Source organism: Gigantopelta aegis, chromosome 4, assembly GCF_016097555.1.
Source record: "Gigantopelta aegis isolate Gae_Host chromosome 4, Gae_host_genome, whole genome shotgun sequence".
In the NCBI taxonomy this organism is placed as follows: domain Eukaryota; kingdom Metazoa; phylum Mollusca; class Gastropoda; order Neomphalida; family Peltospiridae; genus Gigantopelta; species Gigantopelta aegis.
The window spans coordinates 88,120,213-88,264,391 of NC_054702.1; the positions used below are offsets into that span (position 1 = coordinate 88,120,213).

At 34.9% G+C, this 144,179-nt stretch overlaps 6 protein-coding genes across 7 annotated transcripts in view; 2 read left to right on the top strand and 4 right to left on the bottom strand.

The window, feature by feature from the left end:
• Positions 1 to 393: 393 nt before the first annotated feature.
• On the bottom strand, positions 394 to 5,399 carry LOC121372344 (F-box only protein 48-like). Its single transcript, XM_041498646.1, has 3 exons — positions 5,231 to 5,399; positions 3,520 to 3,754; positions 394 to 2,501 (listed from the first exon to the last, which is right to left on the bottom strand). Exons 1-3 carry the CDS (start codon positions 5,275 to 5,277, stop codon positions 2,340 to 2,342), a joined length of 444 nt encoding a protein of 147 aa, XP_041354580.1. The 5' UTR covers positions 5,278 to 5,399; the 3' UTR covers positions 394 to 2,339.
• Positions 5,400 to 8,917: 3,518 nt separating this feature from the next.
• Positions 8,918 to 77,195, top strand: LOC121371338 (serine/threonine-protein kinase MRCK alpha-like). Its single transcript, XM_041497150.1, is given in 43 exon segments — positions 8,918 to 9,474; positions 26,791 to 26,882; positions 27,631 to 27,714; positions 28,471 to 28,566; positions 29,526 to 29,768; positions 30,468 to 30,524; positions 30,790 to 30,871; positions 30,874 to 30,932; positions 31,598 to 31,763; positions 34,093 to 34,175; positions 35,548 to 35,627; positions 36,299 to 36,438; positions 36,787 to 36,915; positions 37,431 to 37,546; positions 38,349 to 38,455; positions 39,462 to 39,597; positions 40,196 to 40,368; positions 41,305 to 41,599; positions 42,435 to 42,559; positions 42,867 to 42,972; positions 43,902 to 44,056; positions 44,686 to 44,798; positions 45,573 to 45,637; positions 46,205 to 46,532; positions 46,921 to 46,995; positions 50,525 to 50,589; positions 51,310 to 51,446; positions 52,092 to 52,173; positions 53,447 to 53,593; positions 53,937 to 54,009; positions 54,573 to 54,635; positions 55,131 to 55,220; positions 55,501 to 55,824; positions 56,245 to 56,352; positions 57,132 to 57,212; positions 57,696 to 57,793; positions 58,209 to 58,296; positions 59,497 to 59,596; positions 61,267 to 61,362; positions 65,699 to 65,801; positions 66,383 to 66,506; positions 66,919 to 67,043; positions 70,266 to 77,195. Coding segments are annotated over 43 exon segments (5,361 nt in total). The 5' UTR covers positions 8,918 to 9,296; the 3' UTR covers positions 70,440 to 77,195.
• Positions 77,196 to 79,118: 1,923 nt separating this feature from the next.
• Positions 79,119 to 80,185, bottom strand: LOC121370050 (KRAB-A domain-containing protein 2-like). The gene is made up of 2 exons (XM_041495148.1): positions 80,163 to 80,185; positions 79,119 to 79,716 (listed from the first exon to the last, which is right to left on the bottom strand). The coding sequence occupies exons 1-2, from the start codon at positions 80,183 to 80,185 to the stop codon at positions 79,119 to 79,121; spliced, it is 621 nt and encodes a 206-aa protein (XP_041351082.1).
• Positions 80,186 to 85,737: 5,552 nt separating this feature from the next.
• On the bottom strand, positions 85,738 to 96,782 carry LOC121372347 (adipocyte plasma membrane-associated protein-like). Its single transcript, XM_041498649.1, has 9 exons — positions 96,469 to 96,782; positions 94,970 to 95,065; positions 94,126 to 94,241; positions 92,764 to 92,856; positions 91,042 to 91,158; positions 89,952 to 90,123; positions 89,112 to 89,246; positions 87,924 to 88,116; positions 85,738 to 86,253 (listed from the first exon to the last, which is right to left on the bottom strand). The coding sequence occupies exons 1-9, from the start codon at positions 96,567 to 96,569 to the stop codon at positions 86,047 to 86,049; spliced, it is 1,230 nt and encodes a 409-aa protein (XP_041354583.1). The 5' UTR covers positions 96,570 to 96,782; the 3' UTR covers positions 85,738 to 86,046.
• A 293-nt stretch (positions 96,783 to 97,075) lies between these two features.
• On the top strand, positions 97,076 to 123,350 carry LOC121371339 (BTB/POZ domain-containing protein 9-like). Of its 2 annotated transcripts, XM_041497151.1 has the most exons (12): positions 97,076 to 97,164; positions 98,445 to 98,709; positions 108,406 to 108,541; positions 109,719 to 109,949; positions 110,566 to 110,830; positions 112,895 to 113,114; positions 115,238 to 115,357; positions 115,741 to 115,850; positions 117,697 to 117,886; positions 118,641 to 118,748; positions 119,097 to 119,175; positions 121,248 to 123,350. In XM_041497151.1, the coding sequence occupies exons 2-12, from the start codon at positions 98,525 to 98,527 to the stop codon at positions 121,569 to 121,571; spliced, it is 1,968 nt and encodes a 655-aa protein (XP_041353085.1). In that variant the 5' UTR covers positions 97,076 to 97,164; positions 98,445 to 98,524; the 3' UTR covers positions 121,572 to 123,350. The 2 variants fall into 2 exon arrangements, with proteins under 2 accessions (XP_041353085.1, XP_041353086.1); XM_041497152.1 differs by lacking the exons at positions 97,076 to 97,164; positions 98,445 to 98,709 and adding an exon at positions 101,593 to 101,682.
• An 8,667-nt stretch (positions 123,351 to 132,017) lies between these two features.
• Positions 132,018 to 144,179, bottom strand: part of LOC121371340 — a 19,537-nt gene continuing 7,375 nt past the window's right edge. Inside the window, exons 2-6 of the mRNA XM_041497153.1 lie at positions 140,549 to 141,835; positions 138,187 to 138,428; positions 137,487 to 137,679; positions 133,752 to 136,919; positions 132,018 to 133,057 (exon numbers count right to left, since the gene is read on the bottom strand). Of these exons, the coding sequence (XP_041353087.1) occupies positions 132,956 to 133,057; positions 133,752 to 136,919; positions 137,487 to 137,679; positions 138,187 to 138,428; positions 140,549 to 141,490 (4,647 nt within the window). The 5' untranslated portion in view covers positions 141,491 to 141,835 and the 3' untranslated portion in view covers positions 132,018 to 132,955. The remainder of the gene's footprint in view (positions 133,058 to 133,751; positions 136,920 to 137,486; positions 137,680 to 138,186; positions 138,429 to 140,548; positions 141,836 to 144,179) is intronic.

Sequence of the window (144,179 nt, forward strand, 5' to 3'; positions counted from 1 at the left end):
ATACCGACTCCAAACCCTGAGTGAGTGCTCTGCAAGGCTCAGTGGGTAGGTGTAAACCACTTGCACCGACCAGTGATCCATAACTGGTTCAACAAAGGCCATGGTTTGTGCTATTCTGCCTGTGGGAAGCGCAAATAAAAGATCCCTTGCTGCCTGTCGTAAAAGAGTAGCCTATGTGGCGACAGCGGATTTCCTCTAAAAAAAACAAATCTGTGTGGTCCTTAACCATATGTCTGATGCCATATAACTGTAAATAAAATGTGTTGAGTGCGTCGTTAAATAAAACAATTCTTTCTTTCTACTTTTCACGGTCTACTGCACATAACAGTAAATCCTTGTCCACATCATATCTTGCATACAGATGCATACAGGACCATCAGACCTCACATGTAGGAACAACTTGGGATGACAGTATGTCGTGTTCTATTACTAGGTCACTGTGACCTACTTTTCACGTTCTACAGCACATAACAGTAAATCCTTGTCCAGATCATATATTGCATACAGATGCATACAGGAACATCAAACCACGTGTAGGAATGACTTGGGATGGTGGTTGGTCCAAAACAAAGTGTTCATGCATCCCGTTGCAAACGTTTCACATAATTAGATTTGAATCGTACCTGTAACATATTCATTCATATAAATATGGTTTTCCATCAAACTCCTGATGGGCATGTTGTGTACCTCACTGTTACTCTTGTTAATGGCGTAGCAGTTGTATAAAATGTGCAATATGTTTGTTGTGATAGAATACTCCTATATAAATTGGTTACACAATTGTTTTCATATTGTTATAACTTTGTTGAACAAATTCCAAGGAAAATATGGACTTCTAAAAAAAATAAGGATTTCTATTTCTGAATCTTCATATGGTGAGCTTTTAACATAAGTCATATGATTATTACCGTAACAAATGTAATCATTGGAACATAATCACTGCTGATTCAACTTTTTAACGCTTCATTTTACACATTATTGCTTAATGAATCATAAGGCTATTCACACATGTGACAGTTGTGACAGTTTGTTAGTCAATTAGTAAAAATTAAAATGTAATAACTGCAGACATTCCTCTCTGCTTTTTAAATTCCAGTACAAATAATGTGTACCAATAAACCCGGTCAATGATAATTATATTGTGGAAGTTTTTAAAAAAGGTCCTGGCTTGAATAGTCTTATACACAAAGTCTAGTGATTATTAATTGAAACATTAGCATTAAAGATTTTCTGACTTACCTACTATTCCTGTTCCCATATTTCTTGACTAGAATGTTAGTTACAGATTCCTAGGTATATGAAAACTGATATAATAGCTGATATGTGAATGCCTTTTTTTTTTCTGCATGGTAATACACAACAAAATCTTTAAGTACTATTAAACAATAATTTTCTTTATTAGATGACAAATGAAATTAAAATCACAAACTCTGAAAAATACAATTTAACGTAACAAAACTTTAAATAGACTACATAAAAACAAATTAGCTTTACAAGTATAATAGGTATATCATCATCTTTGAACGTTCATAAAGGGGATTATGTATGAGATAAAATAACATTTCAAAATAATTCACACTGCAGGTTAAAGTTCAAAAGATATAGTTGTCAGCACAATATTTGTCCGTTTGTCCATCAGTCTGCAAATATGATTCTATCTTATTTATATTTTAAAACAAATTATTGTAATTTGTTTGCCAAAGTAATTGACAAAAAAGAAACCTCCCTCCAACCGCCTTAATATGACAGTAATAATACAATATACTAATAACTTTTTGGGATAAACATCTAATTAATTTGCCATTCAGTACACCGTGACTTAGTGTTGTGAATATATAAATTATGCAATAACTTGAAATATATTGTTTAAAGTGTTAATTTTAAAATATATTGCTAAAATGTTAACTTAAATGACAATGTATTGTTACATTGGCACTTTATTTTAAAACATAATTTTTCCATTGAGCTAGTGACACTCTTGATCGTAAGTGCATGTTGATGATAAAAAATAATAACGAACACTCAAAACAAGTTTTAATATTTTTGTACATCTATATTTTATACCAAAATATTTACTGGTATACTTAAAAACAAGCATTGCATCCAGGCATTGCAGCTCTAACATGAAGGTAAAATATAAATTAAATATACATTGTATTAATAACAATTCTGCATAGTAATAAATAATTTAGAATTAAAATCTATATCTGTACTACTCACTGGGAGAAGATAAATATTGTGACATGTCTCTTTCATGTTCAACATGATAATATAAATATATATGTATATTTTTAAAAACTATTAATAAATAATAGTGATACTGTTCAAATGTTTGTATTTCATCTCTCAAGTTCCATCTGAAAAATTTCTCCCCAAGTGCTAGCATCCATTGGACAAATGACTCTTTTCGGAAGATCTGAGAAGCTTGTTGGTTTTGAAAAGCGTCCCTCTTTCCACTTCTGTTTGATGTAACTTTTGCCATAGTTCTTCTTGAATGCTTCCTGGAAATAAATATATTTTATTGATAGTATTCCTGAACCAGATGAAATTCTAATATAATCGATCAATAGACAGGATATTAAAATTTTAACAATATATTTAAATGGCATAATAAGTTATCTAATTTGTTTGATAGCTCTACTTTAAAAACCCATATTCATAGTGAGGTTTTGCTTACCACTACACTTTATGTGACTATAGTGAATGTTGTTCAGTACCACATCAAAATATATAATTTACATTTTATGCATGCTTCTTATTTTATGCCACTGAAATTAATTGTGATAAGGATTTTAAAATGATGACAAAACAATGTGGAAAATGTCTGTGGGCAATTAAGTAATCCTTGAACACTAAACATTTTCATACTTATCCTATACCCTATATTACAGGTCTGCCCTTTTAACACGGTTCTGTTTGTGATTTATAAAATCAGTACGGTAATCCTTAAATTATTTTTTCATTTTGTTCACAATTTGTTCCTATTGGTAGGGCTTTTATCTGTTTGATTATTCTATGATTGAACATTTAGAAAAAACTTGAAAATATATTAAATAATGTTGACAGACTAATTGTATTTGTTTACAGTTTGCGTTTCGCAAACTGTAAACAAATTATCAATAATTACCAACTGTAAAAAAAACTATCAATAATTATAAAGATTGTCTGAGATTTTGCCACCAGACTATGTTAGATATCTTGTTAAACAATTTTACGAGGTAGAAAAGAAAAGCAGTCCATTCATTACTATAATGCTGACAGTCAATATTGCTAATTAATCATCATTGAGCACAATACTAATTTTTAAATTAATAACAAAATGTTATGTAATAAAGGACATCATACATGAAAAGTGTTTTTTAAAGTGCTCTAGGATACTGAGAAGGAAAAATAATAATGTAATATGATAAATTTGAATGTGTCCATAAAATATTATATTATGATTTTTGTTTTTAAATAGCAATATTTTATATGTAGTTGTACAAAATATTAGTTTCAGACCGAATCCTAAGGACTTACTTTCCAGGACTGGCCCACATTCCTGGTTTTCAGTAGGTGAGATTTAACCTCATCATCAGTAATTTTCAAACACTGCAGCTTCCACAGTGTCTGGGATTCACTTATGATATTGTACCATTGTTTACAGGTCAGGCAGGCTTGACACAGACTGGTAGCATCCAAAGAAGCAAAAACTTCCAGTAACACTTCAGATGGTAATGCTGATATATGCGTGTGATAATCATCATTCATGTCTCTGTGGGGGAAAAAGAGGAATGTTTAACATGGAATTTTCTTAATTAAAAAAATGGTGCCTGTTATTCAATTTAATGAGCAAAATTTTTTCCCACTTTTGTATTTGAATATGTATTATATATTTATGGTCTTGTTATCTTGCTTGCCTCTTTTGCTGCTAAATGGTGGTGTTGATGGTAATAGAGATCTTGCTAGGGATTTTTCAAGCTATCTTAGCGTTATGAAATCGTAAAACCATCGTAGGCAATGATGTCACTACAGTATACGCCATAGTGATGGTTTTATGATTTTGTAATGCTAAGATAGCTTGAAAATATGGGCCCTGTTCTGTTCTTTTCTAATACAATCATATTGACAAAAAACGAAGGAAAGAAGGAATATTTATCAACACCTCAACACATTTTAAACTATGCCTATTTTGTGTCTAATATGTGGTTTAATATTTTGACATTTGGACAAAACAGAGAAAGAGAGGAAACCTGTTGATACTCTATAGGCTACTCTGCCGATAAACAAGATATCATTCACTTTGCAAAAGACAGGACAGTATATACCAGAACCTCTGATATACCAGTCATAGGGCATTAGTGGGAGCAACCCCCCCCCCCCCCCAAAAAAAAAAAAAACACCCAGTCTACCAGTGGCGGATCTAAGGGGGACCCCAGGGACTCCTAAATTTTATGCAAGAGAATCTGAGAAATCTATTTGGGGGCTTTGGCCACATTTGGGGGCTATGCCCCCCACCCCACCCCCACCCCCGAAAGAAAGTTGGTGAAGTTTAGGGTTATTGATAAGAAAATCATACAGTAATGATAAGAGTAATTAATTTTGTCAAAAGTTTAACTTTAAAAGAAAATTTTAAAAATATGCAAACAAATTTGGGTATGGAGCCATACTCGTTATACCTTCAAACAGGAATCAAGATTGAGGAGCCATATTTTGTTATCCAGCAGCACCAAAGTGCCATCAGTGATACTTTCGACCCACGGAAATTTATATATCAACACAGCCCGAATATTCTGATGATAAGATTGCTAGATGGACATTTGGACTGTTGTTAATATTCTATTCACAACTGTCCAAATGTCCGTCTATAGTCCGTCCCATCATTCTATTAAAACGTTTTTTGTAAATAATTTCAGTTTGGTTTGATGTACTTAAGAAGAAAAGTAAAAGTGTTTTGGAAATAATAAAGAAATACAATTTATGTGTGCGATTTTACATATCATTCGGCTAAGAAATAAATAACTTGTAGTAATTAAATTACATACTAACATAGTATGAAAAAAAATGCGATCCTTGTGGGACGGACTAGACTATAGCTCTCTTGCCCGTCAGTTCTCGGACTAATCTTAACGATGGCAATAGTCGTCGGTGCCGTCATTAAGTTCAAACCCTGCGTGACGAGATTCATTTATGTATTTTCTTTGTAATAAAACAGTAGCTAACTGATCAATCAAGCAGTCTACATGCTTACACTTGCCAAAGCCAACACGGTTGATCTCTAAAAACATTTATACCCATAAATGTCAAAATGTGAAGAAAAGAAGTTGTCTTGACAAACTAACGCTGGCCAATACTAATTTACTAAACTTTGTGATTAATTAAGCCTACGTTAACAAATTCGTTTATTGCAGAAGACAACGATCAAATAATATAATTTGTTAAAATTTATCATTTACATTTGTTGATATCACATTCTGTGTATGATTAAATATACGACATTTGTAAACAAAATACATACCTATTTGGCCTATTGACAGCGTCTTGGCATAATGCCCTAAATAAGAGTTATTTTTAGTTTCGGTACTTTCCGCCAAGCTTCGATTTATCCGCCACTATTCGGAATTTGATGTTTGTACGAAAGTAGGTTAGCTCCCCTTCCTCAAACAATAAAAACTTAAATATATTATTATGCCATTCATTGATAAAAATAGTCATTGTGTTTATTTTGCATTAGATGATGTTATAATATGATGACGCAAAATTTAAATTAATATACAAAACGTATATCGGTTTTACTGATACGTCGCCAGTAAAACTAATTTGCGACCATAGGTGTACGGGCTTCCATTTTCGTAGGGGGTGGGGTGCGTGGGGCAGGCTGGTTTTTGCCCGAATTAAACGAAAATTCCCGAATCTGCATAACAAGATGTATTATTAGCATTTTTACATGGATTACAACTAATTTTAAGGGTAGAATAATGGACATACATCACTGGAGCACATTAATTAATTAATCATCGGCTATTGGATGTCCAACATTAATTGGTAATTCTGACACAGTCATCAGAGGAAATCCGCTACATTTTTCCTAATGCAGCAAGGGATCTTTTATATGCACCCGCCCATAGACAGGATAGCACATACCACGGCCTTAGATATACAAGTCGTGGTGCACTGGTTGGAACGAGAAATAGCCCAATGGGTCCACTGACGGGGATCGATCCCAGACCGACCACGCATCAAGCGAGCGCTTTACCACTGGGCTACATAGTAAAAAGGTCTCAGGTTATCGCATTTTACCCGAATATCTGTATCATACATTTTTACCCGAATTTGAGGTTTTGCCCCAGCGCTAGGGAGGCAGTTGCCCTCCTCTCCTGTCTCGTACACGTTTGCGACAGTAAATGATCTACATCCTTAAATCGGAAAACATAGTAGGGTGTCCTCTTTTTGATATAAATGTAATTATGAGAACATTGTGTTTGTGTTAAGTATTTTTCAACATTTTCGAAAGAAAGAAAGAAAGGTTTTATTTAACGACGCACTCAACACATTTTATTTACGGTTATATGGCGTCAGACATATGGTTAAGGACCACACAGATTTTGAGAGGAAACCCGCTGTCGCCACTACATGGGCTACTCTTTCCGATTAGCAGCAAGGGATCTTTTATTTGCGCTTCCCACAGGCAGGATAGCACAAACCATGGCCTTTGTTGAACCAGTTATGGATCACTGGTCGGTGCAAGTGGTTTACACCTACCCATTGAGCGTTAAAACGGTTGAAACTAGAACTCGATTCCATAATCGTTTCTTTTCAGACGCACGTGCCATTTTAAAAATACAAAACATGCATTTTATGATATTAAAAACACCAGGATGACCAGAAACACTTTGGATGTACGGAAATGGATAATCTAAACAATAAAATCTTAGTAATGACTGATTTCAGTTACAAAAACAGCTCTAATAGTAAAACATTTGTCTACAGTGTTTAAAAACTAGGGTATATCGCCTTAATGTACTAAAAAAAGACAAACAAACAAAAACAACACACACCCATTATATACACTATCTCACAGACAGGATAGCACATACCACGGCCTTTGATACACCAGTTGTGGTGCACTTGCTAGAACGAGAAATAGCCTTATGGGTCCACTGACTTTGATCGATCCCAGACCGACCACGCATTAGGCGAGCACTTTACCACTGGGCTACGTGCCGCCCCTGCGAGTGCCTATGATAGGTGCCACCGGTGGAGCATTTCATTTATATAACTTTTTTTTCGTTCGCTATATCTTTACCGGCCTCGGTGGCGTCGTGGCAGGCCATCGGTCTACAGGCTGATAGGTACTGGGTTCGGATCCCAGTCGAGGCATGGGATTTTTAATCCAGATACCGACTCCAAACCCTGAGTGAGTGCTCCGCAAGGCTCAATGGGTAGGTGTAAACCACTTGCACCGACCAGTGATCCATAACTGGTTCAACAAAGGCCATGGTTTGTGCTATCCTGCCTGTGGGAAGCGCAAATGAAAGATCCCTTGCTGATAATCGGAAGAGTAGCCCATGTAGTGGCGACAGCGGGTTTCCTCTCAAAATCTGTGTGGTCCTTAACCATATGTCTGACGCCATATAACCGTAAATAAAATGTGTTGAGTGCGTCGTTAAATAAAACATTTCTTTCTTTCTTTCGTTCGCTATATCTCGTTCCAGTCAGTACACCATGACTGGTACATATAAAGAATTCTTTGCTACTAATGTAGCGGGTTTCCTCTCTAAGACTATATGTCAAAATGACCAATGTTTAACATCCAGTATTATAGCTGATGATTCAATGTGCTCTAGTGGCACTGTTAAACAAAACAAACATTAACTTTAAACTCTGGGTAGGATCCGGTACCAAGAGACGAAAGAAGTGTTTTATTTAACGACGCACTCAACACATTTTATTTATGGTTATATGGCGTCAGACATATGGTTAAGGACCACACAGATTTTGAGAGGAAACCCGCTGTCGCCACTACATGAGCTACTCTTCCGATTAGCAGCAAGGGATCTTTTATTTGCGTTTCCCACAGGCAGGATAACACAAACCATGGCCTTTGTTGAACCAGTTATGGATCACTGGTCGGTGCAAGTGGTTTACACATACCCATTGAGCATTGCGGAGCACTCACTCAGGGTTTGGAGTCGGTATCTGGATTAAAAATCCCATGCCTCGATTGGGATCCGAACCCAGTACCTACCAGCCTGAGACCGATGGCCTGCCACGACGCCACCGAGGCCGGTCCAAGAGACGAACCCAGGACGATCCGATAGCTTAACCGCTACATCATTAAGACCAGAAAATTTGGCGATATATATTGACCCCTTTAACAATATCCTAACGCATTTTCTGCAGCTTTTGATTTTAAATCACGATATTTGTTTTTCGGAATAACATTTATTATTTAGACCTGAATAACAAAACAAGATAATATATTATTATACGACTTGAATTTATTTTTTTAGTAAAAATAATAATAATTTAAAAAAATTTATGGCACCGATTATACCAAAAAGTTTTAGAAAAAAAAAAGATGTGATTGGGAGGGCATGTATCCCTCTCCCCTACCCCTCTTCCCCCCTCGCTACCCATCTCTGGTGATGCCATTTGGACGCGTCTGTGTGTACGTTCGAATGGCGATTGCTTAACAAGTTTTACCGATTTAAATGTTTTTACAACAGTTTACCTGTTTAAAAATGTACGATTTATTTTGTTAACACTGACTTTTACTCGGAAATTTTATAACTGCACATTGCGTCGAAACTTTTTCACCCCTAGGGTTCGAATGAAAAATCTATGATACGAGACCATTACCATAATATAATGACGTCATCCTTCCCCTATGCTGTCGATTTCCCATGATCCCTTGGGCATCTTGGGCAGCCATGTTTGCATGGTTTCTCAAGTAAAAGTCACTGATAAGTGACAAAACGAAACAATTTTAAGATAATCGCTAGTGTTGATGAACATTTAAATGATTACACCTTTACGGCTAGACAACGGACGCCCCAAGCTTTAAGATGCAAAACTGATAAGCCAATTTGGAATAGCGAAAAAGATACAATTTTCGTAAAGGAAGTGGAAAATCGAGGTGTCAACTATGTGATGTCCAATTTACTTTAAAATCATTGTTTGTTACTTATGTTTTGTGCATTTTTCGTTATTTGTACATGTTTATGTAATTTTCAAAGATGTGATTTTCGTCGTGATAGTTGTTAAAAGCGTAGAACAAATCTGGATTCCACAGGACGGTGATTTCGGTGGAAGTCATGTCTGCTGAAGAGAGGTTAAAAAAATTGGAGCAGCTGTATTTACATGGAGTATCCAAAAGTGACGGTCAGTCTTTCAGCATCGAAACCCTACTGGATGTGCTGGTTATCCTCTATGATGAATGCACAAACTCAACCCTTAGAAGAGAGAAGAATATATCTGATTTTGTTGAGTTTGGTAAGTTAAGCAGATTACTCTTTCATAAAGTATCATGTCAATTTTTACTTTTGCATGTAGTCACTTTTATATATATATATATACATTTTGTAGATTTTTTTTTCCCCCTGTATATATGTTCATTTATGTGTTGAATAGCTGGGGTCAAATACAAAATTGTGTGGCACATCAAGTGTTACCATAGGTTTATTAACAAAAATTAGGGCAAGTTTTCCTTCAAAAGAAGGGAACTTACTTTTTATCAAGTTTCTCAGACAAAAATGATTTCACCTTATGGCATTGGGACTCTAGCTTTGCAAATGTGTTGGATAGGTATGCCTTTTTGAAAAAATAAAAGTAGAAATGTGATAGCCAGCTGTCTTTAAACTTTATACCAACCTGTACAGTTCAGTAAACAATAACACCCACTTGAAATAATACAGTATTTTAATTAGCTACAGTCACTTGATGATGAGTCAGTGTATTATACATGTACTTGTAAGTTCTATATCATATGTATTCACAAAGAAGGATTTAAATGGTGACCTGAGACCAATAGCCTCTTATTAATAGCCTTGTGAACTGCCGTAAAGACTGTCCCTGTGCTTGTTAACACACAATTTGACAGGTAAAAAATGTGCTAAAATATCCATGATAACGTTTTTACAGCAGTTAACATTTATAAATAAAAAATTTGTTACTTCTACATTATTATTCATTGTTTATTTATGTGATTGTTTATTTACGTGGATACCACTTTAAATGTGGGGTTTTATAATGATTTAAATTATATGATTATAAACCACAGCACAACATTTAGATATTTTTAACAAAGTACCAGTGTCAAACACTATTTACAAATGCAATCACATTGGAGCATTTCCGTTGCTACTCGCTTAAATACAGAAACATACTGCCTTTCTCTATGAATCGACTAAGAATATGTTGGCAGATCAATGAAATAACACTGCGTATAAATTCTGCTTCATGTGTTCCGATCACAAATCCTTCACATGATTTTGATGTGCTCGAAAGTGTTATTGTTGGGTAATTTGTTTGAGGATGAGAACTGTATCGAAACATAAATAAACAATGAATAATAATGTGCAACTCACAAAGAATATATTTATAAATGTTGTCAACTTAAACTGCTGTAAGTAACATTTTTACGGGCACTTTAACATATATTTTTTCTAGATCCAAGTATAACCGACCTGTCACTTCATTTGTCAACAATTAAGCAAGCCCACATTGCTAGATGTGATTTTTCATGTCACATTTTATGTCATCGCTAAATAATAAAATGCTATTGTTTGTTCTTATGGGGGGGTGGGGTGGGGTCAGGGTTTCTGCCAGAGGGTAAAACGGGTATGGTGCCGTACCCAAATATTTGTCAGATTTTTTTTGTTTTTGACAATTAATTACTCGTATCATTACTGTATGATTTTCTTAACCCTAATACTAAACTTCACCCATTTTCTTTCTTGGGGAGGCCCCCCATACCCCATGCTGACTGTGGTTGCATTCATTTCCATAGCACCATACCCAAAATTTCTTCCTGGCAGAAACACTGGAAGTGATTACACTTCACAATGTTCTCGCTGGGTGAAAATTAAAGGAGGGCTGCCGTGCAGCACCACACCGTTCAAATAATAATTAAAAAAAAGCGAATAGCAAAAAAAAAAAAAAAGTGGGTTGGGGGAGCTTGGTTACCATATTGTTGTGTGTTTGTTGACTTTATGAAAAAACATACTTCTTATTTTTCCTGCAAAAATGTTTATATGAAATACTGTACAAGCAGACTCGTCTTTTAATTGAACCGAAGATGTTATCAGTCAGTTCCGGTTTTGCTGAACCGATCAAAGTTTTAATATTATTTTTAATAAAGATTTCAAGATATACGAAAAACAATAAAGATATTTGTAAAGTTATCCCCTAATGTCAGATACATTTTTTGTTATTTCCATCTTCATCGAATGAATCGATCGCTGTGATAAAATATTATAAAAGAAAACTTCCAAAAACTACGAGTGGTTTTACATGGCCAGTAAAACCATGTTATGGGAAAAGAAAGGATATATACAAAATGGAAAGTATGGGACGGGCACAGTGGCAGGTATGGCATGCAGCATTTTTCTTGCCACTGATGCACAATTTTGGGGGTGTAATGGCAAGTAAAGTGGGCAACATCACAAGTGCCATGGTGAAATGTGAACCCTGCATGGGAGTGCAGACTGACAGGCTAACTTCCATTTCAGTGATAGAAATAGGCAGAATTTTTTATTTGTTGACGGGACAAGCACATTTAAAAATCTACTTGTCCACCAGTATATTTACTTGTCCAAATGTGGAAACTAGTGTAGGAAGTGAATGTAGGAGAAAAGGTGAAATGCCTGCAGAGCATATTTGAAAGTGTGTGTGTGTGGGGACGAAAATACATATGTATTTTAAGGCCCGAACCTGTGATCTGGGGGCATGCTTGCTCAATAATATTTTGAATTTTAATTGTTAAAATTTGGCTTTTAAAGGGGTTTTTTAATCGCTGTAACAGCGAAAAAATGGAGGACATGATCCCGTCCCATTCTATTCTGTGCACCCTGCCCTGGACTTTCACAAAATTGCTTACTTGAGATTGCATGTAGTTTGTCACAGTAATTGCAACAAATTGTAGAGAGAAATAAATTATTCAAGTTGTGAAATAAGTTATAAAAATTGAATAGTATTTGATATTTTTTGCTTTGTTTTGGGGGTTTTATTATAATTTTTTAGCCTAACATAAGAATAGGACAAAATGCAATGGAAACCAGTAAAAAAAATGCGAACAGATTCCCACATGTTACTGGTTAAATTCCACCTTCATTCTGCTAACAACAAACCAAAAAAAAATACATCATCAGCCTTTTTGGGGGGTTTTGTTGATCAGTGATAATTTTATTTTGTTATAAATACAAAATTAGTTTTTTAAGGCAATTATGTCATAATTAATTTACACCTCCTAATTAATAAAATCATAAATGTTGATTAATATAATTTCAACTTAAGATCTAACAGGTTTTCGATGATGTAATTATTAATTCCCAAAATCAAAGGCAAACTGGCTTTCATGTTTGTGGTAAAAGTGACAACTATTTTGTTTTAAAACAAAACAATTATTTAAAAAATAAAATAAACTGCAAATGGTGCTGAATATCGAAAATAATTATGCTGATCAAATATTTTATTTATGTTGGCTAAGACGTTCCGGGTAGGGCATTTAGAACTCGGTATTCCAAATATTTAGAACTATGACTATGTTTGTTTAACTTGCAACCCACAGTATTTCTTTTTATGCAATACCACTAATTTTGTTGTATTTATTGAAGTACGACAATTGCTTAAAAATTATCAGACTGTTCAGTTATAATTTTAAATTTTTCCACCGGTTAACCGCGGACATATAAAATGCTTGTCTGAATAAGTTTTCACTGTCAGGGCAGATAGACAAGTGCTTATTTGTACACCTCTGCACAACATTGATTTAATCCATGGCTGGTATGTGCATTTCAAAAGGTTTTGTTTCGGTACTTAACTTGTTGGTCAAGAGCAGAAGAGAGCCATTTGAGCACAGGCTAGTAGTGTTGCTCATTAGCAGCAGGACTGCAGGTACCAAACATTTGACCTTCAATCCAGTTTACAATGAATAAAAGGGGTGCGACTTAGCCCAGTGTCAAAGCACTAAGCTGATGCACTGTCAGTCTAGGATTCAATCCCATTCTGTGGGCCCATTGGGCTATTTTTAGTTCCAGCCAGTGCACGACGACTGGTATATCAAATACTGTGGTTTGTGCCATCTTGTATGTGGGATGGTGCATATAAAAGATCCCTTGCTACTAGTGGAAAACTGTAAAGGGTTTCCTCTCTAAGGCCATATATCAGAATTACCAAATGTTTTGACATCTAATAGCTGATGATTAATATAATAAATCAGTGTACTTCGGTGGTATTGTTTAACAAAAACTAAATTTAAACTAAATTATCAGGCAGTGATCTGGAGGTTCTCACCACGGCAGTTTACAAAATTAAATGCATAATTAAGAATTTTCCCCTCACCACAATGATTTAGTTCTTTCCCTGTCAGTGAAACTTGCTGTTTGAAGCCAGCTACATTGTCAACCCCAGCTGAGTTTTGAATGTACATACAATTTTACAGCTTGGCAAAAAGTGATTTCAAAGCACACTCGAATTTCAAAAAACACTATTCCGTCTAAAGATGTACTATCCCTTCTATTATTAATGTACCACTAGTTTTCCTGACTGCTACGTCGCCCAGTACAACATTGCGTAACGAACAGTTGTTTATATACCAGTCTTTGCATACTAGCTGGAATTACAAATGAACTCTCTAAACATTAGTCTTGTTCAAAAAGACGTTTATTTTGTACCAGTAAGTGCATGAGAAAAGTCTTAGTAGCACAAGGATTTGTTCTGCAGAAAAATGTAGGTGAAGAAAAAGCGTAAGCGGAATAGTCGCAGGCGATTTTCGGTATTCCGTGCTTTATTTTCACTTTCATGACGGAATATTGGAAGAATTGTTTTACTATTTCGTTTCGAAATTTACTCTTTGCGGATTAGCGTAAAATTCAACCCCTGCTGTCAAGTCTCAAAATAAAGATTATTTTCAGTCAGTTTTTATTTTAACTAACATACATTTCAGTGATTACAGTAGCCCCAACATGCACACGCATACCCCTAAAAAAGTACTAATTTTTGAAAACATATTCCTGGTGGTATTTTGATTGTATTTGTATGGGACAACTTTTGCATACATTTTTCTTTGGATATATATTTGAATATGGGGGATACTGGGGGCAAAATCTAAGTTAACCGGATGTCCGTTCACGTGAGTTTTACTTAGATAATCGATTGTTCGGTTACGTGAATATAGTTCTTGTAACCGATGAGTTAGGCCTACCTAATACTAAAACATTTGAACCACCGTCCTATGATACATTGATGGTTCAAAAACACAAATTGATTTTTATTACTAATACATATATATGGTAACTGATGAATTACCTAATCCTAAAACACTTGAACTACTGTTCTGTGATACATTGGTGGGTCAAAAACTGATTTTGATTTTCATTACTGATAAATGGTACTAAATGGTCGGAAGTACATTTCAGATACTTCAGCCAAGCATTACATGAATGTACAAAAAGTTCCACAACTTTTTATTGTTATACATTGTAAAAACCAACTAGAGCATCATTGTTATATATAAACTTTATTCCATCCTTATGTCGCTTTAAGTGTACAGGGGAAAATATGCATGGTGTCGGACGTATGCGCACAAACTGTAATTTTTCACCCACACATGGTTATGTCTAATTCTCTGTGATGTTTGGGGGCATATTAAAAATATTGTGTCTTATTCCTATAGGGTAGATGTTTATCTGTATATCAGATGTAAAAACTTTGTGTTTTAATCATACACTAAAACATTGGAGATAAACATGCTTGGTGTTGGACGTACATTTTTTTGGTTTTGGGACGTATTCATGTGAAACCAGCCTCGGTGGCGTCATTGTTAGGCCATCAGTCTACAGGCTGGTAGGTACTGGGTTCGGATCCCAATCGAGGCATGGGATTTTTAATCCAGATACAGACTCCAAACCCTGAGTAAGTGCTCTGCAAAAAAAAGGCTCAATGGGTAGGTGTAAACCACTTGCACCGACCAATGATCCATAACTGGTTCATCCTGCCTGTGGGAAGTGCAAATAAAAGATCCCCTGCTGCCTGTCGTAAAAGAGTAGCCTATGTGGCGACAGCAGGTTTCCTCTAAAAAACAGTGTCAGGATGACCATATGTTTGACGTCCAATAGCCGATGATAAGATAAAAAATCATGTACTCTAGTGGTGGCGTCGTTAAATAAAACAAACTACTTTTATTCGTGTGAAATACAACTTTACAAGTTTTGAAAAACAGTCATTATAGTTAACAAACAAGATGATATTAAAAACAAAAACACAGTTTGAGCTAGGATTTATTATTTTTGTTTGAAGAAAATGAAAAAGAATTACCAGGTGCATCACGGGGTGGGGATGAACCCCTCTCTTGGCTGTGTGGTTTTTTTTGTTAACTAGTTCAGGGCAAATTAAGATGAACACTATTCAAAAATTCAATTAGGGACCTGAACAAGGTGCAAGAGACATATTTTAATATTTTTGCATTTATTTGTGATACGTAACTTTATATTTATTGATTCCACACATAATCTCTAGAAAATTAACTAGAAAATTTCAAAATGGTAAAGTGCTGCCAGTTAATGTAAAAGTAGTTTCCTCAAATGTGACGTCACATTTACCATGTTAGTTCCAATTTGTTTAATTCTGGCAGTAAATGCAATTACTGGGTTTGTTATTGTGTTAGGGATATGTTATTGTGTTAGGGATATGAACAGTTAGCTGCAAGTATAATTTTTACCTTTTAAAACCTAATCAACAGTTTTGGCAGGAAGCTGCCTTTTGCACACTTTGATAAAGTCCTCTTAATCCACTTATATGGATAAAAAATTAATACTGATATTCATAATTGGCTCTAGTTATAAAAAATGACTCCTAAAATCACACTTTCATTGCATAAATATTAATACTTTGCTTCAAAATTGGAAAACATAAACACTATAACAGCACCACAGTAGCATGGCAATTGTTAAATATTCAGTAATTGTTTTTATAGTTTTTAATCAGCCATATAAAATTAACATTGCATCTCAGTTAGTAACATTTTACAACCAGTTAGCAGAAGTGAAAGATTAAAAAATGTTATATTTTGGTGTCGGACGTACACATGAGTAACATGTAAATATTATGGATAAAAGTCTGCTTGAAATATAAATTTGTCTTTTATATATTATGTCAATTAACAAAGGACATGTCTGGTATTATTTCTGTATAAAGATTTTTATTTCTACTCACTTATGTATAAAAAATATGCTGATAAATGTGATAATAGAATTTTTTGTAAAATATTGCTGCATTCATGGTTGATGCATTAGTTGCATTATAAGTGACTAAAACACATCTACTGAGAAAGGATTAATGTAATATTTGACATTAGAGATAATAACCTTTCAAATGATACCAAACTTGTCTCACTTGAATGAGTTTCTAAAAATGACCTATTGATTTACTTGAGTTGTGTAACTGACAAACGAACAGAATACCAGTTCTTGTGAAATTTTGTGCCCTAGGAATATTTAGGGTGTGGGAGATTATAATGGGTTGAAAAGTGTTTTGGGTTGTCTGATATGGACTGTTAGGACATCCTTGAAAAACAGTTTTGTTTGGAACCTCAAGATTACACACTAGCTTATATAACATTTTTATAAATGCAGATCTATTCTCCCATGTTATTTTCATGCATTGCAGTTTAGAGAATTCAGGAAATCACTTTAGCAGTGACTAAACTTGGTCTATTAAATATGAAAAATAACTTATACATAGAAACTTGTACATACACACACACCATTTTTTTTTTTTTTTTAGACGCATAACGTGTCAATTTCACCCACTAGTGATAATAACTTAAGGAAGAAGGAAGGCAGGAAATGGTTTATTTAACTATGTACTCAACACATTTTATTTACGGTTATATGGCGTCAGACATATGGTTAAGGACCACACAGATATTGAGAGAGAATACCCGCTGTCGCCACTTCATGGGATACTGTTTTCGATTAGCAGCATGTGATCTTTTATATGCACCATCCTACAGACAGGATAGTACATACCACAGCCTTTGTTACACCAGTTGTGGAGCACTGGCTGGAACGAGAAATGGCCTGATGGGGATCGATCCTAGACCGACATGCATCAAGCGAACACTTTACCACTGGGCTATAATAACTTAAATACACCCTATAGATATATTATGTGTGTTGAATGTAATTGAGACTAGTGCCTGTTACCTAAGTTTTCATCTTGCCTGTTCAGAGTGAAAATAAAAGATGATGGCAGCAGCGGTTACAGCATCACTGTTTGTGTGTTTAGCGCAATGTTAAAATTTTGCATTGATCAAACTGACTTCATGGCTGCATGTGGGGGTGAAATTATTTTTATTATATATATATATTTAATTTTTAAAAGTGTTCAAACAACTTATTCAATCACTGGTTATAAGGATGTTCCAGCATAAATTAATGCAAGCACTGTGAGCTTCATTATGGGGCAATACAAACCCTCGCTAGATGTTTCTTTTTTTCTTCTTTTTTAAATTAACAATTGTTTTTTTTAAAAGGCCTACCAATCAGTTCACTGGGAAAATGATGAGTGAACTGATTTAAAAAAACAACTAGTGGAAACCAATTTTTGGACAGCAAAATATGATTTTATGATGTGGCTAATTCAAATTTTATGTAAAATCAAGTGCATTACGAAACATCAACAAAAACAAATACTGTTATCAAAGATGTGCTAATACTTAGATTTAAAGAAAAGTAATTAATATCACTGAAGATGTAAACGACTGAGCAAGTTTGTCATGTTGGTGATTCATTGCAATATGAGATGATTAACCTTACTGAAATTCATCATTAGTAATTATTACACTATGTGGATTAATTACGTGTACCCTTGTGAATGCAACTTTGCAAAATATAATTAAACAGTAATTAGTAATTACATCTTCAGTTCATGTATTTATTTTGAGTTTATTTTATTTATATCACTCTCTACAAAATTAAGTTTCTTAAATTAATACTATTCTTTGTCAGACTGGATGATGTAGGAACATTAATCAGTCCTGACAGTAATATACGTGAAACATATCTTAATACATTTCTCACAGTCTAGTGTGCTTGTGTACGTCTGATATCTTTCTTCATGGCCTTTCTTTTCAATGTCTACAATTTTTTACCTCTGATACCATTTACACACCAGAAAGATATGCCATTTTTATTATATACGCAGGTTGGTTTCAAGAGCATTAAAGCGTTGTAGTTTCTGTGTAAATTGGCTTCATCTTCTCACCTACACTAACTATTTGGCTAATGTGCCATTGTGAAACAGTTTCTGAATAACAGCATGTGGGACACATCAGGCTTTTCCTGCCCTGCTAATTGCCCTTTCAAGACTACAAATAAAAAAAAGTGTTGCAAGAAATAGTTGTGGACAGGTGTACCGCTGCTTACAAGAAATGAGATAACTGGTGTTTGATGCCCAAATTAGATTCTGTCCTCACCTTGAAGAAGATTCACATGTTTGGTCTTCTTATTACTATTAGTATTGTACTGCTTACATGACCATGTATTCAGTGAACAGCTAAGCCTGCTGCAGATAATTTGCACAATATTCATGATCTCGAAAGTGTGCTGCTGTTAGCAAAGTAACATCATGGGCATATCTACATACATGTCTGGGAACATTTTGTTTTGCTTGAAGGAATACACATGTGCTTGCAATATTTAATTATTGACCTGTGTTTGATAGGAAATAGGTTTATATGTAGCATATTGTGGACATGTGTTACACAACTGCTTTTCCTTCTCATCAGGTTGAATTATTTATAAAGTGGTGGTTAAGACTAATTTTCTCTGTGTAACATTATTGCGGTATGGAGTCTGAAGCAAATTTGATGGTATTGATTATCCATCAGTCTGGATAAAATCCAGGGCATTTCTGCCAGAATCCACCGTTTTCTTTGACCATCTGTACTACGTATTCATGACTATTAATTATAGTGTAATTATGCCTAAAGTAAAAGTTACATTTCTGAACAGTAAAAAATCTCACACCGGATCTTAAATTTTCTAATTTTGTGAAAGTGAGTGGATTTGTGGTGTGACCATTTTTCTCATACACATTTTAGTATTTTTACATGGTAATGGTAATAACCACATGTAAATTTTTTTAAAACAGAACAACCTTACATTTTATTGTTGCCCCAGCAGGGAACATTTTGTTTTACAAATTTTGATGGCATCATTTCTGGAAAAATGAAAATTGAGGGGTGGGATGTAGCCCAGTGGTACAGCGCTTGCTCGATGCACGGTCAGTGTGTGATCGATCCCCGTCGATGGGCCCATTGAGCTATTTCTTGTTCCAGCCAGTGCACCACGACTGGTATATCAAAGGCCGTGGTATGTACTACCCTGTCTGTGGGATGGTGCATATAAAAGATCCCTTGCTGCTAATCGAAAAGAGTAGGCCATGAAGTGGCGACAGCGGGTTTCCTCTCTCAATATTTGTGTGGTCCTTAACGATATGTCTGACGCCATATAACCATAAATAAAATGTGTTGAGTGTGTAGTTAAATAAAGCATTTCTTTCTTTCTTTGAAAATTGATTATCTCTTGTTTAATGTTTTAAAATTGTGTAGCAGGCTCTGAAACTTGCGTAGTGAATCACAACATGATATTAACAAACTGTTCCCTGCCTATTAACTAAAAAACCAAGAGGAAAAGTTCTGTTGTGAAAATATACCTTATCTTTTGAATCTGGTATACATTGCAAATTCAGTTACGCATTTGAGTTGTCTCCTTTTTAATGGAAACTGAAACAAGTACTGGGTATATTTTTTTCAAGCGTCGCTGAACCTTTAAAACATACATACATTGTTAAATAAACATATTAAATGATAAAAAGTTAACATGACAATGGAATAATCAATTACGTCCATGAACAAGGAAAAACTGACACCTCAGATGAAATACTGTATTCCCTTGTATGTCAAAATGTGTTTTATCAGGTACTAGTCATTGTTGTCATGCTATGCGTAACATTTAATTATGGAAAGCTGTACAAATTATTGGGGCACTGGGTAAGGTAGATTGTCATTCCATTCTGTGTTGGGGGAAACTGTAGATGAATGTATAAGCAAGTCAATGAAATTTCAAAATTAAATGTTAATTAAGCTGTTAAGTGTTAGTTTTAATAAAAATTATTATTATTAATTTTTTTTGCAGCATATGTCAACACAGGCCTTGACCTTAAGTTTTGTCAGTGGTAGCCAGGTTGTAAAATCTAGTAGCCCTCAGTAAAAATTGGTAGCCCCATAACTTGAAAAAACAAGAGAAAAAACTAAAAATCATATATTTTTTATTTAAACATGTTTTAGGGTGGTGGTTTTTAAAATTATGAGCAATATACTGTGAAATATATATATATATATACTCTTCAAAAAAAGAAACGCAAAAGGGTACAAATGGGTTATAACTCCGATTTTATGTTTCCTACCGGTTCATGCTTTGTGAATATAAGGTCATTGCATGTCCCAAACACATTCCCACGGTTACATTCGATAAAACGCATCTACTGTACAATAAAGTTCCAAAATGTGAATATTCGCAAAAACGCAGCCACGTGCAAACCATGTCACCACTGCACGTGCGTTGTCTGCACGTGCAACATGAACACCGACAGTATAAAAGTGCAGGGTGTTCGCTTGCCTGGCCTCTGTATCTGGCCGACAGTTGACAATCCAGGACATGCCACGTCTCAGTGAACCGCAGAGAAACAATGCCATCGGCCGACTAGACGCAGGCGAATCCAGAACGGCCGTTGCCAGGGCATTCCGTGTGTCCCCAAGCACCATCTCCAGACTGTGGGACCGTTACCAGCAACATGGATCAACACGTGACCTCCCTAGATCCGGTCGACCACGGGTCACTACCCCCGGGCAGGACCGCTACATCCGGGTACGCCACCTTCGGGAACGATTGACTACTGCCACCTCCACAGCCGCAGCAATACCAGGTTTGCGCAGGATATCCGACCAGACCGTACGGAACCGCCTACGTGAGGTAGGAATTCGTGCCAGACGTCCAGTTCGAGGTGTCATCTTAACACCACAACACCGTCGACTCCGACTGCAGTGGTGCCAGATTCATCGACAGTGGCCTCAACTGCGATGGAGACAGGTGTGGTTCAGTGACGAGTCCCGATTTCTGCTCCGACGTCATGATGGAAGATGTCGCGTGTATAGGCATCCTGGTGAACGTTATGCGGCAAACTGCGTGCAGGAAGTGGACAGATTCGGCGGGGGTAGTGTCATGGTGTGGGCAGCCATCTCACACACTGGCAGAACTGACCTGGTCCACGTGCAGGGCAACCTGAATGCACAGGGCTACATTGACCAGATCCTCCGGCCACACATCGTTCCAGTTATGGCCAACGCCAACGCAGTGTTCCAACATGACAACGCCAGGCCTCACACAGCACGTCTCACAACGGCTTTCCTACAGAACAACAACATTAATGTCCTTCCTTGGCCATCGATATCACCGGATTTGAACCCAATTGAGCATCTATGGGACGAGTTGGACCGACGCCTCCGACAGCGACAACCACAGCCCCAGACTCTGCCCGAGCTGGCAGCAGCCTTGCAGGCCGAGTGGGCCACCATCCCCCGGGACGTCATCCGTACTCTGGTTGCTTCAATGGGCAGGCGGTGCCAGGCAGTTGTCAACACACGCGGAGGCCACACCCGGTATTGACTCCAGATGACCTTGACCTTGGTGGTGTGTCCTATCACTTACTCACAATGGACTAGAGTGAATTGTGAACAATCCTGCAACATTTGGTAATTATCGGACTCACCATTCAATAATTAAATCAATTCTCCAAATGTTACGACAATGTGGTTTTGCGTTTCTTCTTTTGAAGAGTATATATATAATCCATGCCCACATTTGAAACTACTGATCGGAAACCACCACCACCAAAACCTCGACCTATCCTACCTACAGTAACTTGTTTGGTACGATTCCAGAAACACAATAGTATTTGGGTTTTTTTAATTATTATTAATTTTTTTAGACTTAATCTCGTAATGAAGGCTTACAGAATATTATTGAAACACTTCATATGGTTTCACGTGCAGAACTTAGTCTGAACGGACGTTGAAAGAAAATGTGATTCTTAAGAAAAGTATTTTAATGTGCCTCCTGCACTAGTGTAGAACTGTCTGCTAATCATACGACCCTGAAGATCGATATTGCATATTTTAATACTTGCCTTTATTCTAAAACAATAGCAGTTTTTATTGATGACAATAAACTTGTAAATGCCGTAAGCCAATTATCCCAGACAGGGGATCGCCATGTGTGTTTGTGTTATCACGTGACACGATCAGATGCCATTTTGAGCAAGGATATCGCACAAAGCAATAGTAAACAATGAGAGAGATTTAATTAAAAATAATTTGTAAGAAAGATTAATATTTTTAACATTGAAAACAAGTACTGGGTATATATTTTTCAAGTGTCGCTGAACCTTTAAAACATACATACATTGTTAAATAAACATATTAAATGATAAAAAGTTAACATGACAATGGAATAATCAATTATGTCCATGAACAAGGAAAAACTGTCAATTTATACATTTCTTTAACATAATAATAGATATTAATTTTGTAAACAATAATCTGACAATTTGCATAGGTAGCCTAGAAGAAAATAAACAGCAATTGACTTATTGATAATACAAGGCATTAGTTGTAAGTAGGCGACAATCAACAATACGGCCCGTTGTTTTGACGTATTGTTGATTGTCATAAATGACTAGGAATAGATAACCTATGACCCAAATGGAAATTCTATGACCTGTACGAACCCTGTATGTCTGGACACTAACTAACTTCAAATTATTTATATTAGTCCACTGTTAAAAAATGTTTTATACCACTGGCAAATATATTCCTTTGTTTCACTGAATCATATTGCACAACCGCCAACTGTTGGTCAGACTAGGGGAGCAATTAACAGTTTCAGCAACTCATGGCAGTAGGAAAAGGTGGAATTTCAGGGGACAATATTTCGAAATCTGAGGGAATCGGAAGTTGGTTCACGTGGTTTTTATCTAGGTAACCAATTGTTCAGTTACGTGAATTATAATTGCATAACCCGTGGGTTACCTGATCGGTTACCTCAAAATTACGTTGAAATTATATTTTAAATACATAGTTTTTAGCTGAAACATAAAGTTAAAACAATACAAAATAAAACATTTTTCAAAAAAAATGTCTTTAATGCTTGCTAAAGTTAACAATATTATAAAAGAACTGAATATCAGCCCCAGTACTGAAACAAAATACAGGGGCGTAGCCAGAAATTTTCTTAGCATTATGCACGCCAAAGGCATGCCTGAGCGGGAATATTTGGGGGGCCTCCCCCTGTGAAAATTTTGAAAATCAGGATGCCTGTAGATGCAATCTGAGCCTTTTCGGAGGCTTTTTTTTCTTTTGGTAATCTTTTTTCGAGTCAATTTTAAGAGGATATTTTATAGAACAATTACAGACAGCCTCGACCTATTCCCGGGTTTTGTTTTTGCATTTAGCATGTGTAATGGGTGCTACGCCTTTGAAATATATATATAATCATTTGGAGGGATTCCGTTTTGCGTTGGCTATGCTACTTTCACTTTATAGATCGTACTTCTATACTACAGTGACGTTCCAAATGTTTGTTTTTTTTAAAGCTCATTATGCGATGTTAGTATTTTTCAATTTTTATGACACTTTTGGACTCCTGTTTACGTTAAAACTGTTTTTAACATATGCAAAATTATAGCCAATCCAATATTATATTTACATATATACTTTTAAGAGATAAAATAGCAGTAGATAATTTAGCCGTCCCTAGCGGTCTGAGCACATTTCTTTAAAAAGTTTAGACTGGTCGCAAGTTACAACTGTTGCAATATAATGTTGTTTACTGGTTTTCTGCGCATCAAGTATCTAAAATTCAGCCTAAAACATTTGTCGGAATATTAGTACTAGTAGTAGTATGTCTGGATGAATAAACGTCCTGTAATTGTGAAGTTTGCAAGTTTTAATTTCTGAACGTTTACAGGTCATGACGTAACCAATTTGCAGTTCGCGTAAATTTAATTTTGCGTAACCGACACGCGAACAAAATGGCGGTTTGCGTGAAATATTGTGCCCTGAATTTCAGACACCGATGACGTAAACGTCTTGCTGATTGTGGAGTGACTGGACATGTCAAAACAGTTGGACTACCAGGGTTAAGACAACTGGTAGTCGAGTGAGAAATCAGTAGCCAAAACACCCTGGGCTACCACTAAGGTCGAGCCCTGCAACATTGATTTACTTTCATCAATACAATATATTGGTTCATTGATTTACTTTCATCAATACAATATATTGGTTCATTGATTTATTTTCATCAATACAATATATTGGTTCAATGATTTTTAGTTCCATAAATGTATGAATTTTTACACTGATAATTATGGCTTTTAATTGAATAGCACTGAATGTTAAATGAAACTTTACTCGTAGGGATTATAAACTAAATTAAAACAATATTTTGAAGTACAAAAACAATTTGATCATGTTAACAAATAACTTAAAATTACCAAAATAAAATAAAAATGACAAGTGTTCATTTATTATTAGTTTGCCTGTAACCAATGTATCAAAGGCTATAATATGAGCTGTCCTGCTTGTAGGAAAGTGCATATAAAAGATCCCTTGCAGGTAATGAAAAAATATAGAGGGTTTTTTCTAAGACTATATGCCAAAATTACCAAATGTTAGACATCCAATAGCCAGTGATTAATAAATCAGTGTTGTTTTGAACAAACCAAACCTTTTTTGCTTGTCTCTAAAATATTTCACTAAAATATATTAGCATATTTTGCTATAACTTTTATATTCAGTTTAAAAACATGGACCAGGTACACACACTGCATGGAAAACATAACCCCACCACAGCATTGTTCTCCCTTGTTTTTCATAAAAAGAAAAGAAAAACATAAATCCAATTGGAAATACATTTTATGTTCCTGTTTACCCTTCTGCTTTAAATAGTACTTTCAGAAGGAATGTTGTTGCTTTTAAAAAAAAAAACTAAAATATATATATATAGATATATATATATATATATATAATAAAGTTTTAATTTTTAAAGTTGATATCTTTAAATACTACTTTCAGAAGGAATGTTATGGCTTTCAAAAAAAAGAAAAAAGAATAATATATGCATTTAATAAAGTTTTAAATTTTAAAGTTGATGTACATTTTTTTTGGTTGTTCCCCTTCTTTAACATTGAGATTTTTGTTTGGAGTAGCAAATGGATACACATGTCCAAGGAGCATACACGTCTATCCATCAGGTCAAACTAGTCCATGACTAATTCAAGCTGGTCTGACACTAATCATTCTTTTAAACAAATTTCTAGTGGGATGTTTGAGACATTGTGAAGATTTGGTAGAAAATATTAACTTAAACAGCTGTGCAAAGAAGCAAAAAAAAAAGGAATGAAATTCAGTGGGACACAGCTATCACTAGATTCGTTTGCTGAATTAATGTAAATGTTTTTCTGGGTGTTTTTTGTTTGTTTTATTAGCCTTTTAGCATTTTGTTTATAAAAAAAACTTACTGTAGGGTCTTTGAAAGCACTGATTACGTTGGTGTTCTGTGAGAGAAAGAAGTTAGCATTAGGTTCCTGTTGGTTTAGAGTTTCATAAAACTAATTTACTTTAAATTAGTTTTCACTTGAGAAGTAATTTTTTTTTTTGATGTTTGCAGAAATTGTATGTTGGTCTAAAAGTGAAGTACACTTCACAATGCATTTAAATGCAGGCATGTAGGAACAATATCTGGAGTAGTTGGGAGCATAAACTCTAGTGGGGGGTGTAGGATTCTCCAGAAATGTTTGATTGGTGTGTTTTTTTGTAGATTGTGTTACCATTATTTCAATAATTAAAAAATATCACTGCACTGTTGAAAACAATCCATGGAATGACCGTTGACACACACACCCCCCCCCCCCCCCCCCCCACCACCACCACCACCGAAACCCCAGTGTTAAAAAACCCACCAAAACAACAATTAAATTTGTTTTAATTAAATAACAATCAAGAAAATAATGAGCACTTATTTAATGTAGAATAGTTTTGGGCTGATTGAAATTATTTAATAATGTTAATTAAAGTCTTTAAAGTTTTGAAAAATGATAAAAAAATTGTATTTGTCTCTGGTTGATGATTTTATTATGTAAAACATGAAGATATTATATTATTTAAAATTTGTATTTGCAATATCAAAATTTAGCCATATCAGCTTCTTTGTGATAATGTGCATATTATTATATACTACATTGGCTTTTGGAATCATTTGCCCTAATTGAATTCATGTTTTTATGATGCACCATAGGTGTATGAAATCCACTGTCATGATGTGCTGAGGTGTCATTAAACAGGTATCCATTCCTTTTCTTTTGAAATGATATTATGATCTAAGCTTCACAAAATACAGTGTTTGGTATTGCTTCCTGAATTTTTGTACTTGCCAGTATTATATCTACATTTATTACTATTTTTTGTTTCAGCAAAACCTGTCGTCAACCAGATCAAAGCATATCGTCTCCAACGAGATGATTTTGAAACTCTTAAGATCATTGGGCGTGGGGCCTTTGGGGAGGTAAGTCTTTTATAATCAATTTTAATTGTACACATTTTTATGATTATTTTTATTTTTATTAAAAGTTAAAATTGCAAAGAATTCATAAAGCTTATGCCAGGCTTTTCATTTGGTTTAATGTATGAATATTTCTACCAGTAATATAATATCTAATTGGGATGACTGCCCCACCTCCCCATGCACTCCCATTTAATTTAGACAAGTAGAGGTTTCCAAATAATTCCCAAAACAGAGATACCTGAAGCAGGGCTTCTAGAATTTTTTTATAAAATCCACTAGTCATGGGATCAGGGATTTAAAATATTTACTAGCCAAGATTAAAAATTCACTAGCCCTACTTTACTTTGAGTTAATACAATTTTACTAATTAATAGTAATAATCAGATAATAGAAAACACTAACATTGGGTGGTGGTGGTGGCAATAGGATATTCATATTTACAAAATGGACGTAACTGTAGCATTTGACCTCTTTATTTCTACTAGCCGTCAGGCATGGCAATAGTAATTATTTACTAGCCCAACATTGAAATTCACTGGCCATGGGAGTGGGGCTACCATAATCTAGAAACCCTGCTTGAAGTTCAGCATATAGCATTTTGTCCTCCTATATTTCTTTTGCTTGATATTTGGGGCTTAATCATTGATTATTTATCTAAAGGAAATTATTCTAGATTTGAATAAAAACTTATCTTTGTGAATGTTTATACTATGTTACAAATACAGACCTGTTTTATTTTAACGTACAGGTGGCTGTGGTTAAAGAGAAAGCGACGGAAAATGTCTTTGCTATGAAGATTTTAAACAAATGGGAAATGTTAAAGAGAGCAGAAGTAAGTATTTCTATATTTATTTAGGTATTATTTATTCCGAAGAAAAAGGCCATTATTGATTAGGCCTAATAATTCTTAACAGGTGAGAATCTGAGATCCTTCAAGTTAGTTCTCATCATTAAAGAAATTTAACTTCAGATGTGAGGTCTCTGCTAAAACTGGTTATACCTGTCTGAGGTTTTAGTTGACCTGTTATCATGTATATATGCCAGAAATCAACAAGGAAACTAGTTATCTCTAATCAAGGTTACTGTGTCGTGTACAACCAGAGGAAGTTGTATTTCATTGACTCGATTAGGTCATATTTAACCATCTTGATGGTGCTATAGTTTAATCATGTAGTAAGACTGATAGGTTCATCTACCAATACAGTAGTGGGATCAATCCCTGTTGGAGACCCATTGGGCTATTTCTTGTTTCAGCCAGTGCTCCATAACTGGTTCAACACAGGCTGTGGTATGTACTATCCTGTCTGTGTGTTATGGTGCATATAAAAGATCCCTTGCTAGTAATAAAAAAAAGAGTAGCGACAGAGGGTTTTTCTCTCATATTATCTGTTGTCCTTAACCTATAACCACAAAGGAAAATGTGTTGAGTGTGTTAAATAAAACATTTCTTCCTTCCATTTACCATTAGGGGCTCTAACTTTAAAGTGAGTGTCAGCACAAGGTTCCTGTATAATCTTAGTTTCATATAAGCACAGATCAAACAATTGTATGTTATAGATGTTTTAGTTACATACATTGTTGTTTTTAGACTGCCTGTTTCAAAGAAGAACGAGATGTTTTGGTGTATGGAGACAGAAGATGGATTACAAATCTGCACTATGCTTACCAAGATGAAAATTATTTGGTGATTATTTTGAAGTGTATAAAAAGTTCCATTCAAACTCATAAAAACTGTGTTTTGCAAACAGCTTTGAAATACAATCTGTAAATAGAATTCAGAATATTGTTCTCTCTCTCTCTCTTTTTTAATTCAATGATGCAGCATGCGTACACATTATTGATTGATTTTACCCTTGAATTTTGCCAATAATGTATTTAAATATAATTTTTCAGTTTTATCCAGAGATGTCAACAATTATAGAATTAGCATTACTCTTGTATCAAAAATTATTATTATACTAAAAAAAAGTGCATCATTTATTACTTTTAATATCACATGGAACAATTTTGTCCTCTTACTGAAATGTTTACCCTCATCATATTTCTTGTTCAGACTGGCAAAATATTTAGTAACAAGTAGTGAAATTGTATTTAACAGTTCCATTATATTAAGTTCTGTTTTATTTCTTTCAACACTTATGCAAGGCAGCAATCTTTGTATGCCGGCGGCTGAACGTAGCCCAGTGGTAAAGCACTTGCTTGATGCATGGTCGGTTTAGGATGGATCTTGTTACAGCCAGTGCACCACGACTAGTATATCAAAGGCTGTGATATGTGCTACCCTGTCTGGGATGGTGCATATAAAAGATCCCTTGCTACTAATGATAAAATATAGCATGTTTTCTCTCTTAAGATTATATGTCAAAATCAAATAGCAGATGATTAATAAATCAATGTGCTCTAGTGGCGTCGTTAAACAAAAGAAACTTAACTTTTTCCTGTGCCAGTTTGGTGTGCATAAAAATAAATCAAGTAACACTTGATGCTACCCGTCTACATTTAGTAACAATATTTTAAGAATTTTGATAGGCAACTAAATGAATGGTAATTAAAAAAACTCCCAATTTTTTCAAAACATGTCATCTTTGTGATAATTTTAATTGACCAGTTATCCTGAATCATCTATATTTCTTGTGTTTACAGTATCTTGTGATGGATTACTACTGTGGAGGTGATCTCCTGACGTTGTTGAGCAAGTTTGAGGATCGACTTCCAGAGGACATGTCCAAATTCTATATAGCAGAGATGGTTTTAGCAATACATTCTATACACAAATTACACTATGTACATAGAGATATTAAACCAGACAATGTGCTTCTAGATCGCAGTGGACATATAGTGCTAGCAGACTTTGGATCATGCTTACAACTCTTGAAGGATGGAACCGTACGTAATTGGTGTTTCTGGAAAATAGTTGGAAGTCAAGAATATGATTTTTTTTTTTAAAGCATAACAGTTTTGTACACGGTTATTGTAATAGTATTTGTGGATCTTTTGGGGCGGGACGTAGCCCAGTGGTAAAGCACTTGCTTGATGCACGGTCGGTCTAGGACCGTGGTATGTGTTTTCCTGTCTGTAGGAAAGTGCATATAAAAGATCTCTTGCTGCATTACCAAAAATGTAGCAGGTTTCCTGTGATGACTCTGTCAGAAGTACCAAATGTTTGACATCCAATAGCTGATGATTAATTAATCAACGTGCTCCAGTGGTGTCGTTAAACAAACAAACTTTATTCTTTGTTGATTTTTGACAGAAATATTTTAAAACGATGTATTTAACCCAGCTTGAAGTTAATCCCACTGGAGCATATTTCTACATCTTCCAAATTCACAAGGACAATCAGCAGTGCTGCTGTGAAAAACTGTCGAAAGATAATCTGAATTTCGAGGGCTGCTGCTTGGCGGATGTTATGTTTGTTGTTTTTAAAAAGGTTTATAATTAAAAACATGAACAATGATTTTAGAATTAATTTCAATTTTGAAGCTACTTAAAATGAAACTGCTTACTATATTACAGTTCATGTCTGTTGGTGTTATTTCATTCTTTGAAGTCTATGTAAATGTTTTACATCTTATTTTTCCTCAGGTACAATCTTCAGTAGCTGTAGGTACTCCAGATTACATATCTCCAGAAATCCTCCGGGTACGTTTATTACATTTGATTTACTTCAATAATTAAATAACAGCTGTGAGTGACTGCTGGTGTAATAAATTGTGTTAATGCATGGTGCATCAGTATCGTCAGTACATAAATTTCAATTAAAACTTTTTTTTTAATTTGAAGAACATTGATTGAGGTGATCATTGTGTCAGACATGCTTTGGCTCTAATGTTGTATTTGTAATAAAAAAATTACTTCAGAACAGAACTTTTTGTTAACAATAAAAAAAAATTTTTTTTGACAACAGGCTATGGAAGATGGCCATGGACGCTATGGACCAGAGTGTGATTGGTGGTCACTTGGTGTTTGTATGTACGAAATGCTTTATGGGGAACGCCATTCTACGCAGAATCACTGGTGGAAACCTATGGGAAAATTATGAATCATCAGGTTTGTTCTGTCTAAATTAAAGAAAGAAAAAAAAAGTTTTATTTAACGACACACTCAACACATTTTATTTACGGTTATATGGCATCAGACATATGGTTATGGACCACACAGATTTTGAGAGGAAACCAGCTGTCGCCACTACATGGGCTACTCTTTCTGATTAGCAGCAAGGGATCTTTTATTTGCACTTCCCACAGGCAGGATAGCACAAACCATGGCCTTTGTTGAACCAGTTATGGATCACTGGTTGGTGCAAGTGGTTTACACCTACCCATTGAGCCTAGCGGAGCACTCACTCAGGGTTTGGAGTCGGTATCTGGATTCAAAATCCCATGCCTCGATTGGGATCCAAACCCAGTACCTACCAGCTTGTAGACCGATGGCCTAACCATGACGCCACCGAGGCCGGTGTGTCTAAATTAAATGCAATTAATGGAACTTTATTTCACTTATTTCTGGAATGTTTTTCTTTTATGATTTTTGTTTTTTCTTCTTTGTATTGACAAAAAAACAAGTAGTTTCAGTAAAAAAAAATATAATATCAAGTAATTAATGCACTGATACATAAGATACATTTTTTTTTTTTGCATTTATTTTGTGATTGACAGTATGTTTAACTGTTAACACTAAATGTATTTAATGAATCTCTTTTTACTTTTATTCAGACCCGATTTGAGTTTCCCAATGATGTTGATGATGTTTCCAGTGAGGCTAAAGATTTGATACGAAGGCTTATCTGTAGTGCTGACACCAGATTTGGCAAGAATGGTCTGGATGACTTCAAAAACCATCCATGGTTTTCAGGCATTGACTGGAACAACATCAGGGATAGTATGTATTGTTTTCAACATCAGTGGTACTACATTTTGATGTGTTTATGTATGCCAGCTAGTGAGAAGTTCATGTCAGTGTTTTTTCTTTAAAAATGACCTCGGAGTTTATTTCTGTGCTGAATGGAAAATAGAACATTTAAATAGATTCAGGCTGAAAATAACGAAATTTTACTTTGCAATAGTGATGGCAGAAAATACCAATAAGTGTGTAGCTTGATTATTATTACTGATGGTAAACACTTTGAATAATAATAGCATCTATGTAAAATGACTTGCCTTTTTAATGATATAGATTCAAACTTCCCGTCTTGATCTGTCATTGTGGATAATACATTTATTTGTAATTCATTTAGTACTGTTTAACACATAAAATAAACATAGTCTCACTGTTTTAACACATGTTGTAAACGGTCTCATGGTTTTAACACGTGTAGTAAACATAATGTAATGGTTTTAACACATGTAGTAAACATAGTCTCACAGTTTTAACACATGTAGTAAACAGTCTCAGTTTTAACACATGTAGTAAACATAATGTAATGGTTTTAACACATGTAGTAAACATAGTCTAATGGTTTTAACACATGTAGTAAACATAATCTCACAGTTTTAACACATGTAGTAAACATAGTCTCACAGTTTTAACACATGTAGTAAACATAATGTAATGGTTTTAACACATGTAGTAAAAATTGTCTCACAGTTTTAACACGTAGTAAACATAGTCTCACAGTTTTAACACATGTAGTAAACATAGTCTTATAGTTTTAACACATGTAGTAAACATAGTCTCACAGTTTTAACACTTGTAGTAAACAGTCTAATGGTTTTAACACATGTAGTAAACATAGTCTCACAGTTTTAACACGTAAACAGTCTCACAGTTTTAACACATGTAGTAAACATAGTCTCACAGTTTTAACATATGTAGTAAACATAATGTAATGGTTTTAACACATGTAGTAAACATAGTCTCACAGTTTTAACACATGTAGTAAACATAGTCTCACAGTTTCAACACATGTAGTAAACAGTCTGTTTTAACACATGTAGTAAACATAGTCTCACAGTTTTAACACATGTAGTAAACATAGTCTAATGGTTTTAACACGTGTAGTAAACATAGTCTCACAGTTTTAATGCATGTAGTAAACATAGTCTCACAGTTTTACACATGTAGTAAACATAGTCTCAGTTTTAACACATGCAGTAAACATAGTCTCACAGTTTTAACACATAAACATAGTCTCACAGTTTTAACACATGTAGTAAACAGTCTGTTTTAACACATGTAGTAAACATAGTCTCACAGTTTTACACATGTAGTAAACATAGTCTCAGTTTTAACACATGCAGTAAACATAGTCTCACAGTTTTAACACATAAACATAGTCTCACAGTTTTAACACATGTAGTAAACAGTCTGTTTTAACACATGTAGTAAACATAGTCTCACAGTTTCAACACATGTAGTAAACAGTCTGTTTTAACACATGTAGTAAACATAGTCTCACAGTTTTAACACATGTAGTAAACATAGTCTAATGGTTTTAACACATGTAGTAAACATAGTCTCACAGTTTTAATGCATGTAGTAAACATAGTCTCACAGTTTTACACATGTAGTAAACATAGTCTCAGTTTTAACACATGCAGTAAACAGTCTCACAGTTTTAACACATAAACATAGTCTCACAGTTTTAACACATGTAGTAAACAGTCTGTTTTAACACATGTAGTAAACATAGTCTCACAGTTTTAACACATGTAGTAAACATAGTCTAATGGTTTTAACACATGTAGTAAACATAGTCTCACAGTTTTAATGCATGTAGTAAACATAGTCTCACAGTTTTACACATGTAGTAAACATAGTCTCAGTTTTAACACATGCAGTAAACATAGTCTCACAGTTTTAACGCATGTAGTAAACATAGTCTCACAGTTTTAACACATGTAGTAAACAGTCTCACAGTTTTAACACATAGTAAACAGTCTCACAGTTTTAACACATGTAGTAAACAGTATAATGGTTTTAACACATGTAGTAAACAGTCTCAGTTTTAACACATGTAGTAAACATAGTCTCACAGTTTTACACATGTAGTAAACATAGTCTCAGTTTTAACACGTGCAGTAAACATAGTCTCACAGTTTTAACGCATGTAGTAAACATAGTCTCACAGTTTTAACACATGTAGTAAACATAGTCTCACAGTTTTAACACATGTAGTAAACATAGTCTCAGTTTTAACACATGTAGTAAACATAGTCTCACAGTTTTAACACACATAGTATACAGTCTCACGGTTTTATTGTTATTTCAGTGGAACCACCTTACAAACCTGAAGTGTTGGATGATACAGACACATCAAACTTTGATGTTGAGGATACAGAGTTTCGACACACTGTAAGTAGACAGTTTATATAGTAAAGACAAAAATTAAAGGAGCTTTGAAATGAGTTGTGACATTTTATGGATGGAGTTGTCACAATCTGATATGACTAAAGGATGATTAAGTTACTACTTGTCTTCTTAACAAAAAGTAACAACAAATGAAGTAACAAAAAATATATCATGTAAATGTATTCAAAGAAAAAACTTTTGAAAACTAAACAATAAAATCTGGCCATAATACAAAATACACTTGGTACAATTTTTATTGATTAAAATAAAAATAGCTCATAACAAAATAATTAACAAAGAGCATCACTTCCTACATCTTTACATGTTGACTAAACATTACCAAGTACAAATCCTGTAGCTAACCGAGTCCATCTTAGTTGATAATACAGCCCACTCTGGTTTTGTCAAACAGCAAAAAATGTGGACCCAACCATACTAAAAACAGCAGGGTATTATACAGTACAGAAAAATTAATGCATCGTTGTGAGTAAAACATATAAAAAGTATTCATGACACATTTACAGTGTAATTGACTTACGACAGAAATAGGAGTATAGTGATGTTGTGGTTAAGCCATTGGATATAAGGCTGGTAGGTACAGGGTTCGCAGCCTGGTACTAGCTCCCACTCAGAGCGGGTTTTAATGACTCAATGGGGAGGTATAAGACCAGTACGCCCTCTTCTCTGTCACTAACCACTAACCCACTGTCCTGGACAGACAGCCCAGATAGCTGAGGTTTGTGCCCAGGACAGCGTGCTTGAACCTTAATTAGATAAAAGCACGAACATAAGTTGAAAGAAAGAAGAAAGTATAGTGTGGGATGGAAGTACATACAACCAGAAACATTTAATGATCATTTATGGCTACCTGACAGGTCAACAGCTCGTGGGTGAAATTCTATGATCTGTTGTTCCTGTCGTTTGCTGAGTTGGTCCCAGTTTTTGTTTTTAAAGATAATAGTACTCATTCTAGTCAGCCATATTACAGTTGATTTCATGCATCAACAAAGCTTTACCTTACTCCTTTTCCCAGCTAAATCCACTGATTGAATATTATGGAATTGTTTTAGAAAACACCTACTTGACAGTACCAGCCATTATTAATAACCTTAGAATTATTTTTCAGAGGAATGGGGGTTCATTCTGGACAACAGATACTAAGTCATTTAATTTTTAGCATACTGGCCAGGTGTTATGCTTGCGGTGAACATGAACAATATTGAAATTGAACAATATTAGCTTACTTGTTCAATTTGGGAGTATGATCGTCTTCTAACAATGTGATAGACTGGTGTTTTCATATAAACAAAATTAAAAGTTTGAATTATTAAGACATTAAAAGCCTGGTTTAATAAGATTTTAATTTATTTTTCAGGATATGGTTCCACCATCTTCACACACTGCTTTCAAGGGTCATCATCTCCCATTTATTGGCTTCACATTCTCCAGACATTTGTAAGTATTAATCATAGAAAAAATTGATGTAAACGTGAATTGAGTAAACAATTTTTTTAAAGATTTTGTTCTGTTAGGTACATTCACAAGAACCTGCATATTGTATAAAGTTAGATGGTTGTCAATGAACCAAATATAATTTTACTTTTAGTTTTTGTAAGTTAATTTACTATATTAATGTATATTTCCATTTCTGTTTCAAATAAAAAATGTGTGGTAATAGCACAGGCTCCAGTATTTTCTGTCGAACTTAAAAGTAATTTCATTTAAAAATATTTGTTTTCAAAAAATTATTTCTTGCCATTCTGAGGTTTGTAGTTCAACGATATGTTCTAGAGTGTTGTGGCAAACATTAAAAGTTAAAATATTGTTTTGTTTAACAACACCTCTAGAGCACATTCATTAACTCATCATTGGCTGTTGCTCGTCATGCATTTGGTAATTCTGACTTGTAGTCTTCATAGGAAACCGGCTATATATTTTGACAAGACAGCACATACCACAACCTTTGATATACCAGTCATGGGACAATTGTTGGGACAGGAGAGAAACTTTATTATAATAGTGATAACCATGTTCTTATGTATATTGTTACACATGATATCTCATTGGATTAAAAACTGTGCTTTTCTTCGTATGTTTTAATTTGAATGCGTTAATTTGTATTTCAGAAAAATATCCGATTGTGGAATTCTATCTCAGGATGATACGGGTGAGGCAACTAGTGTAGATGCACATGCCACAGAAACATTAGAAAGGAAAATAAAGACCCTTGAAAGAGAAAACAAAGACCTGATGAAAAGAATACAAGGTAAAGAGAAAGATGGAGAGTCGGTTTTTAAATTGATTTGTATTTTAACATTTATTTAAGCACCTAATAAGTTCAGCATTTGGAGTCTCAGACAGTACTCACAACACTTTGAGTCTTAGGTTTGAGATTGGTATTCATTTTAGCTTGAATCGGACATGAAGTTGCCTGAATCCTGACTAATAATTCATCTGGTGATATATGCACACACATGCATCATCGGATCTTGTAGTTATATTGACAAGAATTTTAATTGCTACTTTTTGTAGGTTCTTAGGGTTTAGCAGTGTATATACTTTTTGTATGATATGTATGTATGAGTTACTATGTACGTTTAAATCTCATTACCAGAACTGAATTCCACAATAAAACAGCTGCCTTCTCAAGATATGAATGGTGTTGCTGCTGCCTCCGGTGGTGATGATTTGGAAATCAGACACTTAAAAGAGGAAATAGCAGTGTTGCACAGAGTTGTAGCAGGTACTTGTGAAGGATTTCTGTTAAAATATGTAGTTCACTCACCATTCGGTAGTATTCTTCATTTTTACTAGTGTGGCAAAATGTTATTAAATTTAAGTGTTTGTAACCCTAAAACATTCTCTTTATTTTTTTTGATTTTTTTTTGTGGATATGTCATAATAGATCAGATTTATTATTAAATATTTAGGCTTCAAACAAACCTCACTAATCTCTGATAATCTACCGAATTCACTTGGACCCTAAATGTGACACTTATTGTTAATCTAATATCAGGTTCTTAATGGTAAATGTGAAAAAGAATACTCATTCTAGTGTTTTAAAAAAACCCATCCCCTACCCCCCCCAAAAAGATCAAATTCTTTCTAACATCTATTTAAAAAATAAAAAATAAAACTTGCCACTGAAAATTGCTACATAATAACCCATGACATTAAAATAACTGAGCTTTAAGGAAATTGGTGAAGTATTTTCTCTTATTTCTTTTCACCACTTAATATCTGCTTTCCTGGTTTCAGAGTCTCAATCTGAAGTTAGTGGCCTCGAGCAAGATCTGAAGAAAGTGATGGATTCTAGGCTGGAGATGGAACGAAGATTAAGGCTGGGTGAGGAGGACAAAGCAGCATTTGAAAAGGTAAACAGTCATATTATTAATCTTTATCCTGCAACCACTGTTTCTATCGGCCGATTATGATAAATGTATACTAGCAGATTATGACTTTTGACATCACTCATGTGACGTCACACGCATAGCTACATTACAGAATCGCTCATTTGACCTCTGTTTTATCGTACAATGAAATAATAGCTTTTTCCCTTAATTTTTATGGTCTGCAGGATAAAGATAATAACTAGTTAATGATGTAGGATATTAACTTTATCCTGTTCAGGCTGACATTCTTACCTTCACAGGATAAAGCCGATATCCTACGTCATTAACTAGTTATTATCTATGTATATATATATCTGTAAATTAATAAAATTGTATTTTTCAGACCTTTGATTGATTACTTGCTTCCCTAAATTAGATCATGGGATCCATTTAAGATTTTACAATATTAATAACATTTAAATTCTCTTGCTATGGGGAGCTAAAAATTACTCTACTTGAACTAATCTGAGGGGAGTAATGGGGAGCAAGAGTGACGGCTCCTCTAAAACAGTGGGGTCAGATTTTGTGCATTGAACAATACATTTTTGCTAATTTTTGTTTTGGTTATTTGCATATCCTAAGCTTGTCAATTGTTTTTTAGTCACTGTAGTATGTTCACCCTATTGGATTCAGTGGATTACAGTTTTACTCACCAAATCACTAAATAGTAAAGAAGTCTTGACAAGAGTCCTGTCAGTCAGTTTTTTTTGTTTTGTTCTTCCATTCATTAGTGCAGTCTCCCAAAAACATCTATAATTTGAATGTTTTTTATTTGTGATTATAGGAACTTCATGACTGGCGAGATAAGTACAAGTCCCAGGCACGAGAGTTGAAAGATTCAGTTGCCAAACAAAAGTTGGCAATTGAGCAGTATGCAAATACTAATGAAAGGTAATGTTTCAGTAATTTAACAGGTTTTTATAATGTGTGGGTTATGTGGTTAAATGAGAATAATCTAAATTAGACGAAATATTTAAGTTTAGGTCCCTGTTCCACAAAGCGTACTCATCTAAGATCACCTTTAGCTCATAACTACTTTATGCACTTGAGTTGGATTTAGTGCTAAGATCACTTCGTGGAATAGGGCCCAGGACTTATTTCATTGGAATATATTTGTAAATTATTACCCATATGGGCTCAAATATACGGGGTAATATTTTTTCGATCTCTGCACAGTGTGCAGATTGCTTCTACAGTCACTGATTGGCTGGCTTTAAAAAGACAAGATTTGATTGGCAATTACATACTGCCGGGACTACTTTTTGTTCATTCATGATTCCATTCATCGGTCAAACTATTACTACGAACTTCAAATATTTTTTTACGATACAAACATTTACGGAATTAAAAATCAAAATATATGTACAAATGTTTAAAAATGTTTTTATTTTATTATTTTGACTGGGTTTTTTATTGGAACTATTCTTTGGTGGATACTGTTGGGTGTGCACCGGTAACGGCACGTATGAATATATTGTTATGGCTGGTAGAGCTTGTTAGTTGTTACAGCAGCGAGAACGTAAATATACTTTTAAAATTGTTAAAGATTGACAATGGGTAATAAAGAGAATAACCAACTCACTACGAGGAATTACGGATTATCTGTCCCTCGTGAATTAATGCTGTACAACATTAATTCACTCGGGACAGATAATCCGTAATTCCTCGTAGCTCGTTAGTTATTCTCTAAAGATCTATTGCACAACTTTATATAATCATAAAAAACTTTTGCGGTTATATTTTATTAAATTTTGTTTATTTAAAAAAAACATAATAGGAATTTTTTCACTGTGCATTGTATATACGTATGGGTATATTATACTCTACTTGCAACACTTCCTTTTATCTTAGGTTAACATCTAGAAATTTATAAATAATTGTTTTGTTTTTATTGCAGCTTGTTAAAAGCCCAATCAAAGATCAAGGAACTAACTCGTGAAGCTAGAAATCGAGAAGAAGAAATGGATGACTCGAAGAGCAAGCTGGAACTCTTGAAGATTGAGAAAAGAAAATTTGAGAAAAACGTAAATGAGGTAATGTATTTTGTTTGTTGTTGAGGAAGTCACTATATTATTGTAACACTGGTAATAGGATAAAATTAATTTGTTTTATAATGAATTCAGTTTCTTAGCAATAACAATCTATAGTCCTTCCCACAGAGAACACCTTTTTTCATACTATGGAATTCACTACAAGTTATTTATTTTTGAGCGGATTGATTTTTAAATTGCACCCCAAAATAGTTTTAAAAAAAGTTATTTCCAAAACACGTTTACTGTTTAGTCAAACCACACTGAAATTATTTACATTTTTGTAGGAGGATGGGATGGAATATAGATCAACTAAATGTGTATCAGAGATACATCTGGGTTTTTTTTATGAGGATGCATTACAGCTGTTGCAGTGTTTTAATTTAATCATTCCTTTCTTACCGACAGTGGGTTTCCTCTAAAAAACAGTGTCAGAATGACCATATGTTTGACGTCCAATAGCTGATGATAAGATAAAAAATCAATGTGCTCTAGTGGTGTTGTTAAATAAAACAAACTTTTTTATTTTTCCTTTCTTACATTTAGTTTTAATAACGTTTTTGTCTTGACACTGTTAAGAAAGTTATTTTGTTTTCTACAGCTTCAGAATCAGTATGATGAGGTTCGTTCCGAGGCTGGCAAAGAGAAACGACTGCGAGAGCGAGCGGAACAGTACGCCCAGGACCTGGAACAGGAGATGGAGGCACTCAAGAGGAAACACATGGGTCGGGCTGGTACCACTAGTTTCCTCGAGCTCAATCAAGAAATCTCTAGGTTTGTTCTGCTTATAACTACTAGTGTCACTCGGGAGGAAACACATGGGTCGGGCTGGTACCGCTAGTTTCCTCGAGCTCAATCAAGAAATGTCTAGGTTTGTTCTGCTTATAACTACTAGTGTCACTCAAGAGGAAGCACATGGGTAGGGCTGGTACTGCTAGTTTCCTCGAGCTCAATCAAGAAATGTCTAGGTTTGTTCTGCTTATAACTACTAGTGTCACTCAAGAGGAAGCACTTGGGTAGGGCTGGTACGGCTAGTTTCCTCGAGCTCAATCAAGAAATGTCTAGGTTTGTTCTGCTTATAACTACTAGTATCACTCAAGAGGAAGCACATGGGTAGGGCTGGTACTGCTAGTTTCCTCGAGCTCAATAAAAAAATCTCTAGCTTCGTTCTGCTTATAACTACTAGTGTCACTATTTTCAGGTGTCTTGCCTTTAGGGTCACTGGCCCTGGGTTCCAAAGTACATACCCGTTGTTTTTCTTGTCATCATGACACCCAATAGCCGATGTGTATTTTTATGCTGGGGTGTCATTAAACATTCATTCATTCTTGTCATCAGGTCAGGTCAAAGGGCTTAATATGCACATTCAGAGCAAGCTGTTGTAAAGCACACCTGACATGGGTGCAGGTGTTGACTTATGCCAGCTCCTTTGTCCAGGACAGGATCTTGTCATCTTATCCTGACCTCTTACACACAATGCATTTTGAGCTATTACAAGTACCAGGGTGTCCATAAAGATAGTGTATTTGCTTAAATCAACAATTTATGAAAGGAGTTGTAAGTAATGGGGTGGGGTAGGGAGTTTGTAATAGCAGAACATATTTTACACTATCTTAACCAGGATCAGTGGCTTTCATTATTCACTTTAGAAATAACTGCAAATGATGGACAATTTAACAGTTGGATCTAAATTTTAATTTTGTCTTGCAGGTTGAAAGCTGAAATTGAAAAGAAAGATGTGGAACGTGAAGAAGAACTTGCCAATGTCTCGCATAAACATTTACAAGACATGAACAGCATCAAGTTTCAGGTGAAGGACTTGGAGTCTCGTAAGATGGAGCTGGAACAGGAGGTCGGCATACTTAAACTGAAAATCAATCTTCAGGAAGATACGGACGACCTGAAGGAACAGATCACAAGAACAAAACTGAAATACGAATCATCTGAACATAAAAATATGATGCTGAACGACGAAATAGATAGGCTGAAAGAAGAATGCTACTCTGTAAGTTTGTGTTGACAGCTTATTGGTCTCTTACTGGTTAAAACCAGAAGAGACTATAGGTTTTCATCCTTCATTCTGTTTCACATATAGTTTTCCAGACTTCTGTTCACAATACTTCAAGATGTTGAGCTGAAATTGTTTTTTATAGTTTTATCTTGTACTGTTATAAGTTTTACTTTTATGACGATTTACACATTTTTCACACAAGTTGTGGCCTTCTAACTTAGGAGATGAGAAAAATAGTTTTTATGACCGGGTTTTTTTCTCCACAGTTTGTATTTAGCTATATGATGTACTGTTACAGATAAGTTTTACTCTCATAGTGATTTTACCATGTTTTTAATACAGTTATAGCCCATGAACTTAGTGGATACCAAAATTTATTTAGCCAGGTTTGTGACATGTATTGTTTTAGCAGTACTTGCAGAATGCTTGTTAATGATATTTTTATTTAGTTTAATTGTGTATCTGTATCATTGAAAAGCACAAATTTGTCCAATATTTTTTAAAACCCACTTCACTGAATGGTTTACACACATCTTAAACTCCTTGGAAAAACATTTGTTTTGATTGATACTAAGTGTCTGAAATACCCTTGAATTTTATTAAATTGTGTATCATTTCAGACAATTTGTATCCAAATTTAATATATGACACATATTGGAATGGGTAATATTAAATAATTATTAGTGCATTCTTGATGTTTCATAGGCCACTTTTATGTTACATCCATTGCATAAGAAGAAAAAGTTATGCTGTAACTTCTGTTTGGTCCTTAAAGATAAGACTTATTTTTGTTGACTGAGAAATGTTAATTTTACCATGTTTTTTTCAGCAACATAATAAAATTGAAAACTTGATTCAAGAACGAACACAGATGGAAGACGAGATTCGGGACATCTACGACAAGCGGGAATCTGTTGCTCAGTGGGAGGCACAGATTTCAGAAATAATCAAATGGTACTAGTGCAGCTTCTTTTTATATATACCATTAAAAATACAGTCTAAATATTGCAATTAATGACACAAATCAAATGAAATAATTATTAATCCTAAATTTAGATAAAATTGTAAGCAGGTGATCTGTGAATTAAATCATTTTAATTGAGTTTAGAATGTGAATGTAATTCTGTATAAAGTTGAATAATTTTTACATGAAAATATCTTCATTTCATACAACAGAACTATGGACCCACTCCAATTGTAATTTACTGAATTGTATGAAGCCTTTGAAATTATTTTATGGTTCTTTTTTTTTTGTCTGCAGGGTGAGTGATGAGAAGGATGCCCGTGGTTATCTTCAGGCTCTGGCCACTAAGATGACGGAAGAGCTGGAGAATCTCAAGGTGATGGGTGTGTCATCAGATGATCCGGTAAGATAATTGTTTTTGTTTAGTCCAACTGGTGCAACCAGAGGGCATTATAGGTTTCATCTCTATCCTTCTATCTGTCCAACTATCTTTAGCTCAGTCAATTGAGTGCTCGCTTCAGGTGCTTGTATTGCAAGATTGAACCACCTCGGTGGATCCATTCAGCTGATTGGGTTTTTTCTCGTTCCAACCAGTACACCACAACTGGTCAAAGGCCGTGGTATGTGCTTTCCTGTCTGGGAAAGTACATATAAAAGATCCCTTGCTACTAATGGAAAAATGTAGCGGGTTTCCTCTCTAGTTAACAAATGTTTGACATCCAATAGCCGTTGATTAAGTAATCAATGTGTTCTAGTGGTGTCGTTAAACGAAATAAATATTAAACTTTAAACTGTCCCATATATAGTTTTCAGGACTTTTTTTTTTTATCTGCAGTGTCTCAAAATATTGGGCTGAAATTTTGTGTATAGCCTTGTCATGTACAGTTACAGATCGAGTTTGACATTCATGGCAATTTACCCATTTTTAAACAGTTATACCCTTGAACTTAAGATATATGCAAATGTGTTTTCCTGACCTTTTTTTGCAGGACCCAGTAAGGGACATGTATTGCTTTAGCAGTACTCTCATAATGTTTGTTTAAATAGTCTTTTCTTCCCCCTTTATAACTGGACCTTGTATAAGGGAGACAGATATTAATGCAAGACCATTTATATATATTTAGTGAAAAAATAATTTGTAATCAAACTTGTGTTAAACAGTGATTGAGTAAAAAAGAGTGGTCTAATAAAACAATCCATTTATTCTGTGTTGAGGATGTTCAGTGAAGTAAAATAGCCTCTTTAAGAGGTGCTGTTTAATAAGGTATCCATTTAAGTAGGTTTTTGATAAGAATATGAAGTAGATTTGAATTGTTGTCGATTGTTGTTCAGGCCCGCGGACAGCGGTGGAGAAACCGGCGTTCTCAGCGTCTCGACAAGATGGAGCTCTTGAACCTGCAGTCGAGTCTCAACAGTGAGATACAGGCCAAGCAGCAGATCAGCGAACAGCTCACTCGAGTCAAGCAGGAATACTCGTCTGCAGAATCGTACGTTGTTTTGCCGTGTGCTCCTGCTTCTATACTGCAAATAATGTAATGCAAAACGGCGGGAAATATGAATTGGGGAATGCACTGTATACATTGTATAGTATGTCGACTGGCATGACGTCAGGCGAGATATCTTGGCTGCAGTAGTCAGAAGGTTAAAGTTAAATTTAGCTGAGGAATTAATGAAATACATTTATCAGATAAATTAATAAAAATAAGCATATTTAAAATGTATGTTGTTTTGACATGAGCTTCTGCAACTGTACTACAAACTAATACAACAAATTATTTTCAGAGAGAGGAATTAATGAAATATGTTTTTCAGATAAATTAATAAACATTAGCATTTTTTAAATGTAATTGTTGTAATGACATATTATTCTGATTTACAATAATAGTAACTTATTAAAGACTCATGGTCATTGACTATTAGTTTTAAGCCATTCATTCGTTCTCTAGTGTATCAGATTTTTTCATTTGTCTCCACATTTTAATCTATTGTTTACATCTGTATTTTGTATTGTCGGTTATAATATAATTTTAACAAAGATATTGAACCATTGAAGTGATTTAATTTTGCAATCTCCTCTTGAAAGGTCTGCATAGTAAAAACTCTGTTTTGATTACAGGAAACTAGCAGAAAGAGATGAACTGATAAAGCAGTTGAGAGAAGAGGTCGATGAACTTAAAGAGAAATGCCAAAAACTCCAGGAGAGCCAGGATAGGGCAAAGCATGATGATTGTAAGTGGATTATACTGGATCGAGGAAGTAGAGAACAATGAATAACTGTCCAGTCACTTTGGGAACAATGTTTATCAATGTTGATAACACAATGGTTATTTAGTTTCTACTTCACCTGGCCTCAAAACAAATGTATATTTCTGTAAGGATAGTAGTCTGGTCCAAACATCCCAACAGCCAATGAGATGGCCTACAATTCTTCCAATGAGTCGTCCTTGCTGTTCCGGTCACGTGATTGTAATTTCCTTCGCTCTTGATGTTCGGACCAGACTACTATCCTTAGGGGAATATGCTTTTTTTTTGAGGTCATGTGAAGTATTCTTAAAAGAGAAAACACCTCCAAGTTTTCTCCAAATCATTAGGTTTAAGACTGATAACTGCAGTGTAAGGCAGCTATGTCCGAATCATCTGATGATTGACATTCAATAGCCATTTAATAATATCAGTAGGTCTGGGTGGTGTTGATAAACAAACTATTACCTTTTTTTAAATGCCATTACACTGATTTTTTTTTCACTAACCACCAACTTCTGTCCTGAATAGACGGCCCAGGTGGCCGTGTTGTGTATATCGGATGGCATGCATGAACCTTATTTGAATATAAATAATAAAATGAAGGAGCAAGATTTATTCATTGTTTTTTATTTAGTTGATAATTCTATTTTCTGCAGATATTATATGTAATAATAACATAGCAAACACAAAACGTGACACTGATGTCTGATTTTTATTTTAAATACAAATATTATTTAAAATACATTGTTTTATATCCAGGGGGTAAATCTGGTGAAAATTCCATCTTCAAATACCTGAACGACAGATTTCCTATATTCACTGATGTAAGTATCATTAAAGCTGCCATATTTTTAGTACTTCCTATATTCACTGATGTAAGTATCATTAAAGCTGCCATATTTTTAGTACATCTTAGAAGTTTTCAATAAGTATGTACAATTGTTAAAAAAACAGGACAAAACATTTATGCATACTGTGTTTTGTTTGTGTTTTTTTAATATGATAACTTTGTGTAACAAACTTAACTTTCTTAGCATGGTCTTTTAGAAATGAGCATGTCATCAGTTAATATATTCTTTCTTAAATTACTGGCATTGTCCTTGCCAGTGATTTTCTAATGTGATGTCAGTTTGTTTACAGTGATGTTTAACTAATATGTTTTCGAAGGATTACTAAAATGTGATCGTCAGTCTGAATGTAGTGATTATTAATGTTACCTAAATTGTTTTTCATCTTTCATGTCAAATTATGAAGCAATATATCATCCAGAACTTCAGTTAGTAATGCTATCTAAATTGTTTTTCATCTCTCGTGGCATATTATAAAGTAATATGTCATCCCAAAATTTAGTTTTGTCTGTAAATCAAAAGTATTTGACTTATTTTCCCCAGCAACTATCAAATGACAGTGAACGTGAGGAAGATAGCGAAGACACAGCATCTCGGACGGACTCGAGGACGGATTCCCGGTCAGACCTGCAAGGCCCCGACACTCCGGAATCGTCGCTTCCTCGGGATGCGACCCCTTTCAATCAGCCTTACGAACCCGTCACGTACGACCAGCCATGGGCAGGCAAAACAAGTCCTGCTCAGGGTAGACCCTCACCGCCTCAGCCCAGAGTTCATAAATTCATTGTAAAGTCTTTCATGTCGCCGTACAAGTGCAATCACTGCACGTCTCTTCTTGTGGGGCTGCAGAGACAAGGCATAACATGCGAAAGTGAGTCTCTTTTTAACTATATCGAACATTTATATTTAAAAATTACATTAAGGAAATCCCCGAAGTATCTGACACTTTAAAAAAGAAACCAATTGTTACCAGGATTTCTTCCATTATGAAATCAATTTTTTATATTAAATATTTAAAATTGTTTACTTTAAAACCTTATTCTAGATGTGATTTGTTTATAGTTTTTTGTTTCTTTCATGAGAATTGAAAAAAAATTATTATACTAAATACTGACCATACTTTATTTTATTTTTTCATGCTAAATTTGCACGTATTAAAATAAATGTTTGCAATTTTCTTAATTTTTAAGTAATTACAGTATATTATTTTATTTTAAAAAGAAGAAAAAAACTTTCAAAGATTTGTTTGTTATTTTTAGCCTGTGGTTACTCTTGCCATGTTCACTGTATGAAGAAAGCACCAGATGTGTGTCCAGTCCCATCAGAACTTTTAAGTGAGTTTTTCAGTTACACTTAATATATACATATACAACAATAACTGTATTACCGGCCTTGGTGGCGGCGTGGTTAGGCCATCAGTCTACAGATTGGTAGGTACTGGGTTCAGATCCCAGTCGAGGCATGGGATTTTTAATCCAGATACCGACTCCAAACCCTGAGTGAGTGCTATGCAAGGCTCATTGGGTAGGTGTAAACCACTTGCACTGACCAGTGATCCATAACTGGTTCAACAAAGGCCATTGTTTGTGCTATCCTGCCTGTGGGAAGCGTAAATAAAAGATCCCTTGCTGCTTGTCGTAAACGAGTAGCCTATGTGGTGACAGCGGGTTTCCTCTTAGAAACAGTGTCAGAATGACCATATGTTTGACGTCCAATAGCCGATGATAAGATAAAAAATCAATGTGCTCTAGTGGCGTCGTTAAATAAAACAAACTTTACATTTTTTTTACACTAACTGTATTGAATATAGAATTATTGAAAACGTTTGAGGACTGTAACTTGGATATTTCACACACATTACTATATGGATATTTGTCACCTTTGATGCAAATGGTAGGCCTTAGATCAAATATTGTTAAAATAGTGTGAGATATTAAAATTACAGTTCCCATACTACTTTGACAATTCCATATTCAGTAGGGATATTGTTTTTGGTGGCCCACCTAATAAATATATATATATGCACAGAACCAAATAGCATTAAATCAGTACAAATTATGTCGCATATTTGAATAACTTTATAAAGAAAAACATCGGTTAATTGCATACGAAAACCAAAAAATTATAGAAAATTCCATCATAAAATGTTCCACAAACCTTTAATATTTTACCAAAAACAATAAAAACTAATATTAACCTTCTGAGTACTGCAGGCGAGATATCTCGCCCGACGTCATGCCAGTCGACATACTGTACACTGTATTACAGTGCATTCCCCAATTCATATTTCCCGCCATTTTGCACACGGCACTCACCGGAAACGATTTAGTGGCTTGAAATTTTGAGTTCAAAAAGTGGTTTTTGGCAAGTATTTTCGCTTGACTACAATGGCGGCACGTTGCGGTCATTTTCGGGGATCGATAGCTGATTGTGACAGCTATTTTGATAATAAATTTGATCGTTTTACCAATAATGAAAATCACGATATATTGGGATATTTTAAAGAAAAACTTCTGGTCAGGAAGCCACTGTTATTGGGAATAATGGACATAAATACTGGACAGCTGGCCACAACTGCCAGTAAGTAAATGTGACTTTATTGATTTTTTGCCTAATTTTAATCAACAATAACTGATCTAAAATAACATAAAAATTTGAAAAATACACGAAAATAATACTTACCGATTCAAATATGAACTTTATTTTATGTATTTATAAAACATTTAAGTGAATATATGTGAGTAAAAATTATAAACTTGTACCCACTCAACATGATTTTTGTCCAAAATTAATCCAGTAGTCTCAAGGTTAAAAGAAGAAAAAGTAAAAGCGGTTACTAAAACTGGCGGTGTACAATGTTGACATCTCGCGCAACAAGACTCATCGTAGTGCTTATAGCAATGTGTTCAAGTGTTTATTGCAGTAATCCTGGGACTATTATTGCATCATTTAAGTCTTGATGGCAGGATTTCAGAAGTATTTGCCCTTTGTTACAAAATTACTTACACAAAAACCTCCCTGAAGCTGTGGAATAGTCCATTGTTATTTTTATGTGTGCATGCATTAGTTTAAAGACTTTGATAACACTGAAAGATAGACTCGGCCAAGGCAATTGTGTCCTAGAAGAAATTTAATAAAGATAATTAAATATGATTAGTTTTTACTGTATTTTGTATGTCACATTTGAACCACCGTATTTTAAATTACATTAATTATCACTGCTATTTATTTATGTTAAAACAATAATTTAAACAAACTTATAGAAACTGAAACTAACCGCATCAATGGCATTGTTTTTAACAGAGAGACACTTACCATGTCTGAGGTAAAATGTTCAGAACTATGAACTAATCCATTTGTCCACACTGTCTCAGTGTATTACTAGTTGTCAATTAATTCATAGTTAAGCCACTCAACAGTTTACAGTCAGTCTATGTGATAGCAAGTGGCTTGCCCCATGAAAGAAATAAACATCATTTTTGTTTTTCACTTGGGAAGGCTACATCAAAGCAACTGCCAGCCAGAGTGAAATTGACAAGTGTTACAATGTTTTAATCTGTTACACTGCATTGAAGGGGGGGGGGGGGGGGGGGGGGGACTTTGATTTCATGTTATTACATTTGAGTTGAATGGGTTGTGTTTTTCTTTCAAGAGGTTTGACCCTTCGTGAACTTACAGCAGACTTGCAGATAAAAATATTTTTAACTCGTTATAAATTATTTTTACAACATTCATATTGGGTCTTTGTTTCTAGAATAAGATGCTTACAGGCCTATAGGTTTGACATCTGGAGTTGGGAAGGCACCGTCTAGTTGGGGGTGGGGGAGGGGATAAGCCAGATTTTAATCTGTATATGGAATAGAAAACCCCCCACATACATTTGTGGGGGGGGGGGGGGAGGAAGGGGGCGGGCACAGGCCTCTCCCCCGGTTCCTACAAAGGGGAGGAGGGGCGGGCACAGGTCTGGCTTGCATCATGTTAATAATTTTATTCATTATTAAATATTTTTAATTTTTTAGTTAATTAATGAAATAAGCAAAACACTACACTTCTTATATTTTGTTCAATGCACATTGGCATCTCTAACAAAATATACTGTAACATTAGTACACTGTAGCTGAAATCGGTTGACAATTAACAGTTGCTAATTAAGCTATGTATATTTCGCATGCACGTGGAAATTGTGCTTTGCCAAGTAACACAGTTTCACTACTCGACACCCCTCAGAACAATAGGTGTGAACTGTAGAAAAGCCGTGTGCAACAAACTGCAACGTGAATATTAGTAGCTAGACATAGCATCAATAAACACAACCACAGATTTGTAAAAATGCAGAATTAAAAAATATTTGATGTTACAAAATTTATACTGTTATTTTATTTATTATTATTTTAAAATACATGTATGAACAAATGAAAGACATACATGTATCGGCATTCAGACCATTTTCTGCAGTTAAGAGTAAGATAGACTGTCCACAAGGCATTTGTAAAGTTTACCGTTGTTTATAATCTGGAAGTGGGGCTCTATCGGATAATCTGTTATACCGGTTATTGGCATAAATTTTACATGCACCGGGGCTATGCAATTAAGCGGATTTGACTGTATTTTTTTACTTACATTGTGTGTATTATGGTTTATAATGGTGAATTACTTGAGATCATTGTTAACATAATATTATTTCATTATTGTTTTTTTGTTTTTAATTTATATAGTTGCATCAAAATGTTATTAGAATCAAAAACTTAAAAGATGGCTTGCAGAATAAATTACCATTAATCCACAGTTCAACTTATTTGCTATTTCTACATAATTACTACCAATCAATCATATAAATATAATGTGAAAATAATTTAATTTTAGCAAAACGACCTGCTGGTGTCAATATTGAAAAAGGATTGGGAACAGCATATGAAGGTTTTGTTAGGGTAAGAACGAATTACTGTATTCATCTGTTCGATTGCACTTTCCTGAATTTTAGTCTGCAGTTACTGGAACATTTGTTTCAATGTTTTTTAACAATCTTGTCAAGTAACGCTCACCACACGGTTTGCGGTAGATACCTAAGATTTATTATTGAAGTCATCTGATGCCAGTTCTGTTCAGTAACTGGGTAAGAAAACACACTAATGTTAATTACTACATGCTGTTTAACTCATATTGAACACTATGCATTTCTGTTGTGAGTCGTAATTTGATTGCAATATCCCACAGCGAAATTATAAATAAAAGACTACTTCATTGACAAGTAATCCCATTTACTGAATGGTCATGCAGGCTGGTTTGTAATGGTCTATCACAATTTTGATTAATGCCATTACAGTCATTAGTTGAACATGTTGAACACCTGTAAAAATTATGCTTTCTGGTTGAAATGATAAATGTGGTGACCAACATTATATTCATGGCTATTGCATGTAACATGTATGTTCAAATCTTAATTATTGTACAACTATATTTCTGTCCAAAGATTAGTTGAGGTAGATTTCTGTGAGTTACTGGATATGGTCAGGTCAGGTCAGGTCATAGTGTTTAATGTGCACATTCAGAACAAGCTGTTGTAGTTTATCCCTGTCATGAGCACAGGTGTTGGCCTAAGCCAGCTCCTCCATCCAGGATACTGGATAAAATTCTGTTTGTTTTTATAGGTACCTCGTACAGGTGGTATTAAAAAAGGCTGGGTTCGGCAATACATGGTTGTCTGTGATTTCAAGCTGTTTCTGTATGAAATACCAGCGGATAAAAACTACCCTAGTCAGGTTGTCCAAGAAGTGCTTGACATGAGGTTTGTATATATAACTAACATTTAAAAGATACCCCTAATATGTTACCATTTTTGTTGATCTAAATTGTTCTTCAGATCTGTTTAGATTCTTCAGATCTTAACTTGTGATATTGCAGTATAAATATCAATTTATGAACCCACAGTTTAAATTATTAATTATTCAAATTTTAAATATATGGATGGCTTAAATCATTTTGCTAATATTACTAAAAGGCACTCAGATGAATACAGTGACATAGAAAACCCTATATATAGACGTCCACTTGCATGTTTTAGTCATAGTTGATCATAATGCAGTTGACTAAATGTCACTTTGTAACAATATGACATTCACAATTAATATTTTAATTTCCAGGGTTTAAAATGAAAAAACCCACTAAAAACTTTTAGCAGTGGGTCAATTTCTGACAAAATATACAGTCAAATTTACTAAGTGAAAATTACTTACTTTGAATTCATATTTTGTAATTTTGGAATGATTACTGAAACACTGATTTCTTTCCAGTGCTCTCAAATGTGAATACTTGAAACATGCTTATAAAAGTTCCATATTTAGCTGGTCATCAAGTTTTTGTTTGTGTTACATTGAGGAAATTACCTAAATAGATGCCTTCTATTATGGGTAAGCTTTTTCTTTTTAATCAGGGATGAGGTGTTTTCATGGTCATCAGTGCAACCAAGTGATGTTATTCACGCCAACAAGAAAGACATCCCATCAATTTTCAGGGTGAGTTTTTCTTTTGTCGACCACTGGAACAGTCATTAATAAGTAAATATACAGTCTTGATGGTTTGTACAGTACTCCTGCTTTCTAAAATTTGTGGATGTGCTTTCCTTGTTGGATAATTTATCAAAGTTGTTTCTTTTTATCAGTTCACATTAAACTCTGTTCATTGGATCTCTATTGGTAGTGACAACCTATGTTTAACATCTTTAATTTTATTGATGAAATTGGTGTTATTTAAGATCTAAACAGTAATGTTTTATTATTTTAGATACAATTTCTACCCAACACACTGGATGCTGCTGAAATATTGGGTAGAAATATAGTGAAATGTTTAACTTTTCGCAATTTGGGATTTTTGTATAGTGTAGAATCAGAGTTGGGATAAAGGATACAAAATATTTATCATTTCTTTAACATTTTATATGATACAGCTGTAAGGAATTGATTTATGTGGGGTTTTTTATACACCCGTCTATGATGGGTTTTATTATGGTATGGCATTGCCCGTCCATCTGTACGTATGCCCGTCTGTTAACTTTTTCTTCTCTGGATCATATCTTGCATACAGGACCATCAAACCTCACATGTAGGAACAACTTGGGGATGTCGGTGTGTCGCTTACTATTACTAGGTCACTGTGACCTACTTTTCACAGTCTACTGCACATAATGGTAAATACTTGTCCGGACCATATCTTGCATACAGGACCATCAAACCTTTCATGTAGGAACAATTTGGAATGGTGGTGTGTCACATACAATTACTAGGTCATTGTGATACAAATAAATCAAATAATTTGTCTATATTCTGAACATCATAGGAAAATCTTGTTTAGCCTTTGAAGTCAGGACTTCATTAATCAGACAGAACCTTCTCCAATGGATACAGTATCATCAGGAGTTGGTACAAAACAAACTCTTCATCCATACCGTTGCAAAAATTCCACATAGTTAGAATTGAATCATACCTGTAACATATTCATTAATATCTATGGTTTTCCATCAAACTCCTGATGGGCGTATCATGTACCTCACCGGTACTCTTGTTTTTTTTATTCTCCGAGAAGTTCAGTGATGTTGAATTTCTCAGTGCTTTTTACTTATATAACAATTACATTGCCCAAATGCCAGCAAATGTTACTTACTGTGTTTTGTAGTTTATTTTGTAGCTCGTATCTTTTATGTGCCATACCATGTCACACATTTAGTATACTCATACTTTTTGATGGCAGTGTTTTAGTGTGTTGTTTAAAATATATTTCTATATTGTGTAGGTGTCCACTACAGAAGTGAAAGTACCATTTGCTGAACATATTGTGTTACTGTTGGCTGAGTCTGCAAAAGAGAAAGAGAAATGGCTGACAGTGATAAAACAACTTCATAGCATCCTCAGAAGTAACGACAAACTTCCCAAAACATGCGTGAGTTATTAATGCTTGGATTTGTTTTGTATAAGCACTCTGTCTCATATTGAGAATTGAAATTGTCACTCCTGTTTGTTTAAATAATTCCAAGATTTGATTGCAGTATAAAAGTCATAATTGGGCCAATAAAACAACATTGATTTTTAGTGAGAAATTACTGTTAATAGTAAACTAAAACAGAACTAAATGTTTTAAAACTTTACAAACATGACTTGTTGCTTAAGCATAAGTCCTAGATTTTAATTAAGTATGTGATGTAGTTAAGACTAGACTGAATTCATTTTTGGAAATGAATTTAAATGATAAAATCAGAATTTAAAAATTTCATTCACTTTTTCAGATTTACGAAGCTCATGAAATATGTGATAACACTGTGTCCCTTGTAAAAAGCACCCATTCAGCGGCCATTATAGGTAAGATACAAATGTTTTCTGTGGACTGATACTTCTTTACTCTGTAACATTTAAAATGTTCAGCAGATTTAAAAACAAATGTTATGAATGAATGAATGTTTAACAACACCCTAGCACAAAAATACACATCGGCAGCTGGGTGTCAGAAAAGGTAAGTGTATGGAAGTATTTACATTAAGAATAAAATTTATATAATTATATAAAATCACAGTGTAAAGAGCTGTGTGGAAAAGTATAATACAATACAAATATCATTATCAAAACTAGGAGGACTGCCACTCTCCCAAGACTAGCTTAACATAATGAAACTTGTTCACAAATGCACCGTCCCAATCATCTTGTCAAGTCGAAAAGATAATTGGTTAATATGATATTTAAAATCACTGATGGGAACACCAACACTGACATGGGGAAATTCAAAGCAGACGTGGCAGCCTTTTTATTGCCCTTAATGCCAGCATGGCTGGGGACACAACGAAATATAACATCTTTATTGGCAATGGATAAAAAGACAAACTTTCTTATCACCAAACTTCATCTTTTTTACCTTTGTTTTTTTTCAGATTCATCTCGATTAGTGCTAGGTACAGAAGATGGCCTTATTGTTTTAGATCTCCACAAAGACAGTAAGCAACAGAAATATTTCCTTTCTGAATATCTATCATGTTGGTTTTGATTATAATTGATAAAATATTTTTTAACTTTGATAAAATCAATCACCTATTCTTTTTAATGTTTATTTATTCACATTCAAATACAGTTTTTACATATTGTTATGAAAGCCTGTGTTCTAAAATTTAAAGCTCTTGTCTTGTAAATAAGTATAATCATGTCACAGTAATATGTCCTGAAAGTAGTGTGCAAATTCACAATAATTTTGACTCAAATAAATTAGTGATATCTATGTGATTGGGCAAGCTTTTTTTCCCTGCACAGAAATCTGTTTTTCGCAAGCACACACAAGTGAGAGTAATTACTCACGTCAAACCACAAGGTATTAGTTACAGCTGATTTGAGAAAGTATGTCTAATCATTGATCATGATTACTGTGTGTATACTTATATATTCTTAATTTTCAGGGTATATAATTCACAAGTTTTATTGGTATAATTATTTTCCAGGTTTACACAGAGTTGGTGATCGTAGTGAGAGGAAAATTGTGTATCAGGTGGAGGTGGTAGCCTCAGAACAACTTGTTGTTTACATCAGTGGTAAATATTTTACATTAAGTTTTCTTAAGCCAGTTCAGAAATTCTATGTAGTTTCTTTTAATGTTTAACCAGATGTTATTTACATGAAAATGTTATTACACTGCAATGCTGCTTTTTTTTTCCCCCTTTGAGCTAAACAATAAAATGTTACGGGCACTTAGTGTTTGACTAAGCATTTGAAGGCAGATATTAAAAAAGGATTCCACTGTAATATGATTTCAGATGCTTTGTGCCACAATGTCAGTATTTACATAACTCTTGTATTTTTTGTCACTTGTAGCCAAACAAAAGCATATCAAGCTGCTTCACCAGTCTGCACTTGACGGATACGAAGTGGAAAGTCTGAAAATCAATGAAACGAAAGGCTGTCACATGTTTTGTACCGGACTTGTAAGGCAAGGCACTGCCTCGTGTATGTGTGTTGCAATTAAACGGACCATACAGGTGTATGAACTGAACAAAAGCCGGCAGCGGCACCGCAAATTAAAAGACATTCAAGTGCCAGGCCACGTGGAGTTCATCGAGTTGGTCAGTGAGAGGCTCTGTGTTGGATACCCGTCGACGTTCGCCATCTACAGTGTTCAAGGGGATGCAGCACCCATGAGTAAGTAACTCACTTGTAGCCTGTTAGGGGATGTACTGTTTTGTTGCAAAAGAATTGTTTATAACATTTCTGGCTGTTTGAAAAAGCCATTCAATTAGGATAGAGTGAGTTCTTCATTAGATTATGTCTATAAGCCAGGTTTTAATATTTGAACCTTGAGTTCAGGATAAAGTGTAGCACACGGGTACAGCACTTGTTGCTTTTTGGAAGTTGTAGCTTGTGTGGTGGCAGTGGACTTGGCTTCTTTTTCTTTCTTTTTTCAACCAAGTGACCAAATAATTATATATTAGACACCAAATAGGTGTTGACATTACGATCAGATCTGTTGACAATATTGTTTGGATTTGAACCAAACTTTCAATAAGTTTAAATTAATTTTCAATAATCTAAGATTTACATTTGAATGTATGATCTTTTCAGCTCTTGTGAATACTGAGAACAGCAGTCTCAGATTCCTTGTTCAGAACCCTGTCAATGCCATGCTGGCTGTGGAGTTGACACCCAAGGAATTCCTATTGGTCTTCAACAGTAAGTAGACAGTTTAGTTTGTTAAAATTGGATCGCAGGATACAATAAAACTCAAATCAGGACAACATTAAGCTAATATAATCAGTGATAAAAATTCTAGTATAGAAAAAATAAGTGTACATTACATTGCTTTTAATTTTTGCAATGGAATAGGTGTTAATGGCATCAGTACTACAACACAAATTTGTAGATATAACAGTACTAGGACATTTTTTATTGTCAATATAGTGAAACTGAAATGTGCCTGAATACACAAAGTATCAAATTAGACGGATTTCATCCAAGTTATTGTCACTGGATGTGACTTTGAGATGATGCCTTTTTACACAGAAATCAGGATTTCACAAATGTCTTTTTGGATAGAGTTTACTACATTTTGGATCTCAAGAATTATTGTAATTTCGTTTACAAAAAATACACGTCTTGCTATTTGAGATATTTAGCTGATGTGTAATAATGTAAATCAAACCATTGTATTTCACTGAAAAAAAGTTCAAAAAACATAAATTGCTTTAGTTAAATTCTCCCCCTACATTTCAATATTTCAATCTCCTGATGAAGATGATAGGATGTCACTGAAACATAGTGACAAAATTGTAATGAAGGAGATTTGCATTAAATTTCAGACATTTAACATAACTGTATTTATGCCTATTTTAATGTTTTATTTTTCATTTCTAGGATTTTTTGTTGGATAACAGTTGAGTGAACTGTGATGAAATAAAAAAAAAATGCTGTGGCCTACTTGTAAATCTAATCTTGAGCATCTTATTTTTCAGTTCTAGGAGTGTATGTGGATAACAATGGTGAACGATGTCGAAATCAAGAAATGCTGTGGCCGGCCCCACCACTGTTTGTCAGTAAGTGCAATGTTGCTAGGATGGTTTTCCACCTTAAAGGTACCTGAACATATTACTTTAATCTTGTCCCTTTTTTGTCTGTTCTGTTTTACAAAGATCAAGGCATCAGTTTTCCATGTTTCTAGTTCATTTAAAAACTGGCACTAATGAACGACCTCTGGTAGGTGGTTACAAGTGCCTCTTAACAATGCCAGAATTAACTACTGAACACTCTCCGAAGTGGTCAGACTAAGCTCACAGCTAACAGTTGATCAATGGGAAATGGTAGTTTTGTTGTACGGATAGCCACAAGAGACAAGCACCTGTTGCGGTCAGAGAGATTATAGAACTGAGATTTGAAGGTGGACAGCGAAAGTAGTTGAAAGATAGATGTCAATTCAGAAAGAAAGGGATTGTATTAAAATGAGATCAAGGAAAGAGGAGTGAGGAATGAAAAATTAAAAACGGGTTTGTATATTTATAATATTATGCTTGTCTTTTTAGGTTACTGTGATCCTCACCTATTGTGCTACACCGAGAACTCTGTGTTCATCTTTGATATTCATACCTCAGAGTGGGTTCAGACGTTAAATCTTAGGAAGGTGAGTCGCTTTCTGTTGAGCAGAACACATTTATAACAACTCTGTATTCCTCACTAGTTCTAATAATTTGTGTCGGGATTCAGTACAACCTTTCCAAAGTCTTTTGAAGTAAAATGGTAAATTTAAGAAACTGTCTTTATAAAAATAAAAACAAAAAACAAATGGGGTACAAATATTTTAATTTTTTGACAGAAAAACGTGATCAGAATCATTATACATGTTTCAGTTGAACATTGAATAAAATTTAGATAACATTAACATGATAATGCATTAAAAGCTTTATGTATTTGTGATCTTTATATAATTTTTTTTTTTTTTAAACTTGTTCCAAAAATAATTTTTTAATGCCAGTGAGCAAAAGTGAAATTTGGAGAAGACTGGAAAGAGATTTAATCAGTATATTTATCTTTTTCAGTCCAAACCACTGTGCAAGGATGGTTCTCTGAGTCTGTTCCATGGAGTGGACTCCCAACATATTGCTTACTTCAGAAACATCCAAGCAGGTATGGAATTTGGCTGTTTTTAACCTTGCTTGTTTGATATGAGGACATCTTTCCTTACTAAATTATAGATACGTTTCGGGGGTGGGGAAAAATCAATTCTCGATCTCCGAGACAGATAATTATTTTTTAAAAACATGTTTGTTGTCCCACTTCTGTCATTCCTGTTATTCTTGTCGGTCCGAAGCATGTCCGTTTTTATTATTGGAAGAAATTATATTTTTGTGCTGTTTATCTGCACGTCTTTATTTGTCTACATCAGTAAACTGATGTGCATTTTGATTCTTAAGACTTTAATTGGTCCCAAATTTAATAAAGGGTGGTCACTTGCATGCACCACTCCACTAGGCTAGACATTCGTTCAAAGTTGCTAAGTCGGTCACGAGATTAAACAGTCGTTAACAATAACACCATTCTTGGTGAGAAAGCTATCAAGGCATTACACTCAAATTAAAACAAAGGACCCAGATTTTGCAACTGGTTACAATCATTGTCCCGTCTCAATGGAAGTGTCGTCGTAATCTATACCTGTGTATTGAGCCCTTTTGAGTCGAGTGGCAAGAGTCTGACAAAATTGCAAGAGGCCTTTGTGAAATAAACACAGATACCAACATTCCACTAAATACTCTCTGAAAACCACTTTTTCAGCTGAAAATTCCCCGGTATTTATCACAGAAAAACAAATAATTAAATCAATCCTGGTCTCTATCATCTGAATGCAATGATACACAGTGTGTCAGTATGGGCTAGATGTCTCACCTGCAATATCTTAAAGATTAAAGACACAATTGTATTACATAATGGATGTATTTGTGATGAATGTGCAGGTTTTGTTTATGTATTTAAACTTGGTTAAAATAAGGTTTGGTTAATAGATTGTTTTCATATTTGGTATACATTTTCCCCAAACTACATTATCTTATATCCATAAATGTGACACCAGGGCATGGTACAAATTTGAAAATAAATGGACAAGAACTGTTGTGGAAAACTACTGTTTAGTGATTATTTAATGTAGGGTTATGGAAGACATTATAAAGTGTTAGGAGGATTGTGGAGTTAAGTGAAAATATTACCTACTCACTTTTTGAAATTATTGTCAAGCATTTATTTTTGTTGATTTATCGTTTCACTGATAGTGAAATAATATTTGAGACATTTTATTTGAGTATCATTTTCTTAAATTAATTCTTTGTATAACAGAAGAAGATCGGTTGGCGATCACTGAGGTTGCTAAGATCAGAAGTAGTAGAAAGCGAAGGTTTTCATTCAAGTCACGTGACGATGACAGAAGTAGTAAAGGGTATGTAGTTTTTATTTATGTATGTTTTATTTGATCAGTAGTTGTTGATTGTACTCAAGATTACAAGAGGTTTGTGTACAACAGACCTCAGAAAATACAAGAACAGTCAATTCGTTTATGCATTGCTCATCAAATGTAATTTTGCTTAACCAGTTTTTCGTTCCTGCATTTAAATTTAGGACATTCATTTACATGGACAAAACAGGTTACATGAAAAGGAAATGGGTTACCTAAATTTCTTTTTGAGTAACTATAAATGTATATTTATTATATAAATACCTTGCTGTTAATTAGAAATCTCTTGAGGAAATGTCCCCATTTTTATTAATCATCCAGGAGCCACTGATTAAAATAAAGCATAATTATATAAATACAAATTTTACATTACCGTTAAAAAATTGTTTTTATCCATTGAGAAATTTACTCAAAATAGATTTTTAAAATTAATTGAAGTTTAACAAAATTAATGATAGAAGGTTATAAAAGTAATAACATTAATTTTTCTTACCTGTTGCATGTTAGCATACTGTGTGCATTTTGATTGGAATGAATTATAAAAGCTACTGACAGAAATGGCACACTACCACATTAAAATATTTGAAGAAATAAAAAATTTAAAATCTTGCCAGCATACATGATTTGCATGTTTTAATTTATATGTGTTTTGTCATACTTAACATAATTAAACACAATTATTCATTAAGTTTGTGTATAATTCTATGTGTTACTCTATTATAATTGTAATAATATAGATAATCTTTGGGCTCTTTATATCATTTTTTAATCATATATTTCCGGTCATCTGCTTCAACAGTTCTTTATTTTGTATTTGTAGTGGACCCCTGTAATGTTGTACGTTCCCATCTGTTAATATCATTCGCTTTCATCTTGTATTTTAACGAGACTAATTTTATTTCTGATGGATTTTTTTGTTAGTTATGTTAATTAAGATTTTGTATCTACAACATCCCCTATTCAAACATTTAAATTAAGTTACAATATCTGTATTTTATTTATTTTGCCTATTTGTTTTCTTTTTATTATTATTATTTTAATTTTTTTATTCCCCCATCTTTAATATTTTTTGTTTGTCACAATTATAGTTTTCCCTACATTCAGTGGAGCTTTTGGTAAAACGTACAGTGTATTGGGTAATTATTGTACTGATAATCAGTCACATTAATTTAAATGTTAATTTAATAATTTTATTACAGTCATGGTATACATACCCATAGGGTGGATCTTCAATTAGAGGGTTCTGTGATTTTGGGCAAATGCAGCATGTAAAAAACAATTTTGTGTTGACCTCTATGTATTGTAATTTTTGATCCCTCTTATATGATTAGAGTTTATTTCCCATTTGGGTGCAGTTTGAGAGAGAGAGAGAGTGTGTACCGTAGACCATAAAATGGAATAAATGTACATCATTCAGATAATGTTATGGAGGTCGATTGAACCCCAAATCCTCCCCCACCCCACCCTATGGACATGGTATGCTGTTTTTTTCTGGGTTTTTTGCTTTTTGTTTGTTTTTTTAATGTGAACTTGCAAAAAAGAAAAGAGAAAAAAGTACATGATATATAATTGAGCTCCACTGTCCGAGATTTCTCTTGTTGACTAACATTGTCATTTCCTTCAATAAGTCCAATTGCCTCAATTGCCTTGCTTAGGTCTGAAAGACGTAATCGAGATATTTCGGGGCCACTATCATTCAGCCATGTTGCCCACGTTGGACCTGACCAGGTCTTGCCCAGTGTACCTCCGCAGTAAGACGTTTTCCCTGTCGCTTGTAGTACTTCCATTGTTTGCTTAGCATTGTGATCTGTATCCTCTTTCTCTCCTCTGATGTTGTTCATATGCTTTGGCTTTGGCCTAATCTTAATTCAAAGGCATGTTGTGACGGGTAAAACCAAAAAAAAAGAAAGAAAAAAAAAGAAGATTTTGTTATGTATTGAATGTATATACTATAAATGTTTAATAATAGTTTTACAGTATTTAACTACATGTAGATTTAGCAGCAGTGTGATATTTTAGCATTTTCACAAGTTTACTGTTTTCATTGATCCACATCCCCTAACATCTTCCCCCATAAAAACAGAAGAGGACTGATATTAATTTTATTACTGTTTATGTATACTTAAAATAGTATCAAATCATTAGAACATTTTTTGCTATTGGAATAGCATTTAGAACTTATTCAAAGGTATACATTTGATAAAGACCTGACTCCCATCGTTCTCCTTGTGAAAATGTTGAAGCATTTCTTATTAGTACTACATTGTGTATTAAAACAAAATACTGTAAATGTATAAAATTATTTCTATATTGTATGTGTGGTGTTTGTACGTGTTTAAGTATTTGTGATCTGTATACCTGTATTATGTTCTGCATCATGATCTTACTAACAAGACTTGTTTCAAGTGGATTTCAGTACCCATTGCTTCATCAGTAATAATTCACCATTACAGTCTTCACCAGAAGTGAGATTATTCTACTTTTACTTAAATTCCATTCCAATAATGACAGTTTTGCAAACAAGAACTATTGGTAGTAGCATTTAGTGTTAATTGTAACTCTGGAACATTTTCGGATTTGTCTTCTTTGTGATTTAAGGAACTGGTAATAGTAGCATTTAGTGTTAATAGTAACTGGAACATTTTCGGATTTGTCTTCTTTGTGATTTAAGGAACTGGTAATAGTAGCATTTAGTGTTAATAGTAACTGGAACATTTTCAGATTTTTCTTCCGTGTGTGGTTACACCTACTACTTAAAAATCTAAACTTATCCACTTTAATAATGGGAGTGGGTTTTTTCTTATTTATTTGTCAGTCTGATTATCCATAAGTTTTTGTTTTTATTTCTTTCATTCACATTCTTACATAAGTTACTTGAATAAGTTTGTTTTTACAATGGGTACTGAATGATCACTTAAACTGAGTTTGCATCATTATTAAAGTAGAATAGTTGAACATGTCTGTAGTTGAACATAATCTGTAACTAGCATGCCCTCCTATTTTTAATGTGCTAAAAAAAATTTGCTTTTTTATGTGTCCAACATTTAACCGACTGAACTAGTTAGTGAACCAGGTTAAGCATGATACTATAGTCCTGTTCAATTGTTTCAACAAACCCAAACCCTGACAGGTTTTATATATAATTCATCATCTAAAATGCACGAAGTTGACTTATTTCCATTTTACAAAAATCTGTTTCGCATGCAGGTTAGTTCGTTCTCCAATTGAACAGGACTATAATATGTATCTGCAGGTAAAAATGTATTCACTATTCAAAACATCTGTATCGCCAGCAAAATCTAATCTTATGATATTTCAACTAGTTTATTAATAATATACTAAACAAAATTAGTTAAGGGCTAGTAGATGTTTTCGGAAATGTCCTTTAAAAATGGTATAAACCCCCCAGATTCTTCCGTTGTAAAAGTGTTGATGTTTGCTGACATTTCTTAAACTTGGTGATTTAAACAACAATTTAGAGCTAACAAAGTATTGTTGAGAACCGACATGCAATGACTCCTAACCGAATGAGCATTTCGGTAGTTCTCAAACATGCATCAAACCCCACTGTGTACAGTTATTATATGTATGTATCATGGGTCAGATTTTACTGTAGCAATGTTTAGAAGTCATCTGTGATCAAAACGTCATTAAATTTTAAGACATTAGCAAAGACGTACTTAAAGTCTGTTGGCCCTTAATTAATTTTGTTGAGTATAATAAGTAATAGTGTCTGTTGCTTGACCACATATTTATCTAACATAGTTCAGAGATGGATAATATTACCTGTATATGCTGATTGGTTCGTTAAATCACTATTATTAAAACATTTACTCAATACTACTTGTATGACCGTTTAAAATAAGATCAAAGTGATTTTGAATTTGCTAGATTTTATTTTAATTATTTGTATCCTTTCATGGATAAGTTAAATATTTTGTGTTAATAGTCTGTAAACTGCACGCACCCATGTCCACAAATGTAAAACCAGAGCAAAGTAGAAATTTGGTAACATACATCATAAATTTGGTAACTAACAGTTTTAGTTTATTTTTATTTATTGCAAAAATTACTGGTTTAAAATCGCTGTAGGTTCATAATGGCTGTGAGTGAGAATTTTGCCTATGGCAAAAACTTTACAAAATTCTATCCCTGTAAATAACAAATCCTGAATGTGAGCCCTGCCCTAGTGTGTCTTACAGTGGAGAAACTTAAGTTTGGTGTCACAGTCAGCTGCTGCTGCTTAAAAACAAAAAGGATGATGTAAAAACAAACCAAGAATAGTGGGGTGATGGACATGTTAGCAATGAGGCAGTGAGAACACTGATCTACTTTCACTGGATTGATTACCCACAAACAGCTTATGGCTGCCAAAGGGTTAAATCTGCAGAGTTGGAGAAATCAAAATGATTTATTACAAGGGACCTTTTGCTTATCAATGAATAACTTTTTTTTTTTTAACTTTCCAACGTTAGCATCTCTATGTATATAAGCTTTAAGCTGGACTCCAAAAATTAATATCAATTTGGCGAAATCGATCAGAAAATCTGTAGCCAAATTCATGTATCATTAGCTAAACAGAATTATTTTATAAAATAGCTATACACCTCCAAATGACACGGTTTTTGAATTAGCATTTTGGCAAATCGACAGGCCAGTAGGTACTGGGTTCGGATCCCAGTCGAGGCATGGGATTTTTAATCCAGATACCGACTCCAAACCCTGAGTGAGTGCTCCACAAGGCTCAATGGGTAGGTGTAAGCCACTTGCACCGACCAGTGATCCATAACTGGTTCAACAAAGGCCATGGTTTGTGCTATCCTGCCTGTGGGAAGTGCAAATAAAAGATCCCTTGCTGCTAATCGGAAGAGTAGCCCATGTAGTGGCGACAGCGGGTTTCCGCTCAAAATCTGTGTGGTCCTTAACCATATGTCTGACGCCATATAACCGTAAATAAAATGTGTTAAGTGCGTCGTTAAATAAAACATTTCTTTCTTTGGCAAATCGATAATGATATATTCACCAAATTCAATTATAAATCGCATTTGGCGAACAACAGCTTAATCCTGGTATGAATCTCACATCTTGACCACTTGGCATTAATGTTTTAGTTATGTTAAAAAGTGACCCTAAGTAATGGCTTAAAGACGAATTAAAATGATGTCATCACTCCATGTATTCTTATTCAATATTGTTTTCAATTAGGTCACTGAACCAAGTTTTTCAATATATATTTATAATTTGAAAAATATGAATAGTTTGGTATGCAAGAAAAATAATCAAACATTAATTTTGGTGAGAGACCAGGAAATCCCACTCTTCATTATATGTTGTTTTAAACAGGTTTTTCTGGGTTATTTCCCTGTCGTAAAGAACCATTCATGTTTTATTCTCTTTTATCTATACACTATCTATTTTAGCCATCATGCCTTTGTCATTCTAGTTTTATCTACTTTTTTTAGAACTTACAAATGATCGTAGAAGCACCGATACATTACATACTGTTATACATTTATTAGTTATAATTTGATGTTCTATCTAGACTGCATTTGATAATTGTAACTACTAACACACTACTATTTTTATGTTCATTGTTTGTGTTGACAGCTTGACATTCCTATTTCAGAGTTGTAAGAAATTAAGATTTTTTATTTTTTAAACTATTTATTCATAAAATGAAATGGATTGTTTAAATACTTCTCCACAATAGGACATTTACAAATACAATTTTAAACGAACGATAAATGTAAAACATTAAACATTTAGAGGCATGCTGCTATGTAAGTCAATTTAGTCGAATGTATTCCAACTTTCTTGTCACAAACATGCATGCATCTGGAATTAACATTAATTTATTTATTAACAAATTAGTTGTTTTCATTGTCTTGTTGACAGTGTATTGTAATTAATTTGTGATTTTTATGTTTCATGGTTTATTGTATTCAGTATTTTTATTAACCAAATAATTATTGCTAAATTCCCATAATCTTTTCATTTTACATTTTAAAAACATATAAATTAAATGCATACAAATATATGTAGTTTGTGAACCTTTGATTTATTTTCTAAATGTTTGCCTAATTCCAGAACTGATAGAAGATCGCGATTGATTTCAAATCCAATCAACTTCAGTCATATAGCACATTTGGGCCCTGACCAGGGCATGCAGGTGCTCATAGATCTACCAAAGGTAGGTTACGTTCATAACCAGTTGTCAGCTATATAATATAGGTGATGTACTCGTTAAACCATTGGCCTTATGACTAATAGGTGCTAGGTTCGCATCCCAGTACTGGCCCCAAGCCAGATTGAGTTTACAGCTTGTTGGCAAAAAGGGCACTACACCGACTTCACCCTCAGTAACCACGAATGCCAAATCATTAACTGTTCTATACAGATAGTTCAGGATGGTATGCTCTATCTTAACATGATATAAGAACAAAACTAAGTGAAACTAATGATTATGAGGTAGATATTGGCCTTTGAAATGTGATCAAGAAACTACTGTTTATGTTCTGTTCATTTGTGCCAAATAATTTTTTCATTTTAAATTATGTATAAATTTTTGCTTAGTAATCTTTGCAGTTCTAAATTTTATGCTCAGTATTTTGCTGAAAAGCTTGCAATAACCCGTACTTTTCAACACTAAGGGTTGGGGTTTGTTTTGGAGGGAGGGGTCTAAGATTATTTTTATCTTAGAAGATTGTTTGCTACATGTTACAAAGAACTATTTGTACATGTGTGAATTGTTTGATGTGCTGACTGTTGTAGGCTGCAAGTGGTGGCACGGACCTGGAGCAGATGCAGCGAGTGAAGAGCATGTTCCAACCTCAACTCAAGTCTATCCACGAGGCGCAGGCCCGCGGACCTCGACCGGCCAGCTCACACTACAACGGTACGGTTCACTACAGCCTAGTAGGCAATGCAGTCAGAGGCTGTGGTATGTGCTTTCCTGTCTGTGGGAAAATGCATATAAAAGATCCCTTGCTGCATTAAGAAAATGTAGCGGGTTCCCTCTATTGAATACGAGTCAGAATTACCAAATGTTTGACATCCGATAGCTGATGATTAATATATCAATGTGCTCTAGTGGTGTTGTTAAACAAAACAAACTTTTAAAAACAATTTTTTTTTTTTGCAGTCTTGTTTTAAAAATTGTCTTTATCTAAGGTACAATTTTAATAGTTGTGTTGTTTGTCCTAGTTTTTTTAATGACTTTACTTAAAGTGTTATACTTTGATAATGCTAATGGTTTTTTTTTTTGACCTGGATCGGTATTGATAAGTGAATGTTTTCTGAATTTGCAGGCAGTGCCTCTAACCGTGCAGACGGTGGAAGACCGGGAGTGAATGCCGGCAGAGCGGGTCATAACACGTCGTCAAACTGCTCTCACGACTCCAACAGCCTAGAGAAAGAGTCACAAATGTTTGAGGCAAGTAGATTAATATTCGGCTTCAGTATGGTACTTAAAACATATTCCAAAGAGTAATTTACTATACATTTAAATAATTCAATACATTTCCATTTTACCATATCAAGTCAAAATATCTGTGTCATATTTTAATGTCATTATGAAATTAGTTAGTAGAAGTTACTTGGTAAGAAAGTTACATTTTTCAACTGCCGTCAGTGGTTTAGCGTACTTGGGATTGTTAAATAGTCACATTGTTGATTTCCAATCTTTCACTTTTTTCCCCACATTAAAACAACCGTAAACGGTTAATATATTAGAATGTATGCAATTTGGATCCATTACATGTTATTTTCATGGGAAAGTATATATCTTCATAAATTTTCTTTAAAAGCTTTAAGTTAATTTTTGCTTTGAGATAAAATATTTCTAAATGATCAGAAACATACTTGGTCCATAAAAGCTTTTTCATAAGATGTTAAATTAAAATAAAAAAGATTCTTAGATGTATTGTAAAGGCAGCAGATTGCTATAGTTATAGATAAGAAATTATTTATGAGGTTAATATTGTCTCGATATTAATTCATTTAAGGACTTATCAATGTCTGCTAAATCTTGAAACATGACAAAATAATAAGAGATGTGGCTAATATATATTATTTGACATTACGAGGTTTGCATTTAAGAAAGTTGGTTAAATTCAGTAATTTTAAACAATTTTTATTGATCAGTAGCCATCATTTATTTCAGGATCGTTTTTTCTCTCTCTTTTATTGTTATTAAAACATTTTTGCCAGTATTGTTCTTATTGTGTATTGTACTGTTTAGAACTAATTGCTAATATTCTCACAGATGGTTAGCTCTACTCAGGCAACAAATGGCTCTAGTGGGAGTTGCTGGTCTTTACCGAATTACAACAATACAAAGAGTTAGCCAGGGTAGATCTCTTTGTTGTCTTTGCAGCATGATGTGCGTGAACCTTTTCCTGTACTGCACCTCACCTGCATTTAAAAAACATTGTTACACAAATTCATTGCTTGCCAAAATGCCTTCCTACCCACTTCTTAGAAACATATCATTACAATACTCTAGTTGTAAGAAAAATGGCCAAGGAAAGGTTAGATGAGAAATTTGTTAGTTTATCACCATTTCTTGACCATGTCAAAAGCAGTTGAGCAACACAAGAAAATCTTGTTCTATGTTTATTTTTTTGTAGTTGCATTAATAGAAACATCTTCATATACTCGTACTTCCATATTATAGTGGTTTAATCCAAAAATTACTCAAACGGGGAAAAGTGAATTGCAGACAGTGCTATGTAATTGCTTTTATTGATATAGCAATGGAAAAGTGTGCCTTCCATTCATCTCTACCCTATTTAAAAATACCTGAAGTGTTACAAACTTACAATAATAATAATAATAATTTTTATTTATAGAAGGTATCTCAGTTAGTTCTAGACTTCTCCCCTGAGGCCTTCTTACTAACTATAACAATATTAATAATAATCATATTAATTATTAAAAAACAATCTATTAAAACCGTACATTTATGTACAACATATATAACCATAAAAGATTATTAAATCATATTATGTAGTAGAGTAATCATGTTATTTGGATTAATGTAGCATCGTTGTAAAACCTGCATTATACTTAACACGAGTAGTTCACATTAAGAACAAAACACTCTAGCCTGTAATCCACCAAAGACCTCACAAGAGATAAAACCATTGTTCTATAAGAACTCAGCCTTTTCCTATTGGCAGCTCTCATTCCAATGCAACCCTTTGTTTTTAAATATTTTCTAAATTTTATGTTTTTCGGAATGTACTTTTTTTCACGTATTTGTTTTAAATGTGAAAGTAATTTGCTTTGTAATGTGCTTAAATTTGTGGTCTGTGAATATTATTATGGATGTTGTCAATTAAACGAGACATTCTACTGTTGCCACAATATTAGAGTATCTTGCTTTGCAATTGTTGAAGCATTTCTATCTTTCCAATGTGCTGGCATATATACATTTCTTTGGTAAGTACTATAGAAGTTTTTAAAAAGTTATAAAGTTAAAGAAAACAGCAGTGCCAAATGTTTCACCTGATATATTTTTTTAACAAGTTGTAAAGTAGCCAAAGAGAAAACCACAATCACTGAAACCAGATATTTGTATTGTGATCACTTAGTTTCAATATTCATAAAGGTGAAATAACAATTTTTTATTTTTTTTGAGTTGTTTGAATTAGACTGACAATAAACCTAGCAATTCCTCATGTCAGTATTGGTGTTGACCATTGTGAATTTTATTCTTGATGAATTAAAACCCATTGAGCTATTTCACGTTCCGGCCAGTGCACCGCCACTGATATATTAAAGGCTGTGGTATGTGCTATCTAGTCTGGGCGATGGTGCATATAAAAAATTCCTTGCTACTAATGGAAAAATGTAGGTGGTTTATTCTCAGAAACTATATTTCAAAATTTGCAAATGTTTGACATCCAATAGCCAATTATTAATAAATCAATGTGATCTAGTGGTGTTGTTAAACAAAATTAACTTTCTTTATAACATATTTCTTTATTTACTTATTTAAGGATTAGTAGAGCATTAGTATCAGTGTCGGTTCACTTTTATTTCCCATTGGACATTGTTTTTCTTTTTAATGGTGTGATGAAGAATTACCTTTTTAAACCTTTATTTTGTAAGATGTGCTCATTAATGCATGGAAGAGACTAAATATTGTCCAGTATTTTGTGTTTTTGTTGAATACAACTGTTTTGCTTAGAGGCAATTTGTTTGTTATACTGGTAACATATTTATATATTTTTAAAAAATCAGTTTTAGTATGGCCGAAATAGTCTTTTTATTCAATATGTTTGATTATCAATAAGGCATGTTGGCCAATATTTATTAATTAATCAGATGTTTTGTTCTTTTTATCAAGCAATATTTCATCAACATTTTTTACTAATTGATAAACCATTTTATTATCTTTATAAAAGCAAACAGAATGTATTTCCATACGTTTGCTTTGACTCGTGCAATGATTAGAGTCAAAAATAGTATTTACAAAGCATTTAAAGAAATGAAAAAAACAAAAAATCATAAGTGTCTGCACACATTGTCTGCACATGTTTTGTATTTAGAAGAAAATTAATTACCTTGAACAAAGTCACTTTATCATGTCTAATTATCTGATACATGTTATGTAGCATGTTTGTAACTTTGTGTCTTGTTTCCGTTTTAGGATAGTACTGAACAACCGAACTGGCGTTTTTCCGTAGCCTCCAACAACAGCAGTAGTTTGAGCAGTCCACCTGGCTCGAACCGCCACAGTCTTATAGAAGACCGGGACCAAGGCACAGACACGTCCGAGCCTGAGCGTGCGACGTCCGAGCGTGCGACATCCACAAACCTGTAGTGACTACTGTGATCTTTTAACTGTGCCTCAGACACATGTGTGCACCCTGCCCAACGAAACTGCCCCACCCACTTTCGCTATACAATTAACCTCAATGTGTAGCCTTTAACACCATGTCCTTTGTTCCCCATCCAGAACAGTCGTGTGATGAGTTCGTTCGTGGAATACAACAAATAATCTTCCTGTTTCGTCGTTCAAGGGTCTGAAGAGGGCTTTTCACAAACCACTGGGCGAGTGGGTTATGGGAGATGTTTCAGATCAACCTACACATGGCAAGAATTACCCGATTTTGTCGTCTTCCTTCAGAGTAGCGACCACGAGCAAATCATGTAATCTTGCTGCAACTGTTGTAAATATTAAAACTAGTAATTTAAGATGTTATCCACGTTCAAAACACAAAACATGGCCATTCATGCTGAGTGTTTTTGTATCCTTGCTTAAGTAACTGTCATTTTCTCGGATCTATATGTTTGCCAAATGGAAATATGTCCCACAAATTGTTACTTAAGTTAATATGTAATACGTGTATACAAGTTATTCTCCTGTAATGTTATGTGGTTTGTATCAGTTTTATTGCCCACCAATTAGCATAACATATTTATATTGAGAAAACAAGAAGGAAATTTTATCCTGCCTGTATGTGGTTATTTTTGAATTGTAGGCCGAGTTAGATAAGTTGTAAACCAGGTCAGAGAGTAAATCTTGAACATTGTGAAGCCATAAAGATGGTTAGTTGGCGGTGTTCTGGAATTAAATTAATTTATTACATAAATTGCCATAAATATACAGAAACCATTAAAGTAATAATAGGTAAAAAGTCTTATTTTCACTGCAAAAGTCGTATTTTACTGAATTTAAGCTACAGTGAAAATATAGAAACTATTTAAATTTTACATGGAACAAGTTCATGCTTTATTTACCTCCTTTTAATAGATTCTTTGAGCACACTTGTTAAATGACAGCTTACACACTGTACAAACAAAAGTATTGAAACAACACAAATTGTGGGTAGATCGATTTTCTAGTTTTGGGCTTTGAAAAACCCAAATTGGTTTCATACTGAATCAACAATAGCATTATTAACTGTTTGTTTTTAAATGGCAGAATTTCTTCAGAGTACAACTGAATATGGAGCGCATCGGAGAAAAGTATTACCTTTAAATTTGTGATTTGTTTGCTTTATTTGTTTATGTTGCATGCACACAATGCAAATGTTTTTGTTAAAAGTTGATGTTTTGTTTTCATCTTGCCAGTGTGCAGTGACATGGTGAAGGTTTTCGTAGACACTCATACCTGTAGAAGTGTAAGATTAAGGATCAAACATGCTATCTTTCAAGTGCCTTGGTGGGTCAATAACAAAAGAACAACTTTGCCCCTTTATTGAATTGACAAGGTCACTGAAAATGTAGAACTGATGTCTAAACATTTTTGGTTTAATGATTATTAATTTTCATTACAGATAATACTAGTAAATAAAAAATGGGGCCTATATATTAGAATACATGTGTATATTAAGTTTTTAAACAGTAAATAGTCTTTAATTGTTGAATATTATATGGGAATACTGGGGGTTTTTCTCTCACTGATGTACCTTTAATTATGCAAATGTGAAAAGTAAAGAAAAAACATTGGTGATAAAAAAAATCAGTCTAATTATAATTACTACCGTACCCGTCTTGAAGATGAGTTCAGACTTGACGAGGGAATCACTTGGATATTTTATCTGCCTTGCATGCTTTGCCAAAGAATTGATGCATTGTAGAGACTGAAACCAGTGGATTTTGAATGTCTTCCATTTCTGTATTGGAGCAGTGCTCACAACATGACCAGTGAAGTTTAAAAATGGTATATGACTTTCATGTTTGACATTAATGCAGTTTAGGAAAGAGCCAGCAAACTGTAAAATATCCATGTGCTGTTCATGTATTATTAAAGTGTGGTCATCAGACTTATTGAAGTTATATATATATTTTTTCTGCCCTTCACAAAGCAGTATTTGATAGTGAAATATGCATTTGTCTATATTGTAATGCTTAAAAGGAAAGTTTTGAAAGTTTTTCTAGCCCATGTATTTTGAGAATGCTATTGAGGTACAATTAGTTGTGGGTTTTGAAATCTGTCCTATATGTGCATCAAGCAAACTTACAAAGGTTGGACTAGAAGAATGTTCAGTTTTTTCAAGAAGAAGATTAGATACAGTTTTGAAGCGAACTTAAAAAAATGTCTTCACATTTCTGTACATTAGGATTGCATTTGTACACAAACAACTTCTGCCGTGTTAGTTTTGGTTGCAACTGGAAATGGTGGATTTATTATGAAAAAAAAAATATGCTTATTTGCAGGTGCCTACCTCATTAAAACAATACACTGTACAAATTACAATGCTGTTTGTTTTTTAGTCACAGTTTATGACAACACTTGACATCTTCTCCTTATTTTAAACTGTTTTAAGAGTGTCTAAAGCAATATTGTGCATATCAAAGTGTGCTTTGACTTTAAACTGTGACATAAAATATTGAGGTGAGATTATTTTAAGAGCTCTAAAACAGCTTTGTTGACTTTACAGCATTTTATGAAGGATCCATTCCTGTACACGGTATTAATAACTAGATATGTTTGGCTACTGTTGTACATCTAAGTACACAGATGCTAAACAGGGTTTCCAGAAACACATTTTGCACACTGATGGACGCATTAAACCTGTTTTGTTATAGACCTGATTGATGTTATTCTGGTGGACTTGCCGTGTGGATTTGTAACTAGCTTGTTGATTGTTAAGAACATTTGTTGTTTATCTAAATGATGAGTGTGATGTTGGGGCGTGTGTGGTACCAAGTACATGTGATATAATAGGTGGCTTGTGATATCATGTAGTTAGGCCACCGTTGTGGCAATCTTGGCATGTGTGTACATCACAGCTTTTTGCTGCCCAGTTCTCATTTCTCTCTCTTACTTGCAGTTTCTTCCATTATAACGGGAGAATTAATGAAGTGTGCATAATTATTTTCATTTAAATTTTTGAGAATGTGTGAACTCAAACATTTGTTGACTTTAAAAAAAGAAAAACATTTTAACAAATTAAAATCTGGTTAAATTTGTTGACCGTTCACATCATTGCCATCAATTGTTATGATTCCTCACTGCAGTAATCAAAAGAAATTATTAAACTGGTTTCTAGTCACAAAATATTGTATAATATTGATAGGGGGGGATTAATGATTACATTCATTTTTTATTTGTTTAAATATGGAATTATAGATCTGATTATTTTCTGAATTTATGAACTAAAACAATTGGCATACATGTATTCTACATCAATAGAATTGTTGGCATAAACATTTTCAATTTAACTTGTGTTAAGAAAGTATTTGTAGTGCTTACGGTTTTTTATATAGTTTCTGTCGAATCATTGTTACTATCAAATTTGATTTATGATGATTGTATTGCATTAATGGTGTCTTCCTTGAATTCTAAACCTGAAGTGCAATACAGGTGCTTTTTATTCTTGGTAGGACCCTATTTGTTTTAATGATAGTTAAGGATTGGTGATTTTTTGGTTTCTCTGTGTTGCATTACATAAAAATATCAGTATTTTAAGTAGGAGCAAATTTTCCACCGATATTTTTTTTTTTTTTTTTTTTTTAAATATTGAGTTGGCATTTGGCTTGCCTATGCTGTATAGGGCCTGCTTATGTCCCCAACTATACAGAATTACATCTTTCTGTGTTGTTGATTAAATAAAAACCCATCTTGTTATTGCAATCCATATTTTTCAACACTGTACGGTTTACTCAAAATAGTATGTACATATATTATTTTTTTTAATCTTGGATATAATTGCACTCTTAGAGTAGATAAAAAGGCCTATATAAATTTGCTGTTTTACACAGAAGTTTGTATTTATATAGACAAGTAACAACTCTCAGTTTGATGTGGCAACAAGATGGTTTCACCACCTATCATAAAGGTGAAATGGAATGAATGGGTTGAATTTACAAAGCCTGTTTATATTTTACACACGTGTAACTACATATACTTAAAATGTGTGTAAGAAAAACAGGCTTTGCAAATTCGGCCCTATATGTTTAATAGCAAAGTTGCTTCTGGCTAATACCGTCTTTGCATCTCATTTTGTTATTAATAAATTTGTTGTTGTAGTTAAGTATGATTTTGTTAGTAGAATTCAGTGTAGTAATAGTTGCACCAAATGTAAACAATTTGTGACTCGATTTAACCTGTGTTGATTAAGAGAAGCAGAATGATTTCGGGTATCTTATTTGTGCTCAATCCTTCTGGGGTTTTAATTTATTTGAATAGTGCTCATGGTATTTCAGGTTATTAGTCATTTTTTTAAACTTTTTTTTTTTTTTTACAAGATATATATGATGGTACTCTTGTTACTACTACAATAACCAGCTTATAAGCTTGGAATCGGTGCTCTACAATAAACAATACTGTATTTACTCTATCTTTGTAAAAAAGAACACAAACCCCACTTTCCATGCATATGTATAATTACAAAATAATTTTATGTGTAACATTATTTTAATAACAGCAAAACTTAGAAACAAAAACACCCATTACAAATGTTCTTTTCTATATGCAAACGTTTCTGATCTCCCCAGATGAAGAATACAGGTATATAGAATTACTGAGGAAGTTCACCAAGTTTTTGTGATGTACTAGCTTCACCATGTGTACAGGTACTGTACTAGATTGTGAACATTTCAGTACAAAGCTCACAAATATTCTGGTACAAAGTTCATGTAAATACAATGTACTACTTTTGGGCTCAGTAGAATCCCATCCATAAATGGTTGCGCTCAAGAGTGCTTTGTGGAGTATGGATTCAGATGGGATGCTGGGGTTTGTTTACCTATATTTTGGGGTTAAAATTCCAAAATAATTAAAATGTTCTATGACCAAAAATAATTAATGTGTGTGGATTAAGGTAAGCAATTTTTTATTGTACACTAGCTGGGAGTATTCTGGTAGTGACGTTACATGATGGAGTATGTATTGTATAATATTTTCTCTAATATGAAGTAAAAGTAAAGTTAAGTCATCTATCGGTTTAAAAATATAATTCATATGAAGTTGAAGTACATTTAATAGTGTTGTGTAAAAAAAACTTTAAATGTTTTAAATTATTGTTTTTAAAACTATACGCTTCCTTATAACTAGATGTGTATTATAAACAAAATATGGCTTTTTATACTTCAGGTTTCTTATTAGGTTTTTGATGAGCATACTGGCTAGAAAAATCACTGCAAATTGTATAACAAGTATGCACCTTAAGTGTCTCAGGAATATTATCTTTTATGTTCCCTGCAAAGTGAATAGTTGATGGCATTTTGATATTCATAATATTGTATATATATTAGTATAAAGCAATTATTGTAACAAGTATAGAGTTTAAAAGTGTAACTTCTTGGTATATTGAGTACTTGCAAATAACTGCTGCTTTTTGGAGGGAATATGAAGTACAAAGCTCTAATAGCAAGTTGTCTTCCCTTTCTTGCAAGTTGTGGTGATATACATTTGTGTTCTTGACACATCTTTTAGAAAATTGTATTTGTAACTAATTTCAATATTAGTTCACTTTAAAACAACTTGCAAACTGTGAATTAACATAGTCCCCATGATGTGTATGTATTTTGCATATAATCCTGTGTTGAAGTATATTATTATAATTATTTGTTTTAATTTTGCAGAATAGAATGGGGTCATTGCTATCACCACTACTTTTACGTTTTAATCTCCATGTTCCTGTATATTGTAAACATTATTGTGCTATTTATGGTATGTCTTTGGTTTGCTTTTAGTACTAGTTGCAAAACGGATTACTGAGTCTGCAAAACTTTTTATATTGTCTTCTGTTGATATATTTAGAGTTGTGTTCGAATACTGGTCACTTTGTGGAAGTAAACACAAACAAAATGCAGACTAGCAAGTATTGGAAATAATACACTGTAAGAATGTAAATATCTCAATTTGAATGTTACAATAGATCTAAACAAAAATTTATGTCAAAAATCATTTGGAGTTTTCGAAAGATGTTATTGAAACATTACTCAATAAAATGTTGTGCACTGAATAACTATAAAGAAAGCCTGAATGTTTGTAATAATCATGAAACTTTAAAGAAATATTTTGAATAACAGTTTTTATTTCAGGACCCCCCCCCCCCCCCCCCCCCCCCCCAAAGTAACAACTGAATTTTTTTTTTTGTCTTAGTGATGTTCTCATTTAAAAAGCCTACGATGTGTGTAAAACAAAACTTGTACTTTCAGTTTCATGACCAGTGCTTTAGCACAACACACCTACGTTGTATAAATTTCTGAAAAAGACTTGCTGATAATTATACAGGAACAAAGTCCTTAAATGGAAAGCAGTTGTAATCAAAATTGTATATAAAAACAAATCAATGTATTCATATTACACTCATATGTGCAATGATTGTATCCGCGTTTTTAATCCATAGGTACAAATCTAGCATTGTTCTTAGCCGATTGTAACTGTGTACAAAGTGTATCATAGAATATGCTAGCTGTATAAAACAAAACAAAATCCCTCATCTGGGCTGTGTATAGCATTAGATGCATATTGAGCCAAACTGTACAGCCTTTTGTATAAGCAGTGCTTTGCTGGCCACCACATGAGTAATCTTGTATATTTCCAGGTATGTTTTGTATTAATATTATGTTATGTAAACTTGTATATGTCTCTTAAAAAAATAATAAATGTGAATATCATGCTGTGTCTTTGCTTTTTATGTACAGAAAGAGTGGGACTAGAAAAGGGTTAACCATGTAGAGCTTTTATATTAAGGTCTGCCATAAGCAATTTCATGGTATCCAAGCAAATAATTCCTTATGACCATGTGTTCCATACAATTATAATTATTACAGTTAACAGCTTATAGTATATTGGCTCCTATACTTATTCTTTTAAATAAAATGAAGAATAGTCATGGAAAAGTATATATTTTGTATGAAATATGTGGGAAGCCTGGTTTGTTTTTGTGTGTATTTAAAAGAAGAAAAATCTATTGAATAAGCATTAAATGTGAAATTGGTGATTTGTAGGGTCTTTTACAGTGAAGATGGTGTATAGTTCTAATAATTCGAATCTTTCTCAAGTGTTCTATAATTCTATTGGATTGTATAACTGAAGTTGATCAAACCGATTATATCCATGATTGATGATGAAATTACAACCAATTCGCAACACTAGCTTGGATTAGTACTAGCTAAAAAACAAATCCTGCTCCTTTTAACCTGAAACTTGACTTGTGGTGTGACACAGTTGGTGAACTACATGACCTATGCATAAAGTCATTGATCAACTGAAATTAACACAATTGTATTTCAAAATTCACAGCACATTTTTAGAAATTCTGCTGATCAGCATGTCGGTTTGTCATGTTTAATTACTGATAGCTTTCTCTACTCCCCTTGAATTGTTTACTTTTGCCACCAAAAACATAATTATTCTAGGAGTACTTAAATAAAAACAATGCAGAAGTTTATTCACCACTGCATATGAGCAAAAATTAAAACCAAAACCTAAGTAAACAATCAGTTGACCAGTTTTACTGACCTTTTAACAATTGTACATTTTCATATATTTTTAACCCAATGTTTCAGGTCCAGTGTACGATCTGTCATTAAAAAACTTCCAAAACCTGATAAAACACTGTTATATCTGGTGTAAGCACCTGGACCCAGTTTAATGGAGCAGTTATAATGCTACTTGCGACAGTGCTAGCCATGGTATCGCAGTATGCCAACATAAACTGCAATGTTTGCTAATAATGAAGCGGTTACATGGGAAACTGACAGAACAGTGATTATCGTACTTTACAACACCTTCCCACCAGACTTAACCACTGTTCACTATCACAAGCTGAGCGAGTGTGCTGTGTTTTAACATGCCTGTAGCACTCGTCTTGCACTTTGCCGTCCCGTTAGAAGAAAACGCATATTTTGAGATCGATCAATTTGAACAGAAATATGTATACAGGTTTACATCGATTTGTCTGACACCTCTTCCAGCACAGTTACATCTTGTGAAACCTTGTCCACCGCATCTAGACTCGGTTGCACAGCTTGACGCAGGGAAATGTCCTTATCTGTACAGACATCATCGGGTGAATACAAGGTCGTAGCACACCCATCGAATTGGTTTCTAGAGTACTTTCGATCCAATATTCCTCCTTTTACAGCAATTGTGTACAACTCGTTGTCACTGCACTCTGTCACAACTCCGATGATGTTCCTAGGATCTGCACGTCCTCTGTCAACTGAAGGAATGGGCACTGTCACATTGCTTCCGATTTGCACACTAGAAAACACAATGCGACTTCGTTTGACCATTCTCTCTGCTTGCACTCACTCTGCTTGCACTCACTCTCTCACACACACACACACACACACATTTTCTCTCTCTCTCTCTCTCTCTCTCTCTCTCTCACTCCTCTCTCTCTCTCTCTCTCTCTCTCTCTCTCTCTCTCTCTCTCTCTCTCTCTCTCTCTCTCTCTCTCTCTCTCTCTCTCTCTCTCTCTCTCTCTCTCTCTCTCTCTCTCTCTCTCTCTCTGAGAGAGAGAGAGATTGCACAAGTCCAATTCGGACCCGTTGTCACTTTGTAGTATTGAAGGGGATCCCAGCAACTGATAAGCTACTTCCGATGCACGCTTAGAAGTGAGAGGACGCAGGATGCAGAACTTGGTAAGATGGTCTTGGTACACCATGATCCATTTGTTTGACCGTGGCACATAGACTGCATGTCGATGAGGTCAACTTGCGCTCTGGAACTGAAGTCCTTAGACAGGATTGGTTTGACGACAATTCCCTTGGTAGTTGTCCGTTTCCGTTTTCTCTGGCACTCGATGCACATGGACTTGAACAAGGTAATAGCATCATGGGTGATGTTGGCGTACTTCTTGTTGATCTCCTTGATCATCTTGTCTCGTCCTCCATGACCAGTAGCGATGTGGGCGCGCTTGATGATGTCAAAGGTCTCCTCGATGGTAGCGAAGTACAGTGGATATTCCTGGTTTGGCTTCTTTCTGATGAGCTTTTGAACGTCCCCACACTGCAGTAGTTCATATTTCTTAAGCAAGTAAAACTGACGCGGTGATTTCTTGGGTGCCTGGGTGGCTTCCAGCAACTCGCCAACAGACTTGATGTATTCGTCCTTAGGTAGCAAGATACACTTATTCTCTCCATAACTCGTGTACAGCGAACGCCTGAAAGTCTCCTCTAGATCCCTTTTGCTAGTAGGAAGGAAGGAAACTGGATTTAACGTGCCCCTATCCACAAGGGTTCAGGCACGCCCACTTCGGATTTAGCCTCTGACATCGCCAGTGACAAACTCCGAAGCAGGAGGGTGGGGGGGGGGGGGGGGGGGGGAAGTGGTGGTTGATGGGGGCAATTTAAATATGTGGTAAGACCACTTAAAACATAAATTAATAATATTAGGGACTCTTTTTTTTTAATATTTAAAATTGCACCGATAAAACCTAAAGCCTGTTATTAACAATTAATTTTATATTTAGCTGGTGCCACTAACATTTCTGTTTCGGGCTGATCGAATTAAACTAATTAATATATATTAATATAATTAATTTAAACCATAACATCAATTAAATTTATTAAGCCCTGGAGGATCAAGGATTCGTAGAGGGGGGAGCGTTGCGCCCATTCTTCTTTGCGGTCCAACATCCGGAAGACCCACTCCAACATATCCGGATTTCCATGGGGGGGGGGGGGGGGGGGGGGGGGGGGGGGGGGGGAGGAGAGGCCTCCTAACTGGCAAACCTACCGGCCCAAACCGCCAACGCCCTATCGCTCCAAAAAAAGCTCCCTATCACGGCGTCCCTCCCTCTACAGACAGGATTAGTTAAAACAGCAGTAGTGGATTATACAGATTAACTAACATTTTCTATGAAATGATTTAACAATGAACATGTACATCAAAGGTATTGTGACCAATCAAGGAGAACTTGGACTACATTGATCAAAAGACTTGTTTTGAACTGAGAACTTGGTCTACATTGCCCATGGTTATCGTTCACCACTAGTCATCATTGATGGCAATTTAAATGCTCAACGTTACCGCGATGACATTCTCGCTCATCACGTCAATCCTCTGTTCCATAACAACGCCAACATCTCGATTTTTCAGCATGATAATGCCACCTCTCATACAGCTAGAGACACTGTAAATTGTCTTAGGACAAATAACATTGATTTCATTGATGACTGGCCCGCTAAAGTCCTGATCTCAACCCCATCGAGCATGTCTGGGATAGTCTGGACAGACAATTGAGGCGTCGTCCCAACCCACCCGCTAACGTCAATGAACTTCGTCAAGCGCTCATTCAGGAATGGAACAATATTCCACAGGCAGAAATCAACACTTTAGTCAATTCTATGCGCCTTTGATGCACTGCAATGGTCAGTTCAAGAGGTGGTCATAACCTATTAAATGGGTTTTTGTTTTTTTTAAACCCCTACCACACCTGGTCAAAATTTCTCCCAGTTTCTGTTAACCTCTGGTCATGATTTTTGCACCAAACGATGCATCATGGAACACTCTTAAAACGCATATATAACAATTATTCCCCCGGTTTGTTTTCATTAGGTTATGTTCAAGCAAAGTTAGCAGAAGTTTCTTATTTTGTTCAGTATATATATATATATATATATATATATATTCACAGAACCGTTTACATTTGTTATCTGTCCCAACCACAGGGATGAAGTGAAAGAGTTACAGTACAAAATTATACATTACCGTTTTGGTATACACATCAAAATTTTCATTCAGTATTTACAGTAGTTGTTATACATGTATGTATGAATATTAATAATACAGATAGAAAAAACCGATTGTATATTGTACATAGCTTGTAATTGAACATGTAAATTGAACAGGAATATTGCATACGTTTGTTCATTAAAATGACAAGTAAAACTAAATATCAAACACAAGGTTCTTCACTGTGTGTATGTACTACCCTGTCTGTGGGATGGTGCATATAAAAACATCCCTTGCTACTGATGAAAAATGTAGCAGGTTTGTTCTCTCAGCCTTATGTCAAAATTACCAAATGTTTGAAATCCGATTGCCGATCATTAATTTTACTCCATTTATAGTAAAGTTCGTACTGTGTTTCAATAAAAGTAGCAGGCCGTATGAACAAGACTGATGGGGGATGGGGGATACGCTGTGGTCCAAAACATTCACTTTGCTGTACTCTATATAGTGTGTATTCCAAACACATAGCTTACACATGTACACATATCATTACTACGGGCCTGAGCTGGGTCATATTGACTTTGTTAGCAAGGCCCTAAAAACAAAACCTGACTTTCAATATAGTTAACGTATTTTTTGTTTTGTTTTGTTTTGAACAGAGTCCATCATTCAACAAACGGAAGAAACGGACGTATTTTAAATTTTAAAAATCTTAATTCTTGCTTTTTGTTTAATGACACCTCTAAAGGGTATAGGTGCATTAATCATTTATATTGAACTTTTTCTTGAAAGAAAACCCGCTACATTTTTCCAGTAGCAGCAAAGAATATATATGTACTTTTCCTTGTATAGGACAGCACATACCACAACATTTGATATACCAGTCGTAGAGCACTAGTTGGGACGGAAAGAATTTCAGGCATATTGGTGTAGCGAGATAGGTGAGTGGGACACGCCTCTCGATCACATCTTTTTTCTTTCCACCGTATAATTATATATACTGGCAGGTCTTACAATCGTAACATAATTTATCATGGTGGGGTTTTGTTTGAGTAACTGGCTCAGACAGGATTTTGAATTTGGTGCAGGAGGGGCACTCATATTGGAGGGGCCAACCATACTGTCTACCATACTAGTTGTGCTGTGAAGCGACAGAAACATATAAAAGGTGGAGGGGGGGGGGGGCTCCCTCTCTCTGGCTACACTAGTGGCTGCCACCCCAATAAAAAAATTTCTGACTACGCTAGTGCTTAGGTGAAGGTAGAAACAAACTGGAAGCTTGCATCGGATGTACAGGGAAATCCTGGGGTTACCTATCGCAGCTACATATAGTTTGGCTTGTGCCATCCCACTTAGACATTGAGCAATTTTGGTATTGTGGCTGCAAAACTGTGGAGTTGTCAACTTTGTTACATGTGCATGGCTGCAACCACGCATTGGAAAGTACAGCTTTTTGTTGTCATAACCATGCTCATTAAACTGGGTCCAGATGTCCTGATTAAGTTTGTAAAACTCTGCCCTTGGAGGTAACTAAATGCAACTGTGGATGTTATACTAATACTTGTTAAGTTTTTATAGGAGAGTCCTAGACTCATACTAAGATCAAACTGATCCCAAAAGTCTTCATTTTGAGCGAGATCAGGACATTTACCTACCAAGGCAAAGTGTTGACTGCATTCCAAAGCATATTGTCCAACACTGCAAGAATTCTACAAGGCTTGGCTTTGTCATACATGAATACAGGATGGGAACGAAGTGGATGATTGTCAAAATTTAGAACTGCATTTTTTCAAGGATCTTGCCGAGATAACATTGCCCATTTAAATTTTCCTGAAACACTCTGAAACACTGTATGACATTTGTAAGACCTGACATTATTATATTTGATTTTATTCTTGAATGAAGTGGATGATTGTGAAACTGTACCACTGCACCCATTTAAGTTTTTTTTAACTGTTATTAAATACAGTTTTAAAGTCTTCACCCCAACCCCAAACAATGACGGAAACACTATCAAAGGGCTCTGCGGGACAATTGTTCTCCATAATTGATGCCCGTCAGCAAACCTGTTTCTGGATAAGACGACTTATGTTTGTTTGGTCGACATCGGTTACTTAAGAAATGTCCTGGTTACGATTACAATTCATTACGATTGCAAACACAGTGTCCAGTAATCATCATTACATTTCCACAAATAAACACAAGTAGTGAAATGATGTTGCCAACATGAAATTAACCACTTTATTTCACAACCATATTAATTTTATTAACTAAAAGACACAATGGATAATTCTGGATTATTTATTAAATATTTCAGTAATTTATGAACATATGTACACTATAAGAATAACACCAGCTGATAATGTTTGTGAAATGTCTGACTGATCCTGATTCTGGTTATGCAAAGTGTGCATTGTTCTTAATATACATGAATAACAGTGTGTTAAATATGCTTTGAAAATATTGCATACCCGGTAATATTGTCGACTTGACATTGAGATCCCTGGTACTGGAACATGACTTGATATGCCAGTCCTCTATCTCGTGGTCCATTCCTTGACGTGGTGACTTAGCTTGCATGTCTCAATGACTCGAAGAGCTATGCCAGCTATAGCATCAGCTCCTAGAAGGGTCATCCAAGCTGGATTGATCAAAGGGTAGAGACAAGACTAATATGGACCGGACAGACAGAGGACGTGAGTCAAGAAACACATCTGTCTAGCAGAAGCAAACTCCAAAGTCAAAACTGGGCTGAAGAGGCTCAGAATCCTAGTAAGGAAACTCCTAGGAGAAGGAAAACTCCAACTCAAACCAAGTCCACTGAAGTGAGAGTACAGAAGCTATGCATCAGCATTAGCGTGGAAACCGATAGGACATGCACCAAGCTCTATGATCATCATTCCAGTCCTATGCATATCTAAAATTTGCCATTTTACATTTTCTGTAAGGTGATTTCTCACCATATCTAAATTAAAAATTATCGACTCTAAATAACTAAAGATGAAACTTATGTTTGACTCTATGCTGAAACATAAGTGCGAGTTTGTGTTCAACATTATACAATGTGACTGGCATGTCAAAAAAAAACCATGCATAAATTATCATGGAAGTGTACAGAATGTTATTTGGAAAACAATGTAAAGAATATTGGTGTTTGAATATTTAGTTAATGAACTGCACTATGTAAATATCCTTGGTCATGGTCAAGTAGTATGTGACTATTCATCTGTCTATCAGATACTTTTGCAGACCAGTGATTTTGATGGATGGTTTTTGCCCTAGTGCATGTTCGTTTTCCTAATCCAATAAATTTAGCATTTTTTAATTTACTCTCTGGGTTCAAGCTGGACTGACAAAACAGAGAGAAGTAATTTAGGGAGAAGTGAGGAGATTCAGGGAGAAGTGGTGCAAGAATGACCATTTTTTTTTAATCAATATATGGACACAATATTAAGTAAATACAATTCATGTAGACTAATTAATATAATTATTTTGTTTTAAATTAATTTAATGCATATATAATTGATTAATATTGATTAGTTACTTCCCTAAGCAGTAATGATGCATTTTGTTTGTGCTTAAAGCTGCAGACCCTAGTTTCCACCTGTGAAAATGGACACATTTGGATAAAGTTACAATAAAGTGAAAATTTAGTGTAATTCATTATGATTGCAAATGTAGTGTCCAGTAATCATGATAACATTTTCACAAATACATGTATGCACAAGTAGTGAAATGATGTTACCAACATGAAATTTGCCACGTTATTTCACAACCATTCTAATTTTATTCACAACCATACTAATTTTATTAACTAAAATACATAATGGATAATTGTGGATTATTTATTAAATAATTTCAGTAATTTATGAACATATGTACACTGTATAAGAATAACTAGAGCTGATAATGTTTGTGAAATGTGACTCTGGTTATGCAGTGTGTGCAGTGTGCTTAACAGGGCTTCTAGATTTGTTTTTTAATCCACTATCCATGGGATCAGTGATTTAAAAAATTTACTAGCCCTAACTTACTTTAAGTTAATACAATTTTACTAAATAATAGTAATAAAGAGCGAGAACTGAGCTTAAAAACACTAACATTGGGGGTTGGGTGGGGTCAGGGTATTCATATTTACAAAACAGACTTAACTGCAACATTTGACAATTTTTTTTTCACTAGCCATCGGGCATGGTAATAGTAGTCATTTACTAGCCCAACATCGAATATCACTATTCATGGGAGTGGGGCTACCATAATCTAGAAGCCCTGTTCTTAATATATATGTAAAACAGTGCGTTAAATATGCTTTGGATATGTCACATAATACTGTGAAAAACATGTATAAATCATCATGGAAGTGTACGGAATATTATTTGGAAAACACTTTAAAGAATATCGGAGTTTGAATCCAATGGTGCTTAAAGTCACAGACCCTAGTTTCAAAATGGACACCAAGTTTGGTTAATCTACTAAGGGTAAAACATTTGGATAAAGTGAAACAAGAGTGTGTGACATTGAAATGGGGAAATACCTTTAAACATTTACAAGAGCTCATCTCCATAACCAGTACATCTGAGATATGTGCGTTTAAAAAACAAAAAAACTAAACAATTTGTGGTATTAGAAACACCAACATGACCAGAAACACTTAAGACGTATTAAAATGAATAATCTAAACAACAAAATCAAAGTTATGTTTCATTTCAACTGTCAAAATAAAAGCCGTGGAAAATATGCCGTAGTGTTTAGAAACTAGGGTCTATCACTTTAAGTCTTGTCCAGGGCTAAGACTGCTTTGTGGAACGGGGCCCTGGTGTACACATAAGTGAACTTGAGTAATTTATACAGCCATCATGTACAGTCTTCCCAGGTGTGACAGATGGTAAGATCCGATATACAAGACTCCGTTCTTTTCTTCGATCTCACTTGCATCACTCTGCCGGCCTGTGGGGTCGTGCAGACTCTGAATTATCTTGCCAGTTTTGTCAAGCTCCAGAATTAAGCCATACTTTGGAAGAAGTAACATTAGCATCTCTTGTGGAAGTACCTGCAAGCAAGATATACAGTGAGACCTCGATATTCCAGACTTCAGTAGTCTGGAAACTCCACTTTATGGATACCCGAAATACAAAATGAACTCTACACTATATAAATGTGTTCGTTAATCTGGATATTCAGCTTCCAGAACTGGATGAACATTATCCAAACAATTTGTTAAAAAATAAAAACAATTTGCTTCACTTAACCGGACATAATTTCTTTCAACAGATCATTTAATTAGAAACAAATGTATAACTTGCTTAGAGTTCGGTCACATTTTAAGCTGTTCAACAAATCGTCAAGTACTGGTTAAATTTTGTTAAAATATTCTGTAATATACTGATGGAAAGAAATAAGGGAACACATACCGTAAACAAAACTAGCAAACAATGACAGCAACCAGAACCTTCATCCATAGTATCAGGAGGATAACTGTGTTCCTTACATTCAATTCACATTACAGACCGTCAATCCCATATGACATCTTTGTGCTTTTATACAGACATTACTATGCTAATAGTGAATTAAATTGGTCTACAATATCACATGTTCCCATATTTCTTTCCATCAGTATATCTGTGCTAAAAAGCAAATTTAAGAAGTAGCATGTTTAATGGTTTATTTTTGTAACATTTTATTTGACTAAAACCATATTTGGCAACAAATGTTAAAAAACAATTCACCAAAATGATATTGATATAGACCAGTGTCCGAGACTTTGCCTGAGGTACTGTATACGCAAATATGTTCGCGAATAAAATATACCGCAAAAATCGCGAACATGTTGAAAGCACCGTGAATTTAATTACGCGCGAACTTATTTCCGATTTTGTATAATATTATTTACCTTATAATATGTAGTCTTATCTCTACATGCCCAACCCATATCAGAATCAAGCAGTCAGAGGTCCGCAAGGTCACATGATTCTGTAAACCTGCCTGGTTACGTGGATTTGATCGAAGTGACACACAGTTGCGCGTAAGTCTGTGGTTACGTAACCTCAGTTTTGTTTGTTTTCTTTGTAACCTTGAATGGAAGTTTTTGGATACCACCAATAATTAAACGTTATTTCTTCTGATATTTGCGTTTTTCAATTCTCTCTATCGCATGTGCGTGTTCCACCAATAACATGTCTTATCAGACATACATACAACATTGACGTCTCGCTGACAGCATGTGCGTGAAATCGTCATTGAAAAGAGTTTGGCAAATGAAATGTGGGTAATTTTGATTTTATTATCGGGGGACAGTCGCGAAAATAATTCCTCGCGAAATGTAAAATGAAAGCCCGATCGTGAATTATTTTAGCCACGAAAATATTTACGTATATGGTATGATGAGTCAGTGAACTTGGGGTTTTCCCAGTTCCAAACAATGTGCTTTTAATATGTACTGTCCTGTTTATGAGAAAGTGCATGTAACAGGTCCCTCAGTTTTTTTCAGTAAGAGTAACCTATGTGGTTGAAGCAAGTTTCCTCTAGACCATGTGTTAAAAAAATGCTAAATTTTTTTATATTCCTTTACATTCCAAAATGCTAAATAATTTTTGGGTCCAAGATTAACACTGAAATAATTTAGTACAGCAAAATCCCTATGTGAAAACCGTTTAATGATTTTTTACAGCCTAAAATAATTAACATAGCAATACTGTTCTGTCAGTTTAAAAAAACATAAACCTTTGCAAAGAAGGCTCTCCATAATGGTTTTGATGCCATAAAATCCACGCCATTAAACCGTGCTTTAAATCTGACACCTGCCAGACCAATCCAGTACGTTCCACGGCTTGATCTGCGGATATTGTCCGGAAACCCAGGCAAGTTGTGTACAAACACGTCAAGTTCACCTTTCTTCTCTCCTTGTAAATAATACCTAAAATTAAGCCCATACTGGAATTTTAAAAAACCAGAGCTTGTAATATTTACAAAATTATTTTTCACTTTTATTCGATCTAGTTGAAATTGGATTTAAAATCCACTATTTCCTATGATGATTACTCCACATCATCAGCCTCCTACCACCCAACCACCTACCCCAAAAATGTATTATGGAATTGTTACATTCATAAACTAATACATGTGTATATTGTTAGTTGAAACTGTATTTGACAGAGGGATCACAATAGTTGGCGATTCGGTGAAGAAGTTGCTCTATGCCACTTAAATTTGCCTTGTTTAAACTCGAGGGTGAAATCCACTTTGCCATCTTGGAATTAAAGTCATTACATCATCAGTCATTGTGTCCATATATTGATTCTTTTTAAATGGTCATTCTTGCCCCACTTCTCCCTGAATCTCTTCACTTCTCCCTAAATTATCTGGAGGGATAGGTGATTTCTCTCTGTTTTGTCAGTCCAGCTTGAACCCAGAGAGTAAATAATAAAAATAATAAATTTATTTGATTTGGAAAACAAACATGCGCTAGGGCAAAACCAAAATCAAAATCACTGGTCTGCAGAAGTATTTGACAGACAGATGATTAGTCACATACTACTTGACCATGACCAAGGATATTTACATAGTGCAGTTCATTAACTAAATATTCATAACAGATTAACAGCCCAAAGGTTGCGTGTACTAGGACTATCTCCCACTCACCAGAACTGCAGAAAAATAAGACATTTTTTTAACAATGATACCCAACAACTAATAACTGGCATATCTAGCAGGTGCAATAACTTTCTCATTTTTAATCAATTGAAGACAAATATTCCAGTGCTATCCCCACTCAGTCTATTACTAAAAAGCTCCACTATAAACTTTCATAAATATACTAAAATGAAAAGTACTATGGTAAAGACTGATAATAAAAATGCTTCTGGAAACAAGCAATAATAAACATTAACTAAAAACTTTAACTTTTCAGACCTCATGATCCTGGCTGTGGTTGTTTCTGAGATGAGCAGAACATCTTCTTTAATTGACAGCTGTACACCATTTGGAAACATCAGCCCACCAACAAGTTGTGTCATATGCTTTGTTTGTGGATTATAAGAAAGTAATCTGAAACAAATTTATGAAGGTTCATTAATAAAGAAGAAATAATTAATTATGCCTCTTAACAAAATTTAGGAAGGATTATGTAAAGTCAGTACAATATTTTTTATATTTTTTTGACACAGAACACATAAAAAAATCCAATTTGACAATGTTTTTAGGACTTCTATATTCTGTAAACTGGAATAAAAATACACTGATATAAATTTTGCACTGTTTGCACCTAACCTCGAGTTAAAAAATGTATATAGAAGCTTTAATTTCATATATGCACTGCAGATAAAAACAGACATTTACAAAATTTACACATGGTGAATATGCGGGGAGAAACAATCCATGTCAAAATGATAATCCAGTTTATGTCTATTTCAATCAGAATGTTTTTACGCACTCTATCCCAATTTCCACCCAAACAAAAGAACAGAGAAGAAATAAGATGAAATTAACTATTTTTTTGTGCTCAGGTATACCTAACTAAAACGGCTCTTTCAAATTAGCAGCAAATGATCTTTTATATACACATACTCTGAATTTTGTTCTATGATCTGTTTTATATTAGAGTGTCAGTAGTTAAAGTATGGAATATACTTTAATATAAAACAGTCCACACACACACACACACATGCACTCCCCCACCCACAGAGACCAACTACAAGCATGCACACACCCACACACCTCCCTTGAGAGTCCGACACATCTGTTATAGTTTACCTGCCCGATGATTCTGCTTCTAGTAAAACATATCTGTTGTGACGTCTGTCCCATTTTGTGCTGGAGTCAGTGACATAAATAGTGCCGTCCTTAGCAATGTCAAGGTCATTCAAGAATTTGGGAATTTTTCCATTTATTGGTTCAGAAGATGAATAAAGTTGATGCACATCTCCTGAAAACTCAAAATAATACATAATAATAATGATCATTAAAATAATGTTTATATTATAGAACCTCAAAAATAATTCAAACCAAACTACTTTTTATAGTATGTCCCCTGGGCAGTGGTTTGCGAAACAAATGTGGAATAGTATTATGGAATGTGCTGCAATAAAACTAAGTCATAAAACATAATTATGAATATTCTGGTCCCTAGCATAAGTCTTTACAGTGGATCAGTCTTATAGACTATACTGATTTTGACTGTGCATTGTTTTTGATGATATATTCCTTTTTAACCCAAGACAGACTGACAAAAAAAAACAATCACCCAGTGCACTTTGCATGATACTAAGATCACACAAAGTGCTTGCCTTTTAATTTTATACATAAAGAAAAATGAGATCAAAAACACAAATTGGCAAATCGTCTTCATAAAGCAACAGGGCTCGAACTTAACGACGGCACTGACAGCAATATAAATTGCCATAGGTAGAGAGCACTGCCGATGGCACTTTTGTGCCGATGCTAAATCTCCTCAACAATGGCAAAATATATACACCTGGTGTACATAATCTGCCAATATTTAACATTTTCAGATTTGAAATATGTCTACATCATGTACATACAGCAAAATAACCTTTTAGTCATATTTATTTTCTGCAAATGTCACATTAAAAAACAATTGTTATAGGCAAACTCAAAGTTGGCATCGGTGGGCTGTTTCACCCATGGCAATTCTTTTTAAAATTGCTGTAGAAGACTAATTCTTAAGTTCGAGCCCCGGAGCAAAGTATTTCAGCTAGCAAAGTATTTGACGAGACTTGACCGAGTACAACCATTTACTATTGACAATAATCATCCATCAATATTTCAGAATTTATTTGTTTGAGTACAGACCTCGCAAGGAAAGTCTTGAACATCATCTTACCTGTAGCTACGTTGACTTTAAAAAGACCCAAGTAAGCATCCACTACAACTAAATAGCCGTCATTGTCAAGGCGCATTCCAAGTGGTCGTCCACAGGTAGGCTCATTCTCAAAACCACCTGAAAATTATAGATCATGCTTTCACGACACAACCAACATTAATATCCATTACACATGACTGAACATACATATAAAACATCCTGATATAAATGAGCATGTACCAGGCCTGCAGAATCCAGGGGGTGGGGGATAGAGGCTCTTCCACTTACATCGAAAAGGTATAGTTTTTTCCCCCATCTTTGTATAAAGAATGAATGAATGAAATGTTTTGTTTAACGATGCACTTAACACATTTTATTTACGGTTATATGGTGTCAGACATATGGTTAAGGACCACACAGACATAGAGAGAGGAAACCCGCTGTCGCCACTTCATGGGCTACTCTTGTCAATTATCAGCAAGGTATCTTTTATATGCACCATCCTATAGACAGGATAGTACATATCACAGCCTTTGTTACTCCAGTTGTGGAGCACTGGCTGGAACAAGAAATAGCCCAATGGACCCACCGATGGGGATCAATCCTAACTGACCATGCATCAAGTGAACACTTTGCCACTGGGCTACGTCCCGCCCCTCGATCATTATATAAATAAAGGTAAAAATCTGGCTTGTGCCCCCCCCCCCCCCCCCAAATTAGAGATTAAGCCCACACACTAGAGCTGGTGACCCCAACATCAGGTATCATTCAAATGGGCAACGCGCTACGCCATTCATACAGTGTGTAAAGCAGTTTTGCGTTTCATACTAGCATGAAACTCAAAATGTTCACGTTCAATTCTTAAATGCAGTTCACATTTGTAAGACTACAATTTTGATTGTATTTTTCTTACCAGGTGTAATTTACAAATAATGAGGTTTTAAAATATACAGTAGAATCTCGTTGGGTTGAACTCGGAAGGGTCGAATACACCGCAACGCTTGAACCAAAAATGAAGTCCCGAGTTACACTTACACGTTGTTGACTAAATGGTTAGGTTGAACTACCCGATGGGTCGAACACTTTCTCGAGCACCGACAGGGTTCAAGCCAACAGGATTCAACTATATTTTATATCCATAACAAATCTTATTAACAAGGATGAGCTACACTATTTACTCAGGGCCATACCTAGGTTGAAATAATTGGGGGTGCAGTGAGGCCAATAAAATAAATTGGAGCATATTAATACTGGATTTTCTCCTGTTAGAAAAAAATAATTAACTTTTAGAGTGAAAAAGGTTTTTTTTTTATTTGTTTGTAGGTCAAGACATGCCACTCTGCCCTTCATGCAAGATAAGGTTCTGTTACTATTATGTACTCAGTATCTTCAATAAAAAAGGGCATGGAATGTAACCCAGCACTCTCTTGACGTATGGTTGGTCTGGGATTGATCCCCATTGGTGGGCCCATTGGACTATTTCTCATTCCTGCCAGTGCACCACGACTTGTATATCAAAGGCTGTGGGATGTGATATCCTGTCTGTGGGATGGTGCATATAAAAGATCCCTTGTTACCAATTAAAAAATGTAGCAAGTTTCCTCTCTAAAACTGTATGTCAAAATTACCCAATATCTGACATCCAATAGCCGATAATTAATAAATCAATGTGCTCTAGTGGTGTTGTTAAACAAAAACAATCAATCAATAAGAAGTTCCAAGCAGAAAAATTTTCTACCTTACCACAAGGATCTTGACCTAGTTTTGCCAAAACTCTTGCCGTTCCTTTGTAGATAACAAGTATCTTTCCATCAAGGGTACCTGTATATATATGCTCTGGAAAGAGAAACAGAACATTTAATAGTTTTTAGATTTGCAGAAACGGTTAAAAAGAAACTAATGTGAACAAAAAAAGGTACATTATAGGCCTAAACTGACAGTTAACACAGGTTGCCTTTATTACATCACTCTAAACTAAATGTACATAAATTGACACTGTCAAACTATATCAAACAAAAATATCTTCATTCTACTTAGCTATTTATGAGAATGGTCAGGCCAGTTTGAAGGAAGGAAATGTTTTATTTAACGATGCACTCAACACATTTGATTTATGGTTATATGGCATCGGACATATGGTTAAGGAAAACACAGATATTGAGAGAGGAAACCCGCTGTCGCCACTTCATGGGCTACTCTTTTTCTATTAGCAGCAAGGTATCTTTTATATGCACAATCCCACAGACAGGATAACACATACCACAGCCTTTGATATACCAGTCGTGGTGCACTGGCTGGAGCGAGAAATAGCCCAATAGCCCACCGACGGGGATCGATCACAGACCGACCGCGAATCAAGCGAACGCTTTACTACTGGGCTACGTCCCGCCCCTGAAGTTTGAAGCAACTTGAATGAGTAAAATTATTATTTTATTTAGCTATACTTGTTCATAAACTACTTTAACTGTTGTATATTTTGATAGCAAAAAAATATTAAGAATACCAAAAACAATTCTCACAAATATAAAAAAAATATAAATAATAATAATTTTAAAAAACCTGACTTAAATTTATAGCACTCTTCAAGGTATTAAAACACTATTAGTAATAATAATATAATTATATATAGTGAAACCCTTCTAAGCATGACACCCACGGGAGCAAGTAAAAAAAATCCAGTTTTGAGGGTTCTCTTCTGTACTGATAATTAAAAAGGGGCCATGAAAACCACCTGGCTTTGAGTGAATTCCGGTTTACTAAGGGTCCAGTTTTGATGGATTCCACTGTATATATAATGTCTGTGATGTATGTATGTGTTATTTTGCATGGGATTCAGTTAGAAAGAAGTACCGGCTCCCACCTAGAGCAGGTTTTAATGACTCAATGGGTAGATGTAAGGCCACTACATCCTCTTCTCTCTCACTAACAATTAACAACTAACCCATTGTCCTGGAAAGACATTCTAGATAGCTGAGGTGTGTGTGCCCAGGACAGTATGCTTGAACCTTAATTGGATATAAGCACAGAAATAAGTTGAAATGAAATGTAGGGGGTGGGGGTGGGGTGGGGAGGAAGGCTAGTATGAAAACTTTCTCAGCAACCAACCTCCATCAATGACAATTGACTCGGGACCAATAATTTCATTCTCATGAAGTCTTTCCGTCTTTGACAATTTTTCATTACGTACCAGAGGGCCAGTCAGATCAGGTGGATCTGGAAAACTAACAGCTCAAAAAAATAATATTCACAAGTTCTAGCTTCAAGTTTAACAAGGACCATACCTAGCATGGGTACAAGGAGGACAGTTGCACCCAGAGAAAAATATTAAGCAGTGTTTCTGCCAGAAAGAAATTTTTGGGTATGACGCTATGGAATTGAATTCAACCACAGTCAACAAGGGGTATGGGGGGCTTCCCACAGAAAGAAAATGAGTTAAGTTTAGCGTTAGGGTTAAAAAAATCATACAGTAATGATAAGAGCAATTAATTTTGTCAAAAAGTTAACGTAAAAAAAAAAAAAAAATCAGCAAAAATATTTGGGTATGGCGCCATACCCATTTTACCCTCTGGCAGAAACAACTTCAACTTCTATTTGTTTTTACTGCAACAACAGCTTAAATCATATTATATTTCAAAGTACAACAGTTACTGTGCTACAATGTATAACACATATTGGAAGGAAAATTATTTAAATTATAATGACAACAAGAAAGCAATCTAAAAACATGGAAAATGGTAAACATCTGTCATGACTAAAGAAACAAGGACTGGGATGTGGAGGAAGTTGAAAGATAGAAGGAGCTGTCAGATCACAACTAAATATGATGGAATTCAAATGAGAGAAAGGTCAATAGGTAGTGGGATAAAAATAGTTTTTAAAAAGATAAGGAAAAAAGAAAAGAAAAGAGGAAGATATTTACTAAAATTAAGTTCTGTTACAGAAAAGATACCTGAAAGCGACGGGTTCGATTGGCGATGGAATTAATATCAGAACAACAATCACAAGAATCACAGCAACTGCAAAGGCAATGGCAAAGGCACCCCAGCTAAAGAAAATACATAAAATCGAGATTAATAAAGGCACCCCAGCTAAAGAAAATACATAAAATCGAGATTAATAAAGGCACCCCAGCTAAAGAAAATACATAAAATCGAGATTAATAAAGGCACCCCAGCTAAAGAAAATACATAAAATCAAGATTAATAAAGGCACCCCAGCTAAAGAAAATATATAAAATACAGATTAACAAAGACACCCCAGCTGAAGAAAATATATAAAATCAGGGGTAGAATTAAAAAAAATTCAGGGCAAGGCCATTTTGACTTTGGGTTTGAGGAAATGTTTGGGGCACCAAGGCCAGTGGGCAGGGCACCAAGGGCAACATTTCTTTCAAGGGTAGGGCACCAAGGCCACTTTCTGTAAAGTTTTCACTGATGCGAGTGAGAGATGAGGTTCCATGCGCAGAACAGTCTTTATAGAGCGACTGCGCAGTTACTTCTCGGCGACCACGTGGTTCTCGGATCTGTGGCTTGTAAACAATAACAATATGGCTGCGCCCATCGAAATAGCGTGTCTGAGAGTCGGCAATAATTTCTTTGGATTTCTGTTTTTATGGACGAATACACGGCAAGTGACAAATGCTGCAAAGTTCAATTTAGTTGGTACCAGGCATGAGAAGGGCACTAGGGCATACAAGGAAAGCAACCACGGCTACTTATGGCCGTGGACACAGTCCCAATTTATCAGGGCACCGCGTCCAGTAACAAGGGCACCTACGGCAATAGCCGTAGTGCCGTGGGCCAAAATCGATCCCTGTAAAATACAGATTAACAAAGGCACCCCAGCTGAAAAAAATATATAAAATAGAGATTAATAAAGGCACCCCAGCTAAAGAAAACATATAAAATAGAGATTAATAAAGGCACCCCAGCTAAAGAAAATATATAAAACAGAGATTTAAAAAAAAAAAACAGCTAAAGAAAATATATAAAATATGGATTAATAAAGACAACCCAGCTAAAGTCCAATCTTGCTTTCTTTGCTTGTTTTAACTTTATTTTTACAAACATTTCTGTGAGTATGACATACGTTTGTTTACTTTGCTCATGCAAGAGTCAAATTCATCAAAAATATTCAAATGTACGTACTGATGCGCACAAACAACACCACTGAAACAGGAACCTCACCGAAACAGGGCAACAAACGATATTATTATCTAGCCAAATAACTAGTTAACACTTTTAATTAATCGTTTAATTTACCATATGAAAACTATTTTCATGCAAGTTTAAAGGCATAGTGTCTCTTTATATTTTGCGCTACATGGATGGGATGATACTGATAACAAAATATGAGTATTGTCACAAAAATGTTAACATTATCAACAATAGCAAATGTTTTGGTATAAGATAACCATAATCAATGTTTTCTAAACATCAAAACAAGTACCCTTGTGCAGCCACTGTTTCTCTTTTTACATCATCATTACTTGATTTTATTTCTTCACGTGACAGATTGTCAAGTTTTCTCTGTCTTAAATTAGTTGTCATCTTTTAATAATGCATCAAAACACTGTTTACAGTAACCTATCGATACATGCATGAAGAATTATTACTCTTCAAAGAGGTCTTAACCGCAATTAATTATTCTTGTAATCAACATATATGCCATATAAATATTTTGTTACAATATCTATTTTACAACTGTTCTAAAATGATTGCATTATACTATATTCACTAATGATATACAATTTTACTGATGAAATGCCTAAAATGATGGCGACGGTTTTAACACTGTAAGTTATATTGAAGCCACTCCACAGAACTAACTGTGGTATGAGACATCGCCGAGAAAGCTGTTAGCGGAGAAATATTATCAAGTGTGAAAATAAACCTTTTAACATACTTCTTTTAAACTATCAACTGTAATTATTTAAAAATATACTTTAATTCTGTGTTCAACTAAGTTCTAATTGTTCATTATCACAGATAGCGAATAGTACAATTTGTAATGTTTATGATGGAATATTTTGTTTTTGCGGATACTTTTATAAAAGGTGTTATGAGGAAAACATGTCTTCCGCTTTGCTGGTGATTTTGGAATATTGATTTGCATGTGTTAAATTTCTTTTTATAACTTTCTCAGGTTTGACATTATTCAACAGTATTGATTCATAGTGGATTTTTATTTTCCAGATCAATTTAATGAAGCAGTAACAAGCTTTTGTTCATTTTTAAAACTTAATTTACAGGGACCCCAGGCTGAGCCTGAGTGTAGATCGAATATTTTTATCATTATAAACTGGCTTTTAGCTATATTTTATAAATATTTTGTATTATTTGGATGTTTTTTTATATTCACTGATATTATGGACCAAAGATAGGTCAATGGTAAAGTATTTCACCATCATACAAAATGATTCAAAATTAATTGTTTAATTTTCTTGCTTATGTAAATATGTTTCATTCATCATTGTGTGCAATTTTTCTTCGAATTTAGTAGCATATTAAGTGGTGTTCTTACTATGCAGTTTGTTGCACTGAGTTGTCACATACAATTTGCCAATCCTACAAAAATCTAAAGAGTAACTATTTGTATTGTCTGGGAAGACGTTACATCATAAGATTCTGTGATGATGTCAACCAAAGCTTGCCAGTTTAAAGATACAGTAGAATCTTGTTGGGTCGAACTCAGAAGGGTCAAATACACTGCAACGCTCGAACCAAAAATGAAGTCCCGAGTTACACTAACATGATGGTGACCGAATGGAAGGAGCAGGAAATAGCCCAGTGATAAAGTGTTCGGTCTGGGATCGATCCCTGTCGGTGGGCCCATTGGGCTATTTCTTGTTCCAGCCAGTGCACCATGACTGGTATATCAAAGGCCATGGTATGTACTACCCTGTCTGTGGGATGGTACACATAAAAGATCCCTTGCCGTTAATCGAAAAGAGTAGCCCATGAAGTGATGACAGCGGGTTTCCTCTCTCAACCTGTGTGGTCCATAACAATGTCTGATGCCATATAACCGTAAATAAAATGTGTTGAGTGCGTCGTTAAATAAAACATTTCTTTCTTGTGACCGAATGGTTGGGTCGACGTACCTGATGGGTCGAACACCTTCTCAAGCACTGACAGGGTTCGAGCCAACATGATTCAAATGTATTTTGCATAAAAATTACCATTGAAGTAAAGAAATTATCAGTGTACAAAACGTAATGATGATATTATGTGTACATTACAATAAAACAATAGACCACATGAGAGTTCTGATTATTTTCGGTTTAGCAGTAAATTCTGGTAGATGAGACATTTAATTCTACATATTTATACTTCTGTGTACACATAATCCTATTTGCCATTCATTTTGACAATATATATATATATATATTTATTGTTTAACTTTAAGATTGTTTTGCATTTCAGTTGCTGGCTTGAGCTACATTTTTGCAATATGTAGTACTTAGGTATATCAATTGCTTCTGATGTTTGAATTTGGGTAAAAGATGTCTGATCAACATCATCTGCGATCGCCAACACCTGTTGGAATAGTTGACCATGTTAGTACTCTCTCGGAAAACTTGGCTGAGCTCGTTGAGAATGAAGATTACAGTGACATCACTCTGATCGTTGAGAAGACTCGCTTTCCTGGACACAAAATCATATTGGCTTCGAGGTCGGAATACTTTAGGTAAGCACCTTAAATCTGGACACGTTTTGTAAGCTGTGTTTTGTAGTATATCTTTTATATTAATTAAATTACAGTATTTAAACATACACACCGGTATTGGTCTTTGCATGCCTCTGAGAATTGAAAACCTGCTTGACCCATTTATCGGTTATGCAGCAGTAAATCCAGGTAACCCAGGGAACATTTTGTTTTCAAAATCTTGATTAGTGATATTTCTAATCATTTGAAAATTGATTAGCAACTACTGTTTAATGTTTTAAATTGTGTAGCGATCTCTGATACGATGCTCAACAAAATGTTATCTGACCCATATCTTTTTGTGCAGCAACCATTGTCAAAGTGTTGAAATAACTGTATTATATTTTGTATATAAATTAACCCACATACTGAAATAATAGTCGGAGTGTTTTCTTGCATAATTGGTCTTTTCTTTCCGTGGTCTGTACCTGTGGTTCTTGATTGGCAAATGTATATTTAGACAGTCCCTAGACACTGTGTCTAGACACACTAAAAAGATGTGCCTCTTTTATTAAGATCACTGGGTATTGTGTGATAACCTCAAATCGTAATGGACTTTACTGGCTTTATTACTGTAAGTGATTCTGTAAAACCCTTGATTTAGTAGACTTTCCCATCTAAAATCACAAAACTGACCAATTATGTAGTCCCAGAGAAAAGAAAATTATCACTTGGGTATCGTGAGTGGTCGTTTTTGCTCGAATATATCCTACCAATAGGCCTAATAATATGCATTTTTTCTTTGGATTTTTTAAAAGAAAAAAATACTATAAGTATAACTCCATTTCATTATATTGATGCAAATTGAAATATATTTAGTTAAATAGTTTATTATACTATCAAGTCATTTATGTTGTTTTACAAGTCAGGTTGATGAAAGTGAAGCGCCTTGTCGTAAATTAGAGCATTTGTTTACACTGTGCATAATAGAAAAGTTGGATCTGAGCTGAAGTCACTTCGCCCCAAGCTATACCACCGGACGTCACAAAAACGAAACAAAATGGCTGCCCCCAGTTAGCAGGAATAATCACGTTTTTTTATTAATTCTAAGATTACGCGTTTTTCATTTGTTAAAGTGTCAGTATGTGTTGGTGGTCTGGGTATGCATCTTTCCAACACATAAGGCTCTTGAAATATCGCTAATCAAGATTTTGAAAACAAAATGTTCCCTGATACCCTGTATCTAATTTTAATTACCGTATATCTTCGCCTGTAAGTCGATCTCGGCTATAAGTCGAGTCCCTAATTTCAAGCCCTGAAAACGTCTTTTTTTATTGACCCGTTTATAAGTCGACCCATGAAAAACAACTTATAAATATTGAAGTATTTCTTATTTTCAGCACATGAGAACAATAATGTACAATATTTGAACAAAAGAAAATTATTTTACAAACTTCGGTTTTCACGTTTTGTACATCGCAATATAATCAGACTATTCCAATCAAACTATCATTATTACATAGCATCAAAACGAAATATTCCCTTAGTAGAGAGTGAAAGCTTTTTGACTGTTACTGTATGGTACTGTACAGATGGTTTTGTGCACAGACAACAACTTTATTTATAAACACTGCCAACAGATCACTACGATAAAACTGAAAGTATCACGTTTTGCCGCCATATTAATACATGTAAGGAGGATAACTCTGGAAAGTACACTGGTTTTTGTACCAAATGATGTGTGTCCCTATTGCTCTAGATAGTGAACTGCAGAGATCAGTCTATTTTAAGGGAAATCTCAGTAATATTCATGAAGTTAATCACCGCCAAAACATTGTTTGAACAACCATTAATGCCAGTGACCAGATTTCAAAATAAACTCAGGCAACAGGTAGTTAGTATTGTTTACATTTTTACTATTAGTGATGACTGTTAATTTAACTAAGTGGACTGTTGTCTTGGCATGTGAGTGAGATCGTACGCCTTTTCGCATAACGAAAACCGTTCTAATGCCAAAAAAAAGGTTATAAAAAATAAATGTGTCAAATTAACATATTTGAGTATAAATACATGGCATACTTCAACAATAAAACTTGTAAAATAATCCCCAAAACAGTAATATTTTTTGGTGAAATTTTTTACCCTCTTATAAGTCGACCCCCCAAGTTATAAAATAATTTTTGGGTGAAAAAAATTCGACTTATAGGCGAAGATATACGGTATAAGTAAACTTGTTTGGACAGATGTATGTGAATGTTTTGCAGAAGCACTATAAACGTGCATGGGTTTTACCTCTACTGTGCATATGAATTTTCACCAATAATATTAAAGGAGCTCAATCACGGATTTAGTGGGCCTTGTTTCTCTAAATATGCATTATAAATGGAAATTACATTCATTTGGAATACCATACCTAGTTACTGTATGATCCAAAACATTTTAATTGAACTATGATTGAGGGAATTCCACGACATGCTTCATTTTTAAAATATGGACATTTTCTTGTAAAAAGTTAAAAAATATATGGAAAAACTGACTCGTAGTGATAGGCTATATATATACAACAACCGTATAATGTATTTGTGGATTTTATATAAACGATCGCCATGTATAGAGACTTGGCAAATGAGGGCCGGCTATATACATGGCAAATAATAAAAAATATATTATTTCATGACAAAAATAACCGCGAATACACTGAAATAAAATAATAAACTGTCGGAACATGAACTCACCATTTATTATTATTATTATTATTAGGCGCATGTGCAAATTATTTTGACTGGTTCGCCAAGTGGTATTTCGGTTTTAATGTATAGCGTAAAAAACCCCAGTGTACTGTTGCATGTTTTGTCATCCAAAGGTTGGCTAATTATTACTTAACCCAGTTGAATCCAGTTCTACTTGCAGGGACAAGTTCAGCCTGCCATTTGTGAGTGTGTGCACACACGTTAATCTTGCATTTTTATAGCCAAAACTCCTCCAGATAAAACACAGCCCCTCTACCCCAAAAAGGTAGTAGTAGGCTAATAATAATAATAATAATAATAATAGTAATAGTAGTAGTAGTAATAATAATTGTGTATTATTATTATTATTATATGTATTATAATGTTGGTAAAATCACGTCGCGGTGAGGTGAGGTGGGTGAGTGCGGTTGTTACAGAAATGTTACATAAATTTAGAGGGGGACCCGGGAGTGGTCTAAGCTTTACTAGTAGCCTATAAAAAATGTATTTTGAGTTTTATTGGCCCTTGCAATTTTGAGCATTTGAAATGTGACTAAATACAGCAAAATAACTTTTTAGTGATATTTATTTACGGTAAAATTAACTTTTTTACAAAATTTACGTAAGCAGCCTCAAAATTGCAATTTGTTAGTTTGTGTACTGTCCGTAGTTAGTTTCTCTTTCAGTTAATCTACCTCAGCCGCTGATAATTTGTAATTGTTATTTTTATTTATTTATTTATTCATCATCATCATCATCACCATTATCATTATTATTATTGTTACTATTATTATTTATTATTTATTTATTTATTTATTTATTTATTATAATTAATTTTTTGTTAGTACTGTAGGGACAATATGACGCTATTCATATATCTATGGAAAACGTACACAAAAGGGTCCGCTAAATTCATATACTCGCCCACCCCGTCCCGTTCCAAAAATGCACTGTTCGTACAGTACTTAATATGCATTCCTCCTGTTCCAGATGGTTCGGTAATATGGATCAATCAAATGCATGTACTTATTTACCGCCTATATACATTTTTGCTGTGAATATAGCCAGCCCTCGTTAGTGGAGGCTAGAGTAGTTTGATTTAAATCATGATTTAAATCACTGCAAAAAAATCATGCATTTCGAATTATTATTTTTTTATTATGTTTCATTTGATTTTTATGATTATTGCATTTATTTTTATTGATTATTTTGTAAAACGTGATTTATCAGTTAACTTGCAGTACAAAAAATGAAGTGTTATTTAAAATCAATTGTTACTTACGCTAGATAATTATTTTTACATATATTTATAATTGAATTGCAATTAGATTTCAACACCATGTAGTCTTAACAAGTCATACTGATCAGTGACAATTCCCCCAAATCTATGGTTGGGATGATCCTGGGAGATCAACACAATAGAAGGTGTCAAGTGAAGCCACTCTGCTTCAATGTGGTAAATTGGACGAATTTGGGGATGCTCTAAGAGTCAGATCTAACAGATGTGACTTGAAGTCACTGACTTCACGTGTCAAATCACCATATATAGCCATCCTGGCTAAACACCAAGTACTTAAACATTAACTCAATAATCCCCAAAATGTATTTTGTTAACTCATTTCTAGATGTTCGAGGTATTTCCTTTCAGAATGCAGTGAAGCTTCCAAATCGTGTATTTAATAGGGAGCAAGTATTCAATTCAGAAGCTCCAAATTAAAGTTAAAAAAAAAAAAAAAAAAAAAAAAAAATCTGAATTTAAAAAAATCTGATTAAAAAAGATTTTTTTTTTTCAACCCTTGTGGAGGCTATAGACACGACCTTCGTGTATATATATAGTCACATCGTATATAAACACCGTCTAGTTCAGAATATTCTTTAAAAATGTAACAATAGAGGTATTTCGCATTCCTATTGCGCATGCGCGCGAAGAGTAACGTCCCTTGACAAAATAGACTGAAACTAGTCTATTTACAAATTGGGGGGCGTGACAGACAGGTTGTTATGGGTGACTTGAGTAGCTTCGTAGGAGACTTTTAAACTTTGGCAACTAACATGTACATATTTCGAATTAGATGGTATAATGGCCGTAGAAAACGGTCCGCTGAAATTTACAGCGGAATGGTTCAAATTAAAGGGACATTCCTGAGTTTGCTGCATTGTAAGATGTTTCCGACTAATAAAATATTTCTACGATTAAATTTACATATTAAATATATTTTCTTGTTTAGAATACCAGTGTCTGTATATTCAATGTGTTTCTGATCGCCTTAATATTTGTAAGAAGCCCAGACTGGATTTTGTCTTCAAATAACTTCGTACATAAGAAAAAACTATATTTTAGGAAATAAGATGAAATTTAACATAGTACAAATATTACAACGATCAGAAACACGTTTAATATACAGCCTCTGATATTTTATGCAGAAAAATATATTTGATATGTAATTACAATCGTTAAAAAGTCTCTGTTAGTCGATAACATCTTAAAAAGTGCAGCAAACTCGGGAATGTCCCTTTAAAAAGCAGTGCAACAACTTGGACAAAGTCTCTGCGACTCGTACCCGAGGGTTTTGATAACGCCAGATTAAAAGACTATCTCGTAAAAAGTATAAACAAAACAGTTGACAGATTCCATAGGTTATGCCATCGACAGGTTATGGCATCGATCGATATATATATTTGAGAGAGAGAGAGAGAGAGAGAGAGAGAGAGAGAGAGAGAGAGAGAGAGAGAGAGAGAGAGAGAGAGAGAGAGAGAGAGAGAGAGAGAGAGAGAGAGAGAGAGAGAGAGAGAGAGAGAGAGAATACACACACACACACACACACACACCGATTAAGACAGGTGGCCGCTGAGTACAGGTTGCCACATATATAGTCTTTAAAACATTTGTTGTTGTTTCTTGTTTTACCGTCTGTACTGCTAATTAACGGATTTGTGCTTCATAGTTGACTATAAATCAACTTTTGACATGTTGTCTCCTTCAGAAATAATGCAAATAGAATATATTAAATTAACCGTTCTCCACAATTTTGTTTTCTTTTTCCATTTAATTATTTAATTCCAACTTCATGCGATGTATTGTTATAGTAAGTGAATCTACAAATGTCAAGCGTAGCCTGCCCAGAGGCAATTAGATGCATGTCAGAATCATACTTCCTTAATTGATACACAGTGGAGATGTCGGGACTGAATGGGTACTAGTATTCCTGAAGGTGTGAAGATCAGTTATTTGCTGCACCTTGTCGCTGTTGTTAAAATATCCCTTTTATATCAGAGTAAAACTTTACTGTGGCCGCTTAATGCAGGTATTTTAGCGATTTGGGATCCGATTTAGGTGGCCGCTGGCCGCGTTAGACAGGTGACCGCTTATTACAGGTGCATTTACATTATAAATCGCTTGGGAGGAAAAAAGTGACCTCTTAAGGCAGGTGACCGCTGAGTACAGGTGGCCGCTAGGACAGGTTTGACTGTATATATATATATATATATATATATATATATATATATATATATATATATATATATATATATATATATATATATATATATATATATATATCAGAAGGTGTTTTGTTGCATTTTTCTTAGTGTCTATCTAATTGGGAAAAGTTAAAAAAAGGAATTGATTTTATGCTGTTACATGTATATCCATAAAGTGGGAATTTAAAAAAAAAGGGGGATTTGAGGGGAGGGGGGGTTTGAAGGTAGGTGCCGTTCTGTTTACCCATACACACATTTTTATACAGTGTCAACATGAACGCATTGGGTATTATACGAAATATATTTATTTTCTTTACTGTTAATGTGTTTTCCACCATATCTAAGTATATAAAATACTAGACGGAACGTCCTGTACACAGCCGTCATCACTCTATATATATTCATATATCATTATTATTATTATTATTATTATTTAAGGAGTGTCTGTTATTTCTTTTACGTTCATCGGGGTATGAACAAAATAAATCATCTGTAAATTGTGTGAATCGGCGAAGCCGTTCTCACATAAGTTTGCGGATGATTTTTTTGTTCATACCTAGATGAACGTAAAAGTAATAACAGACAATACTTATAATTAAATTTGAAACACACTGAGTAATAATAACATTAAAAGTTCATATATATATATATATATATACTCTTCAAAAGAAGAAACGCAAAACCACATTGTCGTAACATTTGGAGAATTGATTTAATTATTGAATGGTGAGTCCGATAATTACCAAATGTTGCAGGATTGTTCACAATTCACTCTAGTCCATTGTGAGTAAGTGATAGGACACACCACCAAGGTCAAGGTCATCTGGAGTCAATACCGGGTGTGGCCTCCGCGTGTGTTGACAACTGCCTGGCACCGCCTGCCCATTGAAGCAACCAGAGTACGGATGACGTCCCGGGGGATGGTGGCCCACTCGGCCTGCAAGGCTGCTGCCAGCTCGGGCAGGGTCTGGGGCTGTGGTTGTCGCTGTCGGAGGCGTCGGTCCAACTCGTCCCATAGATGCTCAATTGGGTTCAAATCCGGTGATGTCGATGGCCAAGGAAGGACATTAATGTTGTTGTTCTGTAGGAAAGCCATTGTGAGACGTGCTGTGTGAGGCCTGGCGTTGTCATGTTGGAACACTGCGTTGGCGTTGGCCATAACTGGAACGATGTGTGGCCGGAGGATCTGGTCAATGTAGCCCTGTGCATTCAGGTTGCCCTGCACATGGACCAGGTCAGTTCTGCCAGTGTGTGAGATGGCTGCCCACACCATGACACTACCCCCGCCGAATCTGTCCACTTCCTGCACGCAGTTTGCCGCATAACGTTCACCACGACGCCTATACACGCGACATCTTCCATCATGACGTCGGAGCAGAAATCGGGACTCGTCACTGAACCACACCTGTCTCCATCGCAGTTGAGGCCATTGTCGATGAATCTGGCACCACTGCAGTCGGAGTCGACGGTGTTGTGGTGTTAAGATGACACCTCGAACTGGACGTCTGGCACGAATTCCTACCTCACGTAGGCGGTTCCGTACGGTCTGGTCGGATATCCTGCGCAAACCTGGTATTGCTGCGGCTGTGGAGGTGGCAGTAGTCAATCGTTCCCGAAGGTGGCGTACCCGGATGTAGCGGTCCTGCCCGGGGGTAGTGACCCGTGGTCGACCGGATCTAGGGAGGTCACGTGTTGATCCATGTTGCTGGTAACGGTCCCACAGTCTGGAGATGGTGCTTGGGGACACATGGAATGCCCTGGCAACGGCCGTTCTGGATTCGCCTGCGTCTAGTCGGCCGATGGCATTGTTTCTCTGCGGTTCACTGAGACGTGGCATGTCCTGGATTGTCAACTGTCGGCCAGATACAGAGGCCAGGCAAGCGAACACCCTGCACTTTTATACTGTCGGTGTTCATGTTGCACGTGCAGACAACGCACGTGCAGTGGTGACATGGTTTGCACGTGGCTGCGTTTTTGCGAATATTCACATTTTGGAACTTTATTGTACAGTAGCTGCGTTTTATCGAATGTAACCGTGGGAATGTGTTTGGGACATGCAATGACCTTATATTCACAAAGCATGAACCGGTAGGAAACATAAAATCGGAGTTATAACCCATTTGTACCCTTTTGCGTTTCTTTTTTTGAAGAGTATATATATATATATATATATATATATATATATATATATATATATATTCTGTCGAGTATTGTCTGAAATATACATATATTTTCTGTATATACAAAATATATATTTATTTATTTTATTTACTGTTTACTACCATATCTAAGTAGAGAATACTAGACCGCCCTGTATAGGAACGTTCTGTACATAGCTGTCCTGACTACATATATTTTTTATATATTTACACACGCCACGTTATATATTTTATTGAGTATAATTCGAAATATACATATATTTTCTTTATATACAAAATATATATTTATTTTCTTTACTGTTAATGTGTTTTCCACCATATCTAAGTATACTAGACCGCCCTGTGTAGGAACGTCCTGTACAGAACTGGTAAGGTTTTGGTCCCTTATGCGTTCACTGGCTTCCCTCCTACAAAATGTACCGAACAAACCCTCGTACTTAGAGTAACATTAAAATTGTTTTCTACGTGAAACGATTACCCACAAACGTTTCCGATATCCATTGGCTGGATATCGATGGAAGGATAACGAATTTCCCGGACATATGCGATTGGAACAGTTATTAATTGAACAATGGTCGTGGCCTCCCATTGCTTTTGCCCCCCAATTTGCAGATAGGTCTATTTTGGCGAGATCTCGCGAAATCTCGTGGTTTGCGTCCTCGAGTAACTCCGCAACGGGCACATGCGCAGTGGAACGAGAAAGAGGACTATTCCTATCTCAAGTCGGCTGTTATGGCATATTTTGTATAATAATGAATTTGACAAGGTGGAAAATGATGGTGTTTATGATCCAGATGTTTAGAGTTTTTCGCGTATGATTAACGATAAATTTACCTATAGATGCAAAGGCCTAACTAGTCGGGGATTGTCGACATTTAACATCCTTCTGTTACTAAAATAAATTAATGTATAAGCTTAATATCATTCAGTACATGTTTTTATTAATTTTTAATAACTTATTTTCATTGGGGTTTTTTTTCTTCTATTTCCCTACATCGCAGAGGACGGTCAAGCGTTCTCGTTACACAAGCTTGGTAAATCGCTTTGGCACTGCGCTTATTCAGGGAATGCCTGTCACGTGACTCAAAATAATACGTCACACCTCTGCTCTCCAAATAGCCATTATTTTTCTCAGAATTATGGACAGTACCCATAATTCAATTATTTTTTATAAAATATCATTAATAAGTGTGATATGGTGGTTATGTAGATGGTTCAATAAAGTACTTTTAGGTACAAATCAAATGTATATATTGTCATATAATGTTTTGTTGGGTCAATAATTAAGTCAACCATCCGTGACAGAGTGCGTTTAATGTAAGTTCCGTGAAAAATCCTGTGAAAAGCCCAACTGTTATTTTCTGTTGTAGAGCTTTACTATTTGGAGGAATGAAGGAGTCATTGCCTGGAGTGACGGAAATTGTTCTCCAGGACACACCACCAGTAGCATTTTCGTCTTTACTCAAGTACATGTACACTGGTCGCATGAATCTGCTGGACTTTAAGGTAAGATAGAACAGTGGACCTATTTCACTGAATAAAGCAGCAGATACATTTCTTATTATGGAGAAGATGTTTCATATTTATTGACAACTATCACTGTATCAGGCATCTGAAAATTGCAAAAACAATCTTGTTTGTCTTGTACTCGTACAAATCTAAGTTTGATATAAGCAACATTAGTATACTATGTACAGTAACAATACACATTCTGATGTGACACCACTTACAGTGAAATAACAGTTTCTAGAAACTTTCTGCTATGAAGATGACAGCTCCTGGTAGTTATTTCACCAGTGAATGATAGCACTGATAATTCACTGAATGTTAAATATGTAATAAATAATTCTTATCAGGTATGCAGAAAAAGAATAGAACTGCTAGGAGTTTTTTTTATAAAGAAATTATGTTGATTTGTGCTGGCCCATCTTGTGTTTTATGCTGCAGTAAATGACTACCCTGAATAAATATTGTTCAGTGATATAACTAGTGTGGGGAATTGGTTGGAATTTCATCATTGGTCATTGATTAAATAATCAGCACGAATTGAGTTGTAAATTCTGAAAGTGCACATTGAAAGAATGTACCAGGAGCAAAAGGTCTATTTGAGAATTGATCATATGGGAGAGTGAGAGACATGGTAATAAATATTAGAACTTTCCCTACCGGTCGATAAGAAAATTTGTTTTCTGGACCTTTTTTTTTTGGAATGCCTCAAGATATTGAGCTTACAGATAAAGTTTGACTTTTATGGCTATTTACCCATTTTTCACAGAGTTATGGCCCTTGAACATATGAGATAAAAGAAAGTTCTGGGCCCGGTAGAGGACATGCTTAGAATACTTGTTATTTTATGTGTTAGGTGGGTCAGCCGAGTCTTTTCCCCTTTGTTCATATGCTTTCAAGAAAAAATGTAGTTTGTGGTTAGTTATATAAAAACCCAACTTTCCGTCACTCCCGTTTGATCAATTCTGAAACAGCCCAAACTGTACCCTCCTGCCCCAGAATTGGTCACTGGCAATGTCAGAGATTAAATCTGGGGTGGGTGTGTCTGAACCTTTGGGATATGGGCATGTTAAAACCATTCACAGTGCTTGCGTTCACCGATTCTATTTTATAGTGATATTTCGTTTGCATAGTGGAAAGATTGGTGCACATAATGTTCTTACTTTTTCTTTAACAGGAAGAGAATTTGTTGGATATTCTTGGACTTGCACACAGATTTGGTTTTGTTGAATTGGAGTCTTCAATCTCGGATTATTTGAAAGCTATTCTGAACATTAAGAATGTTTGTGTTATTTATGACCTGGCCAACATGTACAGTTTGACATCACTGTGTAATGTGTGTAAGGAATTCATTGAGCGGAATGCTTCCGAGATCCTGCGCTGTGATTATTTCTATTCACTATCACAGGTGCGTTGCTATTCAGTAAAAACTTTTATGGAATGTATTATTATTATAATTATTATTATGAAAATGTTTACACTAAAATGTAAGAATTTGAGTTGGGGGAAAAACTTTTACCAATTTGGTGGACTTAAATTTTTTGTATATTAGTTTGCCCACAGCCAACCATTTAGATGAAACCTAAAATGGAATTTTTTATTTTGAGTTTTAAAAATAAAAATAATTTATTCTATTCAAATGATGTAATGTTAAAGGTTATTAACTAGAATGATCTATTGGTACCCAGTGTTACAGGAAATCAGCTTAAAGTGCTTTGTAATGCTTCAGATTATTAATGCCCAGCAGTATTTTGTGAAATAATGAAAACTTGATCTTTCTGTTAATATGAGAAATAAAATAGCTATTTGTTATTTCTGGTTTAATCTCCCCCCATCACAACCAGTGTCCCATGACTGGTATATCAATGGCCATGGTATGTGCTGTCCTGTTTGTGGTAAAGTGCATAAAAAAGATCCCTTACTGCTAATTGAAACTTGAAGACTAAGTGTCAGAATTATCAAATGTTTGGTATCCAAGTGCTATAGTTGTCTTGTTAAATAAAACAAACTAACTTCTACTTCAGTCTTCTGCTAGGCAGTTGTTGTCAAGAGATTCTTTCTGTGCCCAAGAAATAGACATTTTCTGTGCTGTGCGTGAGTGGGCAGAACACAACCCTGGCCAGGACCCGACGCCAATACTGGACATGGTCAGACTACCACTCATGACGATGAACGAACTGCTCAACATTGTACGGCCCACAGGACTCGTCTCCCCTGATGTCATTCTAGATGCCATCAACACACAGATCCAGTGTAGAAACAACAAACTACAGTACAGGGGATATCTCAGTAGGTTTTCTTTTGTTTAGTGTCTTAATGCATTCCTTTGTTTCTCTAAGGGCTTTCTTACTTAAAGGAATGCTAAAGCAAGGCTTTTGGACTGGTGTGCATATTCAACGATACATAATGCACATTATTGCTTAATATCAACAAGTATAATCGTATAGTTAATTAATAAAACGGTTAAATGTGACGGCTGTTATATATAACGGGCGCAGCCATTTTGTACCATCCCAGTGAATGGTGAGCTGGTGGTTACGTAATACCTAACGTGTCATGTCAGGAATTAGTCTTTGAACTGAAGAAACAAAACATAACTGATTTTTGCATGTGCATCGCAATATTCTGTAATAATATCTATCCCAGTAACACAGCAATGTGTATATGTGGTTTATTTTTCAATACAAAATAAACCACCATTGTCAAAGTGTTGAAATAACTGTATTATATTTTGAATATAAATTAACCCACGTACTGAAATAATAGTCGGGAGTGTTTTCTTGCTTAATTGGTCTTTTCTTTCCGTGGCCTGTACCTGTGGTTCTTGATTGGCAGGTGTACATTTAGACGGTCCTTAGACACTGTGTCTAGACACACTAAAAAGACGTGTCTCTTTTATTAAGATCACTGGGTATTGTGTGATAACCTCAAATCGTAATGGACTTTACCAGCTTTATTACCATAAGTAATTCTGTAAAACCCTTGATTAAGTAGACTTTCCCATCTAAAATCACAAAACTGACCAATTACGTAGTTCCAGAGAAAATAAAATTATCACTTGGATATCGTGAGTGGTCGTTTTCGCTCGAACGTATCCTACCAATAGGCCTAATATGCATTTTTTCTTTGGATTTTTTAAAAGAAAAAATACTACAACTCCATTTCGTTATATTGATGCAATTTGAAATATATTTAGTTAAATAGTTTATTATACTATCAAGTCATTTATTATACAAGTCAGGTTGATGAAAGCGAAGCGCCTTGTCGTAAATTATAGCATTTGTTTACACTGTGCATAATAGAGAAGTTGGACCTGAGCTGACGTCACTTCGCCCCAAGCTATACCACTGGTCGTCACAAAAATGAAACAAAATGGCTGCCCCCAGTTAGCAGGAATAATCAATTTTTTTTTATTAATTCTAAAATTACGCGTTTTTCATTTGTTAAAGTGTCAGTATGTGTTGGTGGTCCGGGTATGCATCTTTCCAACACATAAAGCTCTTGTTGGAGTTTAGTCTACCTTTAAAGGATTTTCCATTTTAATAATGTACACTGGACAAAAGTGATAGAACAACATTCTAATTATTTAATTATTGATTGAAAGTGATACCTTAATTTTTTTTTTTAAACTTTCCCACTTGCATATTTATAATAATGGGATCTAGTGAAAATCCGACCTTATGGTAGTACTAAACCAAATAACTTCCGGCTGGGTCAAAGTTCGAGGTGCACCCAACTTTTGATAGTCCTGTGATTGGTGATAAATGTGAGTGTGTTGGTTGTAAAAAAAAGCAATTTTATTTCATCTAGTACCACTGTGTCAAGTAGTCTTTTGCCTGAAAAATATATGGGGTACCTGTAAAAAAGACGTACTCAAATGTTTTGCGTACTAGGGTAGTCATAGACGCTACCTGTTATCTCAGAAATGAGCAGCTTGACACCCAATTTTTTCTGATTCACTTTAAGGGTGAGGGGTGGTAGTATTTATATTCATGGCGTTCATTTCGATTGATATGCTGCAAGTAGGAGTTTTAGCCACATATGTTACTATTGTCGTTTATGGGATTTATACACCGTTATAGACTATTAATTGCCAACAGTTGCCATAATATTTGTAGGATTTATAACAAATCACATGAGCTGATCTTGTACAACCATTGCAGATTGTACAGCAGATTTTAAAAATTAATTTGCACATGTTGACCATAATTTCTTAAATAAAATCACTGTAATTTGTAAAAAAAATAATTTAAGAAACATTCATCATGCTTCAATTTAATAAGACAATAAGTACTTCAAATATAGGTGATAATGTCTTTTTGGTGCTGTTTTTAACCGTATTGTTTTGTTCAGTGATGGATGAAAATGTTGCAACATCACGGCATGGAAGTCAGGTTCTTCGTGGTGAGATGAAGTCGTCACTTCTGGATGGAGATCGTCGGACCTATGACTTGGATCGTGGCTTCTCTCGTCACCCGATTGACGATAACAATGGGCAGGGAATAGTTGTCAAGCTAGGTCAGGCTTTTATGATCAATGCCATAAACATGTTGCTGTGGGACAGAGATATGAGGTAAGCTTTACATTATTGTAAAACATAAATTATGCACATAGTTACTTTGATTGTCAGTTAGGGAACTTTATGTCAAATTCAAGACATAAGAGTGATTTTACTGATGAAGGAACCACCTTGGGTGATGGAAGTGCAAGAAAAAGACAATGCCAGTGTTTTTTCACCAATTGAGCATCACTTAATTTTTCCAGATTCTAAATGAGATGGGCACTTAACTTTGACCTTCCATTGCTAAATCACTTGGAATCCAATACTATGTGAAACAATACTAATCTCTTTATTTAATCCTATTTGTGTGAAATAGTAAACTCAACCTACACTCCAGTGGGTTTGATCTCATAATGAAGTTAAATATATATATATATATATATATATATATATCATCTCCATTACCAAGTCAGTGGTTATTGATTGATGGTGTCAGAGTTCAGGTGAAATGTTATGTGTATATTATGTATTTACATTTATGCCCATCCTGCCATGGAGTATTAGACTTGCTTGTCCTTTGTGATTGATATGTACATCTCAATCAATCCGAATAAACAAAAATTAGATTATTACTTACATCAGGGCCTGTACTTATAAAACTTAAAGTCCAGACTTTAATAAAGTCCAGACTTTAATGTAATGCTATTTGAATGGCGTTGCCATGACGTTGAAGTCTGGACTTTATTAAAGTCTAGACTTTAAGGTTTATAAGCACGGGCCAGACCTCACCATTTAAGGGCAGCTATCACTTTCGCTCCTAATCACTCCCTGCAGACTCATTCAAGAAGAGTGATTTTTAACTCCCCTTATACTGTGCATTGTTTTATATCATTTCAATTTATTTTTATGCTTATATCCAGTTAAGGTTCACCAAGCTGTCCTGGGCACACATCTCAGCTATTTGGGCTGTCTGTCCAGACAGTGGGCTAGTTGTTAGTAGTTAGTGAGAAAGAAGAGGGTGTAGTGGTCTTACACCCACCCACTGAGTCGTTAAAACTTGCTCTGGGTGGGAGCCGATACTGGGCTGCGAACCCTGTATCTACCAGCCTTAAGTCCGATGGCTTAACCACGAGACCACCGAGGTCCGTTTTTGTATCAATATGGTAACATCTTAAATAACTCATCATATTCTAAGTTAGGGGAGAAATTAATCGCTCCCTTAAATGTTTTCATGTCATGGCACCGGCCTCGGTGGCGTCGTGGCAGGCCATCGGTCTACAGGCTGGTAGGTACTGGGTTCGGATCCCAGTCGAGGCATGGGATTTTTAATCCAGATACCGACTCCAAACCCTGAGTGAGTGCTCCACAAGGCTCAATGGGTAGGTGTAAACCACTTGCACCGACTAGTAATCCATAACTGGTTCAACAAAGGCCATGGTTTGTGCTATCCTGGCTGTGGGAAGCGCAAATAAAAGATCCCTTGCTGCTAATCGGAAGAGTAGCCCATGTAGTGGCGACAGCGGGTTTCCTCTCAAAATCTGTGTGGTCCTTAACCATATGTCTGACGCCATATAACCATAAATAAAATGTGTTGAGTGCGTCGTTAAATAAAACACTTCTTTCTTTCATGGCATGGCCTGCTTATATAACAGCATATTCCTATTTTAAATTTTGTTAGCCATTTTGCCAGCTTTGTTTTATTTAACATAACAGTAGAACCTATCACCATTTGCGAGGTATAGATAAGACAATTCCAACCCCAAGGGACAAAAAAATTTTCTCCAGAGGGTTGGAATTGCCTTATCTATACCTCACACCGGTGATTGATTCTTTTTCTTTCCTATTTAATTCAATAACAAAACATTAATTTTGTAAGCTACGGTTTGTTTATTGTAGAACGATTTGTAAATGTGTTGACAAGTGTGTAATCATAAATAATACCTGGTGTTCTCACCAACGAGTGTGTAAGAATGATTTACCTAGCACCGGCGTGCTAGAAAGATTTATCTAGTACCGTGCAAAAGCTAGCTAATTCAGTCCAGTGGGCAAGAAATTTATATCCATCACATTACACAAATAGTGAGGTGATTTTATTACCAATGTTTTGTGTTGTTACCTAGCAGTGTGTACATTGTCAGTCTTTGTTTTTTTCCACTTTAATGTTGTTAAACAAAACAAGCTTTCATTTTCTCTAGGTCGTATTCTTACTACATTGAAGTTTCTATGGATGACAAAGATTATGAACGTATAATTGATCACACACAACAGTTGTGTCGATCCTGGCAGAGATTGCGATTTCCTGAGAGAGTTGTTAGGTTAGTGGAACATTTGTGTGACTACTGGAAACCATTTATTATAAAACCGATTTTCTGCAGTCTGACCCAAATGTTAATAAGTTTGGTCAGTAGATACTTTGTTTTCATTTTTAGTTTTAAAGAAATGATATGAAAATTATTGCTGAAAATAAAATAAATTTTTAGTGAAATGTGCTATGTTCTAGAAGGCGTCATCTTACTGATACATTGCTCAATTAATGGATTGTTCAAATTATTTGTTAATTTATGTCACATAGATATGAAACAGCATATAATGGATATACGCCTGGTGAAATATGTAGTCACTTTCAGCTTTTATTATCGTCTTACAATAAAAATAAATCTATGACTAATTGTTGAAGCAAAACTTATTTTACTTTCAGATATATTCGGATCGTGGGTACTCATAATACAGTGAACAGAGTCTTTCACGTAGTGGGAGTTGAGTGTATGTATATGTCGACGCCATGTACATTGGAACAAGGTTTACTTGGTATGTCTTCACCTGTAGCATATTCACATTGTTAAGCAATCAAGGGAAGTCACAACTGATAAATTTACATCATACTGAATCATTTGCTAGAGCCTACAGGTTACTTATTCTTGTCATTATATGCTTTTTTTTGATCCCTCAACAACTTCATTAAGGGGGATGTTACATCTTACCCATGTGTATGTGACACACGATACCACTTCCATTTCTCATTCAATTTTCAAAAAACTTCACTTTTAGGTATAGGCTTAGACTTAAAGAGTATTTTTACATGCCCCTATACCACTAAGGTTTTAGGCATGTCCATCCCCGGTCCGGTCTCTCGATAGCCAGTGGCCTGACCCAGGACAGTTAGGTATAGGATGATATCTTGAACAAGTTCACATTTTGTCTCTCTCCATCAACGGTCAAGGTCATTGTTAAAAAAAATTGAAATATGTCACTTCTCTAGAGACTCATTTCTCATCTGATTTTAATAAATATATATGAAAATAGAATCATGTTGTAAAATTACATAACTTTAAACCATCACTAATATCTTGAAAATTGTTGGATGCTGTTAAACGTTTTAATACGTATTTCAAAATTAAAAACAAAATATTGGCTAATTAAGAGTTGGTGTGGTGGAAGCCAACAGAATAATCTTATAATAAGGTTAACTCTTTCCCTCCCATTCTCGACTACAGTTGAGACATGCAAAACAAACGTAAAAACCTATTCTCGACATAAACACAGCTGTCAACATTCACAGGAGTTATCTATCTTGATTCTGTGAATGCTAGAACATAGTAGAATGACAATCAAACACGTTGAGTGTATTTTGTTGACAAGTATCCATATTTAAGTTGTTATCTCAGTATCAAAAAGAAAACAAAAAATTATCTAAATTTGTGTAAACATTGATGATGTAACGTGCACATGGGTTCGATTTCATGAAATTTCTTTGAATTTATTTGTATAATTATTTCTTTTAAAACATGTTGGACATTATTATTGAATGAAAACTTAAGATTTGTAAAGAATGTATTCGCCAAAAATAACTGATAATACAGACTTTGAAGTAGATAATGGAAGGATTACTCGTCGTCGATTGAAAGTCAAAATTAAACTGTCAAACAATAAACAATGACGTCATGGATCATGATCGTAGGGTTTACAAAACAAAAAACAAAAAAAATATATTAATAAGTTCTTCTGTAAATTTTATTTCGGTAACTAGACTCACTAATATGTTCTCTAAACTATGACACATCAAAATAGTTTTAAATTAGTTTTGTTTTTACAATTTGAGGTTGAATAATGTACGTTCAAAATTACATTTCACGCTGGAAACTTGGGTTAGTGATGACGTTTTCTGGTTGTAAAGCTGGGTGGATAAGAGTTAAATGAAAATAAATAAAGATATTTATTATTACTCTAACCTCATAAGAAAGCTGGGTTGGGATGTAACCCAGTGGTTAAAGCGCTCGCCTGATGCGTGGTCAGTTTAGGATCGATTCCCATCGGTGGGCCCATTGGGCTATTTCTTGTTCCAGGTAGTGCACCACAACTGGTATATAAAAGGCCGTGGTATGTTCTATCTTGTCTGTGGGATGGTGCATATGAAAGATTCCTTGCTGCTAATTAAAAAGAGTAGCCCATGAAGTGGTGACAGCAAGTTTTCTCTTTCAATATCTGAATGGTCTGTAACCATATGTCTGACGCCATATAATCGTAAATAAAATGTGTTGAGTGCGTCATTAATTAAACCATTTCCATTTTCATATTCATAAGAAAGTTTTTAATGATATTTTATGTTTGATGTGATTTTTTTTACTTGTATTGTAATTTTGTAATTTAATTCCAGTTCCAACCGAAAATGTTGCCACAATAAAGAAGAATGCGTGTGTGATTGAAGGTGTGTCGCGTAGTCGTGACGCGCTCATCAATGGTGAGACGCGACACTACGACTGGGATTCTGGGTATACCTGTCATCAGCTAGGTAGTGGGGCCATTGTCGTCCAGCTCGCACAGCCCTACATAATAGACTCCATAAGGTTTGTCTTGTCATATTTATTTAACCTCTGATTATCACACCATTTCACAATTTATTGTTTTAGCATATACAGTGCTTATAAAGCAAAATTCTTTGCAGTGGCTTGTTATGTTCCAGTAACTTCAGGTGATTCCATATTCATCTGTGTTTTTAAAGAACATTTTTCAGTTTTCACATGCTCTGCCTTTGAATTGGATTCCTTTAATGATTAATGTCAGATTGTCATTATTTATTGTCAGTTTGTGATGCTTATTTCCCCCAATGTTACACTTATATTGTCTTTTCCGTGTGTATGTTGCTCTGACAGTTTGGACAGATTTCTTTTTAATACACTAAGAACATGTTCTTGATAACACTTTATCATAAATTCACTTCCTTGATTGATTGAAAACTTATTTTGTTGCATAAACAACAAAAGGATTGGGCACAAGTTTGCCAAATTACTGGGCCTTTTCCTGTATATATACATACAATATAATGGCAACAATTACTTAATTATAATATAATAGTAATGTATACATATAAAATGTGTTTACAAATGTATTTTAATAACAATCAAATTGAGGAAAAGAGGGTGTTATGGACACAACCCCTGCAATTGCCCACGGCAGTCGGCAATGCCATGGAGTGTTTCATTCTCCACAGCACTTTTTTGCTGTGAACTATATTAGAAATTTGTTTAAGGCATGTTTTTTGCTGTGGACATTATTTATTCTAAGAGTGTTACCTCATTGTGGGTTCCTATAATTTTTCAGATTACTGTTGTGGGACTGTGATGACAGAAGTTACAGTTATTATGTTGAGGTGTCCACAGACCAGCAAAAGTGGCAAATGGTGGCTGACAAGAAAAATGAAGCATGCAAGTAAGTGTGTCGGTAATGTGTTAGAATGTTTTGTAATCAGTTCACTAGATTATCAGTTTTGTCATTAACAAGATTATCAGTTTTGTAGTTAAAAACGATTATCAGTTTTGTCCGATGTGTCTGCTTAACAATCTAATTAACATCAACATTAGGTTGATGAAGATTTGTTAAAGATTAGTATTACCAGATTACTAATTGATTTTTAAAGTGCAACCATCTACATGTACTTGAAAATATTTGCATTCCTGTTATTGTGAGATGTGTATTGTTCTTCTGATAGGTTTTAGAAGTAATTATTTTACTGCTCATAAACACTCATTATAATGAAATAATATTTGATGTTTTTAGATCTTGGCAGACCATCAGGTTTGAACGAAGACCTGTTGCACTTATTAGGATTGTGGGAATACACAACACAGCCAATGAGGTAATAGCGTTATACACAAATCAGCACTTGTTTTATAATGTAACACATCACTATACACCAATCAACACTTTAATGTAACACGGCACTATACACCAATCAACACTTGTTTTATAATGTAACATGGCACTATACACCAATCAACACTTGTTTTATAATGTAACACATCACTATACACCAATCAACACTTGTTTTATAATGTAACACAGCACTATACACCAATCAACACTTGTTTTATAATGTAACACGGCACTACACTCCAATCAACACTTGTTTTATAATGTAACATGGCACTATACACCAATCAACACTTGTTTTATAACGTAACACATCACTATACACCAATCAACACTTGTTTTATAATGTAACATGGCACTATACATTAATCAACACTTGTTTTATAATGTAACACATCAGTGAGCACTATACACCAATCAACACTTGTTTTATAATGTAACACAGCACTATACACCCATGAACACTTGTTTTATAATTTAACACAGCACTATACACCAATCAACACTTGTTTTATAATGTAATACAGCACTATATACCAATCAACACTTGTTTTATAATGTTATACAGCACTATGCACCAATCAACACTTGTTTTATAATGTAACATGGCACTATACACCAACACTTGTTTTATAATGTAACATGGCACTATACATTAATCAACACTTGTTTTATAATGTAACATCAGTGAGTGCTGTACACCAATCAACACTTGTTTTATAATGTAACATGGCACTATACACCAATCAACACTTGTTTTATAATGTAACACAGCACTACACACCAATCAACACTTGTTTTATAATGTAACACAACACTATACACCAATCAACACTTGTTTTATAATGTAATACAGCACTATACACCAATCAACACTTGTTTTATAATGTAATACAGCACTATGCACCAATCAACACTTGTTTTATAATTGTATACAGCACTATGCACCAATCAACACTTGTTTTATAATGTAACACAGCACTATACACCAATCAATACTTGTTTTATAATGTAACACAGCACTATACACCAATCAACACTTGTTTTATAATGTTATATAGCACTATGCACCAATCAACACTTGTTTTATAATGTAACACAGCACTATACACCAAGCAATATTTGTATAATGTTATACAGCACTATGCACCAATCAACACTTGTTTTATAATGTAACACAGCACTATGCACCAATCAATACTTGTTTTATAATGTAACACAGCACTATACACCAATCAATACTTGTTTTATAATGTAACAGCACTATGCACCAATCAACACTTGTTTTATAATGTAACAGCAGTATCAGAAAGTTGTAGTTATTTTTTTATTTTTTTTGCATTCGTAAACAAACATGTAAAAATTAAGTTCTGTAGTTTTTGGTCATCTAAATTTTTTTTTGAAAATATTAGTAATATATGTAAGTTATTTATTTTTGTGATATTATTTTGATCTCATTCATAACGAACATTTAAAAAATAGTGTAGTGTTTTGTGATCTAAAGTTATTTTTGAAAATAATAAACGTTTCAGCATGTTTTTATATAAGTTATTAGTCCGTAACTGGTCCAACAACAAAAAACTAGGTTTCGTCTCCATACTTCTGTTCATATGTCTGTCTGTCATACATATTGTTTTTCTACATCTTTTTTGCAATGCCTTAAGATATTGAGTTGAAATTTGGTGTATAGGCTTATCATGTAAGTTACAGATCAAATAGCCCAGTGGTAAAGTGCTGGTATGTGCTATCCTGCCTGTGGGATGGTGCATATGAAAGATTCCTTGCTACTAATGGGAAAATGTAGCAGAATTCCTCTCTAAGACTATGTAAAAATTACCAAATGTTTGACATCCAATAGCCGATGATCAATAAATCAGTCTGCTCTAGTGGTGTTGTTAAACAAAACAAACTAACTTTTCATGGCAGTTTACCCATTTTTTGACAGAGTTATGGCCTTTGAACATAGGAAATTTATTGTACCCAGTAGGGTAGTGGTACTCTTAAAATGCTTGTTTATTTTTACTGCATTTGTAGACAAGCTGATTATTAACATTGCAGGTTTTCCACTGCGTCCACTTCGAGTGTCCCGCAGACATGTCGTCGGGCTCTGGGAGCTCCTCGGTTCACGTGCCTGCCATGGGAGTCTCCAGCATTTCGCTGGTGGCCGGTCCGCCAATCAGTCCGTCTGTGAGTGTTGCCAACCACTCCCTGAACCAGCCCCCCAGCCACCCGCTACACCCGGGGCGGGGCAGAAACCAGCGCATCTCGCCCCGCTTGCAGTCGCCCGATCCAGAGAGTCAAGACATGTACGCGGGCCCAGACTTCTGTTCTCAAGACACTCCTGAAGCAGACAGGATGGATGCCGACAATCATCGCAATTAACTGCACCATTCTGCACTTTAAAAAAATGTCCACAGCAAAAAAACCAAGCCATTGAGAAACCAAGGCAAAAAAGTGCCGTGGATAATTAAAAACTCCACGACATTGCTGGTTGCCGTGGGCAATTGTGGGAGTTGTGGGGTGTATTGTTAGTGTGTCCCAATGGGCTGCTGATATCACATGACTATATCCAATACGTTTTATTGGAAGAGTATGTACTAATTATGTTTTCAGTACTGATGAATTGTTAAAACACTTTAATAATTTCCTGATTATGAAATGTTTTATGTTAAATAAACTATCAGGAAATTAGATTAAGTACATGTGTTGCATTGAACAACATCAAATTCAAAAGGTGTCCAAGTTTTAACGCCTGACTTCTTGGTGTCGGAATTTAAAATAAATAATTCACAGTGCCTGAGTGCCTTAGAAAGTCTTACGTTTACTAGCTGCACAAATTATTTCTTTATTTTAATCAGTAATATCTAATATTTATTAAATTAAGTTGTTATGCTTTAAAATTCTTTGACTTTCTTTTCTTGACAAGAGTGTATTATCTAATGATCAGTTATCAGTATCAGGTAGTTTTTTGTTTGACTAATTCTATAATGTTCACAGTCATTTATAGACAATTTTCATTATATGAGAGTTCAACATGCTGGTAGGTGAGACTGTTTAAAGTTAAATTCATATGATCCAAACATAATTTTGGATATATAACTATGCATCAAACAAAAGGTTGTTACAATAGCAAGACTGCTGTGATCTTGTATACTACTGTAAATAACTAACGAATCAAATATATTTAAATAAACTTGAAGTTCAATGCAGAAATTATAGTAATAATTTGTAATAAATAGTGAATTCATGTTGACTAAGTCACTTTAGATGAAAGTAGACTATTATTTAGGTGTGTGAACAACTTTCTTCTCTCTCTCTCTCTGATGTAGATACATACCTAGTAGAGAAATATAATCATTTGATATAATAATTTTGAATTCAGTGTGGTATTCAATAATCTGGGTTCAAAAATATTTTATCAAGAAAACTCAAAATATTGGACTCTGTGTTTTCATACATCAACATGTATAGTAAATTTCAAGTACAAGATGATTTTCCCAATATGTTGTACTTGAGTTTTTATGACATCTTGTTACATGTTCTAGAGGAATCAAAAAATCTCAGCTGGATTATCTTGTTTAGGTTTGTATTGCTGTTGGCCATGGTTACCACTACATTTTAAAACATAACAATTATGTTTGCATAGATTTAAATAGTCCACTATCTGTGGAATCGGTACGATCCTTCATTGTTGAAAAGATAATGTGGGGTTGTTTTTTTTAAACTTTAAACCATAGTTTTGAATAAATTCACCATTGAATCACGTTTTGTGCTTTCTGCCATAGACTGCATATAGATACTTAGATGTGACATTAATTCAACTATAAAGTGTTAAATTGTTTAAAACAAGAAAATGGTACATTATCATTTAATATGTGAAGTAATGTTTGTAGTTTTAAAATTTATCAAGGTTTTGCTTGCCTGCACTGGTCATACTGTTACATAAACTTTGTTTTGGTTCTGTTTGTGGGGTTTTAATCTATATATGCAACTGGAGTGAATGATGGTGTATGTGGTATGTAGTTTGTATTTATTGGTATAGTTCTTAATGTGTATATTTACAATTTTATATTATTTAACAAAGTTGAACCTTAATTGCACTGACATTGTGCAATTACCTCTATTGATGATATTTTGTTGTATATTTGTGTATCTTAGATATAAATGTGAATGTTAAAAAAAAAAAAAACCGTCAACCAGTTGGGATAAATATAACAGTGACAATGACAGAAGAATCAAAGTGGAAACATCTAGGGGTTTTTTTTTCAGTAATTGATTAGAACACAGTCTGGATATGTCAAAGGATTAGTTTTCACACCATTATTCTCTGTCAGACTGTTCAGTTAAAAACATTGTTTGTGATTATAACATTTAGTTTATTCTTTTTCACTACATTTAAATTTAAAAAAAAAAAAAGAGTTAAAGTTTGTTTTATTGACACCACTAAAGCACATTGATTTATTAATCATCAACTTTGTATGTCAAACGTATTTTAATTTGACATATAGTCTTAGAGAGGAAACCTGCTACATTTTTCCTAAGGATATTTTATGTGCACCATCCTACAAATTGGGGAACGATCCAAGACTGATGATGATAACTAGTTTAACATGCCCATATACCACTAGGGTTTCGAACACGCCCATCCCGAGTCCGACCTCCGATAAGATCGGTGACCTGACTTGGGATGGAGGGGGAGGGTTTGAAAATGGGCAGAATTTTGAAAATAGCAATTAATAAAAAAGTTAATAGAATAAATAAATAAAAAAAAAAAGGTTACAAGCCAAAAAAAAAAAAATTGACTGCTCGGCCGAATATTTATATAATTTGGAGCATTTTAGAAGGACAGTCCAAAATTAAATAAGAGAAAGAAGAGAGGATCGGACTATTTAATAATATTTAAAAATAAAGAAGTAATTTTGACATAAAATTTTGAACGCAGATCTAAAAGTTTAAAGTCTGATTGATATGTCCATGCAAGTGGCCTCGTTAAGGCCGTTTGGGTGCACATCTTAAAGGGACAAGATGGGTTGCATCCCGTCAAGAAAACCCCTAGATTGACAGTCGATAGACGTTGAAGGTGAAGTGCTGTGCTGAAATACAGATCTTGAGAAGCCGGATCCGTCTGAATGAGAGAGTATCAGACTAGGGTATAGTCCAGTCGTCGTGACAGTGGATCAGGTGAGCCTTTTGCCCATCCCCAAATATAACAACATGTATTCATATAGTGTTGACCGGCCTCGGTGGCGTCGTGGCAGGCCATCGGTCTACAGGCTGGTAGGTACTGGGTTCGGATCCCAGTCGAGGCATGGGATTTTTAATCGAGATACCGACTCCAAACCCTGAGTGAGTGCTCCGCAAGGCTCAATGGGTAGGTGTAAACCACTTGCACCGACCAGTGATCCATAACTGGTTCAACAAAGGCCATGGTTTGTGCTATCCTGCCTGTGGGAAGCGCAAATAAAAGATCCCTTGCTGCCTGTCGTAAAAAGAGTAGCCTATGTGGCGACAGCGGGTTTCCTCTAAAAACGGTGTCAGAATGACCATATGTTTGACGTCCAATAGCCGATGATAAGATAAAAAATCAATGTGCTCTAGTGGCGTCGTTAAATAAAACAAACTTTACTTTACTTTCATATAGTGTTTTAAGTACAGGTGACAATTAACACTACTAACATAGGGCTTTTAAATTCATCTACTTGACAGGATTACCTGTTATGTATGAGGTTTGCATTGTAATATGTCTGTAAGAATTTACCATTGCAGATAGTATTCAGTCGAGAAACATATTTTATAGATTTATAATTATGGATTTGTTTGTATATTTATGCAACTAATATAACTGAATTATAGATTTGTAGTGTGTTTATCTTTGAATTATGCAGTTTTAAATTAGCCTTTAAAGTTTAGCCTTCTCTGTACATATTGTGATGTTAATATATGTACATGTTACCAAGTAGAATATTAAGTGCATTATGTATGTATCTTCCTATGCTGTTTTAGCTTCTTTGTTTTTGCATTTTCAGTAAATAGAATATTTCAGATACATTGATACATTTTTATATATGATCAGAGTTGTGTCCATTTTAATGAATTTTAATTTTGTTCTTATGGTCTACTCAGAATATAAAACAATTAGATGTGTATTACATATTATTATCTGGTTATGGTGCCCATTGTTGGGAAGCTGCTTTCCTTAATATTTAGATTAGAAGGAGAATGTATGTGTGCACTGGTATTTTTCAAAGAACAGCATGACAGTTTTAATTTCACACAGTATTGGGCAGTGTCTTAAAACCAACTTATTTATAGTTAGTCACTAATTAAGTATCTAGGATATCATTTAGACATAACCGTTTACACTCACAATAACACGAATAAACACATGTTAACCGATGCATTAAATTGTTCATAATCATGATAGAGAAAGAGAGAAGTGCATAATCTTAGCTATAGCAAGTACATGTATATGTCACTTGCCGAACAATATACAGTAAAACCTCTTAAAACTGGACCCTCTATAAACCGGAATACTCTAATAACCGGACATATTTCAAGGTCCCTTTTTAAATACCAGTATGAAAAAGAACCTCTTTAAACAGGATACCCCTTTTACTTGGTCCCAAGGGTGTCCGATTTAAGGTGGTTTCACTGTATAATAAAATAATCTTTGTTTTATCATGCTTCAATGTGTATAAACATTGGACCAATGCTACTAAGCATCCCTTTTCCCATTGTTGTCCGAGTCCTTTTCTTTTGATTTATGTTTGAATGTGAACTGACAGTTACATATTATTGAGAGATCATCATCCACCCAGGCTTCTTGCCCATCTAGCAGTACAGTTTGTGAAATTATCGATGAAAAATGTTTTATTGACAATGGTAGTGTGTGTGACAACACTACAGTACAAGCAGTAAATAAGGATGGATGTCTGTTTTTCTTACTGGGTATCTTGGTGATATATGTATTAAGTTGGAGCTCTGTTAATAGCCGACACTGGACATGGACTGGTAATAAAGGTATTAATTGAGATTGCTGATTATCACATTAGGTTAGTTAAAAGTTTAATCTGGCACTGCAGAAATTTAATTTGCCTTTCTAGATTTCGGTAAATTAGTGGATCCTTGTATAATAGAAATTAGCATCACTTATATTATCATTGGGATATGCATGCCCTGGTAATCTGCATATAATAATACAAAATAGAATGAAATGTTTTAACAAAAGTATTGATATTATGTGTATCTTCCATATTGCACCTTGTTTTCTGCTCTTACTTTGTCCTTAAGATGTGTAATTTTGCATTTCAATTGTATGTTTATATTATTTGCTATTAATTTAGTAATTTGATGAATCAGTTTGTTTTTCCAATATGAGAAATAGCTATAAACAGGGCTGGCACTACCTTTGGGTGAATAAGACTGACATAAAGTATCAAAATTAGAAACAACATTTTATTATTCAGTTCAGTTAATTGAATGTTACTATGAGGTGAACTCCTGAAAGCTTGTCTGGTGTGCTAGATACTTTTGTGTTGGCCCTGGGTACAAAGTAAGTAAAAGTGTATGGTTGGTTTGTGAATTATGGAAAACTTGGTAACCACCTGAAAAAAGAAATCACTATTGCGTAAAATGTGCATAATGTACTGTAGCTTAGACCAGTGGTGGCGAGGTGATTTCATTGTTCACATGTACATATCAGTTTATTTTCCATATTGCTTAATTTGTTAATATTTCATCATGGTGCATTTTGTACATTTAACGCTTTTTACGTTTCATTTAGAAGTAGCTGCAAGTTGTCGCTTGCAGTGAAATAATTTACTTATTTTGGTGGTACTTTAATAGGTTTATACTCTTCTTACATTTATATGGTTTTAACAATTTAAATGTAGTAAAGCCTGTAAATATTTGTACATTAAGATATATCAAGAAAAAACAACTTTATGCACTGATAAATTGAGATTCGTGTTAATGTCTTATATTACATAGCTTTTATTCAGCAAAATACTCCTAAAACAAAAACCTGCAGCTTCTGCCAAAATGTTTTTTTAGTTGTTGAAGTTTATAATATACATGGGTCATATTTTTTATACTGCTATCGTTGCATTGTATTCAGGGGTGTTGACTTGGGGAGGGGTCTGACCCCCCTCTAGATGACAGGTTTCTTTTTAGTTCATTTAAAGCACTGAGATTTTCATGTTTGCCTTTAAGTACAGTAAATACTGGAATGCTTTAGATTATAGGATGAAATGGCCTTCCACTCGCATGGTAGATTTCATACTCATGGGTTCAAGAGTACCTGTTTAGAATATCCCCACTCCCATGAAAATCTAGATCTGCCCTTGCTACAATCATTAATATAAAACACTACATTATTTCATATATCAAATAACTGATGCAGTTGTACTTAACCAATAAATATGGTTTTAAAATATTTTGTTACGTAAAGTACCTTTCTTGTTAGGAATATAGTAAAATATATATATATTTTTTTTCTTCCGATTTTTGTTTTGTTTTATTGAATTTTGATTACAGATTCTTAGTATTGTTTAATTTTGTTGTTGTATAAATTACATATATGTTAAACACCATTTTCTGTTTCAAGTGTATTAATTCAGTGTAACAACATGCATTTTGCTATTTAAGTTATGTTTTAAGTCTGGTTTGTGTGTGTGGTTAAATAGTGATTATTTATGTATGGGGAATTCCACTCTTTAAGTTTTTTAATTTGTTTTTACTTCTGATATCTTGTATTTACCGCACCACTACATTTATTTTGATAAAAATCCATACATGATGATGATAATTGCAATTGTGACACCACTAGAGCACATTGATTTATTAATCATCAACTATTGGATGTCAAACATTTGCTAATTTTGACATACAGTCTTAGAGAGAAAACCTGCTACAGTTTTCTATTAGTAGCAAGTGATCTTTTATATGCACCATCCCACAGACAGGATAGCATATACCATGGTACAAGTATATAAAAACACTAGCTGTAGTTCTGTTGATGCCATCTTATATAATTTCTGCTTGTTGCAGCCTGTGAAGAGAATATTATGTTTGCTCATTTCTAGTAATAATATAGTTAGCAATTTAAAATAGACATTCTGCTATTAAGTTAAAAGTGTATTGATGTAATAAATCTGTTTACAGTTTACAAACGATGCATCTTCACCATAGTAAATTTAAATATGAGATAAGACGAAGGCTTTTATACATGCTAAAGTTAAACTGCAGTTTTAAAAACTGTCTTCATGACCATCAAAAATATTAATGTATCTGCTTTTGTAAAAAAAACAAAAAAACAAAAAAACAAAAAACCCCAACAAGAATATTATTTATGCTTATTTTTTGTGTGTGAACTTAGTTAACATTTTGCACCAAAAATGTCTTTTTTTGTTTTTTAATATTAATGATATTGATTTTCGCATTACATAAACCATTATACACTGGAGTGATAGATTTGTGATATTGAAATAATGAATAATGCAGTTTGTTTTTGTTATTTGTAAGCCTTTGTTCATTATACTGATGCCATTAAATCGAACCTTTCAACGCTTTCGTTTGCTCTTGTTATGTAAATTCTTTGTGCGGTTAATAAAGTTTGTATCTTTGCAATCAGGCACCAAACAAAAAGTATAAATGCAAAACTTGCACCTACAGAATCAAAACAACACTAACAAAATCTTATTTGAATAAAATGCAACAATGGGAATTTCAACAAAATGCTGAAAATCAACGACAAGCCATAACGCAATATACTCTTGAATGTACAGTGCTAGCCATTATTGAATGGTAAAACTAATATAAAAATTACAAGAACACGCTCTAGCTCATAATTAGACCTTTCTAACTAAACAATATCACCATACGTGGTGAGAGTACATTGTTTATTGTCAGTTTGTCTTTTGGAATGATTTCTTCTTGATAAATAGGAGGGGACAGGAGAACTGGCAAATGACACTAATTAGTGGAGGAGGGAAGGAAATAGCCGTAAAATTTGTTGCGATTCTGTGTGCTATAATTTCTGCATAACTCCATACGTAGCACAGAAACGTGAAAGAACTAATGAATAGTTAGACGCTCTCAACTCGCCGTAAGCAGTAAAAACAACCCGCTGAATAGAAAACAATCACAAGGATCTGCTATTAATTAGAAACAATGTCTGCCCAACAACCCCCCCTAATTTAAAAAAAAATATTTAAATCCCGAGTCATGAGGGTGTTGAGGCGTGAGCTGTATGCATTTAGAAAATTCATGTTACATTAAAAAGGAAAGTGGTGTTTGTTAGCGACACCGGCTCATTGTAAAACTTCAACATACGACTGGATGCTCGAAGTGATTTGGTCATCACAGCCATACCATACAATGAAATAAACACAATCGAAATTGATTTCTATGTGACGCATAAGTTAGCTGCAAGCACAAGTGCCTTACATAAACAAATTTGTTGAAAAAACTAGTACTACTTTCGTGCCCGTTGGATACCTAAATCATCTTGCAATACCGTGTTTAAAAACGTACCCATCTCTGTTTTGCTCATTAAAAACGTTTTGAAACAACTCTTAAGATGAATGGTATCTAACGGTCACTCATGTAGTATTATTGGTGTATCAAATAATATGAACAATATATGCACTTCGCTGTATTCGTAACAAAGACAATAGTATGTACTATTCAGTGTGTGGGATTGTGCATATAAAACATCCCTTGCTGCTAATTAATCCAAAAGAGTAGCCCATGGAGTGGCGACAACGGGTTTTCTATCTAATTATCTCATATCCTTAACTATATAGCCGACACCATAAAACCGTAATTAAAATGCGAGTACGTCGTTATATAAAACACTTTTTTTTTTCTCTCGCTGTATTCCCATTAAACCGGCCTCGGTGGCGTCGTGGTTAGGCCATCGGTCTACAGGCTGGTAGGTACTGGGTTCGGATCCCTGTCGAGGCATGGGATTTTTAATCCAGATACCGACTCCAAACCCTGGGTGAGTGCTCCGCAAGGCTCAGTGGGTAGGTGTAAACCACTTGCACCGACCAGTGATCCATAACTGGTTCAACAAAGGCCATGGTTTGTGCTATCCTGCCTGTGGGAAGTGCAAATAAAAGATCCCTTGCTGCTAATCGGAAAGAGTAGCCCATGTAGTGGCGACAGCAGGTTTCCTCTCAAAATCTGTGTGGTGCTTAACCATACGTCTGACGCCATATAACCGTAAATAAAATGTGCTGAGTGCGTCGTTAAATAAATAATTTTTTTCTTTCTTTCTATTCCCATTAACATGCTATGTTAAAAGTGAAAAGTTAGTTTTATAATCTCCAAACGCAACATACAATACCTGTATTCAGTCAAATGAATCTGTATTGCTCAGTTCAGTTACACTCAAGTGCAACACAAAGTTGAGGCCCTTTCGTTTTGTTTCCCTCACAATGTGAACATATCGGAAAGTAGTAAACACACAGCTCAAAAGGGTTGCAGCATAATGCGCGTTAATTATTACATTAAATGGGTTCATTTTTATTACATCATAGACCCAATGTTGTTATATTTATTGGATACAGAATTTTTCTAGTCGGCGGCATAACGCCCTAGTTTTCTTGAGAGATTTTAGAAAGGCTTAAAATATTTATTCAATGGATATCTTGACAGTCTGGTTTTAAAAAAAAGAAGAAGAAAGAAGTAAATTCACGACTTTGTAGTAATGGCGAAGCAAAAAACAGATAACATTTGTAACAACGTCTTGTCAGATCACAGTTTTGACAGATTCACAACTTCCAAGTTATTGTGTTTCTTGAAAATAACCACATGTACGCATTGTTCAAACCGATTGAACGCAACAGTTGTTTTGACCAAAGCGAGCCGACTTACACATGGTTTTATTACTTCTAGTCATTAATTTATGTCGATTTGGTCTACCTCTTCCAAAAAAATGTGCTTCACACCCAATTGTTCGTGCCCGATTGTTATTAATCGTTCATTAATTTTGTAAATTCATTTACAACAGTTTGCCAGCTAGTTTCTACTCAATATTTTGACTGGATTGCTTCACTGATGTGTCAGTTGCTAGAACAAGCACAATAGAACATGCAGGTTTTATTAATACAATATCGATATCCATAGAAAATCGGGTCCCAATTTCCACGGTTGACAGAGAAGTGATCACGTCGTGACAAACCTTTCTGCAGATTAGTCAAATACAGTAGTTGGTAGACTTACTAAAGCCAAATGATGACCAAGGGAAAGTTTCTGTTTCATGCCAGGGAGCAGAATGTTGCTTTGTCGTAGATCGCTCACCTGAGGTGTATTGGGTTTTAGAATTAACCTCTTCGGTATACAAGTCCATTTAATTTTTTTTCACTACTACCATGGCTTTACAGATTTGTCTATCAAAGGTCGTGGTTTGTGCTAACCGGACTAGGAAAGTGCATATACACGAGTCTTTGCTTCTATTCGATAGTAGTAGTCTTGTGGTGATACCAGAATTCTATTTTAGTATAGTATCTAAACCAAATACCAACCTTACTCTGTTAGATACCATATTGCGATAGTTTAAAATGTGTCGAGGATGTCTTTTTCTAGTATACCGATAGCAAAAGTTAGCATCCAATTATTCTAAGAACAAAAACATTTCTATAGTAATCGGATCCCTCACTAAGAAACGCTTTATTCACATTAACCTTTTTCTTCGTCAAATAGAATATTTAAACTGACGATGATAAATGAATTGCATGATGATACTTCTTTAATTCTGCAGCAATCGCACACGAACATTTGTGATCACAATATACAAAACATATAGAACAAGAAAACAAAGTATAATGTCTATAACGTATTTTAATGTATTCAAAACAAAGGTAAAGAAAATAATATGGCATTTAAAATGGACGGTTGTTACAGTGTTTCAATATGACCTCACAAGAAGCTTATTAACAATATACTAAAGTTAAAGATTTGGTTTAACAAGGCATGTTACGTAAATCTGGTAAACTGTTAACATGCATATATTCGAAACATCCTTTATATCACAGATTACTATATATTCATATTCTACAACGTTCCATACATATTAAGGGATCCACGTGCATCTAATGTGACTAATTAATCATATACAAAGTTTTATCCTTTATATATTTATAATTTTCTACATATTCAGTTTACATTTTACTACATTTTGAGAAATACAAATGATTACAATATTTAAAACGAAATGACATTTACGTGATTATTAAAACTGTATACTTATATGATTTTCTGCAATTTGAGTTTATATTTCTGTAGAACTCGAGCTTCACAAATGATTTAACCCTTACCTTATGTGAGAAGAAAGTTTAATATCGTGTAATAAATTCGAGCTATCTCTGTACACTTAATTTGCAGTCATTTCTCGGTCATCGATGATTTAAAGACCATTTTGACCATGGTTTCCTTTAGCACATACACAGGTGAATAGCTTTGATGATTGATACAGAATTATAGACAATACCTGGTCCAGTAAGTTGCAGGCACAGATTTAAGCGGGGCCAGAAAGCACCAGAGACCCCAATTTGTGTTCAAATAATTAACTTTGCCTTCGAATAAGATAAGGCGCCTGAGTAGTTTATGATTATTCGGCTCACTGGTTAGTCCTTTCCGCAATATCCGTATGCCAGGACGCGTTAATCCATGTTCAGAATCAGTCGGATGCACTGTTTATCCTTCTAAATGGTATTCCAAAGAGTGAACACAACTTTGTTATTTGCCTTCATGGACCACGCTCACAATTCTGTTTCAGCAATAGTGTCTGTAAGTCTATACACCAGTTCTGCAGACGAAGGTGGGGAGTCGCTCAGCCAACAGGACTGGGCTGTTTCCAGCAACTGAAAGATAATATAGACTGACGACACACATTTATAAACTCTTTTTATTAATAACTCGAATTGTAAGAATAACAGCATAATAATAAATAAATAACTGACAACTGATTGTTAAGATACACACACGCGCGCGCGCACACACACATACATATATTTGTCATAAAAATAGGTAAGGATAAACATTTGGTCATAATGGCTATAAAACTAAATGTATCACATTGATTTACCAACATATATCAAATTTATAAGTATGTTGATCTGTGTATTAGCAATATTACTCGTATATAAGCTCTCTCTCTCTCTCTCTCTCTCTCTCTCTCTCTCTCTCTCTCTCTCTCTCTCTCTCTCTCTCTCTCTCTCTCTCTAACACCTAGACAAACGCAATTATCTTTGCCAATAGTTGCTTATTTGACACAATAGAATATATATATATATATATATATATATATATATATATATATATATATATATATAGGTCAAACACTTTTCTTTTTAAATATAAGTTTTTCCACATACAGTGTTTAATTAAATAAAGGAAGACTCTTTCTTAACATGGAAATTAATAATACTAAATGAGCTTTTTTTATGAAATATAGTCTAACAACCTTGTTAACATGTACGATGGAATAACCATAATAACATACTAATGCGTTTATAATACATTATTGGCTCTAAGGAATAGGTAGTTGACAATTACCTGATTACCGATAGTACCAAATCTCCCAGCATGTTGAAGTTTTGATTTCATCACTTCAAAGTTCACACTTCTCGCTGGCAACAATTCTTCAAAGTTTACAAATGAAATTTTAGATGACAGATGCTGACAGTACCTCACGTGCTCCACACTCATTCCCTTCAAGAGTGGAACATTCACAGTTCCTGAATTATTTGAAGGCACTTGACCTTCCGATAAAGTTCTCAGTTGTTGGATTGTCTTTTCATCCAGTCCAAAAATTGGGTCTCTCAGGTAAGGCATATGATTGTCATTGGAATTATTTTGCTGGGTGAACATTTTGTCTATAGCCATCTCGGCGTCCACGAGAGGATAATTAGAAAAAGGTTTATCATTCCTACGACTGTCTTTGTCAAAGTGTTTGTCATGTTGTCGATTTGGTAAAGACTGACCTCTATCTGTATCCAATATTGCCCTTGTTTCGTCTGCAGATGATTCACCCGTTATCTCATCAGGGAGTTCACGTATTATTTCATCTAGAACGTCTGCATTAGACTTTCTTCTTTTGGTTTGCATTCGACTGGGATGGAAGTCCATAGGCGTTTCATATTGATGGAATCTGTTGATAGACCCCTTTTGAGAATACCGTCCTTCTGACTGTGTTTTAGAACTCTCAGTATCACTGTTGATAAAAGGCATCTGTGATTCAAGACCCTGGAATAGAACCTCATCCTCTGAATCCCATTCTTCTTCCTCATCCTCTTCCTCCTCTTCAATAATCTCTGCTGTCGACTCCATCACCGAATCTCTATCTGTTTCAGAATGTTCTGACGCTGAAACTACAGAAACACGCAGAGGAACACCACGGGTTATAAGCTCTTTGTAACGTTTCATGTTTCTTTTCCACTGAATTCTCTCTTTTGAACGAGTCTTTCGCACAGGCTTAATATTTATTCCTTTTTTCGTATTGCTCTCCAACCTACCAGAGGGATATTGTTGATCAGGACCAATGATGTCACTTTCAGCTGTTCGAAAGAAGTTATCTTTGCGAGAATGTTGCGGTGTCCGTTCACACGATGAGAACGAGTTATCAGTACAGGATTGTGGATATATGGGCTGTGTGTGCATTCCTGCAGTGGGAGACACAGAATACTGACAACTGCAAGCTTCGTCAGTTGGACAGGAGCAAGTATGGTCGTCAATTTCCAACTCCTGTAATGACCCATCATCACTTTTCACAGATCCACTGTCAAAACCACTGTCAAATTTCACATCCTTTCTAGGACTCACTTGAATTTTGTGCACAGGAATGTCATATTCTGGTTCATGTTCTGTAACATACCCATCATGTTTTCCATGATCTGAGGAATAAGCTTGTGACGACAATGACGTCAGTTCTCCACTGGTCAAAGACGTGGACTGCTGTGTACGGGGGTTGTTGCGGAAATAACTACTAAAACTATCATTGCTGCTGAAACTGGAAAACTTCCCAACATTATTTCCAGCTGCTTGAACAGTCTTATCTGGAGAATTGGTTTGCTGACTAAATTCACACGATTCCTCCTTATTTTGATGGACGTTGCCACCATTCTCGTGAATGACATTAGCTGACTGTTTACGTGATGCATATTTCCTTTCTACGTCACTAGCTGACTTTCCCCGGTCTTTATCGACTGCAGTAGCAGGTCGTTGTAGCTGACGAGTTAGCACAGTTCTTGCTTTGTTTTTCTTAATACTCGTGGCTTGTGCCGTTTGAGGTCTGTGAGGGACATATGCAGTTGATGGACGAGATGCATTCATTTTGGCTGATGAGGGTACTGAAGTTTTAGGTCTCACTGGCGTACTGGCATGATCAACGTTAGGCATTCCTGACTCATAACCTTGCCTATAGGCATGGCTCTTTTGCGCAGATGCATTACTTGGCCTCATTTGACCGTTACTTGAATCAGGGATCAGTCTGTTGTAGCCAGGTCTACCTCCCTTCGCCACAATCATATCCCTAAGCATTGGTTTCATTCTTTCATCATAGCACTCAATGAGGTACTGTTTTCGTTTTGCTTCTCGAACAAGCCATAACTCTTTCAGACTTGGTCCAGATGTCTGTGTGTCGTCTGCCATGCCAGGCAAAATTTCTTCCTGTGATTTCACTAACAGTGCAGACGGCGAACAGCACCTTCTGTCATGATCGCCATAACTATTCATTGGTCTGTTAATTCCAGACGAATTGTATATTGTGCGTTGGTCTTCTGAGGCACTTTTATGCATTGACCTAGGTTCGAACATTTGTCCCCGTGGACCACTCTCGGCTGCTTCTGTAGGAGTAAACTTATGATCGTGATTTAACCCTGACGTGTTTTGAAAACCCCTGCCTGGAGCTCCCATTTTCCCATAGCTTCTTTCTATTTCCTCAGCTATTTCTTCAATTTCTTCATAGTTATGATCTCCAAGTGAAGTCCCTTTAAAAATGGATTCTTGCGGAAAGCTATATGATTTATGTACAGGTCCTGAAGCCTGTCTGTTGTAATCTGCTGGATCTAGTCTAGGTGACTGAAACGAAGTCTGAGGGTAATCCACATAATCGTGAGATGAAGGACCATCTTGCCAAGGCGTCGCACTTTCGTGACTTATAGGTGGTGACTCTGGTATTTTCTGTGGAATATCAGGAGCCCTTCTTTTCTTATGAGACATGATACTTGTTCGAGATCCCATGCCATTAGATCTGGATAACTGTACTGAACCAGGATTATTCAATTCTGAAGTTGATGAGTTTTCACGATTGTCCTTTGAGGAGACATTAGGTTTTCTAAATGCTTCATGCCCTAAGGTCTGATTTAATTCAGTTGTCTGTGGGCTCTGGCCCTTTACATTTATTAATGTCCCGAAGTAAGGAATGTCATCTACACTGTTTTCGGATGCTGATTCAAGATAACCATAATTTCTTGGAGTTTCTGTACAAAACATGTCTTGAAGATTAGCTTTGTCATGACTGTTTCCTTGCGTATGGAAATGGATGTATTCTAGCCTTTTGTCACAGACAAGACCAATGATCTCTAGTGTCACAAGGGCAAATGCTCTGATGTCTGGAAGGAAAAACTGCTTCTTGTTGCTGACGCTCGACATGACACCACTCTGAAGTGAACCACATATCTGGGCATTCTCAAAATCTCCAATAGCTGCTCTCAGAACCAGGCGCTGTGAAAAATAAACATGAAAATATCAAGCCTAATCTATAAAAGATGAATGTAGTGAACAACAAAAGGTAAAATGGAAAAAGAAAATTGTTTTTTTAAGATTGATCATGATTAATATTTTTCGTTTACATAATAATTTAAAAGCAGATTTTGAACATAATTTCATGTGGTATAATATATCTAATAATAAAATAACACAGATGGAAATGCTTTTAGAAACAGTGTATATACTATCGATATTGGTCCTCACAATATGTTAATAACTTAAAAGTTGTTTCTTAATTAGACCCATTAAATAGTGTACATCATGAAATATTTATAGTTTCATTATTAAACAGATGCTGAATTAAAACGATTTCGATCATATGCACAGATTCTATCAAATGTTTTAGGTATAGTGTGTGTGTGTGTTTAGTTTTTTTAATGCAATGATTATTTGGTCAGTGACCCTGTGTATGACAAAATGTTAAACTGATACTATTTTTCAACCTTTACTCCTGGCAATAGGATTGGAAATTGTTGCCCTCGATCCAATCTGCCAATTCTTTAGAAATGATAAAGCTATTACCTCAAGTGAACCTTTGAGATACACGGTAGCAGACGAGAGGTTCTGGTGAAGGATGTTCTGTTCATGCAGACACGACAGCCCCTCGGCAATGTCGTGAATAATGGTTTTCTGACACGGCTCGGGGAGGGGAATGTCTAGATGAGCCAGGAAATCCCCCAGAGTGCCACTGCTCGTCCATTCCATGCATATGAGTCTGGGAAAATTAATTATAATATTTAATATAATATCAGAGGTGGAAAATGTAATTTTAATATATTAATATGGTATCAGACAAACAAGAGTTATTCGATATTAAGATGAGCCACCAGTGGAAAAGCTTCACTGTGTAACACAATCAAGTTTAAACGATATCAGATCTCCTTAAACGTGAACAAATACTGGTACATATTATTATTATTATTATTATTATTATTTGTTTTTAAATGGTAACCGTTTTTAAAGCAGACTCTCAAACTCTCTTATGATACACGACGTCCTGCTATAAAATTGACTAATAAAAGGAGAATTATTAACAAGTTTTAAACCATACTGGAAATCTCCCCCCCCCCCCCACACACACACACACTAATTTTATTATTTAGGAAGTACGTTTGTTACAAAACTGCTCCCTATTATCTCAGTCAGCAAAATAGTGGATTGTCTCCTGGATGGTTGCTGGTTCAAGTCCTTTGACCGGAGTGTAAGTTAGTTGCATACAAACCTGGAATCGCTGGTGACGATTTCTCCTGTAATCAGCATCATGGTGTCATAGTAGGGGTTGTTGTTGTTTGTCCACAGACACTGCAAGAGGCTGGCGTTCTGAATCTTCCTCATCATCCCCAGGATGACGATCTCTTGGGCCCACGACTTCAAGTTATCCAAGGAGTAGACTTTCAACAAGCCGTGCTTCAACATACCCTTCCCAACAGACCACGTAGCCTTCATGCGTAGTTTTCCTGGCCCCTGTAAACAGTATAGATGATTTATTACCCACTGCAAATGTACTTGACATCACCAGTCTGCAGCAGTTTAATTGTAATAGTACATACAACACTATACGGGTATTTGGAGCAGACACCAGCGGAAAGGAAGAAGGAAATGTTTTATTTAACGACGCACTCAACACATTTTATTTTACGTTATATGGCGTCGGACATACGGTTAAGGACCACACAGATATTGAGGGAGGAAACCCGCTGTCACCACTTCATGGGTTACTCTTTTCGATTAGCAATAAGGGTTTTACATGCACCATCCAACAGAGAGGATAGCACATACCACGGCCTTTGATGTACCAGTCGTGGTGCACTGGCTGGATCGAGAAATAGCCCAATGCGCCCACCGACGGGGATCGATCCCAAACCGACCGCGCATCAAGCGAGCGCTTTACCACTGGGCTACACCTCGCCCCAGACACCAGCGGGTCTGATCTATGCTTAGCCATTTGAGTTATATTCTGGCATTTTTCATGAAATTGTTAGTAACCTAGTGCATATTCAAATACATATGCTTAAAGTGTCAGAATTCATATAGCATTTAACCATAACGTTCTGATATCTCAACAAGGCATTTCATAACCGATACTATACTAAGTTAGTGATAATTGTATATAGTCGAAATTAAAATAATGAAGCCACAACAGAAATCGAAATCAAAAGCATACTCGCACTTTGAAATACCGGTATCACTCCCACCTCACGATAAATAATATATCAGTACTTGATATTGTGAATATTAGACTTTATTTCATAATCATGTATGACAAAGGTGTCGAAAAATGTAGACCTATATGGATCTAAAATAGAAATCGAATTGTGTTTTATGTTAAATACATCATCTTTGTTATAAAATCCAAATAACCGTTTGAAACACTAACACCCTCCCCCCAAAAGAAGAAGAAAACCAAACGAGAGAAAAACGGAGAAAAACAAAACTAGAACAGTATTTGCATTGCCTGATATGTTGCTTCTTAGTTTCATGTTATTAGAAACCTTGAAACACCCTATTTTTCAGTAAGCTTTGCATGCGACTATTCGTGCGAATGGCGACAATCGTGACATCAGATAGCACTTACACCGTTTTGAATCACGTGTTCAATATATCAAATTTCGAGCGAAGCAAAGAAATATTACTATTATCTTCTAATCTCAAGCATATTGAAAGAAGGACAACTAAGTTTAACTTACATGTATAAGATATACAATATGTTAAATGATTTGGTCATCAATGTAGGCAATAACTGTTTACTGGTTAAGCACAGACAGTAAGGGTATTCTAGTTATCGTGCATTTAAAAATGTGTAATTAAAGTTTATATGGCGATTTAGCTACTTACGTAATTCAATATCTTCACAACACTGGTGCAATTATACACAAATCCAACCAGTTGTTTGGTGATAACAGGATTCATGACAGCAATGAATGACACGGATTTTACAGCATTCAACCCACAAAATCTATATACAATTAAACCATAACCAACACATTTGTCTGTATATAGTCCAGATGTCATGTTTGACATCAATCTGTTATTGTAGGCACGCCAACCAGTCAAAGGAATAACCATCAGTAATCAGAACCGTACGAATAAGGACAGTATCTAAAACATCGAAAACCCATTTTCTTCCCAAGTTAATAACTGTGACTGTTTTGCTTCATTCTGGTGTCTCATACTATGGTAGATTAGCGTAGATACTCACATGTGCATTATGCTTCACTAACTAATATGAAGTGATTAATGACTGCATAGTGTTTATGGATTTTAGATGCCTGCTAGACATGTTTTTATATATTCTGACAAACGATAATGTGATTCTTTAAGCCTGACGTTGCGCCACATTTAAATGAAACTCATTCTCAATAACATTTGTCACCAAACACGACAAACATTATTTTAAATATAATTGTAAATAATGTATAAAAGATCGACCAACCGGTTTTAGTAATTCTCAAGCAACTTTTGCCTCGGTGTAAACTATAAAATTACAATAATCAAAATATACAGTACGCACCATCACAGTGAAATTCATCTTTCAACAAAATGCTAAGATATTTTATAAGCACCATTTCTGTTTAATTACTCACCTCTATTTTTAAAAGTTCCAACTTTTTCAGTTTCTGGTGAGGTTCCTTTGCTTGCTGTTTGGTCTTGCAGCACAGGGTACTCCACAAAATCGTCTGAATATTGCTGAATATCGCGTGCAGCGTGATCAGAACGCTGAAGGCAATGATAATAATCCACTGAGGCACGACGCGTTTTGCTGAATTCGTGTACAAGACTATCGTGACCATGAAGAGAACCACGATCCATATCATTTGCTCCAGCAGGAGGAACTTCTGGAAAGTCTTACCCTGACCCAGCATCATCAGTTGCCAGATGTTAGGCGAGGACGCGTGTATCCGACCCTTGGCGCTCTTCCACAGTCGTAGAGCACACACCAGAGATAGGACCATGGACGATATGACCATCATCCAGAACAGGACCACAATGACGGCTCCGTATCCAGCCCCAGATGTGTTGGCGTTTTGTAGTGGAAAACAAGCTATGGGGAACGGGGTCTGGTGCTCGAAATATGTCATTGGGAGTAACGGGATGAATGATAAAAAAATAAATATTATCTTCTGGGGGATAATCAGTGTAGGGATGGGCCATTTCCGGTAACTGGAGTATCCAGACAGCCTCTCTGGATTCTGGATGAACATGAGAATGATCGCAGACAGGAAATAAGTGAACAGGGTGTCGAGCACTCCGAACAGGATAAAGAAACCAGCACTATGGCAGAAATTGTTGATTCCGTTGTTGACGTAGGTAAGAAGGAGAGCCAATCCCAGACCGAGAAACAAGTGTGAGATATCCAGCAGGGCTATGATGTATTTCCAAGTATCAGGAAGTGCGAATTTTAGTAAAAGTTTTGCTGCTATAGAAATCATGTTGGCCAGCGTTCCGATCGCCGTGAGGGTAATCATTACTGAAACCAGGGCGCCCGTCGATTCTCCAAGAAACGGATCCGTTGTGTTAGACGCCATTGTTGTGTTATATAGAATGTGTCATATAATATGTGTCATATAGAATGCGTCATGTAAAACATGTTATAACTATCAGCAGGGGTACATTCCAAAGGATCCGTTTTTTAAAATCCCCAAAGATTAAATGTGTTATCAAGTCATCTTGAAGATTCACAAATATCAAATGTACATTTTGCATTTTGTTTTACTTTGTGGAAAAATTAACACTTCACCGTAGCTCATCATGATTTGTTTTGTCAAATCATTTCTCCAATATTGTTTATCAGAACTGCTTTGTTCGTCCAACTCATTTGTAGTGCCTTATGGTTTAAGTCTCACTACTTCCAGTATCTCTGATGAATCTTTCTAAAACATAAAAAAGAAATACATTATTATATAGAACTTACTGTTCCAGACAATTTTAAAATATAAAAAATACCATATTTGTAGTGTGTAGTGGTGTATTCATTCTTGCGTCAAACAGAACTATTGGAACTTACTGTTCCAGACAACTTTAAAATATAAAAACTTCCATATTTGTAGTGTGTAGTGGTGTATTCATTCTTGCGTCAAACAGAACTATTGGGATTTACTGTTCCAGACAATTTTAAAATATAAAAACCACATTATTTGTAGTGTGTAGTGGTGTATTCATTCTTGCGTCAAACAGAACTATTGGGACTTACTGTTCCAGACAACTTTAAAATATAAAAACGACCATATTTGTAGTGTGTAGTGGTGTATTTTTTCTTGCGTCAAACAGAACTATTGGGACTTACTGTTCCAGACAACTTTAAAATATAAAAACTACCATATTTGTAGTGTGTAGTGGTATATTCATTCTTGCGTCAAACAGAACTATTGGGACTTACTGTTCCAGACAACTTTAAAATATAAAAACTACCATATTAGTAGTGTGTAGTGGTGTATTCATTCTTGCGTCAAACAGAACTATTGGGACTTACTGTTCGAGACAATTTTAAAATATAAAAACTACCATATTTGTAGTGTGTAGTGGTGTATTCTTGCGTCAAACAGAACTATTATGACAGACGACACGTACTTCAGAAGAGAATAATTACAACAGGCAGAGAATAGTGTTTGATATCGCATGTCTGGTCACACACACACAGCCTTGCTATCTGAGATTACTACTGACAGGGGATCATGTTTTGTTACAGGTGTAATCTCCAGATTTGGGAATTATGTAATAGAGCGCAAGGCAATATGTTGAAGACACGTGCAGGTGCATACCCGGATAACACAATATTTAGTCTGTCGAGAATACTAGTTTCAGCATTGCATTTCTACGATAACATAGTGTTTCCACTAACACTGAATATTTAGTAGAAGACATTTAATCAAAATGTTTTCAAACTAGATGAAGTAGAAAATACTCTAGTATAACGCTTTAACTCCCAGAAATAAACTATAAGAACTTAATAAGACATAATAATAAATGGCACTTGGTATAAGCTATAATAATAAATGGCACTTGGTATAACAACCACCTGCATTCAAACGGCAAATTAAGAGATGTGATTTATCAGCTTTTTATATAATTTGTTTTCACACGAAATAAATTGGATTTAATCTGAAATGCTGAAAAATTAACTTTATTTTGGTATGATTTAGAATTTTCAGGTTTTAAAATGTCATATCATCCTTTATTTTTAATTTTGTATCACATCCCTGCACGTCATAATTATATCTATTTTATACACAGTTTATGTTTTGTAAATCCCTTTACAGGCCCATGTGTTTGTATTTGACTGTGCTGATAATATAAACAGCGGCCAACAGAGAGACACATGCAATAACAATGTAGCGTTCCTTAATGTGAAAACTCCAGAGCTACACAAATAGCGCAGTACAGATATGGACGTTATAGATTATTTGTGAATGAAAGTAAATCAAGCAAAATGTTTATTGTGGGTAACACACAAGCGAGGTCCAACACCAGCACAGACAGGTACACCGACAAACAGCCGCAATAATAAACACACAAAGAACAAGAATATGTTGAAAACAACCCTGCCCTACCTGTCAAATAAAGACACAAAGAATTAGATTATGTTGAAAATCAACTAAAAACGAATTTACCAAACATAAGTGACTGTTAAAAATGAACCAGAAGACGAATTTGCCCTGCCTGTCAACGAGTTCATACCGTATCATATAGTTACAAAGAAAAATGTCATTAAGTTGTAAAACATTTTTTGCTGAATTATAATTATTAAAGCAATAACACACTTCACATGATCTCTTATAACTACATAAGGAGTTATTTTCCCAGGTTACCAAGGTTTGGGTTAGAACTATTATTTTAGCTCAGATCATATTAAAAACAGTTTACATGGGTACTATTTAATAGTTTGCAACCTTTTTAAACGTAGCAAGGAATTCTTAAGATTCCAAACTATTGCTTAGTTACTGTATGGTGTTTGTATTTAATTCATATCCTATCTATGCTGATTGAATTAAATATATAAAGCATGCTTGTTGTTACTAATATATAACAAGTATGACCTTTATTGTACTTAAAACCCCCAGCCAAACAACAACAAAAATAAATAAATAATAATTTAAAAAACCCAATACCTGGTACGTCAAGTTTGAATCTTGTTATAATAATGCACACTTAATAACGAAACCATTGGTGTAATTCAATTTTTATCTCTGTACAAGGCAGAGTGCGGGGATATTTTAA

Bases quoted from the DNA above. Each gene is read 5' to 3' on its own strand.
- LOC121372344 (XM_041498646.1), bottom strand. From the start codon at position 5,277: ATGGGTATAAATGTTTTTAGAGATCAACCGTGTTGGCTTTGGCAAGT. The intron at 3,755-5,230 runs GTAAGCATGTAG...TTTCCCCCACAG, and splicing joins CCGTGTTGGCTTTGGCAAGT to AGACATGAATGATGATTATC. The intron at 2,502-3,519 runs GTAAGTCCTTAG...ATTTATTTCCAG, and splicing joins ATGTGGGCCAGTCCTGGAAA to GAAGCATTCAAGAAGAACTA.
- LOC121370050 (XM_041495148.1), bottom strand. From the start codon at position 80,185: ATGTTGGAGTGGGTCTTCCGGAT. The intron at 79,717-80,162 runs GTTGGACCGCAA...CCTTCCTACTAG, and splicing joins TTGGAGTGGGTCTTCCGGAT to CAAAAGGGATCTAGAGGAGA.
- LOC121372347 (XM_041498649.1), bottom strand. From the start codon at position 96,569: ATGACAACTAATTTAAGACAGAGAAAACTTGACAATCTGTCACGTGAA. The intron at 92,857-94,125 runs GTTGGTTGCTGA...TTCTCTTTCCAG, and splicing joins GTCAATTGTCATTGATGGAG to AGCATATATATACAGGTACC. The intron at 86,254-87,923 runs GTTTATGTTTTT...TCTTGCTTGCAG, and splicing joins GGAGAGCCTTCTTTGCAAAG to GTACTTCCACAAGAGATGCT.
- LOC121371339 (XM_041497151.1), top strand. From the start codon at position 98,525: ATGTCTGATCAACATCATCTGCGATCGCCAACACCTGTTGGAATAGTT. The intron at 110,831-112,894 runs GTAGGTTTTCTT...TGTTTTGTTCAG, and splicing joins ACAGTACAGGGGATATCTCA to TGATGGATGAAAATGTTGCA. The intron at 119,176-121,247 runs GTAATAGCGTTA...TTAACATTGCAG, and splicing joins TACACAACACAGCCAATGAG to GTTTTCCACTGCGTCCACTT.